A 138,165-nucleotide genomic window follows, 5' to 3' on the forward strand; every position below is an offset into this window, starting at 1 on the left:
CGGGTGTACCTGGGGTCGATTGACACCCTAACGCCATCCACCTGGTAATTTTTCGTAAAACTGGATTTTACAGTATTTAACAGTGCCCATAAAAGTATATTAATAATTTTATCAATTGTAATAAAAATTTTTCATTAATTAATTGAATTTAAGATATTAAAATAAATAATTGCCTGAAATAAAATTATCCACGCGCTTGGAATTTCAAGTAAGTCATGGCGACGTGCACAACTTCTCCGCACTGTGGATATGTGTAAACCACGTCGGTAAATAAATCAGCTGTTAGGCTAGTGTTTTTTTGTGTTGATTAAATTAAATAATTATTTTCACAGTTATTAATTGACATTTTCATATAAATAGTGTGACCAAACCATTCAGAAAAGATTGAATAATATTATTTTGTACATTATATTAACTGCATTAGCATAATCTTTTTCTAGTATTCCGTTAAAGTCGACTGAGCCTTTACTTGCAAAACGTTTTTATTAATAACAAAAAAAATTATAACTTGTTTTGCTAGGTTTTTGTACTGGGAAATTTTGCAATTTTTTATTTGACTTTGGCAATTTTTCGCCACAAAGCTTTGTAGTAAGGGAAGTAGACTATTATATTAATTCATAGCAACGATTCCGGAAACTAACCATTTCTAACGAACAGTTTTATAGTGAAATTGATATTTGTAATTTACATAGGAGATATTATGCAGGAATAATTTACAAGTAATTTATGAAATAATTTCTGCATCAAAAATTGGAGTTTCGGTATCAGTAACCTATTGAAACAACTCAGTGATAGGATGATAGTGTCAGAGACTACTGAGGTAGGCATGCATCATGATTTGCAATTAGAAGTAGAATAATAAGATAAATAAAAGAAATCATGTTTTCTATTATTTTCACTCGTATTTTATTATATAAAATTCATAGATTAATACCGTCAATTACGAAGATATTATCAATGTACTGAAATAGCTAACAAATCAATGGTATAATAACAAGGCTAGAAATAAGTATTAGATCTGACGTACAGCACATAGAAACAAACATTTTTTTCCAATAACTGAAAGCATTCACAATGTACGCGTTCGAAAATTGTTGTCAAAGTCAATGCAATTTAAAGTTTCGATGCTTATGTTATGAAAATACATTTGATATAAAAAAAATCTGTATTTAAATAAGTTTAGAAAATAAAATATTACATAAGAAATATCAATTTTATTAATAATATGTACATACTCATTAGCTATTACATTTATCAACATTAATGCGATTATTCGAATTGCATTGTTTTTACTTATTTCTGGAATGGATAATAATCTAATCCAGAATTATACTTAAATTCATATGTATATCCAACTTTAGTTTTCGATGCAATGTCCAGTAATTTTTGTACTTCTGGTCTGTAAAAATTTAAATCAAACATTAAAGATGATTAAAAAAAAATCTGTATACAATTAATTTTTTAATTTTTGTTGCATCCCACAGAGGAAGATAATTCATATAGTAGTGCAAAACTCACAATTTTTTATTTTTCAACATAAGTATAAGGTAATGTTGAATATACACTATGATTAAAATGATATAAAGTTTTGCAAGCGTTAAATAAATAAATCAATAAACAAAAAAAATAGTAAAAAGAACTCGAAAATTAAATTAGGACGACTAATTTTTGGTGGTAAAAAAATTTTATTGGTACCGTTCAAATGAGGTATGAATTGTTAAAAAACATTAGATAACTTCACTGAGAGAAAAATGCATAGTAGTATGAACTACAATATTACAAGTATTAAATATTAGTTCTCGGAACTAGTTTTCGTAGTCACGGGTACTATACGGTAGTGCTCAAAACTAGTACAAAATAGCAACACCAACTATTCTTTGCGTCCTTAATCCGCGATTTAAATATCGTTCGTATCCTTACATATTAATATATAAATGTACGAGCAATACTAATTTAATCGCATATTACTAAAATCACGGATTGACAAACTAGCTTTGAGTAAACGGGGTTAGAAACGAAAATATACAGAAGTACGTAACGAAATATGTATTGATGAAAACTTACATAATTCATCGAAAATTCGAGATTTATAAATTTATTAAAATCATCAAAAATGACGTAAGCGAATACTTAGATATTTAAAAATGAAAAATTAAATATTAAGCTCAAAGATTTCTCATGGAATTGGTAGATAATTATGGTAGATCAATAAACAAATAGGTAAATAACAGTGATAATTTATATTTATCTATTATTAATAAGTTTAAATACGAAAGAGATTAACGAGGCATATGACACTGGTACATTGAGAAAAAAATTTTCTTCTGACAACTAAATTTTAGTTATAACAACAAAATAATTTGACTGCCCATTGCCAATCATATATTTGGTTGTTTTAACTAAATATTTTATAATCCACCAACAAAACAAGTTATTAGAGACTACAAAATATTTAGCAAAGATAATTAAGCGATAAGTGGTAAGCATAAAATCAAATTGATTACCTGTAGAGCTTATAAAGTAGGCATAATGAAATATATTAGTGATCCTTAGAGAATGAGTTATTAATAATAATTAAATATTATTTTAAAATAGCAGAATATTTATTTAACAATGAAATAAATGCATATTTAGAAAAATAATTTATTTCCTTGACATGTACTTTTATTATGTACTGTGACAAAGATTGGTCAGGAAAACATTAATGTCATAGTGTAATATAGGATACCCCCCCCCCCCATATTACTATGAAAAAAGCAGCGGGTAACCCACACTGAGAGAAATCTAAGTAGTTGCCACAACTAAAAAGAGACAACTATTTTAATTTAGTTGGTGTAACAAATTTAAATAATTACTGTAACTATTTATTGTTCAGATAACTTTGAAAAAATAGTTGAAGTAACTAAAATTATTTTGTTATATATTTTTAGTTATCGCTACAATTAAAGTTTAGTAGTCACAACAAATACTAACTAGTTGAATCAAATATTACTTGGTACTCAATCTAACTAATAAAAAATCGTAGCAGCAACTATATATTTTTAACTATTTTGAAATAGTTGATTCAACGATTTTTTTTTAGTTGTATCCGTATATCACTATATTTTTGCTGCTGATGTAACAATCTTAGATAGTAGTGGTAAAACATTTTACATAGTTCTATCCAAGTATTTTTATTTAATTGGTGTAACTAATTTAAATAGTTATGATAATTATTTATTGTTCAGATGCCTTAAAAGAAAATAGTTGAAGTAACTAAAATTAGTTTGTTATTTATTTTTAGTTATCGCTACAATAAAAGTTTAGTGGTTACAACAAATACTAACTAGTTAAATTAAATATTACTTGGTGATTAATCAAACGAAAATCGGGACTTAGAAAAAATTTGGGGGTTCAATTAATACATTATTTCGATATGATCTACATATAAATCTTTTCAGCCCCGAAACTTAAAATTTTTCTAAGTCTGAAAAGTCTAAATTGTTCTAAGTTTCTGAGCCCAAAATTTATAAGACAAAAAAATTTGACCAAAATTTGTGTATGTTAGTCGATTCGGAGTTTCGTGACATGAATTTCTGTTTTATAATCAAAATAGATTTTTTTTTAGTGTGATATGTAAATTTTTTTAAGTCCTGAAGGTTAACTTGTGAGCGAAAACAATGGTTGCCGTAACTAAATTAATTTTGTTGCTGCAACGAAGTGAGTACTTGTAGGCTCGGCTTATAAGCTATGTAAGGTCTATGGCTACTCATCGGCCGTGTGGCGTAGCGGTACATCGTCGGTCTTGCGTGCGTAGGGTACTAGGTTCGAATCCTTAAGGCGACTGCGAAATAATTATTTAAGAAGCATAGGAAGATTGTTAAACTTTTAAGTTTAAGCGCGTGTGTCAGATAAATTTGACAAAAATATACATAAACCACCTCCCATCACAAAAAAAAAAAAATAAATAAATCATATAAAATGAATTAAATATATAAACTTAAAAGCCCCGAAAAAAAAAAAATAACCTAACAAACCATTAAAACTAACATTGTAAACAAAAAACAATTTTTTTTCCTTAAAATCCACTAAATTTCCATGGAGAGAACAACTAAGTTTTTTTTGTTAGATCAAATATAATTTCATCATCCTGATGAATGAAAATTAGTTGTTCTCATAACTACATATATATGGTTAGCCGTACTATCCTACTTTAGTTACTGTAACTAAATATTATTTGTGTAAGTAATTATGACATAATGTTAATATTAACTATTATTTTATAGTTTTAGCAACTTTAAAAATTTTGTTATGTTTAGTAAAAAATCTCAGTTGATTTAACGATTAGGGTTTAGTTCTTTAAATGAATTTTTTGAATTTAATATAACTATTTTTAGTCAGTTACATTAACAATTAAATCGTTGAATAAACTACAAAATAGTTACTGCAACTAAATTTAATTGATACATTAACTAAAGCTGATTTGTTATCGTAACTAAGAAAAAATATATGTATCCGTATTTAACTATTTTGTTGTAGTTGCAGTTACTGATTTTTTCTCTAAGTGCATAAATACTTCAAGTTGCGAATATAATAACTCTGGAATAAGTTTCTTACCAGGGAGACTACAAATGGTGGGCGCGATCTAGTGACGAGCACCGAACTACTCCCGCTACTGCTGCCTAGCACCATAACTTTTTAAATCAATAATCATTAGGTTTTAATATATATTTATTAACATCAAACAGATATATATATATATATATATATATATATATATATATATATATATATATATATATATATATATTCTAAATGAATATATTCTTTTGTGTCTAAGTAATATTTATTAGAGTTAACATAATGATATTTTGCTTTAATATTTGAGTTTGTTGGCATTACACAATAATTTAGTTGCCTATCAAATAAATATTTTCTTAACTTTATCAAATGATTTGATTATCTTAGAGAAAGAAGTATTAATATCAACCAAACAGAGTCTATTAAATGATTTGTTAAAAATGACAAAATAGATTTTATTGACGTACAAAAATTGAGTTGTCCCAATTAAATATTAGTTTAACAGAATTTAACAAAACCAATTTAATTGTCCAAAGTCGAAAATCAAACTTTTTCAAACCAAGAAAAAAAAATACTTGAGTCATTAATTAAATTTTTTTAAACCAAGAAAAAAAAAACTTGAAGTAAGTCTGAAATATTTCTGAACAAACACAAAAATTTCTCAAGCTGAATAATTTTATTCTTGAATCGAGACAGTTATTTATTCAATAAAGAAATTAGCTTCTAAATCCAAATTTTGTTGTTTTAATCAAAAACATAATGTAAGCTTGATTCAAGAAAAAAGTTGGGAAGAACGTTAATTCCTTAGTTCAAGTAATCCTTTTTTTCTGTGTATGGAGGAGGAGAAAGTCACCGGTGCTAGGCAGCCACGGAAGTAGTTCAATACTCGCCACTAGATCGCACTTAACCTCTTGTGCTGTCCCTGGTTAGATATATATTTCAGTTATTATATTCAATACTTGAAAAGAATTCTGGCACGGGTACTCCGCTGTTATTTAACAGAGCGACAAGTGCCTGTTTTGATGGTACTTTATTATATGCTTAGCAAACAAAATGCCGGAAAACAATATATATGAAAAATCCGAATGACTATGCTTTCTTGGTTGAATATTCTATAAAATTTTTAATTCAAACAATCCAGCGTAACACAGTTTATTAAACTTAATATAAATGATAAGCTTTAACAAAATAGTGTAGTTATACGCTGGCTGAGAAATTGTAGTTAAGAAAATTAAGTTCAATCGGTTGACATTACTTAATATAAATATTAAATCATTACCATATCGCGTTGCTGATGCCACAAGAGCGTATCCCGAAAAAAATACCCTTGAAAAAGCATAAGGACGTATAAAAATTTTTTTCCGCGAACCGACGTAATTATGCCTGAAACGGGCAGAAATGCAAAAAAAAATTTTGGCACGCCCTTATGGCTCCCGGTAGGTACCCTAGGTGCCACAAGGGCGTATAATAGGCTGATACGCCATTATGGCATTTGTAACGTGATATCATATAGATGCGCTGATTAGAAATTTTTAATTGAATACACTCGACCCAAAGTAGTTAACTCAAGTTCAAGTAAATTATTAAGTTTACACGATCGATAAGGTAAATGTCCCAATACCGGAACAAGACCCAATATCGGAACGATTTGATAATCATATTATATTTTAACTCGTACCCGATGAAATTAAATAAAATTTCCTTCATTTAAAACCTTAATCTTTTAGTTACAAAATAGGATATAAAATAGATTTTAGAATATATCCTTAAGCTTATAGAAAATGTATAGAATTACTTTTTAATAATTTTTTTTTTTGTATATGTATTAGGTGTACAAAAAAGTTCTACCCGTTTTTTGTCAAAAAAAAATATATTTAAAAATTTTAAATAAAATACAAATTTTAATCAAAATAACCACCATCAGCATCTACTACCCTTTGCCAACGCTCAGGCAACTGATGGATCCCACGGCGATAAAAGGCTTGATCTTTTGTCGAAATGAAATCATCTATTGTTTTTTGCATTTCGTTTTCATTTTGTAAGTGTTTGTCAGCCAAGTAATTTTGCAATGAACGGAATAGGTGAAAATCACACGGTGCAAGGTCTGGTGAATACGCCGGGTGCGGTAAAACTTCCCACTGTAAATCATTTATAGTGTGGTGGACGATTGAACTTCTATGAGGCCTGGCGTTATCATGCTGCAGTATCACTGGTCGAGGTTTTTGTCCCGCAAATCGTCTTTTACTGTTGATTTCATCTGCTAATTTTTTTAATTGACAACTGTAGCGTTCTCCAGTAACGGTTTCTCCTGGTTTGAGTAACTCATAATATAGCACGCCCCACTCATCCCACCAAATACAAAGCAATATTTTTTTCCCAAAAACATTACGTTTTGGTGTTGATGTCGTTGGTTGTCCTGGGTCTACCCAATGTTTTCGACGTTTAGGATTCTCATAGTAAACCCACTTTTCGTCCCCTGTTACAAGTTTCCACAAAAAACTTTTTTTTTTATGTCGTGAAAGCAACGACAGGCAGGTGTCAACTCGTCTCTCTCGTTGTTCTGGAGTTAATTCATGAGGTACCCATTTTCCTTCTTTTTGAATCTTACCTAAAGCATGTAATCTTTCAGAAATAGCTTGTTGAGTAACGTTTAACTTTTTCGCAAGTTCTTGTTGTGTTTGTGCAGAATCTTGATTCAGTAATTCTTCCAATTTCTCGTCACTGATTGTTGAAGGTCTTCCAGAGCGTGGTTTATCATTTAAATTAAAATCTCCGTTTGTGAATTTCCGAAACCATCTTCGACAAGTACTGTCATCAATAACACTGTCACCATAAGTTGCACAGATTATTCTTTGAGCTTCAGCAGCACTTTTTCCTTGATGAAATTCATATAAAAGACAATGGCGGATATGCTCATTACTTACTTCCATTTTTAACTTAATAAAAAAATATATATATCGAAGATTAATATATTAAAAGTTTGATGAATTTAAAGAGTACAAACAGCTGTGCATGTACATATCGCGTTACTAAAACCAAAAGGGCGTATCTCAAAATATACGCCCTTTTGGTTCTGCAGAACCAAAAGGGCGTATAAAATTTTTTTTTTTTGCTCCAATCAATGTAAAAATATTGAAAACATTAAAATCTATGGAAAAAACGAAAAAAAAAAATTTTTTTGTTTTATGCCCTTTTGGTTTTAAGCAAAAATTTTTTTAAAGTCATAAGGGCGTATCCTATTTTTTCGGTTTATTATTAATTATAGGTCAGAGTAAGAAAAAAAATTACAAGGGTAATAAAAATTATCACTCCACAACTTAATTTATCTGAACAAATATTTATTTGAATAAAAAACCAAATTTCTTTATTTAATTTTGATCGAATCTTAAGTTTGTCACAATTTTTTTAATTCAACAATTAATGTAAAAAATATGTATAATTCGGGAACGAAAAAATTCTAAATTCTATGAGTGCTGTGAAATTTAATTTAATCAAATTAAAAAAATGCACATTTAGATTGTTCAATTTTTCAAAGGTGCATTTTTTCATTTTTCAATCAAAGTTTCATTTTCTGTTTCCTGTTTTTTTTTTTTTTCTTTTTATTTTCAAAAATCAATTACCGTTGTTCTTGAGAATTGTTATGGTTCTAGAATACCAATATATCAAAGCAAGTTTAATGACCTAAATCATTTTTGTGCATCAGGCACCGTCCCACAAAAATATTATCAATATTATTAAAGATTAATTTTCAACGATGGTAATAGTTTATAAATTTTTTTATTATTGTCAAGTTATGTTCTAAAAAAAATTAAAAAAATTTTTTTCATACTCTTAGCTACAGATGATTCTGACGATGGAGATGGTATAGGACTAATGCCCTGATGAATTTATTTTTTCTCTATTTTTTATTTGTTTTTTCACTTAAATAAATATTTGTTCATATAAATTAAATTGTGGAGTGATAATTTTTATTACGCTGGCAATTTTTTTTCTTACTCTGACCTATAATTGACAATAAATCGAAAAAACAGGATACGCCCTTATGATTTAAAAAAAATTTTTTCTTAAAACCAAAAAGGCGTAAAACAAAAAAAAAATTTCTTTCGTTTTTTCAATAGATTCTAATGTTGTCAACATTTTTACATTGATTGAAGCAAAAAAGTTTTTTTATACGCCCTTTTGGTTCTGCAGAACCAAAAGGGCGTATATTTTGAGATACGCCCTTATGGTTTTAGTAACGCGATATACGTATTCATAGCTAACCTATAAATAGCTGTTAGATAACTCCATCTTCGAAAAACGGGTAGAACTTTTTTGTACACCTAATATTTTGAATGACATAAAATTCAAGAAAACATATTAACAATATGAAAAAAATAGTATAATTACATTAATTTTACTGTTCGTCTAGTGGTACACCAAAATAAACTCGTGCCCAGTACAGGGACAGTCAGTCATATTAATGTTATTAATGTTATCGATAGACATTAACGGCGAGTTTTATTAACTGGTTAAATCAAATGCAATAATTGTTACTGGAGCCCGAATATTTGATGCAGCATGTATGATTCTTATAAAAAAATGCATTTAATATAGGGGTCATTTCATCAAATAAACTTATTTTTACGGGGCGACCCTCGCAGATTTGGTTCAAATTTTGTGGAGTTATTCTGTGTATTAAAAAAAATATTCTCTGAAAATTTGAGCCTTCAATGTGTAGCTGTTTCGAAGTTATGATTTTTTGAATTTTAAGAAAAAAAATTTTTTTTAACTGTTTCATTAATTTTTTTCGAGAAAAAAAACTTTTTTAAAAAAATGAGCACATAACAGTTTTTCGTAGGAAAAATTCCCAGCTTTCCAATAAAAATATCCATTTTTTATTTTAAGTTACAGGAGAGCTTTTAAAATTCGATTAAAGAAGAAAAAACGATTTTTATGACTGTGATGTAATACATCTATTTTGATATTTTTTTCTGAAGGCTGAGACTTTTTTCCACAAAATATGTAATTTTCACAATGTGCATATTTTTTGTTTGAACAAAATTAAATAAAATATAAACTCTCTATGATTGAAAAACTTTAATTCTTAACTTTTTTGAGGATGTTGATACATTTTTAACGCAAATATATCCCTGACTATCAACGATAGGTGAAACAGGGTGCACTGCTTGTGTTTCTTCAACCGTACTCGACTTCAAATATCGTACGTCGTAAACATTTATTTTCTATAAAAAGTCCTCATTCTCTGATTAAAAGAAACGATTCAAAACGATTTGTAATGTTAAATGCCTATAAAAAGGGTGATTCAAAAGTGTTCGAAGTATTCAAAAGCATTAAAAAGTATTTAAAATTTTTTTTTCCCAGTCGTTTTGAATCGTATCTTTTAATAAGGGTTGGTTATAAAAGTGAAAACAACGCCGGTATAATTTTGAGTATCCCGGTTGTATAAATCTTGCGGTGTGAGGATATGTTTTCTGGTATGTATCTGCAGTAGAGCTCTGGCAACAAAAATTATGAAACTATTTTTCATCATACCATCATCGAAGCTTCAAGTCTAGGAATTAGTGATTTTTAATTTTAAACTTTGATTTTTGTGTTTTGTTTAATAGTGATTTTAGACTATTAATGTTATCTGCATTAATGACAGTTCTGAATTTGTAATCAAGTTTGATAAAAATTTGTGTAAATAATGAAAAGTATTTATGGTTGATCACACTAATGGTTGATCACACCATTGGTCTTAAATTAACTTGATTCTAACTGGCTGCTGACACTGAAACTAATTTTCAATGCAGGTAATCATGAAAGAAATAGTGTGAACCACGACTTCAGATTGCATTTATTGTCAGATTTTGCCTGCGGCTGAGGCAGCCTACTTCACTCTCGTTTGATATCGTTTTGTTTCATCTCTTGCTACACAATGAACTATTAGAGTTTGATAAAACTATAAAATCAATGACTTATATTTAAATAATTATTGATTTTGTCCAAACAAAAAAAAATGCACATCGTGAAAATTACATATTTTGTGGGAAAAAGTCTCAGCTTTCAGAAAAAAATATCAAAATAGATGTATTAAGCGCCGCACAGTCATAAAAATCGTTTTTTCTTCTTTAATCGAATTTTAAAAGGTCTCCTGTAACTTAAAATAAAAAATGGATATTTTTATTGGAAAGCTGAGAATTTCACCTACGAAAAACTGTTATGTACTCATTTTTTTAAAAAAGTTTTTTTCTCTAAAAAAATCAATGAAAAAGTTAAAAAAAAAAATTTCTTAAAATTCAAAAAATCATAACTTCGAAACAGCTGCATATGAAGGCTCAAATTTTCAGAGAATATTTTTTTCAATACTCAGAAGAACTCCAAAAGGTTTGAACCAAATCTGCGAGGGTCACCCCGTACAAATAACTTTATTTGGTGGAATGACCCATAGATAATTTAAATCATAAAAAATAAATTTTCGTGATTAGTTCTTTTTTTTAATTATTTTTATAATATAACCTCAAATGGTTCAATTTGTTTCTATTCTTCAGTTCAAAATATTTATTTTCATTGAATATTTAATCATTTAAAGATTTTAAATACATTTTACAGTATGAGTGTGATGTAGCAGACATCAGACAAATTTAAAATTATTAACAAATCGAGTAAATAATTAATAAAATAAAATTTTAATAAATGCGCATTCAAAAAGTTTTGAAATTACTAGCGTTTATTTCATAAATATTATTTTTTTTAATTATTTACCTTATATGTTCATAATTTTAAATTTGTCTGATGCCTGCTACATTCACACTAGTTTTACATTAATATTATGTAATAATTGTTAACATTTTCACTATGAATGAATGCAAAAAATAACTCATTTTAGTTACTGTTCCAGTATTAGGATAACCGAATGCCGGTATAGGAACAAGGCTATTTTAGCGTTCCGGTATTGGGTGTCATAGTAAATAATTTTTTTTTTTATATTAAATTTAAAAAAAATAAACTAATTTGATAATTTTTGTATAGGTAAATGTCTATTTTATATGATGTAATAAATTATTTTGGTTTATAATCTATTTGAATATTTTTAAAACGAGAAAAATCAGTCGTATACCCTTCGTCGTTCCAGTATTGGGAGATTTACTTAATAGTTCTGCTAACTAGTAATTTTTAATTTAAATTACCCAACTCAGAATCATTATATTCACTAGTATGATCGTAGTGTATTTAACTGCATAATAGTATAATGGACTACTTTTTTGTAGTACTATTTACTATATATAATATAACACTTTAGGTACAGATACTACAGCCTATAGCTGAGGTGTTATTTGTACTAAGTTTTCCTAGTGCCGAGAACTTATTTTTTCTCTCAGTGTTATTATGATTTATAAATATAAAAGTAGATACTGATATTGATGTATAAATGATAAATCAATATTCAAAATTACTAATTATATTACTTCGAAAGTACTTATTTTTGTATACATAGTTCAAGTTTACAAAAAACTTTTGCCAGAATCTTTGTTTTCCTCAACAAATTTTAATACAATAATATTCAATTCTTTAAGCACTACTTCTCATGAGCGTTTCACATTATGAATTATTCCAAATCATATTCTAATCTGGGGTGACAACAATAAAATTATTTGTAATTAAGGCTATAGCGACTTTAATAAAATTGAATAAAAGTTTCACGAAACATTCTTGAATGTCATTAAAAATACCGTAAAAAGACCCGAGTTCATCTTATTTTTTCAATTTAAAAAAAAAAAATTAATTAAATAAATAATACAGTAGATATATTTATAAGTAATAGCAGATGCCTTGCTAAGTTTTTCATAAATTACGTTTATAAATATACATTAAGTTTTCGTTTTAATAAATATGAAGGAAAATATTATTTGAATACTAAATATACTGTATTATCAATTAATATATGTAACATATCATCGTTCTTAGTAGCAAACCGCCCAACTCTATTCTTAAAAATTTTGAAAAAAAAAAAAAACTAAAAAAACTGTTAAAAAAAAAATTTTTGACTATAAAAATAAAATCAAAATATGCATAATATATATCTATTCTTATTTAGGAAAGATTTTCTCTACGAATGTGCATCAAAAAAATTATTTTGTATCTTAATTTTTTAAAGTATCGATTCCCTGATATTTTTTTGTTAATGACAGGCTATTTCTGTGTGAAAACTTTTACTATTAAAAAATTCAATATAAACGTATAAACATAGACAGATTGAGTTATGAAAATGTTAACAAAAATACTAAAAAGTCATTTTCTAAAATATCTAGACTTAAAAGGTTTGTGGATGAGAATACCGATATTTGTATGGAGTCTGTTTAATATCGCAATTAGATTTCAAGCAGTGCTAGTTTTAAAGAGCAATAATAGTCAATAAAAAAATAAATAATACAAACCTGTATGGGGGAGGCAACATTTCCTCGTGCCAAGTACATGGTTTAGGTTCATCGTCAGGTTTTTTGTATATCCTATTTCTAACGATATCAATATCACGTCCACACTCTTCTATTAAATCATCGATTTTACGAGGAGGTATATCGAAGTGAATAATATAATAGCTTGCTTCTCGATGAATTAAATTATGACTACTCATTTTGAAAGGTGTTGGCTTATGACCAAGGTTGTCAATTTTCCTAATGATTCCATCCCTATTGAAAATTGCATTAGAGACCCTTTTTAATGCATTAAATGTCTCAGCCTAATTAAAATTGAATTACAATTTTTATTTTTTTTTTTTTTTTATACAAAACGACTTAACCTATATGATAATCATTGTTAATAGTAAATAGAAAATAAATAATGTACCTTATTCATTGTACGAAGTAATAAGGGCATCTCGTAAGTCGGCATAGTGATTTTTTAATTAATTATTTATTATTCAAAGTTACGTCTGACTATTTTACATACAATATGATGATTATTTATGAAATAATAAAAACAAAAGCAAATGCTATTTTTTAGAAATTTAGGTGAATTTTCATCAAATCGAGTTATAGTTTTTTTCCACGGTAGCCAATTTGACTACAAGTTGATGAAAATCTACCCTAGGCCGTGTTCTGTTATGTCCTGGGAGGTTACTAGGATCGGAGCTGACGCTACCTCCTGGACAGTGGGGGGTGCATAAGAGAGATCTGAACGAAAATGTAGCCAACGCTACAAATGCAAGAAAATTTAAAAGCAAAATTGATCAATATCAAAATATATACATTCCACAGCTTATATATTACACTAAATGAAGAACAAATCAAAATAAAAACTCTAAATTGATATGACACTCACACTTCAATCGTAAAATGTGATAATTGAACAAAAAATCCAGTTACCAACATGAAAAAAACAAATAGTATGAATAACAAACTCTTAAAAAGTAAATGTCTGCCTAGTCTGAAATTTACAAGGTTGGCGGCAGTGATAGTGAAGGGGAAAGGGGGGATATTGCCAAAAATTCATAAAGGAGTTCACACATAGTCATGAGTAATAATTGGTACCATTGGGGTAGCGTTTAGGAAAAGTATAAATATCAAATACAAGTACTATATTTAGATAAAGCAGATTTTACAAAATAGTCTTTAGAAAGTTGGCGACAATCTACTGTCGCAACCCTGATCAAAAAGCTTTCTGGACAGAATTGGCGTCAATTAGTTACGATCAAGTTGACGACAACTTTAAGCTTTTGTAACTGTTGACTACAATTTATTATCAACTTTCTGAGAAAACTGAAGAAAACTTTCCGTCAACTAATGGCGTGCCAACTTTTGCTTCTAACTTTCGTAGAAAGTTGGTGATCAGTTGCTGTCAATTTATGGAAACACCACTTTCTGCAGCCATCTTGGTGACAAGCTGCTGCAATAGCCCAGGAAACCAGAGTTTTAGCTCAGAATTTATAATGACACTATTGACATTTCGATGACGTACAGTAGATATGAAGAAAATTTAGTTCAACTTTTAGCTCTCATATGCGTAAAATAATATGTAAATACACTAATAGCCATACTGTTATGTCCTGGGAGGTTACTAGGATCGGAGCTGACGCCACCTCCTGGACAGTGGGCAGTTCGTTGTCACGCGGGACCAAATTTTGAATTTGAAAACAGTGGATAAATTTATTGTTTACTACGATGATGATGATTATGATTGTTATTTAATGAAATAATTAAACTATGATTAAGAATAGATGTAATTGATAAAATAACTTTTATCTAAAGACTGAATTTTATTATAAAGTATGGATAAAACTTGATCAGTAATAACAGTTGTATTCGTAAAGAGTTCTCGGAGAGAAGTGAAGTTACATCAGACGGCAGAGAGATCTCGGACCTTCACTCTCCAACTTCTCCCCACTACTCTCATGTTCACACTCATGCTTATATGTATATATTCTTATATATCTGTGTTCTTTACTAAATATTATACTTATACATTTATACTTTCTACTAATTCAAATTTGGGATATAAGCTTACACATATACGTTCTTCACTTTATCCATTCTACAACTTCTTATTACTTATTGTATTTATATGTACTTAGATACAATCTTCCAGTTAAATATTCTAGGCTATCAGAGGTGTATTCCTCCATAATTATTCTATATTTAATTATTTAGTACGATTGACATTACTATTTATTGTGAAACATTATTATAATTGATATAATGCTATATTTCTATATTTTCTTTAATTTATTTATTATACGCGTCACTCTTTATTTAATATTAACAGTAATAGTTAAATTCTGGTGAGACATGGTTTTCATTAGTAAGTAACATTTATTAATTATATATTTTCTTTTCTTACTTGTTGATAGAATATGTATTTGTTTATAACCATATTGACGGTTAACTTTAGAACAAGGGCCTATTCATGATTTTTATGCGTATGTTTTGTTTAGGTTTTAAGTATCGGATGACAGGAAACGTTCCAAGACCACTCAACCTGTATTTATATTTCTCTGAATACAAAATAAAGGTTTATCTATCTATTTATTTAAACTTTCTTATCATAAAAATATATAATTTAATGAGTATGTGCCACGACGATTTATCATTTAAATTATTGACTCAATATTGTTAAGACGCAATAAGTGTTGTAAGAAATTAATATATAATTTCAAATGGAATTTAAATGCGCGCTTCTTATATATCTCAAGTTTACTAATTAATTAACAGGTGGAGGCACCTGAGGCTGTTGAGGACATAACAATACTTCGAAGATAATTGCTCAGCAAGTTCTGCAGTGAAACATTTTCGGCTAACCCTGATTAAGAAAAATGATTTGATCCATGCTAAGGGTATATCTATATATTACCCAATTCAAATTTTTTAAAATCATTTCAAATGGTGGTGTAGTTGAATATGACAAACTCGAAAAATTTAACGATAAGTTACCTTTTTTTTTTCTTTATTTTTTAAAAGAGAAAAATAGTATGCAGTGTTTTCACAGTTAGTGACATCTAGCGAATAAAAGTCGATTACACAAACGTGTCATTTGCAATTGCTGATTATGATTATCTCACAGTCACAAATCCTGAAGACAGTAGTAGACAAGCCATTTTGGAAATAAGTGTAATGTTGTTGTCAATGTCAACAACCTTTTTCATTGCATCGTAGTTGTTTTTATTTAAAATTAAAGAAGTGAAAAATATAAACGTTAAACTTCAATTACGTGGTGATATATACATAATAGAACGCTGCAGTTGAACAAAAATTAATATGAATCGTACTGACGGTTTAATACAGAGGAGAAGAGTAGTTAATAGTAGCAATACATTAGGACAGGATGGAAATTCTGATTCAAGTGGGATTTCGAATGACCAATCATCTGGTCATGGACCTGATCTCGAGGGTAATTCATTGAAAGATTTTAATTCTAATCCAACCATAGATGAAGATTCAGATAAAGAAACCAGATTGACGTTAATGGAAGAAGTTTTGTTGCTTGGATTAAAAGATAAAGAGGTTTTGTTGATTTTAGTTTTTTTTTTATATACTGTAGAATAATAGTACAGTAGGACCTTGTTATAAGACTAGCTCGGGGCTGTAGGGGAGAAAATTTTTGGAATTGAGGTACCCCTACTATTGTGCTTAACAGCTTTTGCGCCCAAACCTCGCTATAAGACTATCTCTGTTTTGCGTTTTATTTATGCATTCGGTTCAACTCTATTACACAGTTAATCTATTTCATGTATAATTATAAATAAACAGAATTTTGTCGTTCTTTTTTGTTAATTAATTATGTGATACCACGAGATTTCAAGTATTCTTTATAAAAATAAATTATTTAATCTAAAATCTTTATGTATTTACATTTTATCTCGATTTTAGTCGTACTGGTCGTTAGTCATATAACGAGGTTTCGGCGCAAAATTTTTATTGAGTTGTTGGTGGTGGAAGTGTTCCAAGCGAGTTTTAACAAATTGAGAAGAAGAGTCTTATAACGTTTAGTCTTACAACGAGGTCCAACTGTACTGCTATTGTCGTTGTCCATGGATGTATTTGTGTATGAGCTTACATAAATCAGTGTCTTGAGCGAAGAGCGCTATTAAAGTTCATCCGTGTGTGGCATCTACGACACTATCAAAAAAAAAAAAAAAAAAAAAAAAAAAAAAAAAAAAAAAAAAAAAAAATTAAAAATTATTTGATATTTATTAAAACTTACGTAAATATGTATTTAAATTTATTTATTTTCTTTATTCAGGGCTATACTTCATTTTGGAATGACTGTATAAGTTCTGGGTTGAGAGGATGTATATTAGCAGAATTAGGTTTACGTGGAAGAGTTGAATTAGAAAAAGCTGGAATGCGAAAGCGAGGTTTACTAACTAGAAAACTATTGGTAAAAAATGACGCTCCTACTGGTGACGTACTATTGGATGAAGCTTTAAAACATCTAAAAGAATATGAACCACCAGAACCAGTTCAAAGTTGGATTGAATATTTAAGCGGTTCGTTCTAAAACTTAAAGTTATATAAATGAAATTTGCTTACTTCTTGTTTTTGTTTTAATAACATATTCATTTTAGGAGAAACATGGAATCCCCTAAAATTGAGGTATCAGTTGAAAAATGTTCGAGAACGATTGGCAAAAAATTTAGTTGAAAAAGGTGTCCTCACAACAGAAAAACAAAATTTTTTATTATTTGATATGACAACACACCCATTGACTGACAATCTAGCTAAAACTCGACTCGTTAAAAAGGTATATAACATAGCATTTCCATTTAATAGTTTTGCATTTTTGAGTACACATTTTTACGAATTTCCCAAAATTAATATATAAATAATACGAGCAACCAGCAGTCACTATGTGACCACCCAAATATCACTACTAAATTTATGAAATACACATAAAAAAAGGATTTTTTGCTGCAAAAAATTTTTACTTGCACCAAGAAATGTTATGCATTTCGAATTTTGAATACAAAAATTTTCTTGGAGCGAGAAAAGATTTTTTTGGGCAAGAAATAAATTCTTACGCCAAGTAATTTTTTCTAGTTTTAAATGAATTTTTGTTTTCAATTCACAATACAAAAAATTTATTGGGGTAAATAAAAATTTTCTTGGGGCGAGGAAAGATTTTTTGCGTCAAGGTATCCTTTCTTTTTCTGTGTGCCCTCTTTTGGCTTTGAGAAGCTCTCCGAAACCGAAAGGAAGTATAAAAATATGTAGTTTTGGAATCAGTAACGTGATATAAATAATATAGCTATATATTCAGTGACATTTAGTCATATTTAGTCACAGAATAATTAAAATATTAATTTGTTTAAAGAAAATGAATAAGACTGTCTTTTTTCCCGTGTAATTTAAATGTAATTCCATTGACAGGTAAATCGATTTATCTCAATGCTTGGCAATAAAAAAGAGTTTAAACTATGAAAAGGTACAAATTCAAGTCAAGACCTTTCTAACGATATCAAATTTAATACCACTAACCAATTCTATCATATAGATATGCCGGGACCAAATTTTCCTAATTCTCTTAATAATATAGATAGACAATAATATAACTTTTTCAAGTAATGAGAAGTCTTGTATAATTTAACTATCGATAAAACATTAATTCACAGAAAGTAGAAAGTTCCTGTTTTGAGAATTTTTGTATCAATACAAGAAATAATTTTTTATTTTCCAGCTTCATTTAGACATTTTGTATTAAAAGTAAAAAAAAAAAAAAAAAAAAAAAAAAAAAAAAAATAATAGAAAAAAAGACAAAATAGGAAAAAATTACTCATTAAAGAACCCTCGACTCTCATGAATATTTAAAAAGTATAAAATGATTTTTGTTCAATAATAATTCAAGATGAGCGCGTAAAATATATTCAAGTCAAAGAACGCGATTGATACATCCATTACACAATTTTCATAACGCCGAATTTCGATTTTACCATGTGCTCCAACTTAGATATATTTAAGACGTTCATCTTCATTTATTGCTGAATAGAAATTATTGTTTACTTTTCAAATATTCACGACAGTCAGGGATTTTCAAATAATCAATTGTTTCCAACTTGTCTTTTTTTTTTCTATTGTTTTTTTCATTCCAGACTTTTTATATCTTCTATTCCCGATGAAAAGAAATGATTTAAAATAATTAGAAGCGATTCAAATCAATTCAGAACGATTCAATTTTTTTACTACTATATAGATATGCATTTACTACTATAAGATTTTTATATACATTATGTATACATTCATAATACTCAATGGGCACTAATCAATAGTGAATCGAAATTAGTTGAAATTTTTATTAATGATGATATCTATAAATATTTGAAAAAACCCACATGATTATTTATTTTGCTTCACCTATAAGCTAACATGATAAAATATGAATAAAAATAACGATATTTCGTTTTAGCGCTGGATTTTGTGCCAATTTTTCAATGGACTATATTTTTAAGAATATAATTTTATAAATAGATAATTATAGCCTTGAATTATCAGTTATGAATCCTGATTATTTTCGATGGTCAGTTACCTTTTTAGATAAATTAAATTAAGGTAAAGGGCTCAGTTGTTGACACTCCCAATTTCTGCCACTTTCAACTTCATTGTTAATTAAAAAAAAAATTCACTCTAGTAGATCAATAAATTTGTTTTTAATTTGAAAAAACTCATGCTGAAATCAATTAATAACAATAACAAAAATAAAAAATAAAATATCTTAATAAGAGAGTAGCTGTGGGAGTTATTTTTTATTGATAGTGTAAGCAGTTTACGGAAGAGCGTTGCAGAATGAATGCCCCAATTATAGACCATTACTAATTTGAGAGTCAATAACTGTGACACACCTGTAAAATTGAGCCTAGTTATTGACGCTCACATTTTGATTATCAAATTTTATTTAGTATGATACATTAATATTTTAAACTAAATTACAGTTAATTATTAACCTATCCATGTATTTTTCATTATATTTTTATAATTACATGGAGAAAAGATAACGGTAATGGTCTATAATCGGGGCTCCACCTGTTTATATCAAAAATCCAAAAATGGACAAATCGCTATGAATCAAGTTTCATTCTTTAGCGTTTGTCAGCGAATTGAAGATACCTGTGCTTAATTAGGTGTTATGTAAGCCACAGTGAGTTATAAGCGTATACCAAAGGTATAAATTATACTTGATTTAGCTGCACTGATAGAAATTTTATATTGACTCAAGAAATATTTTCTTGAGTCAAGAATTTATTTCTGAAGAAAACCAATTGTCTTGCTTCAAGAAATTTTTGTCTTGATTTAGATTTTCTTGGCTCTAAAGATTTTGTATCTTTGATGGATAACTCTCGTGTCTTGACCCGAAACTATATTATCTTCAATCGATACTATTAAATTCTTCAAGCAAGACCACTTTTCTCTTCAACTAAAAATGTCGTATTATTATTTTAAGAACTTTAAATTTTTGGTTCGAGTAATAATTTCTTGATGGAAGATGTTTTTAAAGTAATGAAAAAAAAATTTTTTAAAAATAAATTTCTACTTTAACATATCTGAAGTAAATGAATGTAGTCCTAACAAATCACTTTAAAATTTTTTATTTTTAAAATAAAAAAAAAGTTTTTTTTCAAACTTAGTAAATTGATACCTTGATTTAAAAATCGCACTATTCTCGAAACAAGTCGGTAATGTCTTAAACCTACATTTTGCCTAACTTAATCCAAGAACAAGAAATTCTTAAGCGAAATATGTCAGAATTTTGTTTCAAAACGAAAAAGGCTTCATCGATAAATAGAAATCTCAAACGAAGAATTTTTTTTCTCTATCCGAGAATTTCAATTTTTTGGTTCAAAGACTTATTTCTCGAATTAAAACAATTAAATATTTTGAAACAAGAACCACATTTTGAGGAAAAAATTTTTCTTGAATCAAGATAGTTTTTCTATCAGTGTGTTACGTTCATTATTTTTCAATTCCGTGCCACACATCACTAAATGACATAATTCTATTATCATTCTATGCATTAACTCTTAAGTTAACCACTAAAATTCAAAGTATATGCCTGTTTGCCATAGTATGTGTAGTTTTGTTCTAAGCACGTTAACGGACTCATCAATAAGGCTATGTTAACGCACTCTTGCGTTAGATTACATCTCTTATAGTCATCCCGACGAAAGCTTGGGATTTTTTCACCATCACGATATCTTCTCTCACCATTAAAATGTTGATTTTAGAGTCTTTGCGCATGAACTTATTCTAATATTATGGTGGTGGGGGAAAGAACTGGTCGGAAAAAAAATCCCAAGCTTTCATCGGGACAACTATACTAGTACGCGCCGGCAAAAACTGTGTTGTCGGCTTCAGCCAAACACTACACTAGCAAAAGGAGGCGGATACCGTCTAAAATACTTGCAATAATATATTAGGTGAGCTGTTGTACACCGTAAAAGTATTGAAATAACACAAATATGCCGATTTTCACTATTACAAGAGTTTAAAAAATTTTTTGAATCTTAGTTAGACCTTTCCATCACCACCGTCCTTCTTACGGTATTATATAAAATTACTTATATATAAGAGAAAATTTATATTTTGTACACTTCAATTGCAAGGTTCAGATAGATATCTAGTGTTAAAGACACATCCAGAAAATTTAATCCACCGTGTAGCTGAACACGTGAAAAAAATTTAATTATCGATATTTAAGGTGTAAGCACTTGGAACTTTGAAAAATATGTAGAACCTCACTTCTAGACCATTACTATAATTTAAATTGTTTCTGTCTTAGAAAAAAATGTGTTTTATTTATGATAAATATTTAATTTCTTTTACAATTGAAAATTTTAGTTTATTTAAATTTAATACCACATAACCTAATAAATGATAAATCATTTTTTCTCGCCTTCGGGCGGAAAGTGTCAACTTTTGTCCCGCTGTGCAAAACGAAATTGTCGCTTTCCGCCTTCGTCGACGAGAAAATAATATACACTCCTCGGGAAGTAAATAAGAAAGCCTCAGATCACATGTTTGTTGTTACATGGGATCTGAGACATTTCTTACTTTACTTCCCTAGTCGTGTAATATACTATTATATAAATGTCAGTCTCAGAAACTACAGCGCAGGAAATTTTGAGTGTCAGAAACTAGGTCTTTAAATAACATTTTTTAAAATATTAATTTAAATTAATGATTAGTTCCAAATAATTATTTTGTGCTTATGACCTTATTTCAAAATTTTAAACTTATTTATTAAATAAAATGCTGTTTATTTAAATAGAATTTTTATCACACCTTGATCGAAAGCTCGTCTTTCGACCTTATTTTCAGGGACGAAAGTGCCACATTGCTTCCCGGTAAAATAATGATGTAAATTAGGGCGCATGCTTTAATTTTCTTGCACATGCCAATGAATACGTTATTTTTAAACGTCAAAATTATTTGTCATGATAGGTTACAATAAATTTTAATGTGTGAAATATAATAAAACCAATCTTAATTTTTATTTAAGATGTACAAATGAATAAATAAAAAAAATGTAATAATTTTTGAGTTGCTGTTGTGGTACATGTAATTATAAGATAATATAAAGTCTTAAATTTATAAACTAAGTATCATGTCATGACAAACATGTTTCTATAACTAAAAAAGCTTTGAATGCAAGTGTTTCGATATAATCTTTTATAAAAGGACCTTATTAATTTTATTGGATCTCTCATCCATTAAGCAAAATTCTCATTCGAGCGGAATCGCTATAGATACTGTAAAATTCTTCCTCAAGGAAACAGTTTAGTCTATAGATTTACTCCGAAAATATTTCTCAGTATATATAAGTGAGTCAAATGTAATTTAGAAAAATTTTCGATAGGGTAAAATAGGAAAAAGATTTTGACTCATGAAGCACTTAAGAAACAAAATTTTTTTTTATTTTTGCGAAAAAACTAATTGCTAATCAATATTAAAGCATACAGTTTATAATGGCTATATCAATAATAGCATGATTTACAATCCTTATTTTTATTATAATCAATAATAATATATTATATGAATTAGTGATTAATTAAATTTAATTCAGCAATCAACAATACTATTGTAATTTTTAGTGAAATTCGAACAGTAAATAAAAACAAATCTTCAAATTAAGGATTATTTTTAACATTGCAGTTGCATTGGTTCTTATTAATAATAAGTCGTTGAATTTTACATTTTTTAATGTTGACGAATGAGGAATCAATTGTTAAAGAATCAATCTCTTCATTTTCAAGTTGTCTCTTATTTGAACGTTTGTTGCTTGTTTCTGATTTTCCGTGTTTTTTTGCGTGTTCATCATAATTTAAATTTTGAATTTCTCGGAGGTGATCTTTGTCACCTGAATTAATTTTAAGGAATGATTTTGATGTCGATTTATTTTTTGGTTCGATGTGCGTTGGTATCTCAGAATCATGCTTAGCGGATGATAATGGAGCTGAATTTTCATCTAATTCAGGAATCTCATCGAATTCAGGTCCCAAAAAAAGCTCACCATCATCAGAATCAGGGGTTAAAAAATGTTTTCTGTCAGTATCTTTTTCTAAATTTATCTGGTGACTTCTTTGTGGTGAAGACGGAGCTTGATTGGCGGTAGACGTAGATGGGGTTTCTTGGTCAGAAGAAATCATTTGCTGATAAATTTGTGGTCGATTTGCCAAGGAATGTTCAATATATCCTTCTGCCACAGTACTTGATCGCCACCTACCAACTTGTTTGATGGCCGTTAAATTTGCACCGGAGTTTGCGAGTAAAGTAGCTGCCGTGCGTCGAAAACAGTGGCCAGTGTAACTTTCCGGGTGTTCTAATTGCAAACAAATCGCAACTATTTTTGGCACCTCACTTATTTTATTTTTTCCGATCACCTGACGTATACATATCCCTTTTTGGTAACCGATAAAAAATCGTCTGGTATTATTGTCGGCCGCAAAGAAATGTATTTTTTTACAATGTTGTAGTATTCTTTGCCAATGACGAAATTACGGGAGTAGTAGTTTTTATTATCTTTAATTGTAACTATTAGTTGGCTGCCTGTGTCTTCAATATCTTGGACATTGAGGTCACATATTTCACTCGTTCTCAGTGCACCGAAAATTCCAAAAATAAGGATGACCTGTAAATTGTAAATACATATATATATACTTTCTTATGTAATATTTGTAAATACTAATTCTAAAAATAAATGTATTATAAATTAAGTTGTAAATATTTTTTAACGTGTATTACTTACTTTCATTGCCAAGGAAATTGAGTCATCAGACTCTTCTAAAAACTTTTTGACTTGATTTAAAGTCAACACTTGAGCTTTCTTAGGATGATATCCTTTGGCACAAGTTTTAATAAACATTTTTAAATTGTGGTATGAATTTATGTCAATGCCGTATCTTAAATTAATAGTCGTTCTCAACATTGACCATCGGCTCCACAAAGACGTTGGCTTCTGAATCTTCGATAGTTCTTGGAAATAAACCAAGAGAACGCTCTCATTAAAAGAATCAGTTTTATTTTTTTCTCTCCATAATAAAAATTCATCATAACATAAATTGTAGCGAGCTTTTGATTTTTCGGGCAAAAAATTGCTCGTAATCTGCTTTGCTGCGTCTTCTAAATTTCTAATTATTTTTTCTTCTCCTAATTCATTGTCAGATTCTTCTGAGCTCATTTTAATTTTTTTACCAGGATATTTTCAAGCAATTTGATTATTAAATTTTTTTTTTATACTGTCGGAATTTTGTTTTTAAATTATTTTTTATCTTACTTGACTATTAATGTTTTACACATCCACACCAAATAATAATTATTTTAATTGCGAATAATTGTATGTAACACACAAAGGCTAGTTATGTTACTTTCTATATCGTTATAAATAAATAAATAAGTTGTTGCTTAGTTACACGATATCTTCAAAAAAACTTAACGCATGAGCATTACAACTAAAGCATGCACGCTAATTTTTTTATCATTGCAAACTTAAAAATATAAGATTAAATTTTATTATTAAAGTTTTAATCGAACTTTCGATCCTGGTCTGATAAAAAATTGTATACGCACCACGGGAGGAAAGTATGCCATCGCAACCCGCGTTCTTGTCACTCCCTAGGTACGTAATATACTACTTATATTAGTAACCATAGAACTAACTCAACTGTTATTCTTAAAGTGTCAGAAACAGGGCCTTTACCTTACAAGAAAATAGGAGTATAACAAAAAAAGTGGGAACTTCTTAGGCAAATGCATATACCCCTCCTCTTTCATTACGTGCAGTCGGAGTTAAATAATGTTCTACAGTATCTCAATACAATTTAAAATAAAAATCGGCTGAGGCAGCCGTTCGGCACGCGTATGGCTCGGGTGATCACCAAAGTTAAGTAGCATCGAGCATAATTACTATTTGGCTGGGTGACCGCTTAGCCACACGTCAGGTTCGAACGAAGGTCTCTGACCGTTAGGCGCGGGATGAAGATCCAGTTATCGGTAAAATGGAAATTATACTGATCACTAGAGCTTCGCCCTAACCGAAACTGTACTGTCTAGATTTTCTCTGATAGAATGGAATTTAGATTAGAAATGCGCGGATCAATACATACGATTTTTAACTTAATAGCTTCCTTATTTCCTCTTAAACTTTTGAGGCTGATTGGAAAAGTTATTAGAGTAGAAAAAAAATGAAGTCAATTATTATTACCTTACCTTTAGTGTTGAGGTATAAATTAATATTTTTCGTTGCGCTAGTTCCCGTGTTGTAGACCCTTGAATTGGCTGCTAGATCTCGGTGCTAGTGATCTCCTGATGAGGGTGGGGTGAAGACTTATTGCTTAACTTATTTGATGAATAATACACGAAATTTATTATCACTTATGGTTTTTTTTTTATTTCGAACTCCAATTTTAATTTGGCAATAAAAACTCCTTTAATTTTTCTTTAAAGAAAATAGAGCTAATACTCTTTAAAGGAATATCTTTATTACCTTATACATTAATTAATTACACTCCAAATTTTAAGTTTGAATTTTCGGATATAATAATTTTCACAAATTTTCTATTAACACTTATCACTCACAACCAATAACACTTTTATTATTATTTATTATTATTTTTTTATATTTTTATCTCTTTCGATACAGAAATTTTTATTTTATATTGAACTAAAAGAACAATTCCTTTATTTTCCTTCGCAGGAAATAGAAACAGTGCTCTTTAAGGAGAATTGTTTTTTATTTTTGAACATTTATTTAATATTTATTTTTGTTATACTTGTTTCCGCGATGCGTGATTATTATTTATATATATATATATATATATATATATATATATATATATATATATATATATATATATATATATATATATATGACTGTATAAATGTATACCTTGATATATTTTTTTACTGTTATGATTTTCTTTCGCGATGCGATTTTTAATGATTTATTTTATGAATTTAATTGAATTATAAAAGCGAGGTGATCGGTTTTATTTCTTTTTTTTTTTTTTTATAAGAGATTTGAGGATACCGCTGTACCTAGTAATTGACTCTTTGCTGAGGGGTAACTCAGCTACAAACCGCAATGCAAACCGGTGCTCGGTAGAGTGATTTTGAGTTTCGAAATTTTCTTGAACGCCGCAACCATAGGGGTCCGAGTTTAAGGGAAAGGGAAATTTTTAGGTGAGTTGCATCTTGTGAGATGTCCGGTTAACGGAACTTAATTTAAGTCAGTGCTAATTGTGCGCATTAGGCGATCTTAGCTGACAATAAGTGGGGACCGAAGAATAAGAGAATGAAAGACAGAAAGAAAGAAATATGGTAGAATAGGTTTGTCACACTTCATTGAACCCATCCTTGTTTCTCTCAAGAGAAAATGGAATTGTATTCCTATGGAGAGTTCAACACGAGTGATTGTAGGAAAGTTTGCGAAGTCGGACATAACACATGCATGTTGACAAGTTAAAAAACCAAAAACATTAAATGTATACAATGTATATTGGGGTGCTTCGTTTGAAATGACTATTTTTTTTCTGGTCCATCGACGGAATAATATTCTAAACATATAAAAAAAATTCTCACCAAAGATGAGCTCTTAATTTTAATTTTAAGCACTCGCTGAATCAATTTAAAATTTTCCCATTTGATCAAAATGTAAATTTTGATTATTTTTTTTTGCACGCCTCAAATGTGAAGCATTTAGATGGTCTTTGCCTCTGTTATTTCCACCTCATATTGACTAAATATCTTGCGATGCCGCAGAGCTATAGATAATTGAAAAAAAAAAAAAAAAAAAAAGATCAAAATTTACATGTTGATAAAAGGGAAAATTTCAAATTCATTTAGTGAGTACTAAAAATCAAAATTAAGAGCTCATTTTTGGTGAAAAATTTTTTTTATATGTTTAGAAGATTATTCCATCGATGAACCAGACAAAAATATAGTCATTTCAAACGAAGCACCCTAATGTATATAAGTATAAAACTAATAAATTTCACTACATTTATGAAATTTATTCTAGTGAAAATGAAAAATTTATTCATATTTTATTAAAAAGTAAGTTATATAAAAACATGGCTTTAAAACAAAAAATAAAAAATTATTTATTTAATAAATAAAGAAAAAAAATCTGAGCGTTGGTTATCCCTGCGGGCCAGCTCTAACAACCCTCCTTAAGCTCGAAAACATTAGTGTGAATGTATTTTCGAGTTTGAAATTACAATTACATTCAGTTGTTTTTTTTATGAGCTTTTCAAGCTCTAACAAGTTACGTTCTACGCTAAAGTTTGAAAATTCAAGAATCGAAAATCATTAATGAAAAAGCGGTTTTTGTCAGAGCAATAATATATGAAATATACGAGAATAATATTGAAAACTGTATGTTTTCATTTTTTTTTCTTGATAATATGATTTATACTAATTAACAAGTTATATGACATGGTGATCGAAAGAGACCATAAAGAGGAAGAGTTGATATGATTTCAGACACACTTTAATACATTATATTATGATTTTTTCGAAAAAAAATAACATAAAATGTTATTTTTTTAATTTTTCAATGCCGATATCTTTTGAACTAATGAATCGATTTTGACGTTTAAGTTAGCAATCGGCGCGTTTCATTGAATTCTAAAGCTGATTAAAATTTGAAATCGATCGGTTTAGCTGTTTCAAAGATATTTGGAAAAACCCGTTTTTCACCATTTCTTCCTCCAACGATATCTTTCGAACGCATTAATCGATTGAGTCGAATGAGGCGGCAATCGACGCGTTTTTTTAAGTTCTACAGTTGATTAGATTTTGAATTCGATCGTTCAAGTCTCTTCTGAGAAATAAAAAAAAAATTTTTTTTTCATAATTCGCAAATATTTTTGAGTCTACTTGATCAAATGATCTGAAATTTTCAGAAAAGTTGATGATTAACAAGTTCTTTCGACTGCCGCCTTAACCATCCATATCAGTTCATTAGTTAAAAAGTTATGTATACACACACACACACACACACACACACACACACACACACACACACACACACACACACACACACACACTCGAGATAGGTGATGTTTACATAATCGATTTAATTATAAATCGATTATTAACGAAAACAATCGAAAGAAATCGATGTTTTTGTTATCACGCGATGATAATGAACCGCTACAATTTGATTCAAATTTTTAATATAAAATTTTATTTATGTAATTATTGAATAAATAAAAAATATGTGCTCAAACATATTAAAATAAAAATATCTTCGAGTTTACTCATTTATTAAAAAGTTCCAATCTTCTTTAGAAGTAGAGTTCAAAAAAACTAATTCATTTTAAAAATACCAAGTTAATCGACTACGCCGTTCTCTTTTAATGTCTCCTGCTTTTAAACACAAACGTTCCAATAGGACGGAAATTGCAATAATACACAGGTATTTCATTGCAACATAAAATAAGTTTGGAAAAGCATTTTTCATAGACAGCCAATATTCTATTGGATCACTTTCCATTAGAAATTCCAATGTTTGATTCACTCTAAAATTAACCTTACAAAACGTATCACTTAAGTATGACGGTTAAAACACGAATTTGATTCACTTCATTCATAATTATTAATATAAAAGAACAGAATATTATGAATAACGGTGAATAAAAATATACCAAATATTAATGTCAAACTGACAAACAAAAGTGTAATGAAATGAAAAATAATTATTATTGAACATGCGTCAATAGAATGATTGATGGTAGCATTCAAAAAGTTAGGCTAGACAAATTAAAAGTACATCCGTTTTTTGTTTTCAATTTTTTAAAAAATTATTTCGATTTTTTTCGATTATTAGAAAAAAAAATCAAATAATCGATTCATCGGTACTTAAGAACATCGATAAAAAATAATCGATTATGGAAAAAAAAACATCGATGTTCGATTAATCGATTTTTTTTTTGCCTATCGCTAATACACACACACACATCGCGTTACAGATGCCATAAGGGCGTATGCCTGCGAAATGTACCGCTGAAAAGCCATAAGGGCGTATAAAATTTTTTTTTTTTTTTTTTTCGAAAATTGACGTAGTTATGTTTTATAAAAATAGTAGTGTTACATTCTGGCTTATCTATGAATTAGACAGAATAATTTTAAATTGACCAGGTTGACGTCGTTAGGGTGTCAATAGACCCCAGGTGCGTCAGCTGTAGACCTTTCTTTATTTTATGCGAAAATGTTTTGATGACTTACCATGGTGGAGATTATGGGCCCCATAAGTCGGCCCAAATAATCCCTTTCTTACGTAGTTTTTTCTCCTCCGCCGGTGCGTACTCGTCCTTGCCGGTGGCCTTGAAATAGGCCTCAGAATAATACCCGTAACGAGGGTCGTGGAAAGGGATGCTCCCACTAGGCGGACGGGCGGATGGAACGTCCACTGGAATCAGCTGCCAACCCTCACTGATACCAGTCCAGAAGACTGTGTCCTCCCTTGATGCTTCCTCTGGACAAGACGAGCCTGAAGGGCCCGGTTCCTCTTTAAGGGCGAGTGACTCCAGCTGCTGAATAATACCACCAGAACCCGACGGGTCACGAACTTCACTCGACGCGATACCAGAACTTGGTAACTTATTAGCCGGTTTTGGAATGACCAACGTTACCGGATCGAGGAGGACTTCCTCGGCAACGATCTCTAGGCGGGAACGTTGGTGAACTGAACGACCGAGATCCTCGTGGATCGTTCGAATGATCCGGCGGAACTGGGCCTTTTTGCCTGACCTTCGGCTTCTCGGCATGAATTTTTGGGATGCGGAAGGGAAGTGCTTAGGCTGCCGGTATCAGCGCCCAAAACAGATGAGAGTATTAGGCTGCCGGTAGCAGCGCCCAATATGAGGTATGAGATTATTAGGCTGCCGGTGACAGCGCCCAAAGTTACAATAAGGAGTGCGTATTTGGTAAAGTACGGATATATATTTTTGCCTTAAAGTCCGAGTGACAGGATCAAGCCAGCAGTTTTATGTAGAGTTCTTAGCTCTACTAGATCTTGTGATCGACTGCCTTGATTCTGTCCCTCCTTGGTATTATACATTATCAAAAGTGTTAACGTTGCATCTCAGGTTTCCTATGAGAGAATCGTCGTGGCCCGGGTCTCATGCGTCGTCATCTGTTTAGACTATCCGCGAGCCACGGCGACTCTCTTATCGCAAGAGATTTCCGTTACATTGTTGGTGATGAATAAAATAACATCGCCAACAATGTAACGATTTATTAATTTATTATTTAATTATAATTCTAAGAAGTGTCGAACCGTTTATTCGACCACCGTGGCGAATAAATAATTCGAGACTTCAAAAAAAAAATTTCCAAAAAAATTTTATTTAAATTAAATTAGAGCCAGAACGTAACAGTAGAGACTAAAAATTTCTTTTTTTTAATAATCAAATTTTTTTATACGCCCTTATGGTTCCCGAGATTAGTACCGGTAGCCATAAGGGCGTATAACAAAAATTTCATTTTCGGAACCAACGTAATTGTGACTTTAAAGTATAAGAATGATAAAAAACGTTTGAACTTAGGAAAAATTTTTTCATTTGTTGAAAAATAATTTCTAAGTATAAAAAAGAATGAAATTTTGAAAAAATTTTTTTTCTAAGTATTATATTTTTAGAATAATTTACTGCTATGATATCAGCCTTCAAATGAAAAAGGGGTTCTTTTGTCTTTGATTATCGATATCTTAGCAACTAATGGTCGCACAGTAATTTAAAGGGCAGTTTAAGAAACTTGAATAAATTCTCTACAAGCTCCATTCTCGATTTAAAAAAAAAAAATTTTTTTCATCCTTAATATTAATTTGAAAAACCTTTATAAATGACCGTTTTCTGGTTTTTTTAGTCAACTCATCGCTACTTTGCAAATATTGATGAAAATGTTAATGTTGCCAGGTGATTTTATAGCTTAATTTACCCCTAAAAACCCTGGATATTTTCACATTGATTCATTGAACCGTTTGTCCGGGCTGATTGCTCAAAGTTTTACAAAACATTTAGAGGAACAAGTTTTGTTCCTTGATTAATGTAATTATTACCAAAATGAAAAAATTAATTTCTTTCGGATTTGTTTTACGTAAAAAAAAAAAAAAAGTAAAAAAATTCTTGTGGTTCAAAAAGTTTTTCTGCCGGAAGATCTTTAGTTTAATTAAACTAGAGATTTCAAGCTTCAATTTGCTTTTTTTTCTTTTTGATACGATCATTTTTCACAAAAATACAGCCTTCCAAAAATCACTAAAAAATATATAAAATTTTCTTGTTCCTTTAATTTTTTGGATAAGTCTATATAAGTATGCTAACAATATTTGAATCACGGATTACGAATCTCGGATTGAAAAACTGACCTTCAAAAATTGGCTTCAACCTTAGTAAAAATGAACAAGGCGGGGCCTTTGTTTTAAACTAAGCTTGAGCTAGCGAAAAGTCAAGGAAGTATTGCAAATTTTTGAAAAATCTACCTTCCATTCTGGGTGCCAGGTGGCATTTCTAAAATTTCTATTACATGAAGTTCTCAAATTTTGCGATGTTTACATCTGTAATTCATACTAAAAAGCTTAAGATTTTGTGTTATCGATAGCTAGTATTATTTCAAATGAAATTTACAATGCTACATCCTAAAAATTATGATTTCAAAGGTATAGTGCTATTGGTGGTATATTTAAAAAATAAATAGGACAAAAGTTATAAAGGTTAAAATTCACAAAACTTTTGTGCAAAAAAAAAATTATCGTTACATTCTGGCTTCAGTTATATTTAATTAAAAATTTTAATAATATTTTTAATTTCCTGCTAAAAAAATTGCAAATTTTCAAAAACTCGGGAAGTTATTGGTTTCAGTCCGATTTTCGAAAATCAAATTTCTCAGAGATCTTGACGTTTTGAGGTTCTAGGAAGCTATCCTGACTAATTTCACGATGATGTCCGAGTGTATGTATGTATGTATGTATGTATGTATGTACGTACGTACGTATGTAAATATCTATAACTTTTGAACGGATGACCCAATTTTGATTGACAAGGTTTCATTCGACGCGGCTTGCGAATATCTTGAAGATGAAAAAAAATGAGCTTGATCGGTAGGGTTCACTCAGAGATATTCGAAAAATAAACTTTTTTCAAAAATGTTTTTTCGGATAACTTTTTATGTTCTTGATGGATCGATTCCAAAATCAACTGGGCACTGAAGCTTTATAAGCCGCGTCGAATGCCACCTCAACCATCAAGATCGGTTAATTCTTACGAGAGAAACCGTTGTCGAAAGAATTAAAAAAAAAAATTTTTTTTAGTATTTTAAAAATTTCTCAAAAACGACTCGATAAATCAATTTCAAAATATGATCAGTTATAGAACTCAATAAAACGCGTCGATTGCTACCTTAATAGTCTCAATCGGTTTATTCGTTCGAGAGATATTGTTTGAGAAAAAATGATAAAAACATTTTTTTTTGAAAACAAAGGCATACAAAAGTATTTTCGAGCTCGAAGAGCTTGAACGCTTTTTAGAATCGTAAATTAATTAATAAATCGTTACTCTGTTGGCGAAATTATTTTTTTTCACCGCCAACAATGTTACGGATATCTCTTTCGATAAGAGAATCGCCGTGGCTCACGGATAGTCTAAACACATGAAGATGCATGAGATCCGGGCCAGAACGATTTTCTTATAGGAAACCTGAGATGTTATGTTAACATTTTGATGAATGAATAATACCAACGAAGAATAGCACCAAGTCAGTCGATCACGAGATCTAAGAGAGCCAAGAACTCATATCAAAATTATCTTAATTTGGTCCTGCTTCTTCGTTCGTTTTTGAGCAATAAAAGCTGTCACTACTACATAAGTAGTAGTTATCATTAAAAACCACCTTTACATTGAAGAACGCTGACACCGGTGGTCCTCACTTCCTGTCTTGCTACCGAGAACGCTGACACTGGTGACCTGGTAATCTATCTGAACGCTGTTACCGGCTGTACAGGTAATCTCTGTCTCATCCCAAGCTTATGCCAAAAGAGAAACGAGGGGGCAAACAGGCCCAATTACACCGGATTATCCGAACGTTCCACGAGGATCTCGGTCGCTCAATTTACTAACGTCCCCGTTTAGAGATCGTTACCGAGGAAGTTCTTCTCGATCCGGTGACGTTGGTCATTCGAAACGAGTTACCAAAATCCGGTATCGCGGCGTCAGAGTTTAGTGAAGTGTCCAACTACCACTTTCACCCGTAAGTTTAACCTACGTTTTGGACGGGTATCAGTGGTGGAACGCCGCTACCAACCATTGACATGATCCAGCGAGAACCACCTTCAGGGGCCATCCCGTTTCACGATCCTCGTTACGGGTATTACTCTGAGGCCTATTTCAAGGTCACCTGGAAATAAGGTAAAAGACCTAGTTATTGATCCTGGCCCAGTTTCTGACCTTTTCAACTTTTTTTTTTACTTACTTAAAAAACTATAACTTCAAAAAGAAAATCAGTTTTTTCTTAATTTATTGTAATTTATTTACTGCCTAATTAATGGCAATTTAAAAAACATAGAAAATATTAACTGAATAAAAAAAATCTGGGTGTCGGTTGGCCCCGCGGTCCAGCCCCAAAACTTCCCGCTGTTTTTGAGCTCAAAGAACTCGAAAACATTAGTGCGGATGTATTTTCGAGCTCTTCGAGCTCGAAAATGCTATTACATGCCGTTGTCTTTTTATGATCTTTTCAAGCTCTAACAAATTACGTTTTGTGCTGAAGTTTGAAAATTTAAGAATCGAAAATCATTAATAAAGAAGCGATTTTTAAAATTTAATATGACAGAGAGATTATTCTTGCTAAGTCTGGTTGGACCTAGTATTATAGTCGAATAATAGGGCGCCACTGGAAGATGGACTCGGCCTTCCAGAACCGGATGTTGTAGGATTTTATTTTAATTGAATTAGATTAATTATTTACTCAGGGTCGTTTGTAATATTTTGTAAGAGCGGAGAGGAATCGTAGAATAGGCTGAAATAATGTTAATTCAAATTCTATTTCAATTAAGCACCTTGCTTTTATTTTATCAACCTTATAACAATAATTATTTCTTATGAGAAACTAATATACTTATGACAAACTAATGTGTCCCCTGGACATTACTTATGACAAACTAAATTTCCTTATGACAAACTAATTTTCCTTATGACAAACTAATATTTTCTCGTCTCGCGGACGGTTACTTATGACAAACTAATATTTTCGTCCCCTGGACGTTTTTCCACACCCACACACCCACAATATACCTCGTCCCCTGGACGGTAAACCTTATTATTGTCCCCTGGACATTAACCTTAACCTATTTTAATAACTCGTCCCCTGGACGGTAAACCTTAATTTTAATTTAAAACCCATCCACTGGATGTATAATTATTTAAAAGAACTTAACCTGTCCACCGGACCTAAATCACAGACACAGTTTTCCCTTACTCTAATTGACTCTACTTTACTTTATTTAATTTCATGACATCACTTTCTTATACTCAATTAATAGACTCTATATTTCCAATATAAAAATTTCACTAATAAAATTTCCAGTATACAAATTTCACAATTATTTAATTCTAATTTATTTCCACTGATTTATTTAATTCACCTTATATTCATTAATTAATTAATTTTGGTGTTGATTCAATTATTAATTAATTAATTTTTCACTGATAAATTTTCCTTAACATTTGCTTCCAAAATTTATATAGTTAATTTACTCATTTTTCTGATAAATATCCTTACTACGTACTTCAATATTCAACTCAATTTACTGACAAAATAATCCGTTCTTAACTTTTACTCGACATAATTTTACCGTAAATTTTCTAGCGTCTTAAAACTCTGATTTTCGATTTTATAATTTTAATTAGAATTATTTAACATTATTTTAAAAGTATTTTATGACTAAATTTACGACTGGAGTTACGCTTAAAATTGACTAGAACATTCGGCCGGTGAATTGGCGTCGCAAGGCCTGAAATTACGATTTTACAACGCGGACAATTTTTGTCTAGAGCGGCCGACAGGCCTGAGATACTTTTGTAATTGATTGAATTTAATTGAATTTATTTATTGAGTAATTTACGCGGAAAATTATTTTATTCCAGCCGAGAGGCCTCGAATAGAATAATTTTAGAGTTCAGACATAATGGCGAGTACACGGCAAAGAATTTACGGAAATTTCGAGAACACGAGACGCGTGGTTAAACTAGCCGACGGTCCTTGAGCTACCATTCTATCTCACGCAACCAGCAGAAAGATATTAAGTAAATTAATTGTAATTAATTCGGCCCTCTAATATTTACGTTAGAGGTCTTAATTAATTATAATTTTTACCTCGAGAAAACTCCAACAATTACGATGAGGAACGTATCTGGTGGTTTCGTTCACTCCTCAATTTTTCCGCTGGTCTACTCTCCTCGCAATCTCTCTCTCTCGTCACTCAGGAAAATTTTCTTTTGAATTGATAACCTGGTGATGGCTAATTGCGTCCGGTATTTCTCGCCGTCTGGACAACACTCTCTATTTTTCGTTCCGCAGTCCATTATACCGTATCACTTTTCGTCCACTTCTCCGGAAACCTATTCCCACTTTCTTAGACTAAGGAAATGACGAACGGACGGGCCTTAGTGATCCATGCGACACCCGGTGACTAGTCGCAATACTAACTCGCAACTTATGAGGTCGTTGGCCGGTTATTGGCGGGAACGAAATTCAAATTCAAATTAATTAATTATATGTGCTCATTAAATTTACCGTGTTACATTAATTTGGAATTATGTTCAATAAAATCAGTGGATTGAGGCAGAAATCAATGTCAGGGATCAAAATCAAGATTGAAATAAGTTTTGTCTCATGTCAGAAACAATAAAATATGAAATATCCGAGAAAAATATTGAAAATTGCGTTTTTTCAATTTTTTTGTTGATAATATGATTCAAACTAAAAAACGAGTTAGATGACGTTATGTGGTGATCGGAAAAACCATAAAGAGGAAGAGTTGGTATGATTTTACACATAGATACATTTTAGTACATTATATTATTATTTATCCGGAAAAAATAACATAAAATGTTATTTTTTTAGTTTTTGGGTCTATCTTATCTGTTTAATTACATGCCTACCCGTGAAAAATGAATTATACATGGCCATTTATGAATGCTCCATGCATGCCCATGTATGGCTATACATAGCTTGATACGGTCATATATGACTTGATATGACTATGTATAGAAATTTTAACTAAATAAAAAAAAAAATTAAAAATCTTTTTTTTTTTTAATTATTTTGGCGATGCAGAGATTATCAGATATGTGAATAATTGAATTCCTAATCGAAATGGAAATTTTTAATTCAGAGAAAAAACGCTACTTATTAATGACCACACCCGCTTCGGTAGGATTCGAACCCGGGATCTTCCGTACGAGAGACCGACGCTTTAACGACTAGGCTATGCGACCGACAGTTACAACAAAGTTTAGTTGTGCTACGTAAGGTTCAAAGAATATAATCACTTTCGAAAAAGCAAAATATAATCATCAATATGCTGTTAGTGATATCAAAAAAAATTTCCTATTTTTTTAACACTACAACATCCTGTTTATAAGTAATTGTAATAGTCTGCTCGAATTCTGATATATATACCAGTGAAAAATTAATCATACATGGCCATACATGGGTATGACATACCAAATTTTTTAATACCGTCGTAAATGGCCATATATGAACCATACAAGGCCATGTATGGCCATACATGGTTTTGTATGACTGTATATGGCCATGCATGACTGTATTAAACAAGTTTGTGTGCTCATGTGTGGCCATACATGCTTCATATATGTGCTATATACGGTCATGCATGGCCATGTATAATTCATTTTTCACTGGTTGATGAATTAACACCAACGCTAATAAAAATATTGATATTTTCTTGTTGGTTAATCCAGATGGACTTAGGGTTTGTTCATCTCCTAAACTAGATTTTCCGGAAAAACTCAAAGAGACGTATCTTCTACTTTTCTCTTCCTCTTTTGATCACCGTTTGTTTTGTTAAAATCCATTCGATTTTTTTTTTAAATAAAAGTTTTGTGAATTTTAACCCTTATAACTTTTGTTCTATTTATTTTTTCATTATAATACCAATAGCACTTTTTATTATTTTTTACCGCAAACATGATACTGTTGGTCCCATTTGATTATTCATACGGCAAGTATGCGAAACTTGAAAACCACCCCTTTGGAGCCTAAACTTTGAGAAGTGGTTTGACCCCCTAGATATGTTTTTCCGCAGCTAAAAAAAACACGTGTCCCTTAGATTTCTACGAGGAATAACATCTCAGTCTTATCGAAATCGGAGAGTGACACTTGGGATACCTTCTTTGTGAGTCGACGTTATATATTAACAAATTGTCTTTATCTTACTATACAATTTAATCCATTTCAATGTAATAAAAAAAAATGCAGAGATACTTTAATGTATGTGAATTGGTCGAAAAAATAATTTTGATCGTAAAGGCACACACACTACGTTCGCGCTTGAGGCTTACAAAAATTAACACTCATTGATTATTATCTAAAAGATATTGTAAAATCAATTTGGAAATTAATTTTTGTACTAGAACTAAAAATACAATAGGTAAATTTCTTTACGAAGTTTCTTAAAAATCAAATATTCTAATTTATTAATATAAGACATACAATATACCTTTCTATTTCAGGTATAGTCGGATAAATTTTTTTTATTTTTCCATTCTACATATTACCATACTAGTACTATAAATAACTTATTTTATTTCATATTTTTAGATACAGGAAGCTGTTCTATGTCGCTGGGTAAATGATGCTAGTCGTATGGATAGAAGAACTCTGGCACTCGTTTTTCTAGCCCATGCAGCTGATGTGTTAGAAAATGCATTCGCACCTTTATCAGATGATGACTATGAAGTGGCCATGCGTCGAGTAAGAACATTATTAGAACTCGATTTTGAAGCAGAAGCCTCTAAGTCCAATGCAAATCAAGTTTTATGGGCTGTATTCGCAGCATTTACAAAGTAACACTATCCTCTGAACTTAAAATATGAGGTAGGAATTAAAAATATGAGGTTAATTTCATGGGGTAATAAAATAGTACATTAATACTTTACTATTACAATAGTTTTTGCATCAAATGGTAAGAAAGAATGACTTTTATTGGTAAAATAGGATACTACAATAAATTTAATTTTTTAGTTAATCTAAAGTAATATTAAATTGTATTAATATACAATTAATTTCTGAATTATTCCTGATACATAAGATTATTAAAAAAAAAAAAAATGTTGGAAAATCCAAAATTGCACACCTCAATCGCTCATTTTATTTTTAATCATTACTTTTATTTTTTTTTTTTTTTATTATGAATTTTGATTATACTTTTAAAATATTAATTTGATTTTTTTATTTCTTGATTCCAGTTTAATTTTTTTTTTATTCAAATTTGTTTTAAACATCCCGCATTTTGGTTGTAGATATCGCTCTTTTTTTTTCAATCCTACTGTTTTACGTTAGTGCCGCTGCCAGTAATTGATGGGGAGGAAAAGAGAAAAAAAGATTTACTTTTGTAATAATAACAATAGTAAAAATAAAAATGGCAGCTCAATTTTTCGTGAAAAATCTGTTTTATTATTTTGTTTAACCCTTTAATGTTCGGCCTTGAATCCCCACTCTAAATTTGAGTCATAGGTCTTTATCTTTAAGTGAGAGAGCTATAGTCTTTTTCCTAGAGAGGGAGCTAAAAAAATAGTAGAAAGGGACGCATGGACACACTACTATAACTAAACCTTCTCTCACAACCGCATAACGGACTATGATTGGCTCTCTCCCCTAACAGCTCACACCGAGATTCTTTGCGCTTCCAGAACATTAAAGGGTTAATTACAATTCAACTCGACGGATTTAGATAGTGATTTTCAGTAGGGTTCTTGGGGATCAATAATACAAAGATAATAAAAAAAGGCCATTCGGCGTCCGAAATGGAAGTAGATTTCTATATATATACAATTTAACAATCACCCATTAATATATATAGGATACTCAGCAAAAATAACTAGAGTTTCAAGTTAGTTTCATATAGTGAATTGTGCATTATAATTAAATACACTAAGATAATTTTCTGTAGTCTAGGACTTTCCGTTGTCTTAACTTGAGACGGCTGTCCATTGGATTTTCTGTTGGATCGTTTAATGACTAATAAATGGTATACCTATATTAGGGTGGCCCAGAAAAACCGACTTTTTTTTTCGAGTATCTTATGAAAATTTGTTGGTTTACGATGCTTTAAGAAGCCTCTCCAAAAATCAGCTCCATAAAAAATTTTCAAGAGGGCGTTCACGAATGTTTAAAATATTAAAAATGATCGAAATTTGATTTTTTTATTTCAAATTTTTTTCTTTCTCGTGGCAACAATAGTTTATATTTGTGAAATCATGACTTCACTGAAAATTTACGACCAAAATTTAAATATTTAAACCTTGCTCAAGAATTTAGAATGTTTCTGAGTGCTGTCTTTTGAACGTTTTCGAGCGACCCTTGAATACTAATAATAAAGCTTTTCGATTTTTTCGCAATCAATTTGCATCACAACGAATAAAAATATAACCCGAGAAATAGAAATAATAAGTTATTTACATACTTTTTTTTTTTTAATTCAATTTTTTTAGGTTTTCTCGCTTATTCAAAACTTACCAAATTTTGTTGTTTTAGACTGTCCTGTATATTTTAGGTTATGCAAAAGTTATTTTTTGGTGAAATGACAATAATTGAGTTATAAAAAAATACGAAAACTAATTCAAACTATTAGTTGCACATTATCAGTTGATATTCAAAATTCTTGAGCGCTGTTTAAGTATTTAAATTTTGGGCTGAAATTTTCAACATAGACATGATTTTACAAATATAAACTATTGCTGCCACGAAAAAGAAAAAATTTAGTAGGAAAAAATCCGAATTTCGATAATTTTTGTTTTTTTCAAAATTCGTGAGTGACCTCTTCAAAATTTTTTATCGAGCTGATTTTTGGATAGGCTTCTTAAAACAGCGTAAGCCAACAAATTTTCATAAGAAACTCGAAAAAAAAATAATTGGTTTTTTTGGGCCACCGTAATCTATATGTGTGTGAAAAGTGTAAATTTATCACGAACAATGTGGACATTCTTCGCGATATTTATTCTTTGTAGTGTCATTTTTAATCCATTAAAGACGCGCTTTCTTACCATAAGTTACAAAAATTTATGGTCGTGATCATATCTTAATTAACATTTAATGACTGAGGTCGTAATTTTAATAAGTAATCTAGCTGCATAGGCACTTGATTTTTATGTTTGTTACATATCAAATCCAATAAGAAATATATATTAGGGTGTTTAAAAAAAAAAAATTCTTTTTCTTCTTGGAAACAAGTTTAAAAGTGCCATTCAGATAAAAAAAAAATACGCCGGTGAAAATTTGAGTACTTAATATTAACATTAAGAGGTTCCGCATCGCACTTTTCTATTTTCCATAAAAATAACATGGGAAAAATTTTTCGTGAGTCTTTTGACTTTTGTAACTAGCTAACGACGCGCTGTAGGAAGAATCTGCAAATTTATTTTTATAGGAAATGAAATGCTCTACAAAAAAAGTCTCTTATCATTTTTTGACGAATCCAGTTGTTTAAAAGTTATTTGAGCTTTAAATCAAATTTATATTAAGTTTTGAAATTTTTTACTTTTCCGGCGAAACTATCAGACCTATCATAAAATGTTATGGGACCTTTTTTGTAGACAATTCTACTTCCTACAAATTATTTTCAATCAAGTTTTTTCAAATTCCGCATTGTTTTCTAGTTATTTCCATTTTAATGTCAAGCTTTTAATTGATAAGATAATATAATTAACTAGTTTGTAGCAAGTACAGTTTATCTTTGCAATAGGTTCTCCTGACAAATCATAAGCTCTTAAAAACTAGTAATGGAATTGACAGAAAATTTTCTACAATGACATCATCACTTTTTCCTTTGATTGAATTTTTATAGGTATTTTATTCTTATAAACAATATGTATATATATATATATATATATATATATATATATATATATATATATATATATATATATAAACAAATGAAAATTTCATTAACTTCTCGGTAAAAAAATTAAGTTTTTTTTCATTGGTTATATGCATTATTTATTAAAGTTTAAGATCCTGAAAGAAAATTTCACTGCTCGTGATTAGTTCGAATAATATGAATTCATTTATCACCGCGCGCCAGGCGCTCTCAATGCAGCGCGCGGCCGAGCGTCTCAGGCTATATTTCAGCTTCGGTCAGTAATAATTAAAAATAACAATTATAAATATTATTATTAAACAAATTTAATTCCTTTGAACAATATCATGAATGTCACAATAAAATAGTTTTTCATTGTGGAAATTAGACAGAAAAAATTAATAAGTAAGTATTAATTTTTACAAAACCGTGTAATCTATATTTATTTTTTCTTTGTAATTTAGTAAGCAATCATTTTTAAATTTACTAGAAAGTACTCCATCTTTAGATAAAAAAAACCGCTGGGTTACTATATCTTCATTTGTTATTTGCGTATCCACGTAAATAACAAATGAGTTTTACTAGTCATTTCAGTTTTTTTGTTAAATGATGATGTTCATACGCACATAAGATGGGTATAATATCAAAAACAAGAGCTGACGTTTTGTAAATTTGTGTTTAGTTATTTTATTTGTTGATATTATAATTTTTATCTATATTATTAATATTGTTAGTGATTTAAAATGGGCCGAGTCAATAAAAGTTGTAATCCATTAAATAAAAAAAATCATAAATATGTCATTAAAAATTTAGTTTTAATAACTGCTAATCGAGCTAGTGATTTTAAAGATTTTTTCGGATATTACATGTGCAATTCTTGTGAGAGGGCAATTTATCTGGGCCGTAAACCTGGTAAAACTGAAAATCCTTACGGGAAACCTATAAATAAAAATTGTAATGTTGACGAGACTGAACCAGGAGTTGATGAACATTTTTCATTAACAATGTTTTTAAAAAAAAATAAAGTAGTTTTTAATTGTAAAAATTAATACGTAATTATTAATTTTTTCTGTCTAATTTCCACAATTAAAAACTATTTTATTGTGTCTTTCATGATATTGTTCAAAGGAATTAAATTTGTTTAATAGTAATATTTATAATTGTTATTTTTAATTATTACTGATCGAAGCTGAAATATAGCCTGAGACGCTCGGCCGCGCGCTGCATTGAGAGCACCTGGCGCGCGGTGATAAATAAATTCATATTATTCAAACTAATCACGAGCAGTGAAATTTTCTTTCGGGATCTTAAACTTTAATAAATAATGCATATAATCAATGAAAAAAAATTTAATTTTTTTACCAAGAAGTTAATGAAATTTTCATTTGTTTACTTAAAAGTTAATTAACAATTGGATGATAAACAAATAATTTTAAGCTACTAATATTTTAATAAAATATAGATATTTAACAATAAACCCTGAAAATTTCATCAATTTATCTTTAACGGTTGATTTAAAATCTATTTTTTTAATTTATTAAGAAATAAATTATCATTGTAAAAAAATTTGTTGTAAAAATAAAAATTTTAAAAAATCGTTTCAGGGATTGATTTTTCATCGTGACTACTCAAGAAAAAATCACATAGATTTAATTTTCATGATCTAGTAAAAAATGAGGGGTCTACTTGACGTGATCTTACTCTATTGAGAGAATTTAGCGTAATATTATTAGTGTTTTATCACAAAAGATAATTACCGGAATTAAAGTGGTTTTAAAGCACGAGGTTGCACGATACAAAGCACGTTGTAGAATCCCTAATAGCCGCTTAAGCTTGAAATTTCGGGTAATTTGATTTTGAAATTATGTGAAATCTACTGCCCGAATTTGCCGTCGATTTCACAGCAAAAGTTGAAAATAAAAATTTGCGGTCAATTTTTCTTCAATTTAAAGGTAAGCTTTTACGAAAAAAAAATAATCGATAATGTTTATTCATACCATTTCAGAAGGTAAGCAAATTTATACACAAAGTTGTCTATAATTTAAGGGTAAAAATATACTTTACAATTTTTGAAGTTAAATTAACGATAAATTGACGTAAACTTTGCCTGAAAATTTAAGACAACTTTTTTTCTAGTCAACTTTTGAAGTAAATTTGCATTCTAATTCGGGCAGTAAATTTATTTCAAATTCAATGGCAAGTTGCATACAAATTGTCGTAAAAAATGGAAAAGTCCGAAGTTGACGGAAATTTTACGAAAAATTCAACGAAAATTTCGTACAGTAAACTTTTGCTCAAGCAAACTTTGCTATTAGGGAATCCCTGATAGGGATATTAATTATGGAAGCGGCGTTGAGATGCCTAGAAAGCTTGGTGTTGACGTGGCAGCCTTGCTGCATAAGACGAATTTTCCCAATGGCTTAAAAGCGCGCCAACGGGAAGTAGTTGATAGCGGAGTTTCTCATTGGCTGGCCAATATAAGACGAATTATTTGATTGGCCGGCTTGTAGCGGGTTCTCATGTCGTCTTGACACGGCCATGAGTAAGAAATTGTGTGTCTCGGGCCGAGCGAGCGAGTGACCCGGCATTATTCTGACTTGCAGTCAGTAGTGAGTTCGGCAGCTCTCGGACTTAACAGAAATGCACGAAGCTGATTTAAATTAATCAAGCTCGTGACTGAACATATATATATATATATATATATATATATATATATATATATATATATATATATATATATATATATATATATATATATATATATATATATACTACTGGAAAAAATTAAAGGATAAAAAAAAATTCCCAATTTTTGGGCGATTTTCAACAGGCCGTAACTTCGAGAAAAATGGTCGTACAAGAATTTAAAAAAAAAAGGAAATTGTAGCTCCAAGTGTCTACTTTGTGGATTAGAACTTTAAAATTTTGTCTCGTCAGCGGTTTTTGAGTAATCTTAGAAAAACTAGCGACAAAAAAATTTTCAAATCAAAAAAATTTTTCTTTTTTTGGTCTACGGGCGTGGGAAAATTTTTTTTCGCTTTACCAGTATGAGGATCGGATACTTTCATTATTCAGCTTTAATTTCGTTTTTTATGGACCTTGGAACATCCACTTCTCGCCGAGATATCGGTCTTCAAATGGAAAAGGATCCTTTTCTCTTTGATTACCGATATCTCAGAAACCAATCATCGCACAGTAAGTTAATGGTGGGTTTCAAATACTTGAATAAATTGCCTTCAACGATTAGCCATTGCTTATTCGAAAAAAAAATTTTTCCCTATCGTTATATGAATTTAAAAATGCAACAAAAAAAGGGCTTTCGGTGGTTTTTTGGAAAATCAAGCGCTGAAACGAAAATATTTTGGAAACCGATAATGTTGAGTGTGCATTTTACAGTTCAATATGTCCACAAAAACCCTACAAAGAGCCAGATTAATCCAACCACCCGTTTCATTGATTCACTTGATCAAATTTTTGAAATAATTAAAGGATCGCGTGTTTTGCTCTGAAAAGCTTGTAATCTTTAACAAAATGAGAAAACATATTTTTCACTGAGCTTTGTACACATTTTTATTGCAGATAGTGCTTAAATTTTCAAAAAAGAAAAAAATTAAAAAAAAAAATTTTTAACAATTTTTTTTTTTAATTTAATGAACGAGAGATCAGTAAAATCACGGAATGCAGGGGCGGAAACGTGTTAAAAATGATTGGGCGTTGGTTTTTTAAAGTTCCTAAAGTTTTTAAAAAAAATAATTTTGTAAAATGGATTAAATAAAAAAACTCAATGAATAAAAGAGTTTCGTTTTTCCATGTTCTTTTAGAAAAAATATATACGAATAATTTTTTGGAAAAATTTTTCCACATTATTTTCGAGTTTTTCCCACGCAATTAAAGGCTTTTTATTTGCTCGAAAATCATGCGGAAAAATTTATTCAAAAAATTATTCATTGGGTTTTTTTATTTAAACCATTTTTAAAAAAGTTATAAGCAAAAAACCATGAAAAGAGCGGTTTTTTTGAACATTCCATATCTTTCGAACCAATGATTAAAAAATTTCAAAATTTAGGAGAATGAGTTTTTTGATGAGTACTAAAAAATGACAGAAATTAAAGATTTAAATGTTTAAAACCGTCCTATTTGGCGTGGAGTGCCCCATACATAGATGGTAGCGCGTGCTACTTCTCTACTGATTTATTTTTGAAATTTACTACGAACAAGAAAAAAACAATTAAAATTTTGTAATTATTCTTTCATTATCATATCGTGAATTTAATTTATTATTATTAAGAATAACAAAGTTAAATAGTTATATAACTTAACACCACCCGAAGTTTAGTAAAAAAAAAAATTTAATTTTTCAAAATTCAAAAATTTATATCTTCGAAAAAAAAAAAACACCCTCTTCAAAATTTCAGGGTATTTTGAGATTAGTAAGAGGTACTCTGTAAAAAAAATGACCCATGGGTCATTCCATGTCAAATCGACCATTGGTTGGAATCGACCCTTTCCGATTTGGTCGAATTTCGGTCAGAAGTTTCCTATTACCATATAACGCAATTCTGCCAAAGGAAAAGAATTTGATAATTTTTCTTCAAAAGTTATACAAAATTCAAAATTTCGCAATTTTTCAACATTATTCTTCCAATTTCTCGAAAAATATGATAGTTACAATAACGATCCGTAGTTTTTTTCGAAAGGAATAATTGAGGCTATAAAAAAAATTTTCCAAAAAAAATTCTGAAAAATGACAAATTTGTCAAATTTTGAATTCTTGAAATTCGTCAAAAATGACGATCAAAATTAAGTTTTTGGCTTATTTTTTTTTATATAACACCTTGTACTTATTTTAAAAGATTCTGAAATTTTCAGAACTGTTTTTTGTTTTTGCAAATATATATATATATATATATATATATATATATATATATATATATATATATATATATATATATATATATATATATAAAGCGCCGTTCTCCAACAATAATGTCCACAATTTTAGGACGATCTTGATGAAATTTAATATACTTATTCTATGAACGATTACCTTGGATGAATTCGAAGATGAGCCAATTCAACCAATAAGTTGAGAAGTTATGGTTAATTGAAATTTTGTAAAATTTTCAAAAAAAAAAAATTGTTTACTGATTTAACTGGATGTAACTCTTCAACGGAAAGAGATAGCTTTTTTATCTTGTTTTATCTGAAAGCTCGTTCAATTGCCTTTAATTTTCACCATACAGCTCATTGATTTAACTATTTTTTCTAATAGATAAATGGTTTTGAAAATTCATTGTAGCGCCTAGTTTCCGGCTCAGATGCACTTGCCGGTTTCCTGGGTATTCCAACAAAAACTTAAATAAATGACAGTCTTTATTTATAAAAGAATAAGAAATAAACAAGAATTAAATAATAATGAAATTAATTTATTTAATTAACAAGCCTTTAGTTAACTTACAAGTCTTTACAATAATCAAGTATTAAATAACAGCCTCTTTATTACCTTGTTACAATTTAACTTTATAATTAATTACGCGACGCGATATAAAACTGTCCCAAAATAATCCGCGATCTACATTACCGGTAACTGGTTCCCCAGGTTGCCAAAAGAGCAACTAGTCGTCACCTCTTCGGCCCTATAGTCTGAGAGCTGGTAAACATTTTTGGGTAGGTTCCCAGATAGGAAAGTACGACGGGCCCAGGCTTGGCTCAGGCTTGGTGCAACTATGTTGAACTCTGGACCAAGCTTGTAAGCCAGCCTTGTTCCAGCCTTGGTAGAAGTCTGGAATGATAACTGGGTGCCAAGCCTGGTTGCCAGCCCTGACCCATGCTTGTTTGCCAGACCTGGCCCATGCTTGGTTGCCAGACTTGGCCCATGCATCGAAAAAACACATAAATTCAATTAAAAAAAAAAATTTATTATTATTAAAGTACTAGAGTTTGTGATCATTAACGTTTAAACTATTTAAGTGAAGTAAATAACGTGAAAAAAACTCGGTGAAAATTCTGCTGGGCTCTGGGCGCGAACTGCCGTCCTTCTGATTGCTGGGTTTGAACGCTGGCTACTGGACGAACCTACTAACGTTCAATTGAAACTTTTATATGTTCTACTTGTTCATTTTACTACAACCACTCGGTTTTATGAAATATAAAGAGCAATTTAATTTATATTTTCGATTAAGAAAGAAAAAAATCATTTCGTATTATTTATATTATAATTACATAATTTTTTAAAATAAAATTTATTAAATTTAATTGATTATTTATCAAGAACCCAGCTTAATTATCTTACTCTACCACCATAATTCCCAAGTTAGGGTGACTCTCGGCTTGGCCAAGGCTAGGTTATTTAGTGTTGGCCGATGTTAAGGTAACCATCCAACGGCCGAGGCTAGGTTATTCAATCTTGGCCCATGTTAGGGTGACTCTAGGGTTGGCCAAAGCTAGGGTATTCAGTCTTGGCCCAAGCCTGGGTAATCATTGGAATGGCCAATACTAATTACCCAGTTATGGCCCAGGCATGGGACAGTATAGGTTTGCCAAGACGGGCTTCCCAATAATGTCCCAGGCATGGCCCCGTCGTTCAACTCGGGGGCTTCCTGTATGGGTAGAAGTTATTCATAGCTGGGTCCTAGCTAGGGTCTACCGTGAAAACCCAGAGCTCGGTGAACTAGTTCTGGTTCAAGCTTGGGCCAATATTGAAGAGCTAGAGCAGGGTTACCCATGACTGGGTCTCGTTTGGGGCCAACAGCGGAAAGCCAGCGCTAGGTTGCCCACGACTGAGCCTTAGCTAGGGCCGACACTAGGAAGCCAGAGCTGGGCTTACTAGTTCTGGTTTAATCTCGGGCCAAGGATGGAAAGCCAGCGCTAGGTTGCCCACGACTGGACCTAAGCTAGGGCCGACATTGGGAAGCCAGAGCTGGGTTACCCAGTCCTGGTCCGTGCTTAGCCCCGTTGTCAGAGCTTGTAAGTTCCTACATGGGTTCTTGAGGCACTTAGCAAAATTTTGTCTGTGCCCCTGAAAGAAGATAGTCGAGGTCTGGCTGGAGGGTAGCGGCCTCCCAGCCACCCCTAAATTTCTGAAAAAGGAAAATTTTCTTATTCAAAAAATGTTTTTGAGGCACTTCGATTTTTATACATATTTAACTTAGATGTGTAGAGAATTCATACGTAAAAAAGCCAGATCAATTAGTCGGCACTTAATGTTAGCCAGACTAGTGAAAAGTGGTATGAAAATCAAATAAAAAAAATGTTCTTGAGGCACTCTGTGATTTTGGGAGAGTAATATAAATAATTAAAGATAAATAATTCCAAAAAGACGGAACATTCTGATGGAACTTTCATCTGCTAGATCGTTGTAAAAGTATCGCGTAAGTGCGTGTGGACAACACTATATCGCTGAAGGTGCGAGAGAGAGAAAGTATATCGGCTGTACCTCTCGCTCAAGACCACTACGACGTGATTGGCCTTCGCGAGACCACGTGACCTACACTGCGGTTAATTCAAAATTTCGGAGTAAATAAGTAATTCTGATAAAAATAATAACAGTACAATTAGTAATAATAAAATAATAATAATAATAATAATAATAATAATAATAATAATAATAATAAATTATTACATACTAATAATTATCATTTATTATAATGATAATTTATTATTATTATTATTATTATTATTATTATTATTTTACTTTATTTTATTTTATCATTTTTTTTCTTACATCCAGAGAACGAGTTGTTCCCACGAGCTTTTCCCATCGCTCTTATCACCTGGCCTATCCGCCGCAAGTGTGAAAAGAATCCATTCCGTCGCCATCTATCGCCGTCCGCGAAAGTATCGTGTGGGGAGAATTATTCTAAGTCCGTAATCGCTCATTCTCTCATTTTCCTTTTATTCTTTTCATACGCCGTCGCGAATAGTTAGCTCGGCCGTCCAAATTCCATGTATGCGATATTTACTTAAAGTCTTAAGCGCATTCCTTTTATTTCATTTCACATTTACATTCGATAAAATTATCTTTTTCCAATTCCCTTTGATTTTATCGCTCGGGACTTGAAAGAATTTTAATCTCTCATATATTATTTCGCTTAATTTGACTTCTTATACAATTCTTTCGATGTTATTTCAATCTTTTAATTTTTTTAAGAGATTCACTCGAAAACAAATTCGTGTTTTTTTCATTTCTCTTTAATTTCGTTCGCTCGGGACTTAAAATAATTTCACTCAGTCGCGCATTCTTACATTCACATTGTACAATCGCATAATAGTAATAGTACGTAGAAATCATAACAATAACAGTAATAATCATCATATTCAAAATAATAGGATAATATATTCAAAATAGTAATAATAATAATAATTAATAATAATAATAATAATAATAATAATAATAATAATAATAATAATAATAATTAATAATAATTAATAACAATTAAAAATAATTAATAATAATTAATAACAATTAATCATAATTAATAACAATGAATGATAATTAATAACAATTAATAACAATTAATAATAATTAATAATAATAATAATAATAATAATAATAATAATAATAATAATAATAATGTCTTTATTTTTAGCATTGCTAGTTTTTCTTCACAAGTTACATTTTATAATAAATATTACGCAGCTTAAATACTACTTTATAACAATTATCTGTAATCAAAACTATTTTTTACATAGTCACAGAGTGCTCTTTTGAAGCTTCCTAGCCTTTTCTCATCCTTTACATTTTCAGGGAGATCATTATATAATTTGAATCCTTTATAAATAATACTTTTTTCAGCAGTATTAGTTTTGGTTTTTTTTTTACATCAATTAAGTTTCCACCGCGCGTATTATAGTTATGTGTACTATTTCTAAAGACAACGTAGTCTTTTTAATATCCAGGAACAAGATTATTGATCATTTTATATACAAATATACACGTATTAAATATTACATGTTGTTTAATACTAAGCCACCCTAATGCTTCTAGCATTAATTTGATACTTGTGTATTTGTTTAACCCTAAAACTAGTCGCATGGCTCTGTTTTGGACTTTTTGCATTTTATTCATTTCATCTTGATTACAATTTAACATTAAGGTATTACAGTATTCTAAATGTGGTGCTATTATAGATTTGTATATTATATTTTTTGTATAATTACTAACTGAATTATTTAGACGGTGTAGTATTTTTAATTTTTTAGCAACCTTGCTTATAACATTAATTGTATTATTCTTAAAAGTTAAGTTAACATCAATAATTATTCCTAAATATTTAACTTTCGAAACTTCTTCGACTTTTATATCGTTAAATATTACATTGCACTTATTTCTTATGTTACTTCTTCTTTTATCATGTAAAATAGAAAATACTGTTTTCTTCATGTTGATTTTTAATTGGTTTTCTTTTGTCCAATCATGTAGAATTTTCAAACCTTCATTCAATTTTATTTCTATTTCTTTGAGGAATTTACTAGCAATATATAAACACATGTCATCAGCAAACAATTTACATACCATTCTTAGATTTTTAAACTTCTCAATTATAGCATTTACGTAAATAATAAATAATAGTGAACCAAGTTTAGAGCCTTGTGGGACCCCATGCTTTACTTCAATTTCTTCGGATATGGTGTTATTAAACTTTACTTTTTGCTTCCTGTTATTAAGGTATGATATAAACCAGTCGAGTACTACTCCACCTATTCCAAGTTCATTCAATGTTTCAATTAAGGTAGGTCTGTGAATGGTTTCAAAAGCTCTAGCAAAGACAATGTATAAAACGCCAACCATTTCACCAAGATCAAATGCTTCTCTCCACTCAATGATTGAACTTTGCAGAGCTGTCTCGCAAGAGCATTTTTATCTAATAATTTATTACTTTCTATATAATTTTCTAATCGTATTTTAACAATTTGTTCCAATACTTGTTCATAAATAGGCAGAGTATTTATAGGTCGAAATTCTTCTACTTTTACACTATTTTTAATTTTTTGTATTGGAATGACAGTTGATGTTTTCCAGTTATTAGGAAAGTGTCCCATTTTTAAAGAATTATTTATTATATATAGAATAATACTTTCATCATATTTTCATATTTGTATAATTAAATTAGTGTTGATAGTATCGTTAACTCCTTTATTACAATCTAAACCATTTATTATTTTATTAACTTCAATAGTTGAAATTTCATCGAATTCAGTCCATTTACTATCATAATTATTGTACACTGGACACTTATAATTTATATTGTGATTATTACCATCTATATCCGTTATAATTTCTTCAATACTGTCGACAAAAAAGCTATTGAACTTATCAGCGATTACTTTCTTATCAGATATCATTTCACCACTAAAATTTATATTGTTTAACTGAGCTGTTATTACTTTTTTGTCACCTATTATTTCTTTTAGCTTGGTCCACATTTGCTTAGAATTGTATTTATTTTTATCTATATTACGTTCATAATATTTCCTTTTGCTATTTTTCAAATCCATTGTTATCTCATTTCTGAGATTTTTATACTTTAATAGATCACCAGCTTTTCCACTGTTCTTCGCAGCATAAAAGATTTTATCTCTCATTTTCATTTTATTAACAATTTCTTTGGTTATCCACGGTTTATTTTGAAATTTAAGTGTTCTGATTTTTTGTGTTATAGGAGCAACTTCGTCCATAGTCTGATTTATACTATCAATAATTTTATCAACTGATCTATCAAAAGATTCAATAGATAATTTATTTAAGTCATAATTATAAACAATATCACTTATCTAACTATCCAGTCTTAAGTTAAATAGATCGTAGTCAAAATTTTTTTTTAAATCTCGAGTAGAATAAACTACTTTTTGTACTAATCCATCGTTAGAATTGTCAATACTTAATTTAATTATATTATGATCAGTTATCTTTGGAGTCTTCAGTACTTCAGTTGTAATTTTAAAATTCGTTTTGTTATTTTTTGTTTAAGTCCTAAGAATGCACATTCATTAACTAGTTTTTTTGCATAGTTATTATTCTTACTGACATCTACATTGAAATCACCCAAGATAACAAATCTGTCTACATCTATATAGTTTTCTAAAAATTTAATAATATTATCACGGAAATGCTTAATATTGCTATTTGGGGAACGATACAAATTGCATACAGTCAATTGCTTTCTCCCTTTTATTCGAACTATATTTATCCATGCTCCTTCAATCAAATTATCACTATTAGCTTATACATTAAAATCAATATTTTTTTTAATATAAGTAATAAGTCCACCAGTTCTATTGTTAGTTGTGTTTGTTCGACATATATTATAATTTTGAATTTTTATTTCATTATCCGTGACATCTTCAGTCACATGAGTTTCGTTCAAACAAAAAATATCTGGTTTGTTGTAAATTACCCAATTTTCTATCTCATCTTTGTGATAAATGAAACCACACGTATTCAAAGACACTATAGTCAATTCATCTTTATACGTTTTAGATTGATTCTGTCTCTGCTATTGTTCTTCGTATAAAATTTTCGACTTTTCAAAGCTTAATATTTTTTCATAGTATTGGCATTTGTGATCCGTGGCCATATGATTTATGTCCCAGTTACTTACATTCGTTTTTTGTACATATCTAACACAGTTCACACATTTATTATAGTTATTTTGGCAATCTGCTTCCTTATGATTATCTCCACACTTTCTACATACTTCTGTCTTTTTACAATTAGCCCCAACATTTAAAACATCTTTTCACATTTATAAAGTCAAAAAATTTATAACTTCTCCATCCTATTTTTATATTTTTTTTATCAGATAAAAATTTTTGAATGTCAGACGTTAATTGTAAAATAATTGAACCAGTTCCTTTTTTTGTTGAAAATCGTTTTACAACCTTCATTGTTTCTTCTGGCTTTTTAAAGTTTTGTAAGTTATTTTGTTTTATTAAATTTGATATAAATTCCTTTTCATTGATATTTAATAAATTTTCTTCAACTCCAATAATTGTTATTCTTGGTTGTTTTCTGTCTATAATTTTTATGATACAAGAATTACCAAATTTATTTTTTATCTCATTTGCAATAGAAATTGTATCTGCTTCACTATCAACCTCTAAAATTAATTTACCATTTTGCTTGCTTCTTACACTATTTACACCAACTCCTAATTTAGCAACATCTATGTTGTCTTTCAATTGTTGCAATGATATGCTACTATCGTGATTATCATTAGATATAATGATTATTGTCTGATGTCCTTTTTTGATTGCCGTTTTAGCAGCCTCATTGTTACTTTCTTGTTTATTAACAAAGTTTTCATTGCCAGTAAGATAATTTTGAGTCTGAAGAAGAAATAATAATAATTATAATTATAATTATAATAATTATTATAATAATAATAATTATTTTAATAATAATAATAATAATAATAATAATAATAATAATAATAATTATAATTATAATAATAATAAACCTGTGATGGCAGAAATGGTTACAGTCCTAAATGCCCTGTTTTTAATAACCATCACAATAAAAAGTAGTCAAAAATAACAAGACACAATAATATCCTTGTAATTAATATTTAAGCACAAATATAACCAGATGCAATAATAACCTGGTAATAAAAACGTATTGCCACCATTTCATGTCAACACATAAAATAATTAATATACTAAAAAATTTTAAACATTTCATTATATTGATGAGAAAAATTTATTGAATTCAACATGCATATCAGCATGATTAATCATATCAAAGTATACTCAAATGTTATCATTGGCAAGAAATATATTTTTTATGTGAATATTTCAACACAATTAGTAATCATTAGCTATTTTGATTTTACGAATTGATTCAATTTTAAATTGCTACAGTGTATGCGAGCCCACTTAAATTATCACCAATACGATCGAAATAATAATCAGCAACTATTGCTTTTATTCGTTCGTCATATTGTACGTATGGTCGACGGCGTGGCTTTATAATATCTCGGCCTGCAATATATTGAATAATAATATTTTTGGTTGATGATTGTTCTGTTTTAATTACATCAATCAACTTTCCTAACTCAACATGGCTACTATTAACTCGTCGATTAAATCCTGAGTGCCATCCTTCAATATTGTTCTTCGTCCTTGGCTCATCATTAACAACCGATTCATAACAATTCCATACATCGATTGGAAATTTAGCTACACGACGTTGGCGATTACGCTTAAGCTGACCTATCCAATTTGATTCATAATAATTAAGTACTGGTGCCAACTGTATCTTATATCGCATAAATTTATCTGTTATTAATAAATAATTATATGCCCGAACAACATCAACAGTAGGTATAAAAGTTAACGCAATTAATTTTTTAGTACACATGGCAAACTGTGGGTCATCATTGTATAATTTTTGCAAACCAGCTGCTTGTACATGTCTCCAAATACACTGTCCAAAGTGAAACATACAGCCTAATATTTTTGCCCGAGGAAAACTTGCTTTAAATGCTTTTTCCATTCCTATCTCAAAATCAATCATCATGGTAGATGGATTTAATCTAGGTTCACGTTCTTTAAGAACGTTGAATACTGCAGTATATACTTCTTTATTTTTATGGGGCATTAAAATATATACTAATGGAATAAGACGATTACTAAACCATCCATGTATTGTATACAATTGTTGAAAAATTGCCGGCACACACTTGAAAGTTCCATCGCCTGCCCATTGCTGACATTCAGCTAACAATTCTAAATTACGAATTGTCGTGAAAATTAGGAAACGATCATCACCACCACTATCATGTAATAAAAAATTATCACCTGCTATAGTTTTAGTGAAAATTTCAGGAAAATTAATAGTCTAGTTAACAAGTGCCTTTGTGACGAAAACCTGTTAACTTCATCGAAAATTATGATTTTGGTCTCATTCGATTCGAAATGGCACCTAGAAAAAATGTTTAAGTGGAAAATTGGGGCTCGCAAAAATTGTAAAAGTTATAAACAATTTAGTAAAAAAAAAGGGGGGTTTGGTTTTTTGCAAATATTTCGGAAACTATTTGAGGTATCCAAAATTTAAAAAAAGATCCTTAAAGAGGAGGAAATTTCCTAAAAAACCTCCTCGAATTGTATCGACAATATTTATAATTTTAATTTAGCGGTGAAAATGAGACTAAAAACGGGTAGTGGCGTGAGCACGCGTATCCACCGAATCAATAGCATGATGAATAAAAATTATTTTAACCGATTAAATATAAATATTAAGAACTAAAAAAAATTTGGTAATTTAAAAACACATGAATGAATAATAATCCGCTGAAAAAAAATTTTTACCCCGATTTTTCAATTAACTATGCTTTTGTTAATTAGTTAATTTTTACCTGTTGAAAGTTTACATAAAAACTATGATTATTTGTAAACTAAAAACCCAGAATTTTTTTTACTTCTTGGAGCTATTTTTGAAAGGGTTTAGAAAAGATCGCTGTTGGAAAAATTAAAAAATTTTGATTTTTCACTTTTTTATTAATAATCTAATGCATTGAAAAATGAAAAACGTAAATAAGGTAATTAAAAAATTTTTTTTTTTAATATTTTTATTAATTTGTATTTTTATCGCTAAAAGCTACATAACTATAATTTTTTAAAAATTTTTACTTGCATTGTTTAAATAATTGCTATAAACAAATGCATTGTGAATAAGATTTTTGAAAATTTGCGGATGCAAAAGGCTGTAATTCTTGGATCCCTCCGTCTCCTAAGGCAATGAAACTTGGCCTGCTGCGCATGCTGATCATCTTGTTGATGATGCATCGCAGCAGTAACAATTTGGAGCTCAGGTGAAGCCCATGGTAGAGTCGGACTACCAGGGAAAACCCCCTGAGCATTTAAATAATAATAATAATATAAATTCTCGGCTCTAACGTCAGTCATTTTTAAGCTTCATTGTCGGCCTTTTTTTTGGCCTAGCGAGCTTCGGCCTCGTGTTCACTACCTAGGCCTTTTTTCGGCTAATTCTCGGCCGAGAAAAAAAATTATTTTTTTTTCAGTTTAAAATATTTTATCCCGGGTAAACTTAATGTTTTGACTATTTCTTCCAATAATTTTCTATCCTTTGGAGTTTGGACAGAATCAAGAACATTACTCATTATCGTTTTAATCCCTGATAACGTATGCATTTCAAATTGTACCTTTAAAAATATAACTGATAGATAGGTACTAATAAAGTATGCAGTAAACATTATAATCTCATTTCAATAACGTTATTTTTTGGTTAATAAAATAATTTTTTAATCACACTAGTACATCATTATTTTAATGTATGAATTTCATTAATTATTAAGTTTTAAAATCACCTGGTCATCTCTCTACACCGGTGTCATATGCCTGGTTAACCTCTATTGTATTTAAATTTATTAGCAATAGATAAATATAAATTATAACTCTTATTTACCAATTTATTTATTAATCTGTTATTATTCTCTACCAATCCTATGAGAAATCTTTGAGCTTAATATTTAAATTTTTATTTTTTAATTTCTAAATTTTTGCTTACGCCGTTATAGTAATTTTAATGAATTTATCAATCTCGAATTTCTGATGAATTGTGTATATTTTCATCAATATATATTTTATTATGTATGTACATTTTCGTTTCTTAGCATACACAGCATACACAAATATTAAGCAGACTTTAAATGTAATATCAATAACTCGGTTTATAGATATAAACATGTTTAGTCAAAGCTAGTTTGTCAATCCGAGATTTTAGTATAGCTGGATTAGCGAGACTTAGCTTTTGGATATTTTTACTTTTTACGCCCACCATCTAAATTGAATACCTAACACATTGCGCTTTGATGGTGAGGGTAAAAAACCGAAGTGCAAAGTCTTGCTAATCCAACTGTAATACGCGATTAAATTAGTATTGTTCGTCCATTAATATATAAATACACAAGTATACTAACAATATTTGGATCGTGGATTAAGAGTCTCAAATTGAAAAACTGACCTACGAAAATTAGTTTCAACCCTAGTAAAAATGAATGAGAACCGCCTTCGTTTTAAACTAAGCGCAAGCTAGCGAAAAATCAGGGCATTGCTGAAAGTTTTTGAGAAATCTACCCTCCATTCTGGCTACCAGATTGGCATTTTTTAATTTAACTTCCTGCTATAAAAATTAGAAATTTAAAAAAATTCGGGAAGTTATTGCTTTCACCCCGATTTTCAGAAATTGAGTTTTCATCGGATGTCGACGTTTTGCGGTCCTAGGAAGCTATTCCGACCATTTCCAGAATGATGTTTGATGGTCAGTATGTATGTGCGTGTGTGTGTGTGTGCACAAAAAAAAAACAGTTAACTTGAATTAAGAAAATTTTTTTGATCGATTCGGAAAATCAAAATTTACTTGCACCAAGTAAACAATCATCTTGAAATTTTTATCTCAAATTAAAGTTTTTTTTTCACTTTGAGATATTTTTACGCTCAAATCAAAAAATTTTCACGTGTTTCAAGAGCTTATAGTTCTTAAAGTAAGACATATTTTTTTAACCAAGATACATTATTTTTTTGTAGCAATATTGCATTTTTTTGCTTAAAGAAAATAAAATTTCTCGGAACAAGTACTATATTTTTCACGTAAGTAGAAAAAAGGTGCTGCAGTTGTAACATGAAATTTTATTTTTTCGATTCCATTTGTTTTTTTTTTTAAGATAGTAAATTTACAAACTGTCAGAAAGTTAGTTAATAGTATCTTTTATGTGACTGACTTAGTTAATTAGTAAAAAGTCAATGTTAACTTATTAAAACTCAATTTATTTAACTAAAGTCAGGGGCCAAGATCGCGGCGCGCGTGGGTTACAGTTGTAACACAGTGCAGAGGCAGTTGTAACACGGAATGAAATAGATATTTTTCACCAAACTGCTTTTATTATTCCGTCGTAATACATACTTTTACACTTAATTAACTCTTAAAGTTAAGTATTTAAACTTAAAGTAGCACATATATTTGTATCTTCAATATAAATTATTAAACATTTATAAATATTAAAACTACACTATCCCAGAGTAGATTTGTGGCGCATCTAATTTGCGCAGATCTCATACACGACTCTGAGTGTTACAATTGCTACTCGTTCAAATGTTACAATTAACCCTCACGCAGAATTCTTAATAAAAATCTATTAGGTGTACAAAAAAGTTCTACCCGTTTTTTGTCAAAAAAAAATATATTTAAAAATTTTAAATAAAATACAAATTTTAATCAAAATAACCACCATCAGCATCTACTACCCTTTGCCAACGCTCAGGCAACTGATGGATCCCACGGCGATAAAAGGCTTGATCTTTTGTCGAAATGAAATCATCTATAATCTGTAAATCATTTATAGTGTGGTGGACGATTGAACTTCTATGAGGCCTAGCGTTATCATGCTGCAGTATCACTGGTCGAGGTTTTTGTCCCGCAAATCGTCTTTTACTGTTGATTTCATCTGCTAATTTTTTTAATTGACAACTGTAGCGTTCTCCAGTAACGGTTTCTCCTGGTTTGAGTAACTCATAATATAGCACGCCCCACTCATCCCACCAAATACAAAGCAATATTTTTTTCCCAAAAACATTACGTTTTGGTGTTGATGTCGTTGGTTGTCCTGGGTCTACCCAATGTTTTCGACGTTTAGGATTCTCATAGTAAACCCACTTTTCGTCCCCTGTTACAAGTTTCCACAAAAAACTTTTTTTTTTATGTCGTGAAAGCAACGACAGGCAGGTGTCAACTCGTCTCTCTCGTTGTTCTGGAGTTAATTCATGAGGTACCCATTTTCCTTCTTTTTGAATCTTACCTAAAGCATGTAATCTTTCAGAAATAGCTTGTTGAGTAACGTTTAACTTTTTCGCAAGTTCTTGTTGTGTTTGTGCAGAATCTTGATTCAGTAATTCTTCCAATTTCTCGTCACTGATTGTTGAAGGTCTTCCAGAGCGTGGTTTATCATTTAAATTAAAATCTCCGTTTGTGAATTTCCGAAACCATCTTCGACAAGTACTGTCATCAATAACACTGTCACCATAAGTTGCACAGATTATTCTTTGAGCTTCAGCAGCACTTTTTCCTTGATGAAATTCATATAAAAGACAATAGCGGATATGCTCATTACTTACTTCCATTTTTAACTTAATAAAAAAATATATATATCGAAGATTAATATATTAAAAGTTTGATGAATTTGAAGAGTACAAACAGCTGTGCATGTACATATACGTATTCATAGCTAACCTATAAATAGCTGTTAGATAACTCCATCTTTGAAAAACGGGTAGAACTTTTTTGTACACCTAATAATTACAATAACAAAAATCAGTAAATTGACATAAAATTCGATTATACAATACTCTTGATATGTTCCATAAAGCATGAATACAAGTCTCACATCATAACATTAGAAAACAAATTTGTTATTAAAAATTGTGAAGCGCACAAAAAAAAAGTTTTCACGCATATTTTCAATAATTCTCAATATTTTCATTTTGGAACAAGATTAATAACTGAAACTTTGATCTAATCAATAATTTACTATTTTGAACAAGTTAAAAAAAGAATAACAATAATTTTTAGTTTTTGTACTAGCTTTTCATTGAATATTACAACTGCCCCTTGTTACAACTGCAGCACCTCTCTCCTATTTTTGTATGCTTCGGCCAAGACAACAAAAATTGCTTAAGCCAAGAAAAAAAATTTCTTAGGAGAAAAGATAGATATGGAGAAGGGGAAAGTCACCGGTGTTAGGCAGCAGCAGTGGGAGTAGTTCGGTGCTCGCCACGAGATCGCGCTCAGCTACATGTAGTATTCCTGGTAAAAAAGATATTTTAGAATTGTTATATTCCAAATTTGAACACGATTTTTCGAGTACTCTTCTATCATATGACAAAGTGACAAGTATCTTTTTTGATTGCATACAGTATATTGTATAATACATTATGACATTTATATTAATAGTTATTTGAATAATTTTTCGCGAAATAAAAAAACAAAAAAATACGTTTCAGATAAAAAAAAAGAATCGACACGTTAACCTTTCAGAGAGAGAACACGTTTCTGACTGAGAAAATTTTCCAACTTCCCTGAAAAAAAAAAAATTAAATTATTTATTTTTTTTTGGTAATTTTTCAAAAACGGCTCGACCGATCGATTTTAAAATCTAATCAGCTCTAGAACTCAATAAAACGCATCATTGCCACACTGAACGCCAGAATTGGGTAATTAGTTGAAAAAATATCGGTGTCAGAAAATTAAAAAAATAACAATTTACCTCGTGAAACATTCTAACCCAATTGTTTTTACTATTTAATAAAATAAGAATTGAATATTTTCTAGGTAGATATCATTGGAAAATCGATAGACCTCCTGTAATGTCACTGTTCGACTCTCATAGTTCTTAAATTTTGTTTGAAGGATTCAAATTTAAATAATACAAAAGTTAAAATGAATTCAAGTACATATTTAAATAAAACATTAAATTTAAAGTCAGTCGGTCACCAGGCAGAGGTCCGGAGCCTTAGATGTTCGCCGGCTGACTGACTGTTCTGTCTTCGCAAATCCAGTACAAAAAAATTATAAAATTATAAATCGTCCAGTGTCGCATCTCAGGTTACCCTAGAGAACGTCGTCGAGGCCCGGGTCTCATGCCTCGTCATGAGTTTAGACTACGAGCCACGACGGTGTTCGCGGAAATCGCTTATCTGCTTTAGTTACTCTATTGAAAAATTTTTCTTCATCAGAGTAATCAAAATTTTATTATATATTACCGAAAAAAAAAAAAAAATCTGGGCGTCGATTGGCCCTGTGAGCCAGCCCCAAAACTTCCCGCTGTTTTCGAGCTCTTCGAGTTCAAAAATGCTATTTTATGCGATTGTTTTTTTTTTTCGACCTTTGCGAGCTCTAACAACTTACGGTTTATGCTAAAATTTGAAAATTTAAGAATCGAAAATCATTAATGAAGAAGCGGTTTTTTAATTTTTATTCCTAATTATGTTCAATAAAATGAATGTATTGAGGCAGAAATCAATGTCAGTCGTCAAAATCAAAGTTTAAATGAGTTTTGACTAAGGTTAGAGCAATAATAAATGAAATATCCGAGGAAATGATTAAAAACGGTGTTTTTTCTATTTTTTTTGATTTTTTCGATTTAAACTAAAGATTAAGATAGATTAAATTATATGATGATCGAAAGAGACCATAAAGAAGAAAAGTTGGTATGATTTCAAACACATTTTAGTACTTTATATTTTGATTTATCCGGAAAAAAATACCATGAAATGTTACTTTTTTAACTTTTTAAGGCCGATATCTTTTAAACGATTTTTACACTTGAGGTGGCAATCGGCGCGTTTCATTAAATTCTGGAACGCATTAAAATTTGCAATCGATCGGTTTAGTTGTTTCGAAGATATTTGGAAAAAAAACTCGTTTTTTACTATTTCTTTCTCCAACGATATCCTTCAAACGCATTAATTGATTGAGATGGTTGAGGCGGCAATCGACGCGTTTTTTCAATCTCTACAGTTGTATAAACTTTGAAGTCGATCATTCAAGTCATTTCTGAGAAATAAAAAAAAGGCAAGAATTTTTTTTTTTTTTTTTTTTTCCAGAATTCGCAAATATTTTCGAATCTATTTGATGAAATGATCTGAAATTTTCAGGAAAGTTGATGGCCAACAAGACCTTTCGATTGCCGCTTTAACCATCCAAATCAGTTCATTAGTTAAAAAGTTATAGAGCGTTCACATCAAAATTTGTTAATTAGTTTAAAAGATATCATTTTATGTCATTTTCCCCAGATAAATCATGATATAATGTACTATAATGTGTTTGAGTTTGAAAAGCTCATAAGGAAACAATGGCATCCAAAAGTATTTTCTAACTCAAAGAGCTCGAAAATGCATCCACAACAATGTTTTTGAGCTCTTTGAGCTTGAAAACAGCGGGAAGTTTCGGTGCTGGCCCGCAGAGTCAACCGATGCCTACATTTTTTTTTGTATTCAAGCAGTCTTAAAAAGTAATAAAAATCAAAATTAAAAAAATCGGCTACGCTTAACCTTAGCTATTGCCAAAACGAGTAAAACAAAATGAAAAGTTAAAAATTGGTTGATAATTGCTCGAGTCATCGATGCAACCATTTCGAAAAAAGTCGTTTCGACTAAAACGTGTTTGAAGTGTTACGTTTTGGGAAATTACCCAAAATTAATTAAAAATCAAAATAATTTTTAATTATTTAATTTTATCCAGGTTTGGCCTCGTTAGAGTGTCTATAGACCCCTGGTGGGCCGTGGTCGTCGATTATTTTATTAATTATTAATTTTATTTGATTTTCGCGATTTTAAAATATGTTCGCGATCCGGTCTCCATATTATTTATGAGGATGCAGGATTTGAGGTATTCTGGACAGCCGGTGGCAGTGTCCAGGACTGGATAAATTATTGGGCAGCCGGTATCAGCGCCCAATATTTAATTGATGATTTTTGGATTATTGGGCTGCCGGTAGCAGCGCCCAAAATAACCATGGAGTCGTAGGGTATTGGGCTGCCTAATGGCAGCCCAAAATAAGGTTGGATTAATTTAAGATTAATTGTAATTTATTAAGGCTAGAGAGCAGAGGTTCGAGCTCCATGAGCTCTCTCGAAGGACTGACTATTTCGTCATTATAAAAATATAATAAAGCCAACAGAGTTGACAAAATTTTGACGCTGCATCTCAGGGAACCTGTGAGAGAATCGTCGTAGCCCGGGTCTCATGCATCGTCATCTGTTTTGCCTACCCGCGAGCCACGGCGACTCTCTTATCATAACCGATTTCCGTTTCATTGTATAAAATTATTTAATTAAAAATAATTAATTTAATTTAATCAATAAAATATTACGGGAACGTAACAGAAGGTTTTGGTTCTTTTCTCTTACTGTAAAAACATGTATCTTTTAAAATCTTCATACTTACATCAATGACTGTAACTCAGTTTATTTTAGGAATTTTGATTCCAAATTTTCTAAACATATTTTCGAATGTATAAACTTTGAATTAAAACAAAAAAAAACTTTTTTTTTTTTTATTTTTTACAATGGGTATCCCCTTTAACAGCTCTAAAACTTATTGCTGCTGTCAAGCGTAAACGTATTGACGAAAATAGTTATTGAAATCGTGTTTTTAGTTCCTTTGAGAAAGCATTTACCGGTTTCTCATGAATAAATAATTACTTTCTTTCTAAAATTTTATAAAAATTAATACGTACAAATAAATTTTTACACCATCTAAAAAATTTAGATAAATGTGTCAGAAATACATATTTTATAATTTTTTTGGAATACAATTATTTGAAAAATAGAATGATACATTTATTTAATTTTTTTTTTAGTAAATAATAAAAAATTGGCTAATAAATTAAATAAGTCATTTTTATTGGTATGTTGACAGGAGTCTACTCTAAACGTGACATAAATTACGATCAAGTGGTTGGAAGTATTCTAATTTTACCACTTTGGATAGAAAACTTCTTCCCCAATGATTCATCTTCCCAACATTTTACTGGCCAGAAATTTTGCAGAAAGAATATGATAATATATTTCTCACCGCAATTTTTTTTTTTTTAATATAAATTGTTATTGAGAAAATATTATGTTTATGTATTGTAAGTAATCAAATTAAAATATATAAATGAAACCGTGAGTACATTATTAAACACATATTTAAACGAATTATTCTTGATGATAATCTTATCAATGCCCATGCTATGAAAGTCATTCCAGCACTGATTTCAATTTATATGATAAAATTGTAAATTAATATTCCTTAGAAATTCATTAATAATTCGAAGGTGTGATAGATTAATATACATTTAATATAATATTTTAGTTTATAGCACAAATTATAATTTATGTTATCTATATTTTGAAAATGTATCTTTCACTTATAATTACTCCGCATTTTAATTAATTTATATTATAATTAATTCAATTAATTGACGATATTTTACTAAACCATAGTTTGATTTAAAATGCATCATAAAATCCAATTATTTGAAAATATGACAGCAATATAAATTGATTTATCAATAATTTTATCATTGTCAGCGAAATATTTCTGTTAAACATTAAAAAATATCATTGTATTATTTAATAGAGAATAAATAATTGTACAAATATTTATAGATTACAAAAATATTATATATTTACAGACCATAGTTATTTAATTTCATATTTTTTAGTGATTGTATTATTAAAGTTAATGAAATAAATATGATTTCACATAGAGTAAGATCAGAAGTTTTTCTATTTCTATTGATGTCATGCCTATAAGATGGAAAAAGTATAAATTGTCTACAATTGAATTTTTTTGAAAAATTCTATTGGATAATAAATTGCAAAATTATCAATTTGGCATCTGAATAGTATTAGAAAATATTATTTGGAATTGTTTCGCAACTCATTATCGTCAAGAAGAACATGGATTAGACCATACTGGCCTGTAATCATCCAATCTTCTTGTTTACTGAATAGTTTATCAACTTTTTCATGAGATAATCCAACAATCAAGTCAGCTTTTATTGTTCTTAGCGTGACTATATTGGTTGGTTGGAATCCTCGCAATGCTGTTTTTAAATCAGTCGTATAGTCCCAGTTAATATCTCCCAATAGTTTTCGATAATTCAAATCTCCTTTAAACATAACTAAGGTAGCTTCAGATAATTTTTCATACAATTTCGGTGACTGGATTTTCATTTCCGAAAAATCATATGGTTCCGTCCAAAAAGATTCAATCTGCAAAAATTTCATAAAAAGCTGTTAAGTTCGTTTTAATATGTATGGAAAGGCTGTTTTTATGTCGATTTCTACTAAAAAATTTTAAGGTACTTTCTTATGCTCATAAGATATATTTTAAATTTTATGTCGAATGAATAGTCACTCCACTCACCAAAATTTTGAGGAAGAGAATACGCAAAGGATTTCTGGTGTAGGTGTGCTAAATTTAATAATTAACAATAAACACAAGATTTTAAATATCTAATTTAGTTGGTTTTATTTACACTTTTTACACAAATATTTAATGGTAAAATATTTTGAAACAGCGAATGCGACAACAGTAGAATAAGCAGCAAATGCAACTGTCATAAAAAATCACGTTTAAAATTAAGCACGTGGTCTCAGCGAATGCGACTGATACGCGGCAAGTTAAATTCAATTAATTTAACGTAAAAACAGATATTAACTCAATAAGTAGTTGTCTTAAATTTAAAAGTTATTTATTGGGAAAATATTATGACTGCAGAGCGAATATAGAACATAGAGATTGATAATTTAATAGGAGATTAGCGTAGTGTTTATAAAGACAAGGTTGTACGTGAATAGCACAAGGATCCGGCTTGAAGGACCAAGTATATAGCTGCTTGAAAGAATGAGCTTCGTTCAAAATTGGCATCAACATCGACATTATATTTGAAAATAGATTACTCCATATTGATTTTCTTAAAATTGATGGGTACTATATTGTGACAGGGAAAATATTGTCGACTCGTTGCTTTGGGTCTCTGTGCATGCTGAAATTTACACAGAGTGTACATTTTCCGATTTAGATATAGTTAGTCAAATAAGTTAATTAGTCGGTAAGAGCTCTTTAAATTAACGAACGAAAGGAAAAGGAATCACCGATCGACGTCAATGGTCAGGTGTCTTCCTGAAGAAGTAAGGTGTCTTCCTGAAGGGGTAAGCTCAGACGGTATATAAGGGGCTGTTTTAGCCCAGAGATGAGAGTCAGTCTCTTCCCTCGAGGTTAAGACCTCTTGGGAACAGAGTGATAACGTCGGCTGGTAGCTCGTGCCAATCAAACTACAACTTGCGTTGGAGGGTATCCAGCAGTTATAGCCATTAGAGTATGTTTTACGTCGAGATCTAGGTAAGCGTTGGCTGGTAGCTTGCTTCCTAAACTTTACACGTCAACTATCATTGGATCCAGCACCAGTGCCATTAAGGAACGAAGACCAGGAAGACCAGACTCTAAGCAAGTGGCGCAGGAACCAAGGTAAAAGCAGACGGAAGTCGTGGCTGGTGGTCTGATTCCGATCTAGCTATTATTACCAATTGCGAGAACACGGTGGGAGTCCAGTGGATACACGTGTACGCGACGTGGATATACAGGATACATACATCATCTTAGGTGTTGAGAGTCCAGGGGACTTGCGCATCGGGTCAATTGGTTATAAAATTACGTGAACAAAATCGTCCAGGGGACAAAGATTCATCAAGATTCAGGGGATCAATAAAATCGTCTAGGGGACTTGTGTGTATGTAGGAGATATTCCACGATCAATAGTGTGGGGAAGTGTGTGTGAGATATAAAATATTATGTAACTATTTAAATAAAGAAAAGAATAAATGTGAAAGAGGTATTATTAATTCCTAATATTCTACTCGCCGAATCTATAATAACTGTAGCAAATGCATTCATTCCACGATCCAGCTCTCGAGACTAGTCATTTCCGGTACTGGAAAGCCGAAATACTTCCAGTGGCGCCCTAAAGGTTAGGTCGCTAGAGTTACGGGTTTGTTTCCTGAAGGAGAGGTTCTCCGTCATATTATTTTGTCTTAAACGATTTCAAAAGTCCATGTGAAAAACAAGTTAGATATTGTAACAGGGTAAACTTAAAGAACATATATAATTAATTAATTTGAATTTGAATTTCGTTCCCGCCAATAACCGGCCAACGACCTCGTAAGTTGCGAGTTAGTGATGCGACTAGACACCGGGTGTCGCATGGATCACTACGGCCCGTCCGTTCGTCATTTCCTTAGTCTAAGAAAGTAGGAATAGGTTTCCGGGGAAGTGAATTGAAGTGAAATGATATAAGGGACTGCGGAACGTGAAATAGACAGAGTTGTCCAGACGACGAGAACTACCGGACGCAATTAGCCATCACCAGGTAAATATATATGTCCTTTCACGCTTCACGTGGAACGAGGCGATTCATTAACTAATATTTAACTGTGAATTAATTATTATGCCTTTAGGCCGATACCTACAAAAAAAAAATAATTTAACAAATTACTAATGCGGACTGATTATTGACAGATTACCAATTGAAACTCCTGAGTGATGAGAGAGAGTGCAGACCAGCGAAGAGAAAACTAGAGGAGTCGACAAGACCACCAGATACCTTCCTCAGCGTAGACTGGAGTTTTCCTCAAGATAAATTTTATAATTAATTAAGGCCTCTAAATTAATTATTAGATGGCCGAATTAATTATAATTAATTTACTTAATATCCTTCTGCTGGTTACGTGAAATAGATTTGTAGCTCAAGGCCCGTCGGCTAGTTTAACCACGCGTCTCGTGTTCTCGAAATTTCCGTAAATTCTTTGACGTGTACTCGCCATTATGTCTGAACTCTAAAATTATTCTATTCGAGGCCTCTCGGCTGGAATAAAATAATTTTCCGCATAAATTATTCAATAAATAAATTCAATTAAATTCCATCAATTACAAAAGTATCTCAAGCCTGTCGGCCACTCTAGATCAAATTTTCCGTGTTATAAAATCGTAATTTCAGGCCTTGCGGCGCCAATTCACTGGCCGAATCTTCTAGTCAATTTTAAACGTAATTCTAGTCGTAAATTTAGTCACAAAATATTTTTAAAATAATTCTTATTAAAATTATAAAATCGAAAATCAGAATTTTAAGACGCTAGAAAATTTACGGTAAAATTATGTCGAGTAAAAGTTAAGAACGGATTATTTTGATAGTAAATTGAGTTGAGTATTGAAGTACGTAGTAAGGATATTTATCAGAGAAATTTGAGTAAATTAACTATATAAATTTTGGAAGCAAATGTTAAGGAAAATTTATCAGTGAAAAACTAATTAATTAATAATTAAATCAACACCAAAATTAATTAATTAATGAATATAAAGTGAATTAAATAAATCAGTGGAAATAAATGAGAATTAAATAATTGTGAAATTTGTATACTGGAAATTTTATTAGTGAAATTTTTATATTGGAAATATAGAGTCTATTAATTGAGTATAAGAAAGTGATGTCATGAAATTAAATAAAGTAAAGTAGAGTCAATTAGAGTAAGGGAAAACTGTGTCTGTGATTTAGGTCCGGTGGACAGGTTAAGTTCTTTTAAATAATTATACATCCAGGGGATGATTTTTAAATTAAAATTAAGGTTTACCGTCCAGGGGACGAGATGTATTTTATTGTGAGTGTGTGGGTGTGGAAAACGTCCAGGGGACGCATATTAGTTTGCCATAAGAAAACGTCCAGGGGACGCAATTTAGTTTGTCATAAGTAACCGTCCGGGAGACGAGAAAATTTAGTTTGTCATAAGGAAATTTAGTTTGTCATAAGTAATGTCCAGGGGACACATTAGTTTGTCATAAGTATATTAGTTTCTCATAAGAAATAATTATTGTTATAAGGTTGATAAAATAAAGCAAGGTGCTTAATTTAATTTAATTTGGATTAACATTATTTCAGCCTATTCTACGATTCCTCTCCTCTCTCACAAAATATTACAAACGACCCTGAGTAGTAAATTAATCTAATTTAATTAAAATAAAATCATACAACTTCCGGTTCTGAAAGGCCGAGTCCATCTTCCAGTGGCGCCCTATTATTCGACTATAATATTCGGTGCGACCAGACTTGGCAAGAATAATCTCTCTGTCATAATATAATTTCTGTCATTTTACAGAAACATGATGGCTTGAAGATGAATCTAAATACTGATAATATTTTAATACATATTACTTTGTAATAATTTGCAGAATACTATTAGCTGATACCATCAAAGGTAGAGGTATTTTCAATCTCTAAAGTCAGCATAAGAAAGTACCCTTCAGGAATTTACTTACTCCTACGAGTCTCATAGCATGACATTTAAAAAGTTTATTTATAACCCGTATTTATTTCTATAAGACGTTTCACGCCAAAGTATGCGATTACAGCTCTCATATTTTTTATACGACTCACAACTTATTATTGTACACCTCAAACGCTCTGCGTTTTACTTACCATCGAAATATTTTTTTAACTTACATTCAGGGTTGCAAATTTTTCAATTAAAAAAATTACAATTATTATTATTAAAAAAATTAATAATAGAAATGATTCTGATAATTAATTTTTTTTAAAATGAGAAATGAAAGTCATTTTAATTTTCATTTAAAAAAAGAATGATCAATGTATACGAGCAACCCTGCAATCACTACGTGACTGCCCAAATATCACTACTAAACCAGGAGATACGGTAGTGTCTCGCGCCAAGTACACGTTTAAACACATGTATATGTGTGAAGTGTCATGGCGCGAGCCTACCGTATATCTATACCGTAGACATAGACGAGTGTGAATTTAGCAGACATACGGCAACTTTAAACTTTAACTATCGATATCTCTGCGAGAAACGCGAATACTAGAAATTTAAAAAGTGACGCGCGTATTTCAAATATATTTTCACGTATTTTTGACTTTTTTCATCCACTGTTTTTCTAAAGCTATAATTTAGAAACTAAATCATTAATAAGTTCTCTCATAAATATATGGTGATAAGAATTGATAATATTTACTTTTTTATATCATTTTTAGGTCCTTTACACGTGCATTTTTCTTTTAATTGAATAAAATTATCAGAACACATATTTAATCATAATAAGTAATAAAATGAAGTAAATAAAAAAAAAAATTGCACGTGTTTACATTAGGGGGGGGGGGGAGGTATTAAATTTTTTTTTTTGGTTTTTTTTTATTTTTTAAACTGAATGTTGTTGTATTTTTATACCTGTCGGTTTTTATACCTACACGGAGAAAAAAAAACAGTAACCATTGCTGCGCAGAACAGTAATCCGGACAATGAGCGTGTTTGGGCGAAAGATTTAGTATAGTAAAAGCATATTTTACTATACTTATATTTATTCAATTGACTAGATTACTGTTCTGCGCAATAATGGTTACTGTTCTTTTTTCTCCGTGTACCCGACTCGACCGCTTGTTAAGTGGCAGATGTTTCGCTTGCTATACAATACCTAACGTAACCTCCCAGTTTTACTTATAGAAATTTCAACGTAAATGCAAACGTGTTTATACCTGTACTGCAAATTTTGTCAGTGTGACGTAAGCCAATAAAATTTGCTTATAGATGTTTTATTCCAGAATTTTTAGTGTTTAGAATTTTCAAGCGTATTTCCCACAACTCACGTTTTCAAAGTCTGGTGCCCATCATAACTTGAAAACTACTACACCGATTCTTTTGAAATTCTGAACACTATTTCTGTACATAGTTTACGAGGTAACGCTGGAAAGCTTCTTTAAAATTTATTAATAATTCGTACTTTTTAATAACAGAATAAGCCAATTTTTTCGCTAAAAAATCGTGTTTTTCCTCTCAAGTGTTCCAAAAAAGTGAAAAATTCAAATTTTGAAAAACCCTCCCAGCATTACCTGGGGAAAACTATTATCTAATGAAAAAACTTTGAACCCTTGATTTCAGATGATCCAGCACAAAGTTATGAGAGGCACCGCGATCCTACTTTTTCTGAGGCGCGTCCGAGTAATTCATACCATTAACGTATTTTTCAATATTTCTTCATGAAAATTTCACAAAATATTCTTCGAACACCATACTTTAATGTTCCTTTGGTTCGAATAAAGCGATTTTAACTGTGTCGTTACAAAAATTCTCAAAAACATGTCTTTTTTTGTATGAATTAACCTTACCCCCCTTAACAAAATCTACATGTGCATCTTTTTATTTTTTCAATTTTCAAATTGATCCGTTAATATTAATTATTTTTCCATCAGAAAAATTTTTATATTGGCATATACTTATCATAATAATTTATATAAATAAAAAAATGTCAGGTACATGTTTGCATTCCTAAACAGTACTTATACATTAAAATTAAAAAATTTTTTTTTTTACTTGAGTAATATATATGCTTAAAAAAAATTTTTTTTATTATTTAAAGTATGTAGTGTTACGAACTCGGCATTCTTCATCCCTCACACATGTATATCTGAGGGTATACACATATATATGGATAAAAGTAAATATATACGAATAGGATTTCAATTTTATTTCATTAGAAGATTTTAACCATTCACTCAATCTCAAGGATTTCAATTTTATTTTCATTCGAGGATTTCATACATTCATTAAATTTCAAGGATTTCAATAATTTCAGTTCTTTGTTCAACTTCATTCAATTTTCAAGGACCCGTTTCGACTAAATATCAGTTAATCTAAAAATAAAACTTTTCTCCCTGCGTTAAAATTAAAAGGTGCAGTCATTTGTTTATTTTTTTTGTGTGTGTGTGAAAATTTATGGGCAATTAAAAATTAAAATAGGCAATTAAAATAAAAGGTAATAATTTGTTTGTGAACGTACGTTCTCTTTCTTTCCTTTTCAGTTCGAATTCCGACAGACAGTTAAAATGACAATTTACTTGAATTCAAATAAGTGACTATTAATTCGAACTATAGTTTTTTTTTAATAATAATCAGGGGTGCTGATTGAATCACGGCCGTGATTCAATTAAGTTAAATTCATGAAAAAAATACATTCAGTTCAATGACCAATACTTAGATAGTTGAAGGAAATCTTTTGTGAAGACCGATCGTATTACGATACGATGAGTGTTCGGCTTAGGACATTATCTTTTCGTTCCGATCTTAAAAAAATTCATTCTATTGTTTTATGTCAGTGAGTAAAAACCTTCGTGTTCAATCAAGTTAACGGAAAGGCGTGAGTGTAAGGGTGTGAATTTTATCCACACCATATTATAACTTGAACTGAACGAAATACTTATGTTAGGACTAACTCAAAACATCCTTTGAATGAAACATCTGAACAAAACCTCGTAAGTAAAACGTTTAGTTCACAGCGTTTGAATCATTTAACTGCACGAGCCAGTGTTCCGCTAGATGGTGCTAATAATAATATTGACATGATATTGTGTTATTCCAAAGATGACCGACCATTCGATAAACTATACTTATGAATATTTTACCTCAGCGTAAGTAGCTGAGTATAATTTTGGGAAATGTATAATAAATTTTTAAATAGGGTTAAATAATATATTGAACTAAGAATATTTGTATATATAAATGTATGGGTGTTTCAAAAATAAAACAAATGTTTTTTTTCTTTTATAGTATCGAAAAATTAAAAGTATACCTGAAGATAAAAATTTTGGTTCACATATGAGCTCTTAATAATAATATTATGGTTTACCTCAATCCATTTTTTTATTTTTCATTTAAATAATACGAGAAAAAGTTTCTTTTTTTTTAGAATGTTCCAGCTCACAAACCAATTAACGGATTTTTTATGCACGATAATTATTTTTGTCGGAAATTGAACACTCTACGAAAAAAGTCTCTTATCATTTTTTGATAAATCCAACTGTCCAAAAGTTATTTGAGCTTTAAGTCAAATTTATAGTAAATTTTAAGATCTTTATACTTTTCCGGCGAAACTATCAGTCTTGACACAAAATGTCACGAGTACTTTTTAGTAGGTAATTTCATTTCTTACAAATTATTACGAATAAAGTTTTTCGAAATTTCGCAATGTTTTCCAGTTATTTTCATTTTAATGTCAAGCTATTAAAATCAATCAGTAAACTACTTTTTTAAGAGCTTAAGATAGTTCACTCGCGACATTCGTAGCCAAAAGTATAGCGTAATCGTAACTACAAAAAGTTAGAGATACTCAATGCGAGAATATTTTATTTTTGTGAGAGACTGTATCCAATACATTTTAGTTTTAAATATACAGATACACACTAATACAATCACACTGATGAGTATAATAAATGTGGCAACGCTGCAAACATTTATATTAAATAGTCTATAGATTAAACGTATAGGTAGCAATCTTTATATAGTGTGAGTTTAAGGGGGTATTCTGGTCTAGAAATTTAAAAATATTGATTTTCTTTTTCTTGTATATTTTTAAAGTTTAGACTCTCAAAAATATGCCCTTAAACGGATTTTTCAAAATTTGAATTATTTACCGAGATACATAGGATTTTGTGACGCGGCGTCTAAGCCGGCCGAGTGCAGCAAATCACACAATGAACGGCAGATGTTGCCGGACGACTTGAAGACTCGTTCTTTTCAAGAAGAAGGCCCAATATATGGATCTGGGATCGCCGATTAATCCCAAGTGAGTCTTAAATATTATCTGAGTTATTTTACTGAAATTGTTTCTCGAATTTCAAACGCGTTTTTCTCAAAACTACTTTTCTTGAAGTGGTTGACATGATATCTCAAGTTCTACCTTACCGATTCTTTTGAAATTTGGTGAAAACCTTTTTTATATATCTCTCTATCGCATCAACCTTCGATTTAAAAAAAATTGTAATTCCAAATATTTTTAAAAAATTCGAAAAGGTCAAGAAAACGGGATAAAAATAATTTTTTTTTTTAAGCAGACGCCATTTTGTGAATTTTTTTTTTTTAGGCAAAGGTCCATGCGATAGTGACATCTTTACTAATAAAAAATTTCCTAAATTTGTTTGTTTTAGATCACTACAAAGGTTGGAATCATGTCAACCAGGTAGCACCGTTTTTTTTGTAGCCTGCACTTCACCGGCCTGTAATTCAAGGATTTTTTTATTTTTTATTTTTTTTTACATTTCATAAATATCAATAAAAATCATATAAAAAATGGATGGTAAAAATTTTCTTTATTTTTTTTATCCTACTTTGACAAATACCTAAAATTTAGGCTTATAGACTAGAATACCCCCTTAATATACATGTAGTTTGTTATTGTTGACAATCACAAATTTTGGATAAAATGAATTTTTGTGCATATTTTCATAATTTTTTTCATACTTACAAGAAAATCGCATTTAAAAAGAATAAAATTGTCCGATGTGTGCTACTTTCGATATCATAATTTTAAAAAATTCTAAAGCTATTAGAGAAGCTATCATTATTATAAGTTAATATCAAAAGATATTTTTTTTGTTTGTTTAATGTCATTGAATAAATGTTTAACATTCATAAAAATTATTTCGAAAAATTTTCCAAAAATCTTTTAACCTCCAATACTTTCATACTGAAAACTTAACCTAACTAAGTGACACTTGAATTTCCGCGGGTTAAGTATGACGACTGCAACGTTGCCGAGTTTTAATTGCTGTACTCCACCACACGTCAAGTATTTTAAAATTATTTATATTTTAAAAATCAATATTTTTTAAATAAATCAGTCAAGAAATTTAGAGTTTTTTTTCAAGAAATTTCTAATTTTTTCATTTACCAGTGGATAAGTTTTTAAAAAAAGTAGTAAGAACCATTTCCAAGATATCCAGGAAACTACATTTTTTTTATACTTGGTAGATTCCAGCATGTGGTGACGGCCCTTTTTATCTCAGCCTATAACATCTTATCAAAAAGATCTTAGTAATAATATCTCAATAAATAATATCTCGGTACAAAAAACACTTATTCAAAATTACCTCAGTCAATAATATCTTTGGTAATATTTTATTATTGACATGTTTTGACCATCAAAGTAAAAGCCATGAATGTTAGATGGCGTATATTTATGAATACGTGTTATAGTTGGTTGGTTTGTTAATTAATTATATTGTCGGTTCCAATATCGTACTAGATTAGAGGTTAAATTTTGTTCAAAGCACGTGCTAGATAAAAGGTTGAATTTTGTACAAACTACGTTTTAATTTAAATTAAATCTAATTTTTGTGTTCATTTCGTTAACTGAAAATATACCACTAAAGCTTATAAAAAATCAAAAATGTGGTGTTAACTTAATACATAAGGGTTTTATTTATCGGTTCTATGGTCAAGGATCTAATGATTTTCAATGGCGTTGCAGTCATTATAATAGCGGTCGATGTCGAAGTATATGTCGAACAAATACGAAAACAAAAAATGGTTAGTAGATATTATGAGTATTATTAATATGTTGTTAATTCCATTAATTTGTTATTATTTCCTATAAGGGACTGTTGTATCAGTAAGGGACCATAAACATGCACCCGAACCGGAACGTGTCGAGATTTACATGAAAATGGCTAAGTTACGGCGTAAAGAAAGAAAAATATCAATGAGCCTACTGCTTTTGTTGCTGGTGTATCTGCTGATGCTGCTGGTCAATCACCTAGCCGAAGGGATTTAAAACGTACTGTCAATCGTTTACGTTCTGTGAGTGCAAATATCCCAGTGAATCCAACTAAGATTTTGCACCCTGTGATATCACGATTATATATATAATCATAAGTCATAGTTATGTTGCAATGTGTAATTCATGCAATATACATTCATTATAATTATTCATGAAATTACAATTTATATTTTGAAAATACTTTATGAAATTAAAATATTTGTGTATTAAGATAATGTATAATAAGATGTTTTTATATGAGATAATTTTGTACTGAGATGTTCATTATTGAGATGTTATTAGCTGAGATTTTATTGTTGAGATCATATAGGTGAGATATAAATGGCATGTACCCCAGCATATTAATTACGCACTTTTTGATTGTTAATATCTCGTCTTACAATCGGTGAAAAAATTTCGTTTTTTTTTTTTTTTTTTTTTTCATTAAATATTAGACATTTTTGTTAATTTCACGTTTTAATTTCATCGCATTCCTAAGAAAAGTCGTTTTGCGAGTGAACTACCTTAACATTGAAATGAAAATAAGAAGAAAACAATTCCGAAGAACTTTATTCGTAATAATTTGTAAGGAATGGGATTACCTACAAAAGAATTCTTATGACATTTTGAGAAAAAACTAATAATTTCGCCGAAAAAGTCAAAAGATCTCAAAATTTTCTATATATTTGACTTGAAGCTCAAATAACTTTTGAACAGTTGGATTTATCAAAAAATGATAAGAAACCTTTTTTTTTAGAGCGTTCGATTTCCTGAAAACCATTCATCGTGCATAGTTTTGTGAACTAAAAAATTCTAAAAAAATAAAAGTTTTTCCCCGTGTGATTTAAATGGAAAATAAAAAAATTGAGTGAAGGATAAACCTTAATATCATTATTTACAGCTCGGAATGGTACTAAAATTTTTATTTTCAGGTATACTTTCAGTTTTCGGATAATATAAAAAAAGGTTTGTTTTTTTTTGTTTTAAACATCCTAATATATAGGAGAAGGGGGGAGCAAAAGGGGGTACTCCCAAAATTTTATGAAAATTTTTTTTTTCTTCGTCTAATTACTATAAATCCGATATATTTACGCATTTTTAGTCTTACGCACGACACCTGGGGCAAAATAGATCAACCGAAAATTGTGAAAAAATGATTCTTTCAAATTTTTATCATTAAATTAAAAAAATTTTAATATATTTCCGCATTTTTTTTCTAAAATGCTAGAAAAAGTTTAAAACAAAAAGTTGACATAAATTCGGTGTGTGCAAATTTTTTTTTTATAAAAAAATTAGATGTAAAATTGAATATCTCAGAAATGATTGAGAAGTTATCGAGACAAAATAGTATCGTTATGTTTGGGATTTAATAACGAACAAAATGAATTCTGACCGAAGTCTCTACGACGAATAGTTGCAGAGATAAAAATTATTGAAGCGCGAAAAACGAAAAAGGCTGTAACTCGACAGCAAATCAATATTTTTACAAGGTTTTTTTTTAGTCTTTTAGTAAATCATATATCAACCATAAAAAAAATTGGTAACTTCCAACAAAATTTTTCGAATTTAAAATTTTAAAAAAGTAAAAATCACTTTTTGTTAAATAAAAAATAGAAAAAATGATACCCCTCGCGGTTTTGATTCATCCTGGAAACACTCCGGAAACACGATGGAATCACGGTGGATCCACGGCGATTACACGGTGGGTTTTTTGTCATTTTATCACCGTGATTCCACGGTGTACTCACCGTGATTCCACGTACACCGCGTAATCACCGTGGATACACTGTGGAATCTCGGTGTATACACCGTGGAATCAGGGTGGGTACACCGTGTTACCATCGTGGAAACACCATGTAACCACCGTATATACACGGTGATAAAATGGCACAAACCCTTCCTGTAACCACCCTGGATCCATCGTGATTCCACCATGTTTCCACTCCCAGGGTGTTTCCAGGCTGATTTAAAACCGTCAAGGACATAAATGAAATGACCTAATAGATAATTTTGTTTGAACAATTACCTAAAAAATGACGGGTAAAAAAAAAATCTTTTCATAAGAAAATGTGTTTTGAAAATTTTTTGAATTTATCAACAATTAAAAAAATAAGAAATAGTTTTTTTTTGATACGACAGAAATTTATCTCGCGGCATTCTGAATGGAATAGTATATACGAATTTTGGTCGATTTTTTGAAATTCATCATTTATAATTTTCAGAATGAGGACTTCGAAAAATTTCTTGCTGCAAGACTTAGAAAAAATTAGACTTCGGATATCTTTGGGGATTGCCATAGAGAGAGTGGGCATAAAACGTAGTGTCTTTCTCTAAAGGATTACGTCTGTGCGTATCCCCACGAAGAAATTACACTGAAAAAAAAAATACTGTATTCAAATATCAGCGTGTTTGTATCCTCCCGATAAAATGATTTGTTTAATCTTTCTGTTTTTTTTTTAACTTCCCGCTAAGAAAATCGATGATTTTCAAAAATTTCGGGAAGTAGAGTCTCTATAACTTTTTCGTTCTGTAACTTTGACTTCCCTTTATTTCTCCTCCGACAGCAGGGGAAGTGTTCTCCCACTCTGTCATTCAACTGTACATGCGCAAAGGTATAGCGTGGTTCTGCGTTTAGGCGTTGCGCGTAAATTAAGTATTCTAACCTTAAATTCGTGTACGTAAATGAACATTTAAGTTAAATAAGCTTTAATATTGCGAAAATCATTAAAAAAAAAAAAAAAAAAACTTATTACTCGATGAAAAATGAGTTTCACTGGAAAAATTGATTTTCTATTTAAGAAGTTTAACAATAATAAAATTGACATATTAATTTTGTAAAAACCTAACCTTAAAAATTAAAAACCTCATGGGTCGTTTTGACTGACTTACACTTTTTTCAAGCCACGCCTTCTAGTAAAAAGAAGGAGTACTTCTACAATTTCAATTCCTGGAATTTTGGATTCGTCTCAATCAAAGTTAGAGAGACTCCACTGTATTGTTTTCACCCTGATTTGCGAAAATCGAAATTCCAACAGATGTCGACGTTTTGAGGTTCTAGGAAGCAATTCTGATCAAATTCAAAATGATGTCCGAGTGAATGTATGTATGTATGTACATGCGTACGTACGTGTGTATGTAAATATTCTGTAACTTTTGAACGGATGAACCGATTTTGATCGTCGAGTTGTCATTTGACGCGGCATGTTATTTACTATAAGCACTTAAATTTTGAGTTTAATCAGTAAAGTACGTTCGGAGATATCTCAAAAATAAAATTGTTTCAAAAATGTTTTTTTTGAATAACTTTTAATTGCTCGATGGATTGATTCCAAAATCTATTCAGCTCTAAAACTTTGTAAGCCGCATCAAATGCCACCTCAATTATTAAAATCGGTTCATTCGTTCAAGAGAAACCGTTAACGAAAGAATTAAAAAAAAAATTTTTTTCAATTTTTTTGAAATTTCTTAAAAACATCTTGATAAATCAATTTTAAAATTTGATCAGCTCTAGAACTCAATAAAACGCGTCGATTGCCACTCCAACCGTCTCAATCGGTAAATTCCTTCAAGAGATATCGTTGTAAAAAAAAATGGTAAAAAAACGTTATTTTTCGAAAACAAAGGCATGCAAAAGTATTTTCGAGCTTGAAGAGCTCGAAAACGTATTCTAACAATGATTTCGAGCTCAAGGAGCTTGAAAGCAACGGATAGTTTGGGGGCTGGCCCGCATGGTCAACTGACAGACTGATTTTTTTTTTTTAGTGTACGGATCTTTTCTTTTCTTTTTTTTTTTTTTTTTTTTCGTCTCCAACGACTGAAATTCTCTTTTTCATCATTTCTCTTTTCTCATTTTGTTATAAATAATATTATCAAAACTTCAAATAAATCGTTCCTACAATACAGGTACCAAAAGATTGCAAATTTTCTAAATCGGAAAAATAACTTATTGTGTAGAGAACTTTTTTTAAAAGTTTATGCCATTGTTTATAAAAAATGGTTGGGAAAATAGTTTTCACAATGTAACTATCTCACAACATCAAATCTTTTGTATTGTGTAAAAAAAATATGGTAGAAAAAATTTACGGCACACAATTATCTTCTTTGTTTATAAAAAAATATTGTCTAAATGTGTGAATGTTTTCTATATGGGACATTCCACGCCAAATCGGACGGTTTTAAAAATTTTAATTTTTAATTTACGTAATTTTTTAGTACTCATCAAAAAACTCATCCTCCTAAATTTTGAGATTTTTTTGATCATGATTTAAAAGATCTGGAATTTAAAAAAAAAACCGCTCTTTTCATAGTTTTTTGCTTATAACTTTTTGAAAAATGGTTTAAATAAAAAAACTCAAAGAATAAAAGTTTCATTCGTCCATGTGCTTTTAGAAAAAAAATACAAATAATTTTTTAAAAAAATTTTTCCGCGTTATTTTCGAGTTTTAAAACTTTAAAGTCGTTTTCTGAAAATCATGCATATTTTGATTTTCATGAAAATTCGTGACAACAAACTACTATCTATTTCACAACTTTTCAGGGGGATTCGGTCGTGGAATACTGTGGCTACTATTTTTTAACTTCCCGCTAAGAAAATTGTAAATTTTCAAAAATTCGGGAAGTTATTGGTTTCACCCCGATTTTCAATAATAGAGTTTTCATCAGATGTCGTCGTTTTGAGATCCTTAGAAACTATTCTGACTATTTTCAGAAGGATGTCCGAGTGTCTGTATATGCGTGCGTGTTTGTGTGTGTGTGTGAGCCTTTGATAACTTGTAAACTAATCCCGCATGGAAATATATATATGCGGAAAATATATGCAAATATATATGTATTATATATGTCAAATATATGAAAATATATGTTACTTATATAAAATATATATTCCGACATATTTTTTTTTGCGCCAAAATATGTTTTAAGTTATATAAAAAAATCTATATTTTGATAATTGTAAAATATATACCTACGTATATGCATATGTATATTTAGACATTTATATAAGAATATAAAAGATATACATGCATACATATTACATATATATGCAGAGATAGATGTCTACATATAGGAATGCATATATTTCTACATATAGAAATGCATATATGCACGCATATGTATAGGCCTATATAAAATAAATATTTTCAAAAATAATTTGTTAGTCGACAAGAATCGGAATTTTTTTTTAGCTTTTGGAAATTGGTACATGAAACGGTTTGGGAATTTGAATCAGAAAAGGATTGCTCAGTGCAGGGCTTATAAATCATTAATGAAAAATAATTTGTTTTGCCCGAGCTTGGAATCGAACCCAGACCAATTCGTTCTCACGCGAGTTCTCTGCAGTTGAGCTCCCAAGCCTTGTGCCAAAAAGAGTTCAATTTGTTTATATCAATTAAGTCATGTCATCTATTACCCAGCAACATTTGTGAAATGATTTATATATATGCTTTTCACTAGACATACGTCTGTCATATATTTGTATACGTGTAGTAGAATATTTTTAAAAATTTTTACTCAATTCATAATTAAAATTAAAATATATATCTGACATACATTTCACATATATATTTACATATTTATCGACATATATATTTGTTTATATGCCAGCATATAGATTCGTATATATGTTTTCATATATGTTGATATGCATGTACACTGATAAAAATCGTGTTTTCTTCTGAAATACGCTGCGTACTTGGTCTATCCGCACTTGAGTCAACTGAATTTCAATTGATTTAAAAACATGGAAATTGAAACAAGCTCATAGGGAGATTTGAATAAAAGACTTTACGGTTTTAGGCTTACTATAAAAATATTTCTGTCAAAAACGATGTATTTGATGAAATGAAATGTGAGATTACAGTAAAAAATAAGAGATGGAGCTGAAGTCGTCTATGTATGTGATAAAAACGACTATGAATTTGAAAAAAATACTGTTTTGAGTTCATGGAAATTATTGATTTCTTTCAATCAATTTTGCAAATGTTGACGATAAAAAATTTTATGCAATTATCTTAACTTGCTTTTTATTTTCCTCAATATATTATAGTGGTAAGTCAATCATATGATTTACTCAATAATAATACAAATGACTTTGAAATAATTGGATACTTTATGGCCACAAGGAACTTGTATCATTGATTAAATTTTATTTCATTTTTATATGACTACTTATGTACTACCTGCAATGTACTTCTGTAATTGAAGAAGTTAAATATATCATTGATTGCGTGTATCCAGAGTGAATGAATACACTAAAAAAAAAAATTTTACAGGAATTTTAATTATTATTTTTAGAATATTCAAAAGCATGAATGGAATACAAAAACCACTTTTTCTTTTATCTAAAACATCCCTCGTGAAAGGCGTATATAAAAAAAATATATTAAAATATAAAAAATATATATTTTTAGTATAAAAAAAAATATAGTAAACATATATATAAATGAAATAAATATATATAAAATATGTGTGAAAAATACATTTCTAATAGCTAAATTTTGGCCGATTTTCGTATATATTTTACATATTTTAAATGTAACTCAAATATATTAAAAAAGGATAGGAGGAGCAAAACGAGGTACTTAAGGAAATACTAAGCTATTGAGAATTCAAATACAGTAAATTTTTTTTTTTTCAATGATATCCAAAGTAAATATTCGAAAAAATTTTGAGAGACCATTAAAAAAAAAAAATTTCATTTTTGCGGGCAAAATGAGTACCTTCTAAAAAAAGTAAAAAGAAAAAAAAATTTCTGAATATTAAATAAATTCGATTACATTAAATTTTCTTGTAAGTAATTTACATAAAGAAAAATTACATTTCACATAATTATTAGATGCAAGGGAAAATAAAAAATTTTCCAATGGTTTTTGTCATAAAACAAAACTCATTAACATTTTTTGACTGACACTTTCGAGTTTTGAAAAAGTTTAACAAAAAAAATTAAAAACAATGGTCAATCACATTTACAAAAGTGATTTTGGAAGGTTTAAAAAACATCTAAAAAAAAAAGAATTTTTGGTCTTCCTTTTTCCTATATCTTACAATATATAAAAAATACATGTATGAAAATATAAAGAAAATATATTTCAAGTACATAAAAATATATAATTTTATTATATTTTTTTGTTTTTTCTTATGTTGTTGGTAAAATTAAAAATATATTTTTCATATTTTCATAATTATATTTTTTTATATATTTGAAATATATTATCACACCAAAAACAGCACAGCTGTAATAGATTGTGCCAAGTACACGTTCAAATTGCAATTATATATTTACTATTATACAAAAATATTTAAAATCACTAAATAATGCCAAGTTAAGATGTAACGTTCTGCAATAAAACAGTTGATAGATCGGATCAATTGATATAGATGTACTTAATACAAAAAAGAAATTGGTAAAAAAGACGGAAATCATTAAAATATCAAGTATTTGGAATTTTTTTTAATTAAAAAAGAAAAAAAAATTTTTTAAAAATATACAAGTGAAAAAAAAAATTAGTTGAACGTACTTGGTGTGCGTTATTAAAGCGAAATAAGTATATCATCTGATTGTAAAACATTTACAAATTATGACATAACAAGTTTTTTGCGTTAACGCACACCAAGTACGTTCAACTAATTTTTTTTTTCATTTGTATATTTTCTAAAAAAATTTTTTTTTCTTTTTTAATTAAAAAAAATTCCAAATACTTGATATTTTAATGATTTCCGTCTTTTTTACCAATTTCTTTTTTGTATTAAGTACATCTATATCAATTGATCCGATCTATCAACTGTTTTATTGCAGAATGTTACATCTTAACTTGGCATTATTTAGTGATTTTAAATATTTTTGTATAATAGTAAATATATAATTGCAATTTGAACGTGTACTTGACGCAATCTATTATAGCTGTGCTTTTTTTGGTGTGATTTCAAATCTTTTTGAAAAGGCATTATTATATATAGGGTGTTTCAAAATAAACATTTCTTTTTTTTTTTTTAAAGTCTTATGGTCTTAAAAGTTAGTCTTAGGTATTAGAAAAATCCTCCCAAAAAAGTAGCTTGAAAGTTCAATCCTGCTAACAGCTCAATCAATATTAATTTTTTCATTTGAATTACGTGTAAAAAAACTTTTTTTTTATTTTTTATATATAAGAGTATTCAAAAAATTTTTTTTCGAAAATCAAAGTACGTGGTCTTGTAGCAAATCAAATTCTCTACAAGAAAGCCTTTAAGTGTTTTCTTCGTACAACTAATAGAAAAAAAGTTATGAAGCTTGAAACAATAGTGAATTGAAAAACTTAACGTAAAGATAATTTCCGGATTTTATTACGTGTACAAGTTTATATGGTGAATCTATATGCTATGTATAATCAGTAAGGTGTTTTAAAAAGATTTCTGAAATCTTACTTATTTTTCGTAATAATTTTGAAAGAAAAATATTTTTTTTAAGAATTAAAAATTTTTTTCATTCTGTATTTTTAATTTAAAAAAAAAGTTCTGTTCTGAAAGTAAAGAAAATTTTTCCCATGTGTTAAAAAAAAAAATTGACAGATAACATTAGTTCAGAAGAAAAAACCTAAATTTGTATTTAAAAAACTGTTTCATATAATGGAAACATGAAGTTATACTATTTAATATAGTTTAAAGCTTCATAACTGTTTTTCTGTTAGTTCTCCGGAGAAAACAATCAGAAGCTTTTTTGTAGAGAATTTTATTTCCTACAGAACTGTGTGCTTCAATTTTCGAAAAAAAAAATTTTTTAATACTTTTATTTTTAAAAAACAAAAAAAAAATTTTTTTTACATGCAATTTGAATGGGAAAATAATTATTCGTTGAGCTCTTAGTAGAATTGAGATTTCGAGCTGCTCTCTTGGGAGGATTTGTTTTATACCTAAGACTAATTTTTGAGACAAGAAAAAAAATTTTTTTTTCTGAAACACCCTAATATATGTATATATATATATATATATATATATATATATATATATATATATATATACAATCGGGGACATTAATTCGAGTTGGTTTCTCGAGCAAAGTAAATTTTACTTATCTCAAAAAATAATTTCAAGTTCAATCATTTTTATGCCCAATGAAAGATAATGAAATTCTTTTATTATTTGAAACCGCCAAATTTAAGGTTATCAATAAATCTCGAAACTCAGAAACCGACTCGAATTAATGTCCCCGATTGTAGGTGTATGCGATGTCAATTTTATAATTATAAGTGGCGAACAATTTTAAGCACTGCCTCAATTTTTCACTAGATAGCGCCTAGTTTAAATCGAAGATAGTGCTTGTTTATTCTTATAGGGTAAACGCCAATTTTTTAAGGCCAGCATTTTAATCCGAGATTCTTAATCTGCGACTTAATTATTGCTAGTATACTTGTATATTTTCATATGAATGTACGAACAATAATAATCTAATCACGTATTAATAAAATTTCGTATTGAGAAATTACCCTTGAGTAAACGTGATTATATGTATAGACCGAGTTACTGATATTACATTTCGGATCAGTTTTTCAAACCGAGTTTATTATTAATCAGGGTTTAAATTATTATTACTAGCATGTCTATATATTATTAATTTCAGCACTTTAATTCAAACTCGGATTACAACGAACCCAGTTTGAAAAAACTGGTCCTTAATAAAGTCTGCTTAACAAATGCTAAGAACAAATTAATTATACGTATATTCTAAAATATATATTGATGAAAATGTTTACAATTTATTGTGTATACTCATGTGCTAAGACACGAAAATATACATACATACTAAAATATATATTGATGAAAATATACACAATTCATCAAAAATTAGAGATTTATAAATTTATTAAAGTTATCAAAAACGGCGCAAGCAAAAATGTAGAAATTTAAAAATGATAACTCAAAAATTAAGCTCAAAGATTTCTCATGGAATTGGTAGAGAATGATGAAAGATTAATAAAGAAATAGGTAAATAACAGATATAATTTATATTTATCTATTATTAATCAATTTAAATACGAGAGAGGTTAAACAGGCATATGACACCGGTATAGAGACACGGTCGACTCGCGCCGCCACGTTCACACATATGTATATATATGTGTTCGAACGTGTACTTGGCGCGAGACACGACCGTGTCTCCGAATTAACATAATTTTTATATATTTTCAGACATGTACACCTTAAAATCTATTTTAAAAATATTTAAATAACATTTAAAATATATAAAAAAATCGGCTAAAAGTTAGCTATTAAAAATTTATATTTATTTTATATATATTTATGTACTTTTAATTTTTTTTTTTTTTTTATAAATGTTTTTCATAAGGCACCGAACTCGAATAAGCAGCGGTAGGAGTAGTTCAGTGCTCGCCACTAAATCGCACGCAACCTCTTGTGCTGTTCCTGGCTAGATATATATTTCAGAGTTGCTATATTTTATACTTGAAAACAATTCTGGCACAGCTACTCCTCTGTTGTCTGACTTAGTGACAAGTGCCTCTTTTGACAGTAATATAGTATATTTTATATTACATTGTGACAACAATATCTATTTTTGTTTCCTTGGATAATTTTTTCTTCATAATCCAGGAATATAAAGTACGTTTCAGGTAATAAAAAAAGTAATTTTTGTTTTCAATAAATGCTCTTGAATAATCTAAAAATAATGAATTTCGGTAAATTTTAAAAAATTTTTACAGTATTCATTTACTCTGAATACCCTCTGGTTCCATTCTATTCTACAAAGTATTATTTTGATGCAAGATCGATCGTTAATGACTCGCCAACTTGAATAAATTGCAGTAACGTTATATGAATTTCGTACAGTTTACGGTGTTTTAGAAGAAAGATATAAAGCAATCTAGTTGAAAAAAAATTATATTCTTACGACTAAATGGAAGTTTACTCAAATTAAAAAAAAATAGATAGAATATCATTATTTTTTACATCAAATTTAAGTATTGTAGAAACAAAAACAAAAGTAGGTGGAATAAAGTTTCTAGTATGTTGACTCAATTACATATATTTTTTAATTGAGTGCGTAAAAGTCGTCGCAAATGCAAATTATATGTTCACAAGTACGCAATGTATTTGAGTAGATAATTCCCTCCAAATACGTGTGGTTCCTCAGCCAAAGTCGTAGCGTGTTTCGCCGTACTTAAAGTCGTGACGTATTTGGCTCAACTCAAACCAAGTTGACTCAAAGATTTCTTTTTATCAGTGCAGACGTATATGTCTGCATATATGTGCACATATACCGAGAAATATATGTCTACATATATGTGTCCGCATATATGTCGACATATATTTCTCGATCTATGTCGGCATAAATGTCTACATATATTTTTACTTATATAGCCACATATATGTCTCCATTTATATAGCATCTATTTATAATATATGTATTATATATTTTAAATTTTATGTAAGCATTTATGCTTTCATCTATGGATACATTTGTCTCAAAATTTAGTTGACATATTTTTTTTTTGCGCACATATATGTTATATATGTGACATATAAGTTGCATATAATTTCCACATATATATTTTTCCATGCAGGAATTAACCGATTCAAATCGTTTTTGCGGCAGTCGAAAGAGTTCATAAGCCGTCAATTTTCCTGAATTTTTCAGGTCATTTGATTAAGTAGACTCGAAGATAATTACAACAAAAAAATATTTTTTTTTAGTTTTTTTTTTCAATTTCTCAGAAACGACTCTAACGATCAACTTCAAAATCTAATCAGCTCTAGGATTCGATAAAACGCGTCGATTGCCACCTCGAACATCGAAAGAGGTTTATTAGTTCAAGAGATATCGTCGGAGGAAAAATGATAAAAAACGGTTTTTTACGAATATCTTTAAAATGACTGAATGAAACGTTTCCAAAATTTTATCAACTGTAGAACAATAAAACGCGTCGATTGCCACCTTAACCATCATAATCGGTAACTTCGTTCGCGAGATATCGTGAGAGAAAGAAACGCTAAAAGACGGTTTTATTCAAAAACAATGGCATGCAAAAGTATTTTCGAGCTCGAAGAGCTCAAAAATGTATTCACAACAATATTGTCAGCGGGAAGTTTTGGAACTGGCCCGTAGGGTCAACTGGTAAACAGTTTTTTTTTTTTTTTTTTTTGGAAACAGGTTTAAAAGTTTCATTTAGATATAAAAATGCGCTTGTGAAAATTAATTAAAAAAAAAAAAAATCGGGCAACTTTTCTAAAAAATCTAACGAGAAAAGTCTGGAAAAAAAAAAAAAAAAATTACGGGCTTTTTTTCTGCGAAATTTTACGAAAATAAAGACGTGAATTTTTTTTTTTTTTTGCCTGGCAACAATAACCTTTTCATCAATATTTGTAAAGTTGCGGTTGATTGATTAAAAACCATAAAAATCACTTTTTGTACGTTTTTCAAATCATTGTTAAGGATGAGAAAATTTTTTTTTTTTTTACAAAAATCGAAAATTAGGCTTGTGGGGACATCATCCAAGTTTGTAATACTGCCCTTAAAATTACCGTGCAACTATTAGTTGCTGTATGGATAATACAAGACAAAAGTATCCATTTTCATTTGAAGGCTTATATCTCAGCAAAAAATTGTCGTACATATACTACAAAAAAAGCAAGTTGTAGCTGAATAAATTTCCTAAACGAGCCATGAATTGATTTTTCTGAAAAAAATTTTTCCGGGTTCGTAGACCCAAAAAACAAAACCCAAAAATTTAGAAAATTTTTGTCTCGAGCTATTTCTTATGATTCCGCAAAAACCGTGGCTTAAAAAATGATTTTGCTGGAAGATCTTCAAACAAAAGTTTTCAAGCTTTAATTTGCTTTGTTTATTTTTTTGATGCAATTATTTTCCACGAAAATACAGCCTTCCAAAAATCACTAAAAAATTTATAAAATTTTCTTATTCCTTTAATTTTTTGAGTAAGTGCAAATAATGAATTGTTTTTTCACAATTCCGGAAAATGTGATAAATAATTATTCATAAAAAAAAAAAAAAATATGTATATTCGTTTACGAAACGCACTATTTGAATATAAAAAATAGTTGTACAGGGTTTTTTACCGATATCTTTTTTTTAATTATTAATATTAATTAAAATTACCCTACAAAATTTCAAAACGTTCAAAATTTTTTTACCTGAGCATTCCTTTAAGCTGACTGTACCATATTTTATTATATTATGAAATCCAAAAAAAAAGAGAGTCGAAAAAGTAGTTCGAAAACAAATTAATAATGTCAAATATTATAAAATTCGAAGTTCGAAGAAATTGAGAATTAATTATATCGACTCATGTACGGTTATATGAATTTTTCAGATGACATATATTTAATTATGGTATTACTAATAGCACCATCTAGTGGGATTACATTTCATGGAGTTGAGTGATTCATTGGTATGAGCGGCAGTATTATTGATAGTTTTGTTCATGAGTTAAAATCAGTGAGGTTTTCTTCAAGAGTAGGCCTCAAGAGTATTTGAATTGTATGTAGTGTGAACAGCGTAGATGCTAGGTATAGCATTCATGAATACATTGGTGTCTTCGGAGCTTCGGCCAGTTCACTCGTATAGTTAAGTATTCAAGTTTATGGATTTTAGGATCAGCAAGGTTACTAGAATAGGGAGATTGGGACAAGTTTGTGTCGCTGGTCCCTTTTTTTATTGCATGATATTTTTTTCTATTTTCCTATTCTAGTAACTGAGGACCAGATCCCAGGTAGTTTTCTAGCTACTCATTATACTCAATTCGGTTCTATAGTTTTTTTGGTGCCTAGAGTATAATTCAGTTTAAAGTCGTTATTCACATAGAGCTAACTTTTTAATTCAATGAATAAAAATGAATTTGAGTAAAATTTTCGTTTAGCACCCCTGATTTCTTATAATTTATAGTTCAATATTAATAGTGAGACATAAATGTACGGAGATCCAAAAAGCTACAAATAAAATTGACCAACATATCATGGCTGTCTTGATAGAACTGTTGAATCTCGATCCAAAGTCGTACGACTGGGAAAGTGATAAGGAAATGGTTATCCCCGTGTAGAATTAGATTATCATTAATAAATTTTATGCTCATTATAATTCAATATTAATAGTGGGACATAAGTGTACTAAGATCCAAGAAGCTACAAATAAAATTGACTAACATATCTAAACTACTACTAAAAAATGAGTGAAAATAATATTTTTGTCTTATTTACTATTTAATAAGCGACTGTAAATCAAAGATTTCTCATTTTCTAACAGTTCTCTGTATCACCGGCTTAAAATTAACTTGTTTCTTACTGACTGCTGACACTGAATCTTAAAATTCTGATCCAGGTAATCATGAAAAATATGGTGTGTGACTCGCCTACGGCTCGGGTAGCCAAGTTCACCTTAGTCTGAAATCGTCTTGTTTCATCCTTTCTCACACAATATACTATGATGGCATTAATCATAGCCATAAAATTTTTAACGTACATCTACAAATAACTAGTCATTTTTCAATTAATTTAGTTATTGCGTGGATAATTTATATTCGGTTTTACACACATTTCTTTGTAGGTCAATTGGCGGAGCAGGCTAACCAATTTCTTGTTTCCCGCAAGAGAAATTTTAAGGTTGAAAGTAGCTCTTTACAAGCTTTAGAAACGCATAAATTTAAGGAATGACAGCTACATTCTATTAATTGTAGTTTAGAACATTGTTTTCTTGATAAAGTAAAGAGACTCTGATTTAGCCCACGAAGATTAGTTTTTTTTTTTTTTTTAACTAAAAACTCCAAATAGCCCAAACAGCTATTTGCCGCCTACAATAAAATTCAGCCACCAATCTAGAGTGCTTATAGCCCAGTTGCTTATAACAGAAAATTTTAGTAAAAAAGTTCTCGACTCCCCGGATTGTAGCTCCAATATTTATAATTTTAATTTAACGTTGAAAATCGGCTTTTGCGCGGCAGTTTCGGCATGTGCCGCCACTCTAGTGAGCGTAGTTTGTAAATAATTTTTTTTATGCCATTAAATATTAATTAAAAAATTTGAAAAAATTCTGGTGTAATCTAGACACTTCAAAGAATATGATTCCGCGGTAATAAAAATTGTATCACCATTTTTCAAAAAGTTATTCAATTGTTAATTAACATTTTTTGCAAAGTTAGAGCAATAGTTGCAAAGTTACAGCAATTTATTTGTTGACAAATCGAGTCAATTCTTGGCCTTTGTCGTGGTCTAAAATCTAGAGGTTTTTGAAAAAATAGAAAAAAAAATTTTTGCCATATTGTTGCAGGTTGCTGTTTTTGCAATTTTCTTATGTTCTAGAAAAAAATTAAGATAAAAAAAAAACGTTATTTTTCGAAAATAGAGGCATACAAAAGTATTTTCGAGATTGAAGAGCTCGAAAATGTATTCACTACAATATTTCCGAGCTCATTGAGCTCGAAAATACTTTTGTATGCCTTTGTTTTCGAAAAATAACGTTTTTACCATTTTATCTCCAACGATATCTCTCGAACGATTTGACCAGTTGAGGTGGTAAGACGAGTTTTGTTAAGTTCTAGAGCTGATCAAATTTTGAAATTGAATCATCGAGTTATTCTTGAGAAATTTCGAAAAAAATAAAAAAATAAAATTTTTTTGAATTCTTTCGTCAAAGGTTTCTCTTGAACGAATGAACCGATTTTGATGGTTGAGGTGGCATTCGACGCGGCTTATAAAGTTTTAGAGCTGATTAGATTTTGGAATCGATCCATCGAGCACATTAAAAGTTATCTAAAAAAAACATTTTTGAAAAAATTTTATTTTTGGAATATCTTTAAACGCACTCGACCGATCAAACTCAATTTTTCACGGCTTTTAGATATTAACAAGCCGTGTCGAATGACATTTTAACGATCGAAATCGGTTCATCCGTTCAAGAGTTATAAACATTTACATAAATACACTCGAACATCATCGTGAAAATAGTCAGGATAGCTTCCTAGAACCTCAAAACGTCAAAATTTGATAGGAATTCCGTTTTCAAAAATCGGACCAAAACCAATAACTTCGCGAATTTTTGAAAATCTTCAATTTTTTTAGCGGGAAGTTAAAAAATTGTTTATAACAAATTGTTAAATAAATAAATGAATAAATTGTTGACAAAAAAAATTGTTTTTTTTGCCATTATATTTAGAAATTCGACTGTATTTCATTTGCCCCATGTGTCAATTGCCCCATGTTGCATTCGCCCCAACCAACATGGCGCTCACAAAGAATAGTATGTCAGCGCCATCTATTGTATAAAAAATGAACTAAAAATGAAAATTTAAAAGATCACCTCCGTAGGATTTTACTGTAAACGTAACAGAATACTTTACTGAGTAGTCTAAATAAATAATAAAAATTGAATCGGACCACAACACCTCCCCACATGGTTTCTTCCATAGTTCATCATCGGGGACCTATTGATATGGTATCGAACACTTTAAATAAATAAAAAAAAGTCGAATCGAATCCCGACACTTGCTCCAGATGGTTTCTTTCGAAGTTTACTATCGGAAATGTACCGAATACATTATCAAGTACTTAAAACAAATATTAAAAGTTGAATCGGACCCCAACACCTCCCCATGTAGTTTCTTCCATAGTTTACTATCGAGAACCTACTGAATATGGTATCAAGCGCTTAAAACAAATATTAAAAGTTGAATCGGACCCCAACACCTCCCCATGTAGTTTCTTCCATAGTTCTCCATTGAAAACGGACAGAATAAATTATCAAGTACTTACAATAAATAATAAGAGTCAAATCGGAGCCCGACATATTCTCCAGGGGGTTTCTTCCATAGTTCACTATCGGAAACGTACTGAATACACCACGTTCTCAAAATGAATGATAAAAGTCAAACTAAACCCCGATTACTCCCCCATGTGGTTTTTTTTCGTAGTTCACTACCGAAAATGTACCGAATACATTATCAAAAGACTCAAAATTAATAATAAGAGTCGAATTGGAATGCAACACGGCTCTCAGTTGGTTTTTTTTTTCATAGTTCTTTGTTCGAAATGTGCAGTTACTTCATTAAGTACTCAAAATAAATAATGAAACACGGAAGGCGGCAGAGGCAGCAGAACGCTTCTCGTGTGGCTCGGTTAATCACCCAAGTTAAGCAGCATCGAGCATGATCGTTGCTTGGTTGGGTGACTGCTTAGCCACTTGTTGATCTCGATTGGAGGTCTCTGAGCGTTAGGCGCGGGATGAGGATTTTGTGATGGGTAAAATGAGAATTTTGTCGATCACCAGAGCCTTACCCAAACAAAACTGTACCGGCAAAGGTTTTCTCCGTGGTTGCCTTTGTTGCTTTACAACCACAGCCAAGGTGGGGGGTAGGATATCACCGCAATGGTACAAGGACAATATAAGCACAAGTCGGGCCACAGCTGCATAATGAAGGCAGAAGAAGGAAGCAGTTCTGATAGAAAGGTAAAAAGTGTAAAAGATCATACAAGTTGCTATACATTGAAACAATTAAAAAAAAAATAATGAAACACGGATCTGACGATTTTTTTTATATTTATTATTTTTTAATTAATCTCCATTTATTGCTATTTTCTATTCCAATTCGCACTAATTTAATTTTGTCAATTTTTTCAGCCGCGACTACTTTTGGTTTGGGCCAATCTTTTTCTTCTTCCTCCGATAATTTTTTTTTTTTTCTGCCGTCTCATTTAGTTGGTCAAAATTCTGTTTGGATCTTAATACTAAAAATATAGGAACTAATTAGTTAAACAAATTTATAAGCAAGTTGCAAGATTTACTAAGCTCGTCAATTTATTTTAATTTATGTTAAACATTAATTTGCTGTTTTTATTAACTTGGTACTGCAATTGATTGCAGGAATATCAGCCTACAAACGAAAATGGATCCTTTTTTCGCATCGATCGTCTATATCTCAGCTACTAATTATCATTCGTTAAATTTAAGGGAAGTCTTACAACCTGAAAAAAATCCTCGACAAATCTCCTTTATTATTTTCGGGACAATTTTTTTTTGTATTCCTAATATCCATTAAAAATAAGTACAAAGAAATGACTTTTTTTTAGTTTTTCTAGTATATCGACTGCTATTTTCTAAATATCGATCGAAAGACTAATGTTGACAGGTTTTTGTTTAGGTTAATGTACTCCCAATTACCCTGTAAATTTTTTAATTGATCCATCGAACCCTTTTTTCTGGGGCGATTGATCAAAATTTTATGAAACAATCAAAGGATCATGTTTTGTACAGGTCTTGCAGCTGAGATCGTGATGATCATATCCAAAATGATCCTTTTTCGTTTGGAGGCTGATATCTATACGACAAATCGTCGAACAATGCTAATAAAAAGAGCAAATTAAAGCTGAATATATATATACTCATCGATCTAAGCATTGGCTTAGCTAAAAAAAAAATTTCTTTTGCTCGGGACCTTTCGAAAGGAAAGAAAAATTTAGAAAATGTTTATCTTGTGAAATTTATCTTGATTGAGCAATAACTGTGGCTCTAAACAAATTTTAATCAAAAGGTATAGAAACTACAGATTTTAAGATTTAAAATTTTTTTTAAATCTCGATACGATTATTTTCCACAAAGTTACAGCTTTACGAAAATCACTAAAAAATTTCTAAAACTTTTCTGATCCTTTAATTTTTCGCGTTAGTGTACTTGCTTAGATTTATTATTATGACTGATAGTACCTTCGTTCTCTTCCAACATAAAATAATTGTGGTCGTGATTAAGTGTACTCCTCATAATATATATGTTTGCCTCATTAACACTACTTGGTTCCGGCTCAACAGTCTCTTTCTCTTCTTGCACTACCAAATCCTCATTAATATTTAAGTCTTCATTCGTTTCCTCCATGATAATGTCTCTGTCTACCCCTGTATCCGTTTCAATCCTTTCTTCACTTTCAATTTCATCTTTCGTCCCAATGGCTAATTTTTTTTATCATAATAATAATTAAAATACATTATTCGCAGAAATTAAGGAATATAAAAAAAATTCAAAATATTTTAAAATTTTTGCGAATAATGTCTTTGATCGAAAAAATAATGTTTTCGACTAAAAAGAACATGTAAAAATTGAAGAGATGATTAACAACCGAAAGATCGCTCATTATGCGATTTCTAGCCAAAACGATAAATTTAAAACTTTAGGAGACCAAGAAAAAAAATCGCAGCGTTTTGAAATTTTCAGGGTAAAAAATTATCAACGGTTTCCTTCGTTCATCCATTATATCCAAAGATACACAAAAATTTCAAAGCATCCTTAAATATGTGAATTTTTACTTTTATTTAACTTTCCGCTAAAAAAATTGAAAATTTTCAAAAATTTAGGAAGTTATAGGTTTCGGTCAGATTTTCGAAAATCGAATTTCTATCAGATCTTGACATTTTAAGGTTCTAGGAAGCTATTCTAACTAATTTCAAAATGATGCCCGGGTGTAAGTATGTGAGTTAGTTACCAAAAAAAATAAGTATGTACGTACGTAAATATGTATATAAATATTCTGTAACTTTTTAACGGATTAACCAATTTTGATCTCCAAGGTGGCACCCGACGCGGCTTTTTAATTCATATAATCTATGAAAAAGTAAACTTGATCGGTAGGTTGTGTTCGGAGATATTTCAAAAATCAAATTTTGTCAAATTTTTTTTTTGAATAACTTCTAATGTGCTCAATTGATTGATTCCAAAATCTAATCAGCTCTAAAACTTTATAAGCCACGCCGAATGCCACCTCAACCGTCTCAATCGGTTAATTTGTTCGAAAGATATCGTTGGAGAAAAAATGGTAATTAAAACACGTTTTTTTTTTTCGAAAATAAAGGCATACAAAAAAAAAGTTTTGAGCTCAAGGAGCTCGAAAACAGCGAGAAGTTTTGGAGCTGGCCCATAGGGTCAACTGATGGACCGATTTTTTTAATCAACATTGACGCTTCGAAAAATATTTTTTCATTAGAAGTCACTATTTGTGTCTTAAAGATGATGTTTTGCAATTCATAAAACCATACTTTCATTCCCTATATGACTAATGTGATCCGAGTTATTAATCATCAAAGTCAAAATGAATTTTTTTATTTTGATCAAAGATTACTCCGCGCCAAATAGTTATAGAGACTTATTGAGGGCAGCAAATTAAAGGGCATTAAATTGTCGAAAAGAGCTTTAAGTAAGCTTTAAGTAAGATTATCAAAAAAGAAATTGATTAAAGCCCATAGACCTTTTTTAAGACGAGCAAAAATTTGGAAATTGTTTTTTGCAGTAGTTTTCTAGGAATACTCTGGAACCGTGTATGGTAAAAACTTTTATAAACCTAGATCCGAATACTAGAAACTTAAAACTGCAATTTGCTATGTTTATTTTTGCTGTACGACCATTTCCATCCGAGTTCCAGCATGTTAAAAATCGCTTAAAAATTAGAAATTTTTTTATATCCCTTAATTTCTGCGAGTAGTGTATATATGTGCGGTCGAAGGGTTTAAATTGTAAATAGAATGGTAATAAACCTTTTTTAATCTCTTCAATGAGCAATTCTTTAATGCTCCTGTTTCCTTCTGCAGCTTCACTCTCACTTTCTTCTTCATAATCGCTATGCTGTTCTTCTGTTTCACTATCATTTGTTCGTAATCGTCCACTATCATTTTCCGCTCTACTTGTACTTGCGACGGGTTCATCAGTATCTGTTGTTTCATTGTCATTCCACGCTGGTTTTAAGTATTTATATGTATGATTATAATTTTAACAGACGTTGAAAACGTAAATTCAATTTTTGAAGATGGGGCTACAGCCGTAAATCCAGATTTTAAACGTAATTGACATACGAAAATGTACAAAAGACTTGCGTAATTGTAAATCGTGCTTACAACATCTCAAAACTTACAAGAACGAAATTAAACTACACCGGAAACATTTTATTGACAAAAAAAAAAAAATATGTCCAGTAGCCAGAAGATGACAAATAAAAATTTTCAGCAGCTGTTGAAAAATATTTTAGGCCTTGCTAAAGATAACTATACTGATGGCTATTTTTTTGTACTCATTTGAGTCTAACAGACTACCTAGAAGCTTGTAGACAAGAAATAAAAATTTTCAGCAGGTGTATAAAAGAGTATAGAAGGGTCTACAGTTATCTCTCGAAGGTCCTAAAATATTTTTTTACAGCTGCTGGGAACTTTAATTTCTTTTGCACGAACTTCTAGATAGTCTGTTCGACTCAATGGAGCACAAGAAACGAGATGTAGTTTAATTTTGTTATTGCAAGTTTTGAAAGGTTGTATCTACGATTTACGATTATGCAAGTCTTATGTACGTTATTACGGCTATGTATGTCTTCAAAGGTCCAATTTATGTTTTCAATGATAACTTATAAAGTCACTTTTTTTTTTTAACTTCCCGCTGTCACGGCTGCTACATTCAAAAATTTTTAATTTTTTTTCTCTCTCTTCCAAAATAAGTACACACTAAAACCTCCTGTATGTAAACCTTTTTATGTATAACGCCAACTTACTGACGCCAGAAGTCGTACCGGACAAATATACCTACCTGAGCGTTGTCAACGCTTTACAATTAAGTCGTATTGTACTAATGGACCACGCGTATTTTATATCTTCTCTTTCTGGAAATTTCATCATTTTTACTTAATGTACTTTTGAAATTTATGTATCCGTTCCCATTTAACTAATCTAAGCATAGAAGCGGTGATATTCTTTGATTTTTCATCTTAAAATTATAGACCACCCAACTCATGCGCACCTGCATGTGATTCTTGGAAATTAGAGAAAGCTAATGGAAATCTCCAAATTTATGGTTTCCTACACGAGCATGCTCAGCGACAGAGTGACGCCAGGTCATCAGCCTACTTTAATAGTCAAAATCTGTTTCCCAGGGATCACACGTGTGCATGGGCCTAGAACTTTCGAGCGAGTCCGCGTCCTCTCATGTGGGAAACTGGTTACCACCACTTTTCATATGCGAGGATCATATAAAAAGACCATGGACTTTAGCTCATTAGTTCTTTTGGGCATCAAACTCTGAACCTTACCGAACTCCGGACACTTGACGGTGTTCGTGGCTAGAGGATTGATATCCCGATTGAGCATTCGGTCACGTGAGCCCAGATCATTGGATCGGTCCTTGATCGTCGTAAGCACTCGTATAATCGGTATATTATTTTCTACTAGCTTCAGAAGCATAATCAACGCGATATTAGCGTATAGCATCCGATCACGTGAGCCCAGATCGTACGATTGGTCCTTGATCGTTGTAAGTCGTGAACTAATATCAACCGTTTAGCACCGGTACAGCATTGATTATCTTCATCTTATTATAAACCATTTAATTTCATTCATTTTATTATTTTTATATTGAAATATACCACGAGAAACGTGGAGAATCAAAGAATATTTTACCGCGATAAATGCGAAGATTTTAAAGAATATTTTACCGCGATAAATGCGAAGATTTTAAAGAATATTTTACCGCGAAAAGGCGAAGATTTTGAATAATATTTAGAAATATTTTTTTTTCCGCGAAAAATACGCGAAGATTTTATAAATTTGTATTACCGCGAAGACGCGAAGAATTTGAATACATTGAAATTATTTTACGGCGAAAAGCGCGAAGACTTTCATTTTAATTTAACCTACAGAGATTTAAAAACGCATAACCATTGAAGCTTCTACAACAAGGTAGACTAAATAAATAAATAATTCGATAAATTTAAAATCACATTAATTGACCGCGAGAACGCGTCGTGAATAAGTGTCCTGTGTAACTGCTGACAGTCTTGACACCTCACCAAAACCTGTTTAGGGTAAGTTTTTGAATATTGTAACCATTGTTTGGTATTATTATTTTTATATACTCTGTAATAATTCTAACCCATATGCATGAAACATTTGCTTTTATATTTACTATTCTTAATATTGCCATTTGTAACCCCTTTTGTATTTTGAGAATATTGAGTCATTTAATAAATAAATACTCGTTAACATAAAACATTTGAAAAACATTATTTATCAGACAATTTTACTTTAACAACGAGATAATAGCTTCACGAGGCTTTTCGGCAACCCACCTTCCTTTATCCCTTATTTTACTACTTGTCTAGCCGCTCAGACCGATAGTTCACAGTAGGGGGTACACAATCTTACGTTTACCGCTCGACGTTTGATTGTGAAATTAGATCAGTCACATAATAAATTGGAAATCGTTTTGGGTTTTATCAATATTGTCTTCAACAATATTGTGTGGGCGCGAATTAAATATAAAATAGAATAAACTGAGCATTTGGTCACGTGAGCCCAGGTCATAGGATCGGTCCTTGATCAATGTAAGTACCTTTTTATTCACTATACTTTATACGAATATCGTACCTACGCCCATCACGATCTCCAATCGTGACACCGCTAAGAAAATGAACGATTTTCGAAAATTCGGGAATTATTTTTTTCACTCCGATTTTCAGAAATCGAGTTTTCAGCAGATGTCAACGTTTTGAGGTCCTAAGAAGGTGTGTGTGTGTGCGTATGTGTGTGTGTGTGTTGTGTGTGTGGATGTGTGTAAAGTTATGGAACTTTTTAATGAATTAACCGATTTAGATGGTTGAGGTGGCAATCGAAAGAATATGTTGGCCGTCAACTTTCCTAAAAATTTCAAATCGATCATTTGAATGGACTCTTAGATATACAAGAAAAAAAATTTTTTTTTTAGTTTTTTTTTGCAATTTCTTAGAAATGACTCCATCGATTGATTCAAAAACATAATCAGCTTTAGAACCCAATAAAAAGCTTCGATTGCCGTCAACTATCTCAATCGGTTGATTCGTTTGAAAGATATCGTTGAAGAAAAAAATTGTAAAAAGAGTTTTTTTTCGAATACAATGACATACAAAAGTATTTTCGAGCTCGAAGGGCTTGAAAATGTATTCACAACAATATTTTTGAGCTCAAGGAGCTCGAAAACAGCGGGAAGTTTTAGGGCTGGACCACAGAGTCAACCGATAGACAGATTTTTTGTTTGTTTTATTTACCTTTATTACCGGGATTAAGCTTCGTTGCGAATTCCAAAAACTCCATGGGTGTTATTAGTTTTGACGTCAATTCAGAATTCAAATTATTAATTTTGGCCAATTTCGATCTCGTTTCGATTTGCCCCCGTTGACAGGATTTTAAATTCATTATCGCTAAGTAATCACGATAAGTCGCATTTTGTGTTTCGACTAATTTTGCTGCAGAAACAAATTTACAAATAAAATATTATACTTATTACTTGTTGAAACCATGCTCAAACTATTCGATAGATTTTTATAGCTGTATGTATAAGGCCCTATATTTAAGTATAGCACTTCTCATAGAACTCATTCATTCTTATAAAATCTCTATGGAAATCAATGAGAATCTATCGGATTTTCCAAGCAGGGAATATTTTTTATTCTGTATTTTGATATAAATTTTTATTTAATAAATAAAAGTTCTACTCCGTTAGGCAACAATTGAATAAATAAAGAAAAGTACAAAGTTAATAAAAACAAATTTTCTTGTTTAATATTTTTTTCACAATCCACTAGCACCGAAACTATGGTAGCAGTTGAGTCTAAGAGACAAAAAGGACTTCAGGGGAGCCGGTGGTCTATAATTTTCGAAAAACGTTTTTTTTTTTTTTTTTTCATATTTCGATAGTATAATCTTCTAAAAATATAATGTTCAATTTTCATGATAATATTGACGGTACTTAGGGTTTTACAGCCCTCATAGTCCCCCTCTGAAACCATATGTATACTTAAAATTTTAAACTCAATCTTTTCAATACTACTATTTTCTAGACGGCGGAGGCAAACAGAATAAACTATTCATCCGAATCAAACGAAAAAAAAAAAAAAACAGATACAAATTCTGTGTCAGGTGATACTATATTCGGCTTAATATTATAGAAAGTGTTTTGTTTTTACATACTGAATATTAAAACGGAAACAACTAGTTAGATTGAAGTGTTTTTTATTAAGTATGAAGTATTAGACAACTGGTATGATGAAATTAATTCAGAGCAAAACGAGTACTAAAATAGAGACCTTATATCCCTTATAGGAAGAAACAATAGGCCCAAGCTTGGCCGAGGCTTTGCACAAGACTTATTAACTCTGGGGAAAGCTTGAAATCCAAGCTTGGCCCAAGTCTGTCTAAGCTTCGAAATGATAAAACCGAGCCAAGTTTGAGTAACAGAGCTGTGCCAAGACTGCATATTAGTATTGGTCCAATATCGAGAGCCAGTATTGTGCCACGACTGTTGCTAAATAAGCACCTATGCTTATTAAAAATAAATTTAAAAAAAAAAATATTAGTAGACATGTGGTAATATATGGAAATAAATTTGTTCACAGAGAAATCAGGTGGATCCATTAAACTAATTTTTTTTTGAATTTGCTGGGTCTCGAACATGGTCCTTAAGGCTGGTCTCGCATCAGGTCGGTGAGCAACAGAGGGCAGCACACGCTGCTCACACGTCTCATCCGACACTGTATTATAATTGTTGTTTGTTCATTTATAAGATTTTATTTAATTATTGTATTAATAATACTTAATTGATTTCTTAGGTGTGAATTGTGTTTAAATCAGGAGATTTTACTGATTAAGTTAAGCATATATTTGGATTTTGTAGCGCTGGGGAAAATAGTTGCGCATTTCATTTATGTGCTTATGATTGTTTTGAATTGGTTGGCGCATGCGCGTCAACGCAACAGTTGGCATCCGTAGATTTATTTATTATAAATAAATCTACTAGTTTTATGACTAAATCATTGGTTGATTTATCGGTGAATATTATTAAGAATTAATTAGGGAAAATACAATTGGTCATTTAGCGTCGGGAACTTGATAAACTACACGGCCACAGTTATGTAGTACGTTGGTGGTACTGTAAAGCAATAACATGCGACAGTGGTATATCTCTATTGGGTGAAGTGAGATATACGACAAAATGGCGTCGGCCTAGGTGCCGGCGTGAGATTCACGTGCTGCCATGGTCAGACGTGGGATAGTCTCTGTAAGAGTAGCGTGTGTGCTCTGTTACATTAAATTAATTATACATTTGTCGCCAATTGGTATTTCGTGTAAATAATATACACCCATTGGCATTAGTTGAGCATTTGTTAAATTGCATAAAGGAAAATACATTTACCGTATTAGCGTGCAACCAAGGGAGTTGAATAATACGTAAACTGTAAGTACTTTTTGGCTAATACATTGGCGTGTAATTTTGGTTCCCGAGTTGGTGATCATTTGTATATAGCATAAGAGTAAGAGAGACAGAGAATTCTGAGTATTAGTAACTGGTCATGAGCATATAGTGGAATGCGTGAATATTATACCCAGTGAACACAAATACAGTCAGTGAAATTATTCAATATTTGAGTATTATTTATGAATTATTATTGATTTGATTTATTAATTATTATTCAACGGAATATTGCTTACGAATTAGTATTATTTAGCGTATTGATTATTCCTAACTTGAATTATTAATTATTATTTATTTGAATATTGATTATGAATTATTATTACTTTGCGTATTAAGTATAATTAAATTGAGTTATTAATTATTGTTAATTTGAATTATTATTATATTTATTTGTGAGTTGATTCATCAAATAATTATTTTATTATTTGCGTTCAAAACAGAATTATTTTGAAATACTGTAAATTCACCATTGGAATTTACTGGGAAGTTGTATTGGGAAATACTTCAAATTCTTATCCAAGATTATTTATCTATTATTTCCTAATTTACATTTGTTTATGTTCACGTGTGAGTGAGACTATTAATTATTAATAGCTATATGTTTTACAATACATTTATTGTTTATGCAATAGTATTATTATTTGAATTAAGTTTGTATGCGTTATATATTGACTGATTATTTTAAGTAATTGATGGATAATTAAAGCAAATGGTCATCAACCCGGTGTTTATTTAATTTTATTATTTTAATTACTGCTATCTTTCTTGCTATCCTTTTTCCTAAATCTGAAATCGCTATCCTGTCATTTTATTTTATTTTCATTTTCATTTTCTCCGTTGTGTTATTTCGAGTTAATTTTGTTCGTGGGGCACACGAACTGGCGCCCAACTAGGTTTTCTAACCCAGCCTGAGCAGAGCAGCCAGTCCAGGGAGGTTCAAGACATCTCCAGGTGGGATATTTGGTTCTGGGTTTATTTTATTTTCAGTTTTCGACCAACGGAGAGCCATAACGGCTATTGAGCGCCAACTACACTCCGCCGTGGGACGCGCGAAATAGAAGAGAACGTTATAATTTTAAAGCTTGAAATTTCTAGTTCCAATATCTTTTGCTCAGAATAGTTTTAAAGCCGTAGGTATCGCTCAATCAAGAAACATATCGCGAAACAAAAATTTTTGAAATTTTTTTTTTTTTTTTCGACAGGTCCACGGGCGATGGAAAATTTTTTTCAGCTAAAGCCTATGCATCGGTCAATTAGCAAATTTATTCAGCTTCAATTTGCTTGTTCTCATTAGCCTTGTCTGACACTTTGTCACAGAAATATCAGGCGTCAAACAAAAGAAGATCCGTTTGACTTTGATCATCGATATTCCAGCTAACAATGATCACACGGTAAAATGCGGGGTGGATTTTAAAACTCTAATGGATTCCCCACAAGACCCTTCTATCATTTTTTGTGAAAAATTTTTTTGTATTCTTAATATCCATTAGAAACAATTTTCAAAAAATGTCTGTTTTTGGTTTTACAGTAAATCAATGGCTACTTTGTTAATATCGATGAAAAGACTAATGTTGTTAGTTTTTTTTAAGCTTAATGGACCCTAGGATTTTTCAAAAAATAAGAATTTTTTTTTTTTCTCGGAAACAGGTTCAAAAGTTTCATTTGGATATAAAAAGACGTCTGTGAGAATGAGAGTTCTTAATATTAACATTGAGAGGTTCCGCATTGCACTTTACTTGATGCCTCAAGCATCAAAACCGGTCAATTCGTTCGTGAAATATCGTAACATGAAGAAATGCTAAAAAACGATTTTTTTCGAAAACAATGGCATACAAAAGTATTTTCGAGCTCGAAAATGTATTAAGAACAATTTTTTTGAGCTCAAGGAGCTCGAAAACAGCGAGAAGTTTTAAGGGGTGGCCTGCAAGGTCAACTGATAGACAGATTTTTTTTTTACTTTTTATTAAATTTTCCGTTAGTCACTCCGCAAATGCGAGGAAAAAAGAAGAAAAAATAACATTTAAAAAAAATGTCAGAAAAAAAAAAAGTTTTTACATTTTTTGACGACAAATTAACCACTTTTGAACCCAACTCCTTTTGATTTGGCTTCAAAATTAAATATTTAAAAAAAAAATAAAAATTTACTCACACTACTGGTTCTCCTTTTTGAAAAATATAATCTTTTATATGAAATAGGTAACCATCGATAATTTGATGAAGTTGAGCTAAATGACGTAGCTGCTGTCTCACTTCTTCACTAACTTTTTGTCGGGGCATTGTGAGTTGGTGAAAAATACGAAAATATAAAGAATATGAAATGTGTAAAACGTAACACTGAACTGAAAACTGAGTACGTATAGGGAAAATAAATAATAGCAATAATAATGATTATTATATTTCGATTATAATCGTTTACAAGATCTGATAACGTCAAATATCACATTAAAAAAAATTAAACTGTTGCGGGGAAAATTAGTTTATAAATTATCGTTTAAAGTATTGACAAAATTTAAGAAAATACTAATCATTAATACAATAAATTAAATGATAACTTTAATCGTTGAAAAGAATTATATATTTATTTGGAAATAAACAGTCGTTACTAAAGAACAAACATTGATATGAATTTAGCCGACTTGGAAAAACAAAGAATAAATAACTTTACATAAAAAAAAATTGTAAAGATTCTAAAATAAGAAGTAAATTGTCAATTGAGACTCCAATACTTCCTTTTAGCACAATAATATATTCTGTATGAATCTAGTAGAGAATTATGAAAGAAACCACCTGGGACCATGTTAGGGCTCGATTAGAATTTTATGAAATCTTATTAGTGAAATTTTATAAAATTTTACATAATTATTATCAAAATCCCAACAAGCTACTGGTATTAAATTTAATAGATTCATATAAAGTTTTCTGGAAATTTATAAATTTAAAAAATAATTTATAATATTTAATTAGAAACCATCAGATAATTTTCATAAAATTTATTACAATTTTGTGAAATTTCATAGAATTTAAAAAATTTAGTAGAGAACTGAGACTCCGATTTTGTAATATTTAATGAAGCTTGATAAAATTTCCTAAAATTTAAAAAAAATTGATAAAATTTTAAGGTAAGATAACAAAATTGTTATCAAGATCCCAAAGAATTATGACCATGAAATATTGCATATTTTTAGAAAATTTAATGATAAAAAATATAAAAAATTTTATAAAATTTTCCACAATTTCGGGAAAGATCCACACTTTAATTTTATCAAAAATCATACAATTTCAAGAAATTGTATTAAATTTTGTAAAGTTTAAATCCACTCGTAAAAAAAAAGTTTTATAAAGTTAGTTTAAGTTTTATAAAATTGTTGCATTTTTTAAGATCTGTAAATTCTTTTAAATGTTATTTACTCTATGCTATATACATAGTTATAAAATTCAAGCCTACACGGAAAGAAAATTATGGAAACGTTTCCCATAAATCTATAAAATTTTTTCCTATACCAATGTAGGAATTATGACCATAAATTATGGGAGCAGTTCCCATGCCACTATGGGAATAGTTTCCATAATTTTATAGGAATGGTTTCCATATTGGTGTAGGATCTATTCTCATACCATTATAGGAATGGTTCCCATAATAGTATGGGAACTATTCCCATAATGCATAGTAAAAGTTCTCATAATTTTCTTTCCGTGTAGTAGTCACTTTGATTGTCTCATCGATAAAAACATAATTGATCTGTCTCATCAATTCATAAATCTATTAGATCAATATGTAGGATCTGGTTAAAATTTAGTTCATGATCTAATATTTTTTTAACTTCGCGCTGAAAAAATCAACGATCCTCGAAAAATTTGGGAGTTCATTTTTGTAATTATTACTGACAGTAAAATTTTATGGAATTTCAGGGAATATTATGAATTTTCTCACTATTTGATCATGCCATTATTGGGATAAAATATTATAAGTTTTGAATAATTTCACGGAAAAAAAATTTTTCACTAGCACTGTACTTTTCTGATAGATAACTACGAGAGGAACCGCCTTGGAGCCGTGTCGGGCTCCGATTTGACTCTTATTATTTATTGTAAGTACTTGATAATTTATTCTGTCCGTTCTCAATGGGGAACTATGGAAGAAACTACATGGGGAGGTGTTGGGGTCCGATTCAACTTTTAATATTTGTTTTAAGTACTTGATAATGTATTCGGTACATTTCCGATAGTAAACTTCGAAAGAAACCATCTGGAGCAAGTGTCGGGATTCGATTCGACTTTTTTTTATTTATTTAAAGTGTTCGATACCATATCAATAGGTCCCCGATGATGAACTATGGAAGAAACCATGTGGGGAGGTGTTGTGGTCCGATTCAATTTTTATTATTTATTTAGACTACTCAGTAAAGTATTCTGTTACGTTTACAGTAAAATCCTACGGAGGTGATCTTTTAAATTTTCCATCTTTTTTAGTTTTTATTAGCTGTCCTTTTTTAATTTTGTGCAACGGTGTAAATGTTGTTATTTATTTAATTATTCTTTAGTTATTATTATTTTATCAGTATTTTTTAAATTTTCATTTTTAGTTCATTTTTTATAAAATAGATGGCGCTGACATACTATTCTTTGTGAGCGCCATGTTGGTTGGGGCGAATGCAACATGGGGCAATTGACACATGGGGCAAATGAAATACAGTCAGAAATTCAAATTATGATTTAAAAAAAAACGATTCCTTAATTATTTATTTAAATAATCAAAATATTAAAAAAACGATTGTAAACAGTAAGATATTGTTTTTAAGAAATTTTTTTTTTTTAAATCATTATTTTCTTACCCTAACAATATGGTGAAAAATAATTTTTCAAAAATATTTAATTAATCCATTTGTTTATAAAAAATTTATAAACTAATGGCATGAAAAAATTTGAAAAGTAATCATATAATGCCTAACAAGAATATGAAATCAGTAACAGCTTAAAATTAAAAAAAAAATTATTAAACATACATGATTTAAATTTTTGATTTTCTTGTTACTTCAAAAATTAATAATTGATGAAATAAAAATATTTTATAAACTTTCATAACGTCATCTTGTTGAGTATATTTATAAAAAGGGCTTCAAGAAACAAAAAATTTATAGATTAATTATTTAAACTTATATACCGCCTTCTATGACAACATAAACCCGTAAAGAAATGTTGATTAACAATTGAATAACTTTTTGAAAAATGGTCATACAACTTTTATTACCGCGGAAACATATTCTTTGAAGTGTCTAGATGATACTAGAATTTTTTCAAATTTTTTAATTAATATTTAATTGTATAAAAAAATTATTTAAAAACTACGCTCACTAGAGTCGCGGCGCACGCCGAAACTGCCGCGCAAAAGCCGATTTTCAACGTTAAATTAAAATTATAAATATTGGAGCTACAATTCGGGGAGTCGAAAACTTTTTTACTAAAGTTTTCTGCTCTTTTAGAAACTTTTTAAATATTTGAGCTATCACTTATACTTTTTGAGATTTTGCCAAAAAGCTGGGCGGCTAATTTTTTGAATGGTTTTTTGTTAATAATAATTGTTATTTTCTTTTCCAGAAAAAATCCAAAAAACGCTTTTTTCTAGACGCCATTCCGGATCGTTCAAGTCATTAACCATATTTTTAGGAGACCTGTAACTATTTTTCGCAGTTTCAACTTTTCGACTAGACTAAACGTAGAACAATAACTTGTATTGACGAATACAGCGGTGCTGCGCTACATTACAGCTGCTCGCAGCGCATTTCTAAATGTACCCCCAAAGTAGTAGCATTAAAACAATCCAATAACTTTCAAACGCAAATTTATTCATAATTACTTTGTATCGTTTCGTTTAATCAGGTTGATCGATTTTAAAGAATCATGAAATCTAAAAGTCAATTAATCTAAATTTTCAATCAACTCGACGGTTATCAATAAACGAAATTTAAAATGAAACGAGAAGTATGGTAATACTTTTCAAAAATTCAACAGATTCGAATAAGCTTTGCAAAAACAGTAAAGACTATTGAAGATTCAGATTTAGTAAAACATATAAATTAATTTGATCAGCAGTCCACAAGTTTTTTTTGGAAAAAAATAAAAAATACTAAATTTCTTTTTCTTAATTCATTAATACGGTTCCATTGAACAATAAATAATTTCTTCCGCCACACTGAACTCAAATTGGCGATGATAAAATTATTTATACATCTGATTTTATACTTACTTCAACAGTCCATTTACCATCTTCTAAATAAGACGAATACAGATGACCCAATTTCATTAAATCAGTATGAGTTGAATTTTTCATAGCGTTAATCGACCAAAAAAAATCTTGTCCAGTCACATCGCTAACAAACCAAGGAATCCGTTTGACATAGAACCTAACTTTTTTAGTAAAGTTATATTCGATCAAAAATGCAGCAATACAAAAATCAGAAAAAAGTTCATATCCTGCATTATCTAATACAATATCTATGATATTGTTTGTCATATTTTCTTGAAATTGATTTAAAATATCCCACACTAAAGGACTTTCATCAATTAAAATATTTTCTTCATTCATATTTGTTTGTTTAATTATATCTTCAAATTTCAACGGCATACCTTTGCTTAGAGATAGATCACATCTATAATTGGAAAATAAGATAAAGATTAAAAAACTAAAATACAATTTTATTGTAAGGTAAAGAAACATACTTATTCCCCCAAAGACATGATTTTAACAGATAAAAGAGTCCATCCTTTTTATCATTCAGTGAATGAAATTTCGATTTACTCAAAATGTTTGTAGTATAACGTGTCAACACTAAAATCATTTCCATGGACGCAGTAAAATTGTCTTGTTTTTGTTTTTCAAACGGATCATAAGTTGATAATGTTGTTCTACTCGACAGTTATATACATGATTAAAGATTTCAAGTTAATTACTAAGTATTAGCTACATTATTAAAGTAAAAAGATAGTTCGACTCACGTTGATGCTAAAATTTGTGCTATTCGACGATACATATAGCATTCACTCAGTAACCATACAGTATGGTACCATGTTGGCTCATTTCCATCTTTAGATTGTTTACCTTTGATACACTCATTCCATTTTAAAACATCATCTTCCTCATTGGACGACGAATTGAAAAATTTTAATGGTTTATTAGTCATCAACTCACTTTTTAATTCACTTAGACTTCCTATTATTTGTTTCAACTCTTCAGAAGCGTCCTTTTATCAGTTTCATAATTTACAATATCAATACTCATTTTAAAAAGTATTACATAATAAGGTAAAAGGCTCTGTTTCTTACATTTTAAGAGTAACAGCTGACGTTATTCTACGATAACTAATATAAAATTCCATTTAAATGAACAGTATTTTATACAATAAACTAGTTTAGAATTTTTAGATAAGATCATAAGCACAAAACAATTATTCGGAGTGAGTTATTAATTTAAATTAATATTTTAAAAAATGATGTTCGAAGACCTAGTTCCCGACACTGCAAATTTCCTGTGCTGTAGTTTTTGATACTGATATTTATATAAAAATGATTTATTATTTGTTAGGTTGTGTGGTATTAAGTTTAAATAAACTAAAATTTTTGAGGCCATTCTTAGACAGTGCCTCCCACTTTTTAAAAATTTTCAATGACTTTCGACTGTCATAACCGTATTAAAATTTTATTAATTAATTAAAAAAAATTAAAACCTTAATTGAAAAAAGGAGAACGTAGTCGTAATTTCGTTGAGATATAGAAGTTTTTAAAAATTATTTACAATTGATATCAATCAGGAGTTAAACGAAAATTTTTGAATAAATTTTAGCCACCAAAATTTAAAAATTCGAGTTATAAAATTCACATGACGATTTTACTGAAATTTATTTAACAAATTTCGTTTAACCCCTAATTAATATCAACTGTAAATATTTTATTTTTTTAATCTACACATAGGCGAAATTACGACTACGTTGTCCTTTTTTCAATTAATGCTTTAATTTTTTTTTAATTAATTGATAAAAATTTAATTCGCTTATGATAGTTGAAAGTCATTAAAAATTTTTTAAAAGTGGGGGGGGGCGCTTTCTGAAAATGGCGTTAATTGTAAAAGAAATTTAATATATATCATAAATACAACATAATTTTTTCTAAGACATAAACAATTCAAATTATGTTACAAAACGTTAATATAAATATAAATATTCATGATAACCAACGAATTATCACCAACATTGAAAATCATGATTGAATTTGAGGGCCAATAACTACGACTTACCTATAAAATTGAGCCTCGTTATTGACACTCACTTTTTGATAATAAAATGTTATTTCATATGATACATCAATATTTTAAACTCAATTTCAGTTGGTTATTAACCTACCCATAGATTTTTCATTATATTTTTAGTTACATGGTGATAAGATAACATATTTAGTTCTCATGGAACGCTCTTCCGTAAACTGCTTACTGTACAGTTACTCCCAGCTTGAAAATTTTATTTTTTTAAGATATTTTATTTTTCATTTTTGTTATTGCTAAGGTAAAAGACCCAGTACCTGATCAGGAAACTAGTACCTAATCACTTCATGTATTTATAATATACATTATATCAATTTTATAAATTATATAAATGTTATATAGATTTATTTTGTAAAATTTAGTAAATATATCTATACAAATACATGAAGTGATCAGGTAATGATAGTTCCCTGATCAGGTACTGGGTCTCTTACCTTATTAATTAGGTACAGGATGAGTTTTTTCAAATTAAAAACAAATTTAGTTATTTATCCGAGTCAATTTTTCTTTTAAAATTTAAAATAAAGTTGAAAGTGTCAGAAACTGGAACAGTGTCAATAACTTGGCCCTTTACCTTACATGCTAAAAAACAAAAAATTCAACATTATACTTACTGAACCATATTTTTTAATTATTAAATCTTTGCATTGGCTTAAATTATCGATAATACGTGTAATGATCACAGGTAAACGATCCTTTATTGTTGTATAAGCAAAGCTTCTGAAATATAAAAATTAAATATCATAAATAATAAAAAAATAGGTTAAATTATTATAGCTTGAATGATTACAAAAATTAACTTTTTGTATTTTCCAGAAAGATATCCATTAAATAGTGGTTTTGAATCTATAAGGTCCACTATGTTAGCCATTAGAATTAAAAATGTAAATGTTTATTATTGAATATGAATAATTTGAAACTGTGACACTGGAGTGAGCGAACTTCTACCTAAAAAAAAAATGCAAGTGAAATAAGGAATGATTGCGAACCACTGGGATCTCGGAAGAAAATATGTGGCGCCGTCACGATGAACTAATATCGATGTCGATAAAATAAAATAAGATTGGTACGAAATATAGTTCTGCAAAAACGAACAGATGGCTGCAATTGCACATCCCAAATAAAATACAACAAAATTTTAATTATTTTATCACATGTAAAGCCTACAATAAATTCGAACATGTACATTTGATTCAATAAAAATCTCATGTCTAATTACCTAGTACTTTCTATTTAATAAGTAGTATACAATTAGTACGTACATGTTGATTGAACTTATATACAGCTCTTATATAATTACCGAGTAATTTTTATTATATAAATTGCTATCAATTAGTTCGTATAAATATACATATTTATATATATACATATATATGTACATATATATAAATATATATATATATATATATATATATATATATATATATATATATATATCTATAATTTATAGACAATTTAAGTCTAATTATACCTGGTAATTTTCTATCGGATAAATTGCTAAGAATTAGATCGTACATGCACATATATTCAATAGACAGCACTTGTCTAATCAACCGGTAATTACTATTGAATAAATTGCTATTATTCAGTTCGTACATGTACATTTATTTAATAGGCAGCTCCTGTCCAATCACCTGGCAATTTCTATTGTTCAGTTCGTACATGCACATTTATTCAATACACAGCACTTGTCTAATCACCCGGTAATTGCTATTGTTCAGTTCGTACATGTACATTTATTTAATAGGCAGCTTCTGTCCAATTACCTGATGGTAATTTCTATTGTTCAATTCGTACATGCACATTCATTCAATAGATAACACTTGTCTAATCACCTGGTAATTGCTATTGAATAAATTGCTATTATTCAGTTCGTACATGTACATTTATTTAATAGACAGCTCTTGTCTAATTACCTGGTACTTTTTATTAAATACATTGCTATGAATTAGTTCAGATATTTAGATTTATCTGAAAGACAGCTCTCAACTAGTAACGAGGTCATATATTATTGAAATAATTAAAATCAAATAGTTCGTACATGTACATTTATTAAGCTCTTAACTAATAACTGGTAATTTTTCATTGCTTCAATTACTATTAATCAGTTCGTACATGGCCATTTTTTTTACAGATAGTACTAGTCTAATTGCCTCATACATGTACAACTATTCAACTAGTCAACTATAAGAGCTGCTTATCAAATAAATGCACATGTACGAACTAATTGATTGCAATTATTTTAATAACAAATTACCTAGTAATTAGTTAAGAGCTATTTGTTACAAGAGCTGTCTATCGAATAAATGTACATGTACGATTTGATAAATAGCTACTAATTTAAAAAAATCTACTACGTAATGAGACCAGAAACGCCAATTAAATAAGATATACAAGTAAGAACTTATTGATAGCTATTTGGTCAATTGAAAATGGTAGACTGGAGCCGTTTCTTAAGTCAAATGTACATGTACGAATTAATTGGGATCTATGTAGTAAAACAAAAATCGTAGATAAATAGATAAAAGCCGTCTATTAAGTCAAATGAATATGCATGAATTATTTGATAGCTAACTAGTCAATAGAAAATGGTGGACACTTAAACTAGAGCCGTCTATATAATTAAATGTACATGTACGAATTTCTTGATAGCTATTTAGTCAATGGAAAATGGTATTTAATTAGACTAGAGTCATTTATTAATTCAAATGTACATGTTCGAATTTATTAGCTGCTAATTAATTAATAGGAAATATCCGACAATTAGAGTTGGGCCGTCTCTTAAGCCGAATGTACATGCACGAATTGAATTCAAGCTTATTATGCAATAAAGATTCTCAGGTAATCAGACCCTAGTGCTGTTTAAATCAGATGTATATATGCGATTTAATTGCATGCTTTATATCTAACAACATTTATAAAATAATTACTAATTGTTTTAACTTCCCGCTAAGAAAATCGACGATTTTCGAAAATTTCGGGAAGTTATTGTTTTCATCCCGATTTTCGAAAATCGAGTTTTCATCAGATGTCGACGTTTTGAGGTCCTAGGAAGCTATTCTGACTATTTTCGGAATGATGTCCGAGTGTGTGTGTGTGTGTGTGTGTGTGTGTATGTATGTAAACTCTTTGTAACTTTTGAACTAATGAATCGATTTGGATGTTTAAGGCCGCAATTGAAAGAGTTTGTTGGCCATCAACTTTCCTGAAAATTCCAGGTCATATGATGAAATAGACTCAAAAATGTTTGCGAATTACGAAAAAAAAAAAATTTTTTTTTAGTTTTTTATTAATTTCTCAGAAACGACTTATACGATCGACTTCAAAATTCAATCAGCTCTAGTACTCAATAAAACGCGTCGATTGCCACCTCAAACGTCGAAATCGATTAATTAGTTTGAAAGATATCGGCGTTGAAAAGTTAAAAAAATAACATTTTATGTTATTTTTCCCGGATAAATCATAATATAACCTACTGAAATGTGTCTGAAATCATACCAACTCATCCTTTATATGGTTACTTTCGATACATAATGTCATCGAACTTGGTTTTTAGTTTAAATTACACTACCAACAATAAAATCGATAAAACGTAGTTTTTAATATTTTTCTCGGATATTTCATATTTGATTGTTTCTCACATGAGTCAAAACTTATTTAAATCTTGATTTGAATCCCTGGCATTGATTTCTACCTCAATACACTTATTTTATTGAACATGAGCAGGGATTAAATTTTAAAAACCGCTTCATTAACGATTTTTGATTCTTAAATTTTCAAACTTCGGCATAACAGGTAACTTGTTAGAGCTTAAGAAGATCGTAAAAAAACAATCGCATGTGATAGCATTTTCGAGCTCGAAAAGCTCGAGAATATATCTACACTAATGTTTTCGAGCTCTTTGAGGTCGAAAACAGCGGGAAGTTTTGGGGCTGGCCTGCAGAGCCAACCAACGCCCAGATTTTTTTTTATTTATATGTAATTATTATTTTCTTTTTTTTTTTATTATTTAAATTTACATGTTCGAATGAATATATAGCTAATTAATCAATAGAAAATGGTGGATACTTAAACTAGAGCCGTCTATATAATTAAATGTACATGTACGAATTGATAATTAGTAACTTAATCAATAAAAAATTACCAGTTAAAAGTCAAGAGCTTAATAAATGCACATGTACGAACTAATTGATTGTAATTAATTCAATAATATATGGCTTCGTTATTAGTTGAGAGCTGTTTTTCAGATGAATTTAAATCTTTGAACTAATTGATAGCAATGTATTCAATAAAAAGTACCAGGTAATTAGACAAGAACTGTCTATCGAATAGCTGTACATGTACGAGACAATTGATAGCAATTTATTCAATAAAAAAATACGAGCCAATGAGATCGGTGCTATCTGTAAAAAAATGACCATGTACGAACTGATAAATAGTAACTTAATAAATAAAAAATTACCAGTTATTAGTTAAGAGCTTCATAAATGTACATGTACGAACTAATTGATTGTAATTAATTCAATAATATATGACCTCGTTATTAGTTGAGAGCTGTCTTTCAGATGAATCTAAATATCTGAGCTAATTGATAGCAATGTATTTAATAAAAAGTACCAGGTAATTAGGCAAGAGCTGTTTATAAATTCTATGTACATACTGGAACTAATTCAAGGCTACATTTCAAATAATAGTATCAGGTAATTAGACAAAAGCTGTTTATCGAATAGCTGTACACGACGAGCTGATTGATAGCAATTTATTCAATAAAAAATCACTAGGCAATTAGGCGAGGGCTGTCTATTGAATAAATGTACAAGTAAGAAGTAAATATAGAATACATATTCAAAAAAAAATCAACCGGTAATCAGACAAGAGCTTTTTATTAATTAAATGTACATGTACAAATCTATTGTAAACAATAAAATAATTAAATTTTTGGTGTTGTAATTTTTTTATAATATTTATATGTACAAATCGAGAGCTAGCTTATTGTTACTTTTTAGGTCGTATATATATATGTATGTATGTATATATGTATATATTTATATATATAATTCATAGACAGCTCAAGTCTAATTACCTGGTAATTTTCTATCGAATAAATTGCTGAGAATTAGATCGAACATGTACATATTCAATAGACAGCACTTGTCTAATCACCTGGTAATTGCTATTGTTCAGTTCGTACATGTACATTTATTTAATAGGCAGCTCTTGTCCAATTACCTGGTAATTGCTATTGTTCAGTTCGTACATGCACATTTAATTTAATAATAATCTCAGTTCCTATTGTTCAGTTCGTATATGCACACTCATTCAATAGATAGCACTTGTCTAATTACCTAGTAATTGCTATTGAATAAATTGCTATTATTTAGTTCGTACATGTACATTTATTTAATAGGCAGCTCCTGTCCAATTACCTGGTAATTGCGATTGTTTAATTCGTACATGCACATTGATTCAATACATAGCACTTGTCTCATCACCTGGTAATTGCTATTGAATAAATTGCTATTATTCAGTTCGTACATGTACATTTATTTAATAGGCAGCTCCCGTCCAATTACCTAGTAATTGCTATTGTTCAGGCTGCAATTGCACATCCCAAATAAAATACAACAAAATTTTAATTATTTTATCACATGTCAAGCCTACAATAAATTCGAACATGCACATTTAATTTAATAATAATGTCACGTGTAAATACCTAGTACTTTCTATTCAATAAGGAGCTTACAATTAGCACGTACATGTTATTTGAAATTATATACAGCTGTTATATAATTACCTGGTAATTTTTATTGAAGAAATATCCTACAGTCGTTTTGTACTTGTACGATCAATTGTAGACGAAGCTACGTTTGAAGTACTGATAATTTTTGGTAGATTTAATTTTTGCAATTAACTCATTTAGGAACGTTCAATCTCAAATATTATTGTCACTTATGTTCTGATTATTCTTGTTTGATATAAAACCTGCTATAAATCATTTCATGCATATAGTATTGAAATAAAACAAATACCTAATCATTCGTTTTACATTACGAAAAATTTATTTTAGTTTTCATTGTTATAAATTTAAAAAATATTCCTGTTTACCTAGAGTGTTTCTTCCATGTATTCAGTCTTTTGTTAAATTTTATCATATAAAACAAAATGTTGAGAATATCTCTTATACAATGTACATATACCAAAGTACACATACATACTAGCAAGTCATGAGAAAAATCTTTATGTATTGTCGATAATAATAATAATAATAATAATAATAATAATAATAATAATAATAATAATAATAATAATAATAATAATAATAATAATAATAATAATAAAAATAATAATAATATAGGTTAACAGTGTAAATAACAAAAATAATTTTATTTTTTTCTGTTGCACAAGATTACCTAATCCAAACGTTTCTATAGAATCCACTGAAATGGGTCAAAAACCGCATAGAATCCAATAGACGCATTGGTTTCTTTGCGGTTTTTGACCTTTCAAAGTAGATTCTATGGGATTTTTTACGTAGGGTATTGATATTACTCAATATTATATTGTTTATTTATTTATTTTAGGATTTTGTCCATCTCTTTTAACATTATTTCCTGTTCCAAAAGTCGAAGATGTTGGATAGAACTCAGTCCATTGATTAACTCTAACCCGTTGATATTATCTTCACCTACATTTTCAATTTTTTCGTCCAACATGTCCCAAAAATCTTCCATTTCTAACTTTTTTTCCGTCCTTTGTGTGATTGGTCTTCTTGCGATATATTTATTCAGTTTTATTGAATTCCTAATCACTCTGGCATCTAATGCCAAGTACTTTATTACTTCTATTATAAAAATTATAATATATGTTAGTGCAATTATTCAAATTAGGCTATAATTCGGGAATATATATTTCAGATTGGTGAAAACGATTCAAAATAATTTATTTCAATCGGAAGCAGTAGGTATCGTGCACAGAAAAAAATTTACTGTTGCTGCAACAGGATTTTTCCTGTGGCTGCAACGTGACTGCCTCTTGTTGCAACAGCAGTAAATTTTTTTCCGTGTGCTTAAAAAATTCGATAGATTCTTGTATGTATAGGGCCTATACTTAATTATAGCACCTCATAGCACTCATTCATTCTCATAAAACCTCTTTGAGAATTCATGAGAATATATTGGATTCAATCCGATTTTCTTTTAACAGGAATTAGCTTTGGATCGTTTTTTTTTTTTTTTTTATTATTAAAGTTAAGTCTTTTGAATGCTTTTTAACAAACCAGAAGTTGTCGTTACCTATAAATTGATTGGGATGCGGGTTTTTTTTTAGTAAATCATTTAAATTTCTATTGTAAGATTCTTCATAGTTGTCAGTTTTGTCCTCTCTCAAATTGTATACTGAAAATCCTCGAGGTTTAATCGTTTTTATCCAAAATCGCTCGTAATAATCGAATAAACGATCAAATCGCTGTCCAAAATCCTGCGTCACCACTTCTTTTAAGTTATTAAAAGTTGATATAATCAATTTGGGTGGTAACAAAGCCAATGCGATTAGCTGCTTTATAGTCACATAGATTTCGGGGTGTGTCGTGACTTTAATGGTTGTTTTATTTATTAACCCTAAGTCCCTTGCGTTTTTGTTGATTGCCTAGAAACAGAAATGAACAAAAGTTAATCTTTATAGCTACGATAAAATAAATCAGCAAGTTATCACTATTACTACTTTTAATATTTTTTGGCAATAGCAACAATTGTAGCTAATTATTTTATAAAGATACGAAATTTTTTTAAAAGTATTTTTGATTATTTACTTGAGCATAGTGGAAATAGCAGTGATTAGCATCAATATCTGGAAATGCAGTTTCCACAGCATTATGCATGCCAATCTCGAAATCGGACATGTAGGTCTTAGGGTTAAAAGATGGAAATTTCTCTTTAATAAAATTAAAAACTCTCAAATAGCATTCCTCACCCTTATTCGTCATAATGGACCAAAAGATCGGTATAGCCTGAAAAAATTATACTGATGGTTATATATTTCTTATGAAATCAAATATCGAGAGTCATTCGTATATGTCCACTTAATTTATGGACAGCTTTTGTCTAATTACCTGGTAACATTTATTGAACAAATTGTTATCAATCAGCTCGTACATGTACATTTATTCAATAGTCAGCTCTTCCTGAATTACCAGGAAATTTCTATGAAATAAACTGCTATCAATTAGTTTGTACATGTACATTTATTTAATAGACAACTCCTGTCTAACTACCTGGTTATTTTCTATCCAATACATTGCTATCAATTAGTTTGTACATGTACATTTATATAATAGACAGGTCCTGTCTAATGACCTGGTTATTTTCTATCGAATACGTTGCTAAGGATTAGAACGTACATGTACATTTATTCAATCGACTGCTCTTTTCTAATAGCCTGGTAATTTCTATTGAATCAATGGCTATCAATTAGTTTGTACATGTACATTTATATAATAGACAGGTCCTGTCTAATGACCTGGTTATTTTTTATCGAATACATTGCTAAGGATTAGAACGTACATGGACATTTATTCAATCGACTGCTCTTTTCTAATAGCCTGGTAATTTCTATTGAATCAATGGCTATCAATTAGTTCGTACATGTACATCTATTCAATAGGCAGGTCTTCCCGAATCACCTGGTAATTTCTATTGAATAAATTACTATTAATTAGTCTGTACGTGTACATTTATTTAATAGACAGCTCCTGTCTAATTACCTGGTTTTTTTTATTGAATCAATTGCTATCAATTAGTTTTTACATGTACATTTATTCAATAGACTGCTCTTGTCTAATTACCTGGTAATATTTATTGAATAAATAGCCTATAATTAATTCATTGAATGTAAGTAGCATTAATTACTGATAATTGTAATTAGGAATGAAGCCTATAGTTAATTTGTTCATGTAAATTTGATTCAACAGCTGTAGCTTGATCATCTGATAATACGATCATAAATGTAGGATTTTTATAATCTCATATATATTTCTGTAACACAAAATGTTATAATACTCACAGCACTTTTACTTTGGCATTGTCCATCAACTTTGGCCATTATCGTCAATAATTGTAAATTATTTCTCTGAAAATGTGGTACAGCTTTAAATGTTGCGTCAATAAAAATATTTTCAACGGAATCACTTATGTCAGTTAGAAAATCTGCATCAAATAGATAAACATTTTGAGCTTCTTTGTGAATATTGTTAGTAATAAAAGTAAATTTTTCATAACTGGCAGAAATTTTCCACCGGTTATCTCTCCCATAGGCTAATTCACTTTTATTTATATTCAACATTAAAGACTGTGCAAAAGCTTCGATGACTTTTGGTTTATTACAAGAAATATTAGTCGCTAAAGGCTGCTCATTTTTTTTGTATTTCTGGATAGACCTTCTACACTTCTGAAATGGATTTCTAGATGCTGCATCTGGATCTCTGAAATATTATTATGGCAATATTAAACAATCATCTTCAATTTATATGTTCAATTCTAGAAAATATGATATTTACAGAAGATGATATTGAGAATTATAATTTTAGTATAGAAAAATAAAATTAAAGATATTTACTGGATTTCCGAAGTAATATAGATCCGTTTTGTGGATAAACCGAAATTTTTGCTGGCATCTTTTAGATTTTTGCGAAAATCTCTATCATCTTCCAAACAAGGATCTGAATCATGATTGTGTTTGTTGTTATTTATGCTTGGGATGAATTCACCATCCACGAATTTTCCCGATGCCGTACATTTAGACGAAAGGTCGCCATTTTTAGGTACAACATACTTTATGCATCGAACATATCTAGAACAATAAATGGATACCCTTTCAGGAAATTCATGTGGGATTGCATGGGAACCCATAGGAATCCATATAGAAAAATATGGATATAAATCCATAAGTAAGAATCTATTGTTACATAAGTAAGAATCCATAAGACTTAATATAGGAGTGTATGTATTTACTAAGAATCCAAGTAGGAAACGATGAGTATCTGCATTCTTATATGGGATATCCACTTTGGAACTCGTATATTCTATTGGCAGAATATTTTTTAATAAAAAACTAATTAATTGATGCTCTTCATATCAGTATTTGTAATAAATTAAGTTATTAATTAACTCGACGTATTACATCTGTATAGAAATTACAAATAATTTAGATAAAACACTAAATTAGGAATCGTACAAAGGTATTCTACTCCAAGTAAGTTTAGGAAAACATATACGCTTTTTATGGTATTTGTATCATACAAGATTTCTATATAGATTTTGACATGGTGAAGGTTCTCATGGGAAATCATCGTTTAAATTCACATGGGAATCCATACTATATTTTTATATGGATTTGACATGGTGTGAATTTCCATAGGGATCCTTGCGAGAATCTACATCGGGATCTATGTTGGATTCTTATAGAAAATCACATGGGAATCCATCCGAAAACGCCATGTAGGAACTTGCATAGAATCTAGGCTGGATTCCCATATGGAATTTTTTGTCAGGGTAAAAATAAAATATTAATTTAAACATATGTATTTCTTTCAGGCAATCGGTACCAGGAATTATTTAAAAATGTTAATAGAATATAAAGGTAGCGCTAAATTCGTACATGTACATATAGTATAAAAGATGTTAATTTTGCGACTACCTAATAATTTTATTTTGATATAAAGCCTGCAAATAATTTGTTTATCTCCATTGAGTTTTAGAGAAAATCATTTTAAAATTAGCCCATTACTTAAATTAGATATAAAGCTATCAATTATATTGTACATATACATCTGATCAAAAAAATCAGCGATCCAGCAATTGTTTTCTGATTTTCATAAGATACTGAATTCGTACGAAGTTCGTATATGTGCATTCCATCCGAAATATTGCAGCTGAGATTATCTCATGATTGAAATTACATATAAAGCCTGCCAGTAGTTCGTGCATGTACGGTTGTACAATAATCAGCAGTTTAGCTATCATCTAATATGTTTAATTTGAAATGAGACCTACAATTGACTCATACATGTACAGTTCTGCAAAAATTCGCGACTTACCCATAGTTAAAATTTTTTTTAATTAAATGTAAGACTTACAATTGACTCGTACATGTATGGTTCTGCGAGAAACAACGAACTAACAATTATTTCATATTTTGAATGAGGAATGAGACCTACAATCAATTTAGACTCTGCGACATTCAATTGTACCGGTTCGTGTTGCCCTCGGCTCGATGGTTCTTAAAGAGATGTACTGAAATATCGAGCCGACAGCAACACGTCCCGGTACAAATTAATGTCGTACATGTACAGTTCTGAAAAGACCGGTGTTCTGGCCATCATTTAATTTTTTTTTAATTAAATATGAGACCTACAATACGGTGTTCTGGCCATCATTTGATTTTCTTATAATTAAGTACAAGTCAGCAATTATTTTATTATTTCATAATTTTATTTGAATACGAAATCGATAATCACTTGGTAAATGTCCATTATGGTTATAAAATTTGTGATGCTGATTGTCTGAAAATGTGAATAAATCAGATTTTGCAGTGAGATCGGAAAAGAGATTTTAGTCAAAAAAATATACAACACTAAAGATCTGATAATATCAATGAGATAGAAAATCTACAATAATTCCGTACATGAACGGATGTGTGAATGCCTTTGTTTAATTAATACTTGTACATGCACTTAACATCTTAAGTAAATACAGTCAGACCACGTTATAAGCCTGTTATTCTGTTTTTTTTATAAGCCAGGTATTACGATAGTTTAAGAGAAAAACTAATAATCTTATAACGAGGTCCTACTGTATTCCAACTAAGCGAAAATTATACTAATATTCACTCAAGAACTTGAGGATATAGTATAAATTAAATGATAAAAAAACCAAGTTGCCTAATTTTTGTTGTATTAATGGGAGCAATAACTTACACGACAAGCTGACCATTTTTATTAAATGTAGGATTATTTATTTGATAGTAGGAAAACCCATTTGCTACCCATTTTCGATCCCATGCTTCACCTGAACGCGTTCTTTTTAATTTCCGCGGTGTTTCTGGTTCCATAATTTAAAAAATTTCTCACGACACTAGATTAAATTATTTTTGGTACAATCATATAGAAATAAATACGAAACGAGCATTCACAATCACTAGCTATTTAGATCCGTCATGAATACAATCGGAAATATTTCACTGTCATTTGTTTTAAATTTAATAAAAAACAGTGTCGTATATTTTATTATGGCCATTCTCAGACAGTGCCCCCTTTTTTCAATTAAAGTTTCAATTTTCTTTTCATCAATTAATTGAATTTTAATACGGTTATAACAATTGGAAGTCATTGCATAAATTTTATGTTAAGTCATTAAATTGCACGATGAAGTTTTATACAGTCAAAAAAAAAATATATTTTCAAATCTATTGTCCGTTTCGCGCGTAAATAGTAGTTTCAGTTTTATCCTATAGAATTTAAATACTATTTTAGCGCGCTTACTCATGAGTACCGAAATATGTGGGGTTGAGAGTAAACACAGTGCAGAGTTTTCTAAAACCATTGTCCTTTCACGTGTTGCCGGTGTTCACTTGCTAACAAGTAACTATCAATAGCGCATCTCCTTTGTGTGTCTCTTCTTCTATTGTAATTCAATAATGTGATTTAACAAGTTAAAAAATAGCTAAAAATTAAATAAAAATAATAAATAATAAATAAAAATAATAAATAAAAAAAAAGAATAATTCAACTCTGTAGTTATCTACAATTTTTATTAATTATGTCGTCATATTTTAAAAATGGTGCGACATTCGAGAGTTTCCAAGATTTCGAAAAAAAAAAAAAGAATTTTCGAGCTCGAATCTGGATATATTTTTATTAAAAAAAGGACTGTGTCGCTGGAAAAATTTAATGGCTTTGATAAAAAACTAAAATACTATTCAGTTGAGTACAAATGCGAACGAGGGGGTGAACCACGAGTTACAAAAGGAAGTAATTATGTGTAAGTATTGTGCAAATGGTTATTTTATATCTAATTACAAGTATTACATAAATTGTGTTAAGTGGCTGATTATCCCCGTAAAGTGTACATGTACGAACTTGAATAAATTTTTATTTTTTATTACGCTTATAAATTATAACTGCGTAGTTGATTTTCATGATACTGAAGTTAACAGACGTCCAATAGTGAATGGATTTTTTTAAAACCGATAAATTATACAAAAAAATATGTATTTTAAAAAATTGCACCTGAAATTTTTTAAATTTTCTACATGTGCATATTTTTATTTTTTATTTTTTTTCTGTAATTGATATTTTGGAGAAAAAAATCCGAACATTTTGAATTGTCTGCTAATATCAGGATCATTTGATTTTCAACGTACAGCAATATGTAAAAATTACCTACAGGTATTTTATCTCGTTTAAATTATCAAGTAAACTCTGAATTACGAGTTGTTCGCATTAAATATTTTTCATTCATGCTCGGATTACCATCAAAAGTTTTTGAATTTACTAAAAATTATAATTTATTTTTTGTCGCTTAGTTTTGGATTAAACGTAAATATGATCTTGAAGGTAGCAGACAATTAGTCATTTTCGGATTTTCTTTTCAACAAATAAATTACAAAAAAACAAAAACTAAAAATATGCACATAAAGAAAATTTAAAAACCTTCAGGTGCAATTTTTCCAAACATTTTTTTTTTTTATAATTTATTGTTTAAAAAAAATTCAAAAATTATTAGACGTCAGCTAATTTCAGTATCATTTTAATTGCTTTCTAGGACCTAAAATATCCCAATAATTAGCATTGCCTATTTTTAAAAATAAAAGGTACATGTACAGATTCGTTGCAAGGCTTATAACCAATAAACGTTATCATTTTCAAAAATATCAATAAATATAAATTATATAATCACAGAATTGTTAAATAAAAATTATTTATTAATTATGGTATTTTATCTCTTGCAGAAGTGACAAGCTTGGATGCGAGGCTCATTATTCAATAAAAGCAATAAATAAATCTACCCTACAGCTTGCTTCATTTGATATAAATCATAATCACCCTAAGGATTACGTGAGTAATTAAAAATAGTATTCTTGACACTTAAAATTCATCAATAATAATAATAATAAAAAATTTTCAGATTCCTGTTCGAATAATCTGTGCGGATGCACTGGGATATGATAAAAGCGGAAAAATGAATTCAATAATAGATAAGTATTTCGGTGATATCAAAGATAACGACAAGAAACAAGAAGAAATCGATCGATTGATCAAACACTTGCAAATGATGAAAGAAAATGACCAAAATATAAGCGACGAAAACGACATAAAATTGACTACAGTGAGAGAGAAGATAAAACTGAAGGATTGTAGAATTCTACTAGAAAGAATAAACAAAAAAAAATCGATAAAGAGAAAGAGAGAATTAAGAGACAAAAATGAATTTGGCTTTAAAAAATTTAGGAGCTATATGACGGTAGAGTCCGAAAAGCGCTTGAAAATGATTGTGGATGACGAAACTGAAGACGATGTTGATGACGTCGATAGCGGCGGTGATTCTTCCAGTAACCTAGAAAAAGAAGATAAATCAACAAAAAAGGATGAAGACCTGAATGATAAAGGGTGCGATTATATAACTCCTGAAAAAAATGATAATGTCTCTACTGAAACGATGAGTGAACAAATTGCAGGCCATGTTTCTGACGTCCAAAGCAGCGGGGATTCTTTCAGTGTCCTAGAAAAAGAAGATAAATCAATTAAAAATGATAAAGGGCTGAATAATAAAGCGTGCGATTATATAACTCCTGAAAAAAATGATAATGTCTCTACTGAAACGATGAGTGAACAAATTGCAGGCCATGTTTCTGACGTCCAAAGCAGCGGGGATTCTTTCAGTGTCCTACAAAACAATAACGGAATAAGAAAAAAAGATACGCACCTACAGTTACAAAAAAAAAAAAGTACAACAAAAAAACAAAAATTGAAAAAAAAAGACGACTGGACGTGCGCAATCTGTAAGCAAAATAAAAAAATGAAAATGCGTGGATGCAAACTCCATAATATATGGTATCATCTAAAATGCGGCGATGATAAAAAAGTACTACTCCGTAACCGACGTAATTTATGTATTTGTATTTTAAAACCATAATTAAAGTAAACATGACAATTTAAAATAACTTATCAATAAAGGCGTCTCTTTGTTAATGATAATTGTTAACTGTAACTCAAAATAGCCCCCTCTTAAACCAAACGTGCACGTACATATTAATAAGCCGCGTCTTAATTAATAATCATTTTTAATTGCAACTCGAAATAATACGCGCTTAGAGTTAATGTACATGTACACTTCAATTCTCTGCCTCACAAGTAATCATAATTTTTAATTATGACTGAAAATATCTTGCTCTTGAGGTGAATTGTACATGTACACTTCATTTAGCTGCCTCATAACTGAAAATTTTTAATTAAAACTAAAAATATCTTGCTCTTGACGTGAATTGTACATGTACACATCGATTGGCTGCCTGACAACTAATAATAATTTTTAATATTGACTGAAAATATCTTGCTCTTGAGGTGAATTGTACATACACACTTCATTTAGCTGCCTCATAACTGATAATTTTTAATTATGCCTAAAAATCTCTTGCCCTCGAAGTATACATGTACACATTATTAAGCTGCCTGGTATTTACAATAACCTTCGATGAATTGGGTGTATCTTTTTCATTTTATCCGACATACCAAGTTTTTCAAATTTTTGAGCAAGTCTGCCCTTCACATCGATAAGTGTTAGTGTCTCTTTCTACGTAAGTGTCCACTGTAAATCGAAGTGTTTAATCTTTAATCACTTAAGTGCTTAGTTTTTATTTAAATACATTATAGTCACTTTCTACACACTTGCAAGCGTTTAGAAATTGCCTACAATGTATTTAAATGGCAACTAAACACTTAGGTGTTTTAAATTAAAACACTTCGATTTACAGTGAATTGCTGCAGACACTCCAGATAACATTCGAATTGCAAGCCTCTCACACGAAATTCGTGCAAGATTAAAACTCAATACTGGAGGATGACTATAGTTGAAAATAGTTGCACATGGCATTCTCAAGACTTGCTCAAGTCTCAAAATTGACCGTGTGCCTTGAGCAGATCATGAGTAAGCTATGAGTAAGTAACTACTGTGGGCTACTGGTGTGAGAAACGCGTCAGACACTTTTCAGTCCGCCGAGTTCGAAATATCTTCAATATTCTTGCGTCCGATACCATAAGTAAGACCTACACAAATCGTGACATAGGGCCCTATGAACCGGTTCTCGCACGATTTTGCGAAAGACAAATACAGGAAAAAGACACTAACAGGTGAGGGTCTTCCTCAATATACTTACTTCAAAATCTTCCTCAAACACGTGTTAGTAGGGTATTCATTACAATTTATACGATAAAAAAATTCCAGGAAATAATAGAAGAGCAATAAAATAGTGAAATGTTCATATCCGGACTGATTCTAGACTATACCTACACGGTAAAAAATTCCCAATGAATTTTACTATGGGTGTATAGTATTAACGGACTATAAGAAAGATAGTACAAAATTTACAAGTGTCCCATAGTAAAAAGTATGCGCAAACTACACGATTGTGGCCTTCAATCCAATACAAAGTACCAGGTAATCAGACAAGTGCTGTCTATTGAATAAATGTGCATGTACGTACTAAATAATAGCAATTTCTTCAATAGCAATTACCAGGTGATTAGACAAGTGCTGTCTATTGAATATGTACATGTTCGATCTAATTCTTAGCAATTTATTCGATAGAAAATTACCAGGTAATTAGACTTGAGCTGTCTATGAATTATATATATAAATATATACATATATACATACATACATATATATATACGACCTAAAAAGTAACAATAAGCTAGCTCTCGATTTGTACATATAAATATTATAAAAAAATTACAACACCAAAAATTTAATTATTTTATTGTTTACAATAGATTTGTACATGTACATTTAATTAATACAAAGCTCTTGTCTGATTACCGGTTGATTTTTTTTTGAATATGTATTCTATATTTACTTCTTACTTGTACATTTATTCAATAGACAGCCCTCGCCTAATTGCCTAGTGATTTTTTATTGAATAAATTGCTATCAATCAGCTCGTCGTGTACAGCTATTCGATAAACAGCTTTTGTCTAATTACCTGATACTATTATTTGAAATGTAGCCTTGAATTAGTTCCAGTATGTACATAGAATTTATAAACAGCTCTTGCCTAATTACCTGGTACTTTTTATTAAATACATTGCTATCAATTAGCTCAGATATTTAGATTCATCTGAAAGACAGCTCTCAACTAATAACGAGGTCATATATTATTGAATTAATTACAATCAATTAGTTCGTACATGTACATTTATGAAGCTCTTAACTAATAACTGGTAATTTTTTATTTATTAAGTTACTATTTATCAGTTCGTACATGGTCATTTTTTTTACAGATAGCACCGATCTCATTGGCTCGTATTTTTTTATTGAATAAATTGCTATCAATTGTCTCGTACATGTACAGCTATTCGATAGACAGTTCTTGTCTAATTACCTGGTACTTTTTATTGAATACATTGCTATCAATTAGTTCAAAGATTTAAATTCATCTGAAAAACAGCTCTCAACTAATAACGAAGCCATATATTATTGAATTAATTACAATCAATTAGTTCGTACATGTGCATTTATTAAGCTCTTGACTTTTAACTGGTAATTTTTTATTGATTAAGTTACTAATTATCAATTCGTACATGTACATTTAATTATATAGACGGCTCTAGTTTAAGTATCCACCATTTTCTATTGATTAATTAGCTATATATTCATTCGAACATGTAAATTTAAATAATAAAAAAAAAAAGAAAATAATAATTACATATAAATAAAAAAAAATCTGGGCGTTGGTTGGCTCTGCAGGCCAGCCCCAAAACTTCCCGCTGTTTTCGACCTCAAAGAGCTCGAAAACATTAGTGTAGATATATTCTCGAGCTTTTCGAGCTCGAAAATGCTATCACATGCGATTGTTTTTTTACGATCTTCTTAAGCTCTAACAAGTTACCTGTTATGCCGAAGTTTGAAAATTTAAGAATCAAAAATCGTTAATGAAGCGGTTTTTAAAATTTAATCCCTGCTCATGTTCAATAAAATAAGTGTATTGAGGTAGAAATCAATGCCAGGGATTCAAATCAAGATTTAAATAAGTTTTGACTCATGTGAGAAACAATCAAATATGAAATATCCGAGAAAAATATTAAAAACTACGTTTTATCGATTTTATTGTTGGTAGTGTAATTTAAACTAAAAACCAAGTTCGATGACATTATGTATCGAAAGTAACCATATAAAGGATGAGTTGGTATGATTTCAGACACATTTCAGTAGGTTATATTATGATTTATCCGGGAAAAATAACATAAAATGTTATTTTTTTAACTTTTCAACGCCGATATCTTTCAAACTAATTAATCGATTTCGACGTTTGAGGTGGCAATCGACGCGTTTTATTGAGTACTAGAGCTGATTGAATTTTGAAGTCGATCGTATAAGTCGTTTCTGAGAAATTAATAAAAAACTAAAAAAAAATTTTTTTTTTTTCGTAATTCGCAAACATTTTTGAGTCTATTTCATCATATGACCTGGAATTTTCAGGAAAGTTGATGGCCAACAAACTCTTTCAATTGCGGCCTTAAACATCCAAATCGATTCATTAGTTCAAAAGTTACAAAGAGTTTACATACATACACACACACACACACACACACACACTCGGACATCATTCCGAAAATAGTCAGAATAGCTTCCTAGGACCTCAAAACGTCGACATCTGATGAAAACTCGATTTTCGAAAATCGGGATGAAAACAATAACTTCCCGAAATTTTCGAAAATCGTCGATTTTCTTAGCGGGAAGTTAAAACAATTAGTAATTATTTTATAAATGTTGTTAGATATAAAGCATGCAATTAAATCGCATATATACATCTGATTTAAACAGCACTAGGGTCTGATTACCTGAGAATCTTTATTGCATAATAAGCTTGAATTCAATTCGTGCATGTACATTCGGCTTAAGAGACGGCCCAACTCTAATTGTCGGATATTTCCTATTAATTAATTAGCAGCTAATAAATTCGAACATGTACATTTGAATTAATAAATGACTCTAGTCTAATTAAATACCATTTTCCATTGACTAAATAGCTATCAAGAAATTCGTACATGTACATTTAATTATATAGACGGCTCTAGTTTAAGTGTCCACCATTTTCTATTGACTAGTTAGCTATCAAATAATTCATGCATATTCATTTGACTTAATAGACGGCTTTTATCTATTTATCTACGATTTTTGTTTTACTACATAGATCCCAATTAATTCGTACATGTACATTTGACTTAAGAAACGGCTCCAGTCTACCATTTTCAATTGACCAAATAGCTATCAATAAGTTCTTACTTGTATATCTTATTTAATTGGCGTTTCTGGTCTCATTACGTAGTAGATTTTTTTAAATTAGTAGCTATTTATCAAATCGTACATGTACATTTATTCGATAGACAGCTCTTGTAACAAATAGCTCTTAACTAATTACTAGGTAATTTGTTATTAAAATAATTGCAATCAATTAGTTCGTACATGTGCATTTATTTGATAAGCAGCTCTTATAGTTGACTAGTTGAATAGTTGTACATGTATGAGGCAATTAGACTAGTACTATCTGTAAAAAAAATGGCCATGTACGAACTGATTAATAGTAATTGAAGCAATGAAAAATTACCAGTTATTAGTTAAGAGCTTAATAAATGTACATGTACGAACTATTTGATTTTAATTATTTCAATAATATATGACCTCGTTACTAGTTGAGAGCTGTCTTTCAGATAAATCTAAATATCTGAACTAATTCATAGCAATGTATTTAATAAAAAGTACCAGGTAATTAGACAAGAGCTGTCTATTAAATAAATGTACATGTACGAACTGAATAATAGCAATTTATTCAATAGCAATTACCAGGTGATTAGACAAGTGTTATCTATTGAATGAATGTGCATGTACGAATTGAACAATAGAAATTACCATCAGGTAATTGGACAGAAGCTGCCTATTAAATAAATGTACATGTACGAACTGAATAATAGCAATTTATTCAATAGTAATTACCGGTTGATTAGACAAGTGCTGTCTATTGAATATATGTGCATGTACGATCTAATTCTTAGCAATTTATCCGATAGAAAATTACCAGGTATAATTAGACTTAAATTGTCTATAAATTATAGATATAAATATATATATATATATATATATATATATATATATATATATATATTTATATATATGTACATATATATGTATATATATAAATATGTATATTTATACGAACTAATTGATAGCAATTTATATAATAAAAATTACTCGGTAATTATATAAGAGCTGTATATAAGTTCAATCAACATGTACGTACTAATTGTATACTACTTATTAAATAGAAAGTACTAGGTAATTAGACATGAGATTTTTATTGAATCAAATGTACATGTTCGAATTTATTGTAGGCTTTACATGTGATAAAATAATTAAAATTTTGTTGTATTTTATTTGGGATGTGCAATTGCAGCCATCTGTTCGTTTTTGCAGAACTATATTTCGTACCAATGTTATTTTATTTTATCGACATCGATATTAGTTCATCGTGACAGCGCCACATATTTTCTTCCGAGATCCCAGTGGTTCGCAATCATTCCTTATTTCACTTGCATTTTTTTTTTAGGTAGAAGTTCGCTCACTCTGACACTGTAGAATTAACTAAACTGGGATTACAAGCAGTGCAGCCAGATCGCGGACGAAAAGTTCCCCTTCCCAAGCACCTGTTATGTCCTGGGAGGTTACTAGGATCGGAGCTGACGCCACCTCCTGGACAGTGGGCAGTTCGTTGTCACGCGGGGCCAATTTTGAATTTGAAAACAGTAGATAAATTTATTGTTTACTAAGATGATGATGATTATGATTGTTATTTAATGAAATAATTAAACTATGATTAAGGATAGATGTAATTAATAAAATAACTTTTATCTGAAGACTGAATTTTATTATAAAGTATGGATAAAACTTGATCAGTAATAACAGTTGTATTCGTAAAGAGTTCTCGGAGAGAAGTGAAGTTACATCAGACGGCAGAGAGATCTCGGACCTCCACTCTCCAACTTCTCCCCACTACTCTCATGTTCACACTCATGCTTATATGTATAAATACTTATATATCTATGTTCTTTACTAAATATTATACTTATACATTCATACTTTCTACTAATACGAATTTGAGATATAAGCTTATACATTTACGTTCTTTACTTTATCCATTCTACATCTTCTTATTACTTATATTATTTATATTCTATTTTCCCGTAATTGGATACAATCTTTCAGTTAAATATTCTAGATTATCAGAGGTGTGTTCTTCTATAATTATTCTATATTTAATTATTCGTTACAATTGACATTATAATTTATCGTGAAATATCATTATACCCTGACGGTTTTAAATCAGCCTGGAAACACCCTGGGAGTGGAAACACGGTGGAATCACGGTGGATCCAGGGTGGTTACAGGAAGGGTTTGTGCCATTATATCACCGTGTATAAACGGTGGTTACATAGTGTTTCCACGATGGTAACACGGTGTACCCACCCTGATTCCACGGTGTATTCACCGAGATTCCACAGTGTATCCACGGTGATTACGCGGTGTACGTGGAATCACGGTGGGTACACCGCGTAACCACCGTGGAATCACGGTGATAAAATGACAAAAAACCCACCGTGTAACCGTCGTGGATCCACCGTGATTCCATCATGTTTCCGGGGTGTTTCCAGGGTGAATCGAAACCGCGAGGGTAATTACCCTAATGCTAATTTCAATATTTCTATTAATTCATTTATTATACGAATCACTCTTTATTTAATATAGAAATATATATATTAACAATAATAGTTAAGTTCTTGTGATATGGTTTTCATTTATAAATAAGATTTATTTATTATATATAACGCACCATTTTAGCATCACTCTGAGCTTAAACGGTGTGTTATGTCCTCAGCAGCCTCAGGTGCCTCCACCTGTTAATTAATTAGTTAACTCAAGATATATAAGAAACGCGCATTTAAATTCCATTTGAAATAATATATTAATATCCTACAACACTTATTGCGTCTTAACAATATGAAGTAAATACATTAAATTACAAATCGTCGTGGCACATACTCATTAAATTATATATTTTTATTATAAGAAAGTTAAATAAATAGATGGATAAACTTTATTTTATATTTGGAGAAACATAAATACAGTTTGAGTGGTCTTGGAACGTTTCCTGTCACCTGATACTTAAAACCTAAACAAAACACACGCATACAAATCATGAATAGGCCCTTGTTCTATAGTTAATAGTAAATGTGGTTATAAACAAATATATACTCTATAAGCAAATAAGAAAAGGAAATATATAATAAATAAATCTTATTTATAAATGAAAACCATATCACAAGAACTTAACTATTATTGATAATATATATATTTCTATATTAAATAAAGAGTGATTCGTATAATAAATGAATTAATAGAAATATTGAAATATAGCATTAGAATAATTATAGTGATGATTCACGATAAATGATAATGTCAATTGTAACGAATAACTAAATATAGAATAATTATAGAACACACCTCTGATAGTCTAGAATATTTAACTGAATGATTGTATCCAAGTACGGGAAAATAGAATATAAATAATATAAGTAATAAGAAGACGTAAAATGGATAAAGTAAAGAACGTAAATGTATAAGCTTATATCTCAAATTCGTATTAGTAGAAAGTATGAATGTATAAGTCTATTAGCTAAAGAACTAATATATATATATATATATATATATATATATATATTTTGTATGAGCATAACTGTGAACATGAGAGTAGTGGGGAGAAGTTTGAGAGTGGAAGTCCGAGATCTCTCTGCCGTCTGATGTAACTTCACTTCTCTCCGAGAACTCTTTACGAATACAACTGTTATTACTGATCAAGTTTTATCCATACTTTATAATAAAACTCAGTCTTCAGATAAAAGTTATTTTATCAATTACATCTATCCTTAATCATAGTTTAATTATTTCATTAAATAACAATCATAATCATCTTCATCGTAGTCAACAATAAATTCATCCACTGTTTTCAAATTCCAAATTGGTCCCGCGTGACAACGAACTGCCCACTATCCAGGAGGTGGCGTCAGCTCCGATCCTAGTAACCTCCCAGGACATAACAGGTGCTTGGGAAGGGGAACTTTTCGTCCGCGATCTGGCTGCACTGATTACAAGTGCGCAAGTGTTAAATATATATTATGAAGGTTACTAGAAAAACGAGTCTTATGACCTGCGAGGTTACTAGGATCGGAGCTGACGCCGCCTCCTGGGCAGTGGGCAGTTCGTTGTCACGCGGGACCAATTTGGAATTTGAAAACAGTGAATAATTTATTGTTGACTATGATGATGATGATTATGATTACTATTTAATGAAATTATGGATAAGGACCCGTGTAAAAAAAAAATGTTCGAAAAATGTACAAAAAATGTTGGAAGCTCGAACATTGGAACGTGACACAATTTCGCATATTTTTCGAACATTTTTCGAACATTCAATGATTTGATTATTTCCGTTCCGAAAATTTTTTACAAGAAATTTTTTGTACTTTATTGTTTCAATCTAGATTAGTAAAAAAATTTTATAATTTTTAATTTCTGAGATTTGGAAAGTTTTTAGTATATTTTTCGAACAAATTTCGTGTATAAAATTTCTCGGATTTTGAGTCTAATTTGTAACAGGGATTTTTGAAATTAAATTTATCATTTTATTTGAATTTTTATTCGACTGCGCTCTCGGCTCACGTTAAATAAATCAATACTGGAACGGGTCGGCGAATATGTGCCCTCACAGTGGTGGGCGAAGATAGCAAGTTAAGTTGGCACTACATGCCGTACGGAATAAAAACTGCTACAGTAGCTGATCTATAGATGTCAGGTCAATAGGTATAATATACAATCGTATTTTAGCTTGAGATTCTCTGACTTAAAAACGGAAGGAGAAATTAAATTAAAAATTGATAGAGGCTATATATATGTATACTTAAATCCAAAAGAATATGTAAGGTACATTGAATATATAAGCATAGCAATAGCTGGAATATAATAAAATTAATCATAAACAACTGTCAAATGGGCGTATTTGTAAATAATAGTGACTAATCAATCCATTTATTAATTCAAAAATGAAACATTAATGATATCTATTTAATTATTGTTACGAACCCTACTTAGAAAATCCAATATATTCTTATAGCTGTATATATGAAGCTCTATATTTAACTATTGTGGTTCTTATAGAAGTCATTCATTCTTATCGAATCTCTATAGAGATTCGTGACAATCTATTGAGTTTTATGGAATTTCCTACACAGGAGCCCGTAGATTTGAAAAGATTACGCGTATTTCTGAGTATATATCCGTGGATATAACGATAAACTGCTAAGTTATGATTAAATAAAATATTTGAATAGATAAAAAAATTAAAATAAAACCCATTACACCTTGAATTGCTGAAAGTCAATGTCTTGATGGTTGTACCCGTGGATTTAAGAAAGAATGATATATTACTAAATTTCCAGCAATTAAGCGGATAAAAACATGATGTTATTCATCAGAATTAGTAAAATTAATATATTTATAGACCACACAGTGACCAATTCCTTTATTTATTTGGAAAAAAACAAGCAAGACAAAATTTATTTGATTTAAAATTTTGACCCGTAGATTTATAGAAAAAAAAAAATTTAAGAGCAACACAGTCATAAAAAAATCAACTATATCCTTATTAAATAATTATTAGAAATAATTTTGATTCAAATCTCTCATACTTAACAGTTTACCATGAAAAGCTTAAATAACTTTAGATAAACTTCAAAAAATTCAATAGTCTTTGTATCCTATGACCCGTGGATGTATTGAAACAAACTTCTAAATTATTGCTGATCAGTTATTAAAGTAGAATTAACAATTCCTATCAATACTGGCAAGTTGTCAATTGAAGTTTGACCAGCTTATTCATTTATTTTACGAATTGAAACCTTGCAGTATTTTGATTCAATTCTTGTCCGTGGATTTATAGTATGAGGAGAACAGTAAGAGTACAAAGTAGCAATCTATAGTTTACTAATCTCTCAAGGATTTGAAGTATGGATTGTTTCTCATTTCATCTGTAGAACATGGTAATTTTAATAGAAAGTCTACTTCTTAATTCCGTTACTCATGATTAACTTTTGCGTGTAACCGTGGATTTTAGACAGTTGAATGCCCTTATTAAAAGAAGCGATTTAAAACGATTTGCAATGTTAAATTCCCATAAAAAGAGGGATTCAAAAGTATTTAAGGTATTCAAAAGTATTAAAAAATATTTAAAATTTTTTATTTCGAATCTTTTTAAATCCCTTTTTTTAATCAGGGTGATTCATAAATTTGTCGTGTATGTCAATACAGAGCAAAAATTAGTAACTTACTTGATTTTCAGGCACCAAAATAAAATGAATTCACTCACATAATTATAGGTTACCACATATAGTCGTTCTGAACACAAAGAGGGGCCGTTGCATCATTATTTATCGACCCGTGGATATATAAGTAAGAACTGCAAAATTCTTATTAAACCATCTATTTTAAAAAAAAATTCATCGAGATTAACGAATTTTGGGCTTATTTATCCATTTACGTCGAGAATAATCACCTTTCAGGATGTTAATTAATTATTAATATTAGTAAGCTTATTCAATACAGAGAACAAGAATATCAAGATAAACCACCAGTTTCTAGTTTATTACTTATGTCTCAGGAGCTCGAAATATTTATATATTAATGTAATGATTATAAATAAAAATTCGAATTATTTTGCATGGAGATGGAATCCACCTGTAGATATATGCAGTCGTCATAAATAACGATTATGAATTTTCGTGTCTGATGTTTACTACGTCCTTATTGTGTAATTGTTGCGACAGTCATAGTTATCTCCATAATGGATAGAATTATAATCACAATTGTTCAACTCAATTAAGAGCCTAATTACCATTTAAAATTCATAGCATATAGGAATTGAGCAAGCCCGTGGATTTAAGAACCCTCGCGGTTTTGATTCACCCTGGAAACACCCCGGAAACACGATGGAATCACGGTGGATCCACGGCGGTTACACGGTGGGTTTTTTGTCATTTTATCACCGTGATTCCATGGTGATTACACGGTGTATTCACCGTGATTCCGCGATGATTACACGGTGTACCCACCGTGATTCCACGTACACCGCGTAATCACCGTGGATACACAGTGGAATCTCGGTGAATACACTGTGGAATCAGGGTGGGTACACCGTGTTAACATCGTGGAAACACCATGTAACCACCGTGTATACATGGCGATAAAATGGCACAAACCCACCCTGTAACCACCCTGGATCCACCGTGATTCCACCGTGTTTCCACTCCCAGGGTGTTTCCAGGCTGATTTAAAACCGTCAGGGAAAGCAAAATATATTCTTAGAGCTAACAATTTAATAAACACAAAGTAGATGTATTTATCAAAATAGGAAATACTATATTTAAAAAAACATGACATTAGTGTAAGTTTATTATAGTAAGTACAAGTTTTGATAAGATATTATTACGAATGGTAGACATATTCGCCATCATTAATGCCTGATACACATAATGGGTACGACTTTCTAATTCCATTACCGGACATTAATGATGGTGAAGGTAACTTATAATAATCAATATAAAATTAATAATAATCAATATGAACACAATAGATTGCTCATACTTCGTTTAAGTCCTGTACTGATCAAACATTTTACTTCTTTTGACAGTTTTTGCATAACCAGTCTTTAGTTTTATTAAACGGTTCACATACGTGACAAAACCATCTTAAACAAAGCTCACACTTGATGCAATTTACATTTTCCAATAATCGGCGGCAGTAGCTGCATGTCCACAAATTCTTTTTTTTGCGTTCATTTATCAGTTTTACAACATATTTATAAGCATCTTCATCAAGACATTCCTTCACTAATTTGATTCGATTGCTATTTTTGGTGCATTATCGTTTTTAATATCATCCGGGCTGAAAATTTCAACAAATTTACCTTCAGTAAGGAGACAGTTAAGTAAAAATTTTTTTTTTTCACTAATCGATAAAGTCTTGAATTTTGTTATTTCAGGTATTTTCATATCTACAGGTTCAGATGCTTCTCCAACATCAGGTTCAGTCGGATCTTCATGTTGCTCTCTATCTGCAGGTAGGTCAGTTTTATCCCTGTTGAAAATATCCAATAGATTCCAATAAAAAAAAATCATATTGGAATCTATTCTGCTTTTGTCGCAGTAATTCCTTTTACAAACCAATACCAATTATAAAGTAGAATAATCCAATTGTGGTGGATAAGATTCTATTAGAGTGTAAACGTAAGAATAATATTTATGTGGATATCCAGTTATGCCAATGGAAATGGTTTATTTTATGGCAATAAATTGGACTATCCAGATAAAGTCTATTCTGTCTCTTATGAATTTCAAGAGGATGATCCTTTTAAAATTTACAATTCACACTGCTAGTCTTGATTAGGATTTCCATAATGATATGAAAATTTTTTCTA

General features: G+C 30.0%; 4 protein-coding genes across 6 annotated transcripts; 1 reads left to right on the forward strand and 3 right to left on the reverse strand.

Moving 5' to 3' along the window:
* Positions 1-1,194: 1,194 nt before the first annotated feature.
* Positions 1,195-13,831, reverse strand: LOC103572271 (probable 28S ribosomal protein S6, mitochondrial). The gene is made up of 3 exons (XM_008550795.3): positions 13,390-13,831; positions 12,981-13,282; positions 1,195-1,399 (listed from the first exon to the last, which is right to left on the reverse strand). Exons 1-3 carry the CDS (start codon positions 13,432-13,434, stop codon positions 1,294-1,296), a joined length of 453 nt encoding a protein of 150 aa, XP_008549017.1. The 5' UTR covers positions 13,435-13,831; the 3' UTR covers positions 1,195-1,293.
* A 1,998-nt stretch (positions 13,832-15,829) lies between these two features.
* Positions 15,830-64,413, forward strand: LOC103572270 (Golgi phosphoprotein 3 homolog sauron). Its single transcript, XM_014442933.2, has 5 exons — positions 15,830-16,538; positions 17,278-17,524; positions 17,603-17,778; positions 38,361-38,636; positions 64,049-64,413. Exons 1-4 carry the CDS (start codon positions 16,293-16,295, stop codon positions 38,607-38,609), a joined length of 918 nt encoding a protein of 305 aa, XP_014298419.1. The 5' UTR covers positions 15,830-16,292; the 3' UTR covers positions 38,610-38,636; positions 64,049-64,413.
* A 409-nt stretch (positions 64,414-64,822) lies between these two features.
* Positions 64,823-111,281, reverse strand: LOC103572009 (damage-control phosphatase ARMT1). 2 transcript variants are annotated; one of them, XM_014442936.2, is made up of 6 exons: positions 111,120-111,281; positions 110,934-111,039; positions 109,002-109,246; positions 108,726-108,911; positions 108,253-108,655; positions 64,823-65,391 (listed from the first exon to the last, which is right to left on the reverse strand). In XM_014442936.2, exons 1-6 carry the CDS (start codon positions 111,188-111,190, stop codon positions 65,035-65,037), a joined length of 1,368 nt encoding a protein of 455 aa, XP_014298422.1. In that variant the 5' UTR covers positions 111,191-111,281; the 3' UTR covers positions 64,823-65,034. The 2 variants fall into 2 exon arrangements, with proteins under 2 accessions (XP_014298422.1, XP_053592823.1); XM_053736848.1 differs by having other exon boundaries at positions 111,110-111,196.
* Positions 111,282-116,798: 5,517 nt separating this feature from the next.
* On the reverse strand, positions 116,799-119,715 carry LOC128667290 (uncharacterized). Of its 2 annotated transcripts, XM_053736850.1 has the most exons (6): positions 119,377-119,715; positions 119,078-119,299; positions 118,427-119,006; positions 118,127-118,324; positions 117,612-117,963; positions 116,799-117,160 (listed from the first exon to the last, which is right to left on the reverse strand). In XM_053736850.1, the coding sequence occupies exons 3-6, from the start codon at positions 118,475-118,477 to the stop codon at positions 116,892-116,894; spliced, it is 870 nt and encodes a 289-aa protein (XP_053592825.1). In that variant the 5' UTR covers positions 118,478-119,006; positions 119,078-119,299; positions 119,377-119,715; the 3' UTR covers positions 116,799-116,891. The 2 variants fall into 2 exon arrangements, with proteins under 2 accessions (XP_053592825.1, XP_053592824.1); XM_053736849.1 differs by having other exon boundaries at positions 119,078-119,715.
* Positions 119,716-138,165: the final 18,450 nt, after the last annotated feature.

Source organism: Microplitis demolitor, chromosome 2 (genome assembly GCF_026212275.2).
Source record: "Microplitis demolitor isolate Queensland-Clemson2020A chromosome 2, iyMicDemo2.1a, whole genome shotgun sequence".
NCBI classification, from domain to species: Eukaryota; Metazoa; Arthropoda; class Insecta; order Hymenoptera; family Braconidae; genus Microplitis; species Microplitis demolitor.

Excerpts from the sequence above, each read along its gene's own strand:
- LOC103572271 (XM_008550795.3), bottom strand. The coding sequence starts at position 13,434 with ATGCCGACTTACGAGATGCCCTTATTACTTCGTACAATGAATAAG. Across the intron at positions 13,283-13,389 it reads TACTTCGTACAATGAATAAG|GCTGAGACATTTAATGCATT; the intron begins GTACATTATTTA and ends AATTTTAATTAG. Across the intron at positions 1,400-12,980 it reads ATGTTGCCTCCCCCATACAG|ACCAGAAGTACAAAAATTAC; the intron begins GTTTGTATTATT and ends AAATTTTTACAG.
- LOC103572009 (XM_014442936.2), bottom strand. The coding sequence starts at position 111,190 with ATGGCTAACATAGTGGACCTTATAGATTCAAAACCACTATTTAATGGA. Across the intron at positions 111,040-111,119 it reads CTTTCTGGAAAATACAAAAA|AAGCTTTGCTTATACAACAA; the intron begins GTTAATTTTTGT and ends TTTATATTTCAG. Across the intron at positions 108,656-108,725 it reads TCATGTCTTTGGGGGAATAA|ATGTGATCTATCTCTAAGCA; the intron begins GTATGTTTCTTT and ends TTCCAATTATAG.
- LOC128667290 (XM_053736850.1), bottom strand. The coding sequence starts at position 118,477 with ATGTACATGTACGAGCTGATTGATAACAATTTGTTCAATAAATGTTAC. Across the intron at positions 118,325-118,426 it reads TGTTCAATAAATGTTACCAG|GCTATACCGATCTTTTGGTC; the intron begins GTAATTAGACAA and ends TAATTTTTTCAG. Across the intron at positions 117,964-118,126 it reads GCTATTTCCACTATGCTCAA|GCAATCAACAAAAACGCAAG; the intron begins GTAAATAATCAA and ends TTCTGTTTCTAG.
- LOC103572270 (XM_014442933.2), top strand. The coding sequence starts at position 16,293 with ATGAATCGTACTGACGGTTTAATACAGAGGAGAAGAGTAGTTAATAGT. Across the intron at positions 16,539-17,277 it reads TTGGATTAAAAGATAAAGAG|GGCTATACTTCATTTTGGAA; the intron begins GTTTTGTTGATT and ends TTCTTTATTCAG. Across the intron at positions 17,779-38,360 it reads AAACTCGACTCGTTAAAAAG|ATACAGGAAGCTGTTCTATG; the intron begins GTATATAACATA and ends TCATATTTTTAG.